The sequence below is a fragment of the Amblyomma maculatum genome, chromosome 9 (assembly GCF_055883805.1).
Source record: "Amblyomma maculatum isolate TAMU_Amacu chromosome 9, ASM5588380v1, whole genome shotgun sequence".
Classification (NCBI taxonomy): domain Eukaryota; kingdom Metazoa; phylum Arthropoda; class Arachnida; order Ixodida; family Ixodidae; genus Amblyomma; species Amblyomma maculatum.
In genome coordinates, this window is record NC_139352.1 from 33,591,815 (window position 1) to 33,733,925 (window position 142,111).

General features: G+C 43.7%; 1 protein-coding gene across 1 annotated transcript; it reads right to left on the reverse strand.

The window, feature by feature from the left end:
* Window positions 1–2,471: 2,471 nt before the first annotated feature.
* On the reverse strand, window positions 2,472–111,397 carry LOC146178798 (venom factor-like). Its single transcript, XM_084580037.1, has 40 exons — window positions 111,312–111,397; window positions 109,845–110,008; window positions 105,050–105,250; window positions 103,480–103,559; window positions 94,913–94,955; window positions 87,935–88,019; window positions 81,228–81,330; window positions 76,542–76,778; window positions 73,281–73,457; window positions 68,451–68,573; window positions 65,390–65,455; window positions 58,127–58,321; window positions 56,680–56,829; window positions 55,489–55,615; window positions 52,934–52,987; window positions 47,398–47,574; window positions 45,720–45,867; window positions 40,354–40,582; window positions 39,641–39,850; window positions 38,418–38,517; window positions 36,185–36,286; window positions 34,903–35,091; window positions 33,650–33,725; window positions 31,627–31,783; window positions 30,880–30,970; window positions 28,988–29,152; window positions 23,510–23,676; window positions 22,688–22,843; window positions 19,994–20,104; window positions 19,784–19,883; window positions 19,228–19,263; window positions 17,884–17,944; window positions 14,255–14,342; window positions 12,158–12,229; window positions 10,879–10,984; window positions 10,691–10,777; window positions 8,506–8,634; window positions 8,327–8,410; window positions 4,310–4,454; window positions 2,472–3,166 (listed from the first exon to the last, which is right to left on the reverse strand). Exons 1-40 carry the CDS (start codon window positions 111,395–111,397, stop codon window positions 3,043–3,045), a joined length of 5,001 nt encoding a protein of 1,666 aa, XP_084436163.1. The 3' UTR covers window positions 2,472–3,042.
* Between the last annotated feature and the right edge of the window lie 30,714 nt (window positions 111,398–142,111).

Genomic DNA, 142,111 nt, shown 5'->3' on the forward strand with positions numbered 1-142,111 from the left:
CATTCTTGGAAAAAAAAGTTAACGGCCAGCGCCAGCGCGGCTGGCAGCGTCCCAGATAAACAAGGGTAAAGAAACCAGAGCAGGTCCCGGCGCCCCATGTATATGTGGCCCTCATCACTTGATGGGCGCATCACAGCAGCGCACAGAACGTGTACACGCCACTCTACTACACTCCCTCAATCCAATTTTCAACAGGGTGCATAGAATGACTTACTACCAGCACATGCTAGTTCACGCACACATCGGCTGGAGGGCGCCACTGCTTTTCCGGATACTGCGTTGTGTCGTCGCTGAAGCAAGGAGTGCGTCTCCGGAGTAGTCCCAGGTCTCAGCTACTCTAATTAAAAAGACTTCAGATGTGCAGCGAGAGTGCATGCCCATGAACTTAATGATGTGGTTGGTGGCATTTTTAGATTAACATAGCTTGACCGGTTGACAATTGAATTCGTTACGAAACAGCTCAAGTTCCCACTAACACAACAAAAGGCAAACGCTTTCACTCCTCATAAAATTGAGCACTAGGACGCAGCCATCCACAAAAACATTCACTTGCGCTGCTTGCGACCGATTGTCTGCGCGGACTGCCTCGTCGAGACTGCATCAGCTACTGCTTAGCTGCTTCCAGCTGGGCACGCAGTTGCCTACTGAGCAGAAGAGTGGCCAGCGCCTGACTCGTTGTCCATGCGGGGTGATTCTGTAATACAAAAATAGCTCGCCCAGCTTTGTCCTTAAACTTGATGCAGTACAATTGCGTAGACCCGCTTTCAAAGGTTGGAGAAATTGTTCAGCATGTCCATTACTGCTGAGATTATGGGCTGTAGTCTAAATCCGTACATGCCATGTGACTAGTGCCCTTACGGTAGCCTGAAAACATTGCTGAAATATGTTGCGAGCCATTATTCATACCAAAACTTCAGTGTAGCCAAATATGAAAGAAAAATTCGAGGAGTCCTTTTAGTGTGCTTTTCACGTATGTGTCAGAGGCATCTGTTACACCTCCGGCCACGTGGGGTGAGAGTAGACAACTACGAACATACTCCATAGGAATGGTCCTACAAAATCAGTTTGCAGGCGTGTCTATGGTCTAGTTTGCCATGATTTTTTGGTGCTAAGGAGCTGGGCAAGGCATAGTGCGTTCGGTTGCCCAGGCATTGCGCAAACACACTTCAGCCTCAATTTCACGATCAGTTCTTGGCCACAGCACGTAGTTGTTATGTCGCCTATGTAACGAGTGACTTCTGAAACATTATTGGTGCTTACCGTTTAACAACATACAGTCCCTTACGCGCGTCCAAGGTCAGATAGGCCTTGAATTTTTATTCTTCGTCCATCTCTAATTGCTCATAAGCTTGAATAAAATAAAAAACGGGGGATCAGAAGTTTGCTGCAGCACCCGACATTCGACCGCAACGAAGGTGGAAGAGGTGGCCATTGCGCTAGCTCTAACCCAACAACAGGCCGAAATTATAGTTACAGAATCCAAATCAGCGATTAGAAACTTTGACACTGGTCGCATTTCGGCCATAGGAGCAACAGTGTTGGCCAGTGGTCTACCACCGGCAGAGCAGGTCGCACTCATTTGGACACCGGCACACTAGGGGTTGAGGGGGAATGAGAAAGCGCACGTACTGGCCCGAAGATTAGCTACCTTCCGGGATCCCATTGACGTCTTATATGCAACCACGTACCACTTGCGCGATGAGGAGCCCCTACAGTTCGATGATGAACCTAATACCTACCAAGATATCCTAAATCATTACAAATTAGGCAGACCAATATTTCCAAACGTGTGTAAGCAACTCAACAAAAGCGATGAGATTATGTGGCGTAAGCTATAAACTGGAGTATTACCGAACCCCCAGCTTTACAGCAAGTGGCAACCGGAAATTCTTAGGCCTAAGTACAGTCGTTGCGATGGCACAGCGAACATGATCCACATGATATGAGAGTGTCCTAGGTTTGCAGAAATTGACAGAACAGATGAGTCCCAACGGGCACTACTTCCCAAACATGATGAAAAATAGCAACGTGAAGTCATTCGTCTCGCCCTGGCCACTGCTCAGATCTAAGAGATCCGGGTCGATGGCTGAGGGGGAGGACATGGCTGGGATAGAGCTGCGCCTCGGATCTTCGCCAACCTTTGGACAGGTACCAATAAATGTTATTTCTTGTTTTCTCTATCGAGAATTGCTTACCTCCCGTTAACTCTGAAAGTTTATCCACCTTTATTAGCGGATACGTCTCGAAGGGTAGGATCGGGCTCAGCGTTAGTATGTATTCATGTAATCGCCACAAGTTCTGACCCTTCACGCTTTACTACAGAAACAATTAGCGTGACGTGGTACTCGAGACGAGAGACACGATTCTTAGCCTTTCGAGCATTTGTAGTTCTGCCTCTACCCTTTCCACAAGAGCAAATGGTAAACTTCGTGCTATCAGAAAACTTGGTATCTGGTGAGGTTTTATTTTAAGACATACTTTGCACATATGGTTCCTAGTTCCGTGTCAACAGATCTGCGTTTTTCTGTAGCAGTACTTCGAATGCTGATGAGTGACTTCATGTCTGTTATTGTAGCCTGTGGCAGTCTTCATATGAAAGCAGCTCCGGACCAGTTTTTACTAGGTATCAATGTTTTGCTTTTCTTACATCTTGGTGTCTTTACTAACATGTGTTATTTTAACAGGATTAGCCCCTTCATGTTTTTAACGTATTCAGCGCAGCGAAAGATAGTAAATGTGGGCTTATCGGTTCGAGAAAACGCTTGACAATTTTATTGAGCAGAATTGAGCAATTTTTGAGCAATAAAGGTGGCGATTACTATAATTTTTTTCATTATTTAATAAAAACAGTATAGGGTGGCATTTTATTATACCAACCATTATTAAATTTACTATCTGTATATAGAATGCAGCCAGGCTCATCTTTATTGCCTTGAATATACAAGTAAGTTCTTCATAACGATTTACTTCGATATGTCGCTTTTTTTTCACTCGTCCGTGTGCGGCTTCTTTGTACAGCCAATAATCTCACCTTGCTGCCATTTATAGTTGGCAACCGACCTTTACGAATTTCTGGCTTAACCACCCTATGGCCCCGAGTATAGGCCTCTTTATCGATGGTTTTTTGTCGAAAATTCGGACCTGGTGATTGAGCGGGTACCGAATGCTGAAATAAACACAACACAAGAATTACTAAAAAAAATCTTTCTAGGTAGTGCAGCAAATGTTTACCAACACTATGTGAAAATGCATATCACCTGGAAGATACGTATATTATTGGGAAAGCAGTGGTGTAAGCGTTCTTTTTGGGAATTAATTCCAGAAAGCTCTGACATTTGGTACTGTCTGCTAAATGCCAATGATGGCTCGGGAAATTTGTGATTCAAACTATGCAACATTTAAGCCCTTTTTTTCCTTTCCTGGTATCAGTATACCTTTAAAGCGCATCGAAAAGTATGCGAGTAAGTACAAGTGCCTAATGCAACACATCTATCAGCATGGAAACCTTCAAAGGCCCCTCAATATAACCGGGAAATATTTACCGTTCACAAACTAACCCTAAAACTAATTGTGAACTAAAACTCAAAAGAAGCCTGCCTATCAAGCATAAATGTCTGGTTACTCTGCATGTTCCAGCGACGCATATGCATTTCTTGTAAGCAGATAAACTACAGTTCACCCGACAGTTGTCCTTTTATGGCCGATGCCCTATCGTTTATTTAGTCATAAGGATGTTCTAAAACGGGCATCGAATTTTTCATAGCTTCAAGAGATACAACAACCAATGGCATCTTCTCGAAGGTAAAATGCCACGCTATGTTGAGCACCTAACTGATGTGCGGAGGTATAGGTGGGCAATTTAAGGTTGATGCTGCAGCTCATACCAAAAGCTTTGCTAAGAAAGTACTGGCCAGCGCCTCCTGCAGCATGTACAAAGGGACTATAAGTGTCGGCGCGCACTTGATATCATATGCAGAAATTCAGTTAGCATTAAATTATCTTCAAATGGTAATTGCTGTGGACACCACAATATGAGAAAACCTGCGAAGTCGTAATGAATAAGACACTTGTAGTACAGTGCAGGAAATATTGTATTTATTTATTTATTTGTTAAATGTAAGATTGTAAGATGTAAGATTGTAATACGACATCATTTCTAGCGATGCATGTGGAATAGATGCACCTTGTTTAAAGGTTATACAAAGGGCCAGCAACATCCTATTCTTACACTTTGTTTCCAAGTTCATCTCTGCCAGCCAACGACAAAATAATCGACTTTCTTATCTGTAAACATCTCCTGCTAGCTTACCTCGAGGGTTCGGCGGTAGCGCGTCGATCGCTGTCCTTTCCGAATATGATATATTCTCTGCCGTTATCCAGGTCTGATGCACCGCACAGCTCTCGGCTCTGGAATACTCGTACGGTACCGTTCACAGTCGAGGCATTTTCTCTACCTGAAAGTCAAGAATCGCAAACTGGCGATACAGATTCTTCTTCGAGGAAAATAGATGAATATTTTATTTAGGAGGCAAACAAATCCAGATATCAGAGAATTATTATGAAACACCAAAACATAAAGCTACAACACTGTCTGGCTCAAAGGAGGTGACGGAAAGTGTTATAAATAGATTTCAATTAAACTGGTTGGTTTAAGTTGAAGAAACCGGAAGCGTGCGAAGTGGGTCAGTGAGCAAAGTTCAGTGAATAATATTCTATTCGATAACGAGAAGTGGGTATAGGGCGGGCATATGATTTGAAAAGAGAATAATTGATGTTTCGCTGAGGACAACCAAATTAATTCCCCCAGAAAGCGAGCGTAGCAGGGGGTGGCAGAAAGTTAGGTGGGCGGATGAGACTCAGACGTTCACAGGCGTTAGGTGCATACAGCTACAACAGGACCTAATTATTTGGAGGAATATGTGAGAAGCTTTCGCTGATCAGTGGGTACAGTCTGCCTGATTGTGATAATGTCATCATGAAGAGAAACGTATTAGGCAAAAATATTAGCTTGAAACCATAGCAGCTCAGAATTCTTCAGTGCAGTGGCAGTTTCCTGACTTATCTCCGGCACCTTCCTTCTTTTATATACGTTTCGCCGATTTTTATAGCTCATGCACATTTCGAAATCGCTTTTTTATTCTAGGCGGAGTAACACACTTGTAATTACAATTTCTGAATCTGAATTTGCATCTCAGATTGAAAGTGCGCGATGAGACGACGTAGAACAGAAGCGAAACGAAGGCACTGAATGTGTCTTAACTGGAGATAGACAAATAGATGGAAACTTAGCTGACAGGATATTAAAATGAACCAGATGATTGAGGTAAGTGATAAATATGAAGAGAAAGGCGAGCAAGATGCTGTAAGAAGGACGAATAGGAAATATAGAAAGAATACTTCAGGTGAGCCTTATACACTAGGACGCGGCAACGTTAATTATCCGGTTAATCCTCCTCCTTCCACACAACCCCCTCCCCCCCCCCCCCCCTTTCCGAACGCCGCTCACGGCGGAGCAGGCGATAGAAAGGAAAAGCGTAGTTGGAATTTTGTGAAATACTTTTCGCTGTACCCCGCCGGGGTGGTGCAGTGGTTACGGCGCTCGACTACTGTTCCCAAGGACGCGGGATCGAATCCCGGCCTCGGCGGCAGCTTTTCGATGGAGGCGAAAAGCAAGGCGCCCGTGTGCTGTGCGATGTCAGTGCACGATAATGAACCCCAGGTGGTCGAAATTTCCGGAGTCCTCCACTACGGCGTCTCTCATAGCCTGAGTTGCTTTGGGACGTTAAACCCCACAAACCAAACCAAACCACTTTTCGCTGTATTTGATAACAGTTAGCAATCATTTGACGAATTAGCCTAAAAGTTGTAGCTTATTTCATGCTCTGCCTTTTCGTGTGATGGGGTGATAGCCCTATGTCTAAAGTCCTCCGTTTCTAGTCATTATTTGAGAGTGGACGGGAACCGTTTCGTCTAAATATAGGCCACCAATCAATAGGGAGCGCCATCACTCTGCCCTGAGTGGGAGCTTTGGAGCCCAATCAGGGTACAGACACATTGTGGTAAAGGGAGAAAGAGAATTAAAAGCTGTCGGAGCAAGAGCTTATGCATAAAAGGAGAGCGTGTTCAGTAAAGTGCTTGTATGGGTTGATTGGTACGGATGTTTACAGTCACGCCTAATCGCTTACAAGCGAGGACGATGTCAGTGCACGTTAAAGAACCCCAGGTGGTCGAAATTTCCGGAGTACTCCACTACGGCGTCTCTCATAGCCTGAGTCGCTTTGGGGTGTTAAACCCCACAAACCAAACAAACCAAACAAATTAGTGCAGGCCGATGAAAAGAAATAAAACTAAGAATCCCCAACTGTTGTCTAATAGACAGCAGGCCTGGCATGCATAAGCAAGGATACCAGAAACGATAAGACAAATATTAGGCACTACTTTCGAAATACACCTATAAGTAAAGGCACCCAAGAGATGCACATAAAGTGTGGCACCACTACGCTCACAAAAGGGAGGATCATGCTGACCTAACTTTGCCGTTAACGCTTTTAAATGAAGAAGGGCTCCGCCTGAACTAAATTCCACCCAAGTGTTACCAAGTATTTCTAACTACATGATTTAATGAGCTATCTCGCAGGGGAAATTTGCCAAAGCTCATATTTCACGTGATGGGATGGAAATCAACCGTCTATATATAAATGCTGAGTATCACCATTTTCCCCCACATTTCCTGGTGCGCACGAGGCTGTCCTATAGGTGCCTCGCTCTCTGTACTTTCTGTCACTTCTAACCCTGTTTTCTGATTTCTAACCCTGTTAAGAAAAGCTTTCATAAACAAGTTGCAGTGAACGCGATAGCGTTAAAAGCCCCGTTCAAAGAAAATGCGGTGTCGACAACAGCGCTGTCGTTGTGAGCGAAAAATCACGAGCACGGCGCTGACACGCGGTAACTGGCAGCTTACATTGCCGCCACTGATTGGACGTTGGGTTGTCTGACGTTGTTTGGCTACCGAATAGGGCCTACCCTTTCATTAGCAAGGGTGATGTAAGAATCAATCTGCCATGAACCTTCCATTCAAGCTACCCCTAGGCCACACAGGAAAGTTTACACGGGTTGGTTAAAGCGGGGCTTTACATCTAGGCTGGTTACCTACCCTGCGGGGCTGGGACCGGTAGGGCACTGCCACTTGAGGTGGGGGCTAGCCTACCGCCATATTTTTATCTGTTGTAGGCCGTCATTGCACCCGCTATCGTTTCTGTGGTGGACGACGGCTGTTGCGACATGTGTCTTTCTCTCCTTTTTCTTTGTTTTCCCTTTCTTTCTTTCTTTCTCTCTTTCTTTCTTTCTGTCCGCACGAGGCAGCGGAGGTGGCTCAGCTACGGAGCCAGTAGCAGGCCTATGCATTTACTTTGCTTTCTTCCTACAATCGCAACAAAACAAACAATACCCTTAAAGTCGGAGCTTATGTGTCCACCACAATTCTTTCACGTGCCTAATGGTTTGCCAGGTTATCAGACGTAGCGTTTTCAGCTTATTCGATTTAGGAAAAGCTTTTCTCGTAGAATTTCCCTGTCTACATTCCGGAACTTTCGACGAACGTCATGTAAATAAAATTTGAATGTATTTCGTTCTTCATGGGAGCGTGTCACGGTAACCGCTTCGGCGATGTAAACCAAACTACAAGTAATGGTACGCGTTTTGCGTAAAAGGTACGGTCTTCTCTGAGACGTTGCCTTGGGTGTGATGTGGACATAAATACTTTTGAGCACCTTGACGAGTTTCTTGATAGCGCATGTCTCAGACGCTTGGTATAAGCAGATAGAAATGCAGACCTTGCTTCAGGACATGTGTCTAAATTTACTGCAAATAATATTTTTTCAGTTCTTCCCAAACATATAAAAGTAGCGGAATGATTAAGTGCGAATAACTCTGTTCTCTCTTACAATATTTAGCGAGGACAAATTTGCTTCAGTCCTGCCGGGGTGGCTAGTGGTTACGGCGCTCGAGATCGAATCCTGGCCTCGGCGGCCGCTTTTCGATGGAGGCGACAAGCAAGGCACCCGTGTGCTGTGCGATGTCAGTGCACGTTAAAGAACCCCAGGTGGTCGAAATTTCCGGAGTCCTCCACTACAGCGTCTCTCATAGCCTGAGTCATTTTGGGACGTTAAACCCAAGTAAACGAAGAAAGAAAGAAACAAGCAAACATATTTGTTTCAGTTGGTGGCATTCTCTCTTCTGTCAGCATATTTATTATAGCCAGCAGAAAATATCGAAGGTGATTTTAAGATTCGTTTGAAATTAATTCAATATTTTGTTATTTACTCACCTTCCTTTATGACAAGGTTGATCTCGAACTCAATGTGTCTGTAGCCAGTGAACACGGATTTGGAAACCACTTTTCCCCTCCACACTACATACAGAAGCATGAAGAGACGACATAATTAAGAGACGACGTTAGCGCAGGGGTGTACGTGGCTTCTAATATATCTCAAAAGCATTACATACCGAAGTCATGCTCGTTGCATGCGATTTCTTCTATCAATCGTTGTGCCATCTCCATCTTGAACTTGCTTATCTTGATCTTTTCTATCTTCTTGTAAATGCCTTCAAACGTTTCTCTTACTGGGCACTCCGCTGTGTAAAAAGTCAAAATCGGCACTTCAGACAATGCCAGCATTGGTCGTTGAAAAGCATAAGGCGTTCAAATGCCATCCCCTCAACCACTGTTTAGAAATCAATCTGCGGTATAGAACAACGAAGTATCATCCGCACTGATACGATGCTCTATGCGATGCTGTCGGGCACGTTGTATAATTATCCCCCTCAGGTGCCAATTCAATTTTCTGAAAGGAAAACTTTGTTCAACCATGCATCATCAGTAGGCCAGGCAGAATTAAAATATGGAAGATTATGCAAAAATATTTATGCTTTATTCGCATCCACATATGTGGACATAGCGCCTCAAAGCTGCTACTTGAATGAAGCCTTTACAACAATTTCTGCACTTACTAATTATTAGGCATGAATAAATGATTTTCTCGGAAAATACGTTTGTGCCTTCACCTGCACACAAATCAGCATATCACGTACTGCTCTTACACGAAATAACGAACCGTCGCGGACACTAACAATGTCAGAATTAAGACGGCGTGTCGATGTTTGTGGACACGAAGCTCTGAAAGCAGCCCTTTTTATGTCTAAGATAATGAAATCTGACATGCAACATCTACAATTCCTTATTGACACATTCATTGCAGTAAATATGATTACTATGCATTGGTTTAGAAAGAGACATGCCAAAGTAAGAGCTACTGATTCGTCCCGCCGTAAAACACTGCGACGTCCATCTTTACATGCTGTTTACAATTACATTTCGCTGTAGCAACAAGAGATGGCTTCAAGCACTCGACAGGGCGGGTGCAAATGTTACTGATACCAAATTGAAAGACGGAAATTCGCACTCCGTGCACAATGTAGTAGCTTAGGTCGCGTCCACTTTTTGGACGCAGCGCCTGAAGGGGAAAAAACAGGTTTTCTAGCGAAACCTCTATAGGAAAGAATTGGAAATGACGAAGAATATTTTGAAATACTGACCACTCGCTCTACCGCCACCGTGGCCTGGTAATGTCGGCCTGCGCACGGCTAAATAAACATCTGTATTTGTGTTATATGATTTGTTAGGGCAAACTATTACTAGTCTATGCTGTGTCCGCAGAATATGTCCCCAAAATGCGCCCCCTGAAACTTACACTAAGGAGAACTCTTGTAACCATCATTCCTCCGATTCCCAGCCAAATCGCTAACCACTACCCTATACACAATTCGTGAGCACGCTTCAGTAATTCTCCTTGTCTATAGCGTAAGAATGCGGTAGGGCGATGAGCAAAACGGCAAGAGTGACAGTAAGAATAAAACAATCAAAAAGATCAAAATACCAAAAATTTTCAATCGGTTGAGCTCACTTGTTTGATGACGCCACTGCAGACCTTGTCATAGTCTGGAGCCATGGCGTAATGGTTTATGTGACATCAAAAGTCAATGGTGTCATTAAGTACGTAACGTCTTATGTATGCGACGTCACTGCCAATGAAGGTCAGTTGTTGGAAAATGTCACACAGCAAGACAATCAGAAGGCTGCGTCGAACTGTCGCGAGACACCCCCAACGTCTTTCTCCAAACAAATTACACATCACCGGTTGGTAGCATCAGGAGTTGAATATTGGCAGTTATATCTTAACGGAGTGGGTAAGTAGACGCAAAAAGTCGCCTATTAAGAGCCACCTACGTCACTGCTGGGCTAATACATTCAAATTCTCCACATGCAGTTTCTGCAATGACGTCCAAGTTTCTGCTTAAAATACTGTGCAAGATTATGGATTGCACGTGTCTATGACAGGACAGCTATTTGTCTACAGTACCTAAGATCAATGTCCACCATGATCTGGTTGGTTGTCTGCAACATTGACAGACGCTGCGCTATCAAAAGCTTATACTTCGGCACTGTTATAAAGCACCTTAAAGTTCTCCTGACTTCTTCCTCCTCGATTTGTAGTTTAAGGCCTCATTAGTCTTCTACCAGAACACTCGTACAGAGATAATGAACATGATGGGAAGCGGTACAGTGACCAAGACATGAGCTGGTGATGCGCCCATAATTTTCAGGAAAAAAGCGCGAAGGAAATTTTTATACCAGTGGCGCATTTGCACTGGTTCCCGTCGCAGAACAGCCCCACCGAGCTCGAGGTCCCGGGTCTGTAGAACCGGCTGCAGGAATCCTCTGAAAAGCAGTACCTCTTTTAATTCGCATTCTCCCTTTCAAATGAACGAAACAAAAAAATGCGGTTCCACAACAAAAAAAGAACACAACAAATGGCTTACGTGGCTTGTAGTAGTCGTACACTTTCACGGTGGCAGTTTGAAGGTTTGTTACAGCGAAATCCTTCTGTATTCTGAACGCAATACAAATCTCTCTTGCTGAAGTGATCTGAAAAGTCAACATATTATTTCTCTACGCTTAACACAAACCCATTATGTTATTAGTGTGGCGGGGAAAGATGCAATCCTGGAGGGTGCGATAATTCAGGGGCTCCCATCCTTTATTTTTCACAGCCCTAAAATCTATATAACGATCAATGGCAAGGGGGGCTCAATGTGCGCAATCATTGCTTTTTTGAAAGATGGTTCTTTTTTGTTGAAAGAACTTCTTTCCACTTTTTCGTTGCTGAAAACATACCTGAACTAAATCTGGCTTTGTAGGCTTTCGTTTTTTAAAACACTTCTTATGAATTCAGTATTATATCACAGTAAACTTTGGTGGAGCTATACACATAACAAATTCCAATCGAATTCAATTAAATTGTTCTGAACCCGCAAATGTAATCTTCATAAAGATGAGGTAAAAGTTTATGTGGAAGTAAAAAAAAATTATTGTCATTTTCAGCTAGCGCTCGAAGGCGAGAGGTGCGCTATGACATAAAAATGAAAATGTTTATGTGTTGAGCATGCAATGCCAATTGTATTACGAACTGCCCCATTCATCAGTTATTCATGGATGTCTTCCATAGTATCTATCGAATAATTTGCGTCCAAATATTGTCGATGTAAAAAACGCTTCTACGTGTCACTGTACTACAGACCGCACTCCTAAAGGCAAATTCGGCATTTTGTGATACTACCCTAAGTTTGGGTGAAAAACCTAGAGCTGAAATGCTCTTTTAAGTGAAACTGAAATTTCTTTCTATTCATTTAAATGATGGCATGTTGCGTTGCGTTTAAGAACTGGACGTGGGAATTTCAATTCCCTCCATGACGCGTAGAAGGCATTGACACCACCTGTAGTTTGAGAAGGCCTTGATCATTATGTAAGTACACTTCTTTTCCCGGCCTTGCAACGTCGCTTCTTATCGCACATGGGGTCAAACGGATACTGGTATCGTCGAACTGTGCAAGGTATATAAAGAAGGGAACAAAATAATGCTTCGAGGCTGTGACTGCAATAATGCATATCACCTGCTATCTAGTAAAGACATGAATTATGAGAGAAGGGTGACCTAATAATACTGCATTCAAGCCAAACCTTTTTCTCTTTAGCAATACCCTGGTACAAACTGTGTTTTCATCACGTAAAGAAATTTCGCATGCTTCACTGACAACGTACCGAGCTTAGATAAAAGATGACACTCTTCTCCGTTCTCTCGTACTTCTGGGCTTCAAGCGTATCGTCGATAACCTGTGGTGGCAAATAAACACAATGTGAACACCACCGGTATGACAGTTCCCAGAAAATTAGTTCTTGCAAAGGACACTTAAGGGTAACAATGTGATTTTGAGGTAACTTTCGGCACCACGTTTAGGAACACCGCTGCTGCCGCAAAGTTGCGTTGCTAATGGGGCAATAAGGCTTGAGCCTCAGACAATTTACGTTAAAAGAAAGTGTGAATTATTGCCTTCATAGCTTTTTCGGGACACCAGATTTAGCAAGTAGCAATAACAGACTGCCCTTCATGTCTGGTTCGCTGTTGTTTGAGCTTGAGCGAAGAAGTGTACGAAGAAATTCGGCAATAAGAATAAGCGATTACCCAAGGTAAAACATTGTTTGCAGCTGGGTACCACGTTTATATCTGTTAGCTACAGCAGAAGGCGCCTCTCTATAGCGTTATGCGATATAAGATATATCTTTAATGGCAAAACCTGTTCGAGAACCTAAGTTTGTGGTTCAGGTGGGATTTGTTTTTACGCTGCTTAGCGACAGAGTTCAAGGGGACAATAAGGGTGGAGACTTCTCCAAAGGAAAGCAATCCAAGCGTTAGAATTAACGCTGCTTTATTAGCGATAAACCATTTCAGCGGGCGAACACACAAAGTGTTCAAAGGTGCATAGTGAAAAAAGATTTACACCACTTACTCTTAATTCTCCTTTAAGATGTGCCAAAATTTCATCGCGCTGTATTCAATTTTTAAACTTCACTGGGATTCCAAGAAAAGCATTATTAATTTTTCCCAATTCTAATCTTAGAGATGACAATAACAGAAATGAAATAGCGAAATAGTAAAACGTTCTTCCTAATGCTATTGGACAGAATTGATAAAGATGTTGCTATTTATATATAATGAACTCCATTCATGATAAAAGCAGTAGCAAGAAAACCGATAATTCCCATTTCCTGGAGAACCACCCGAATACCTTCAAACATTAGTTTTGGTTTAGGTCTGATTAACACTAGTTGAATTGCGAAAGCAATGGCGGAAGATATTTTTGTCTGCTACATTATTGGGGACATTTAAGCTCATCCTTTAAGGGTATGACGCGAGAGCGTAAGCTACCAGCCCAAATAAAAACTCACGCTTCAAACAAGCCGTATGGACGTGCCTGCGTGTAGTAGGGGTAACGAGAATGCAAATGGTTCTGGCAGGCTGATTCTGATATCACCCTCCCGTATTAAAGGAGCGACTCGAGTTGGCAGCTCCTGCCCGTGGCATACCGGTAACGTGAATTCAAATGCATGGCAGGCTGATTTTTGTATGAGGAGACCGTAGCTATTCCTCTTCACGGCATAGCTGCGGCTACCTGAGGGCTTGCTTTGGCTGTCATAGTATTGCTTTCGCAATAAAAACTTTTCATCAATTTTCTAGAATAAATTAACATATAAAGTAGAATGAAAGACGCTTTACACGCTGGAGAAATGGCCAATTAGAGGTACCTTCTAATATGCCGCGGATCTAGACCCCGTGAAAGCTGCTGAAATGTACTTACAAAAAACATATTTGTGCTGCAGAATCGAAAAGATGCAGCAGCAAAGACTTTCCGAGGAGGTTATAGACATTTTATAGAACACGAGCACAGGTGCTGCCAATAATAGTGAACGACTGGCGCTGAAATTGTGGGTACTTTCGTCTCCTCGAGTATTCGTGAACTGACTATGTTCGGCAAGTGTCTGCAAGACTGCACATTCTTATACAGTGTAGTTAATTCTTTGGTTACAGTATGTTTTTATTTTTGAAGATGTAGTCGGTGCGCTAGTATCAGTGAATTGTTGACTAAGCCCTGAATTTATTATTCTCCCTTTCTCTTGCCGCGGACTGACGCAAAAAGGTCTACACACCACACAGCCTTTTACAACTTTTTCAACATCACAATTCCTTAAGTTCGAATTCTCTCATTCGAAGCAAAGACAAGAATTCCTAGCTGAGTTTGTGCTATACTGTGCCTTACACTATACGTAGTGTAAGCAAGCCATATTGACAAATTGTCTTACTTTTTTCAGATCAACTTCAACAGGGCTGAAGCCAGTAAAAATTCCAATGTCCAGAATAGCCATGTCGGACTGCTCTCCACCTAGGTACCTGCAAATAAAGTTGGCTAAACTAAAACGTTCTGTACATTCTTGAGAGGTTGATATGTGCACGAGTGGCAATTACCAGAGAAAGTTAAGGACGCCTCCACTCGAACTCCTCGTCAAAGTGGGCCACGACGACTTTTCAGCCTATCATAAATAGACATCGGCTCCAATGTCTCCCCGAGTAGAGGAAATCCTCGAAGACTGCCTCGGCGATACCATGGCACCTCCAGAGCGACCTTGAGCGTTCTATGTAAATATGGCTGATGTATAAACGTTTTCGTGCTGTGTAGATTTGATTCTTTATTTTTAATTATGTGTAATGTGCCCTGCAGCGGCAAACTATACAAGGAGACTTTGCACGTGGTTTTAAAGCTGCCATCTGGGCTAGCCTCCTCTCCTCCATGCTCATTTTCGATCATGAACAACCGCTTAGAGCTTTTCAGTATCTGATCGTTACAGTACTCTTCTGCAGAGCAGTGACATCATAAGTCGTCTCCGGATACGTAAGTAACGTTTCACGGCACTCCATGTGCAGAGTTGAGGTGTGCTTTTGAGGACAGGAGGAGAGGGGGTGGGCCGCAGTGGTTTCCGAAGAAGCTGGAGGATTTATGGTGTGTTGTAAACAAGATGCTGCTGGGTACAGGAAGCACTTAAGCAGGGCGAACATCTGTGCTTGCTGCTTTAATGATTTCCCCGACGCCTCCGACCTCGTAGCGTGTTCTCCACTGTTGGTGAAAAATGTGGAGTAGTGTGGCCGAGCTCTGCGGGGCGCTCGTACGGCCGGCGTAGGTGCTGCTTGGTACCGTCTGCTACATCTCTCGAACGCAGCAGCTACATCATCGCTTGAGCTGTGTGCAGACGACACGGAACATCACCCCTAGGTTTCTTTGCGCATGCGTCATTTTGCTTCGAAGCGCGGCCTCACCAGACGCAAGGCGCGATGCGCAGCTCCGCCACGCTGTCTCGTGTTCACCCCGAGAGAAGAAGACGGCGCAAGTCATCAGTTACACGGCGCTGTCAAGAAAGAGTGTATGTCCTCTCTTTCCACGGAAAGGATATTCAAATCAGCAAAACAAACGGCTTTCCAGGCGTGTCTGCAGTGTCTGCAAATAAAGTTGCCAACTTGCTTCGAAAATGCAAGCGACATTCGCTCCTGGAAAGTCGCACTTAGTGTTTCGGTTCATGTGTCCCAAAGCGCTGCGTAGAGGCATGCGTGTTTCCATTGCTCACTCTGTAGTGCTCCGAAGGAAATGGGCGAGGATAGCGAAATTTTTGGATCCGACCTTAATAAAAGCTTCAAGCTCTCATAACTTTAATGAAGGCTTATAACATTTTCCACGTGACCGCTGCATCACCGGCAGCGACTGTTCCTAGAAACAAAAGTGCTTCCTCTCTTTGTTATTTCTGCCTTGTTTATGAAGCAAACAAAACACGTTTACCTTGGCTGTGAACGTTGGCTTTGCTTGGGAAGGTTGCTTAGAATATTCGGCATGGTAAATATGCGTGCCATGTGCACAGACGGGCAGTTTTAGAGTCAACTTAGCTCTGAACTTTGTCCCTATGAGATATCCGAACTTCCAAAGAAAGATATTTCTTGAGAATATATTGTCGGAGCAAACACAAAGAGCATTTATGAATCCCAACGAGCGTTGAATGTAGGAATGACTGTTCTCCCCTCGATGGGCTGGAAGGAAGAACTCAGCCAGCAATAGTTTGTGAATTTGGGCGTCAGTATTTGAGGGTAATAAGAACTTGTTATACTATATATTGACCGAAATTAAAAGTGTCAAGACTTGCAGTTTTCATTAGCGCGGATGAGTCTTGGAGTCTGCAGGGGCGAGGGTCGCAAGCGAATTGCATTTGGGATTAAACATGCAAAAGCGACATGAGCTTTATTAGATGTCTCCGGAAAGTTAGATAACGTAGATTCCTTCAGCCTGAATTCCGCAAGTACACATACGGCAGTTGGTTTTCGTCGCCCCGAAACACCTCCTCCCTAGCCGGAATGGAACCGGATCCTCGAGTTTAGCAGTCTATCGCCCTAAGACGACAGCCACTGCTGTGGGTTGGTCACAATGCATTTGGTTGATTATTTGCTTTCTACATTTGATCGAAAACCAAGATCGGAAGATTAGTTGAAGCTCACAGTAATACCAATTGGAGCTCACGTAATATTTCTGTTTCGTTAAATATCAAACTAATTTTCATTCCAGTGCCAAATTGTTTGATCTGCATCTTACATGTCCATGCATACTTTCGTGCCTGTGACCTCATTTCTGACATTCCATTAGTAATGTACGCGACTGATTCCGGCTTGAGATATACCCAGCGTATCAGGATGAAATATAGTCAGCGTAAAACTAAGTTTCACATAATATTTATTTCCTCTTTCGTGTTCTCTTTGCTAACAATCACTTCTCTCTTCTGGGGCGTAAGCTAAGTGACGTCAAGCATATGGTGGAATGTTCAGCGAGCAGGGCCACTCTCTGGTTCTAGATCAGTTAGGTAGTTCATGGCAAATTCGGAAAACCACGGTACTGCATTGAAATAAGTATAAACATTTAAGTCGTATTGTTGAATTTCACATACTGGTTTTCCCACGACAGACATCAACCAAGTGTTAAACACGCTCCTCAGCATGGCGCTGGTTGCGATACCCCCTGTGCTCGTTCAGGTTAATCAGCATACTAGAGGCCACTCACGAGATCATTATGCGTGCCATGATAGATATGAAGAAATCTGCGAATAATGAAGATGAAGAAAAAAACTGGCGGAACAAGAAACGCAAGCGGACTAAATAGTGCTCAGTCTACCCATTTAAAACTGCGCAAATGTGAGGAGCTAAAAAGAGGTTTGGCACCTATGCTAGTCGCAAAAACTAGTTAGACGTGGCCCTTCGAACGGTACCACCTCATCATAATAAAGGCATTTAGCATTGCTCCCCGTGAAAGAAATCATGTCCTTGTGAGACGTGATAAACAGCAAGGAGGTTCCTTGAAGACATAGCGCAAAAAAGACGGGGACAACACAGATGTAGACAGGACAGGCGCTATGTCTTTTTTGCGCTATGGCTTCAAGAAACTGCTACCAACTAGCCCAAACCAAACATCTGTTGCAGCAAGGAGGTATCGTGTAGTTTTCTTCTATATATAAAAGGGTACATGAATTTTTCCAATGTGCATTGGCCGTGTAATAACGCGCTAATTTCTTCCCGCAATGTCAATACCGAAAGCGAAACTAATCCGACGCTAATCGCATAGCTTTCAAAAATCTTGCCACAACGCCACTGCTGCATAGAGGCTATAGGGCTTTCGACTGTTGACCCTCGGATATCGGGTTTATCCCTTTTGCTTTTCGGTGGAGGTAAAATACAAAGCACCAGATTCTATGCAGTGCCAGTGCACGCTAATGATCGTTAAGGCATGGATATTATCAGAAACCCTGAATTATGACGTTGTACGTAGCCAGAGTCGCTTTGGGACGTTAACACAAAAGCAAAAAACATAAATGCATGTCAGAACCCTGCGTGAAGTTTCTTCTATTACCTTGTGCAGGCCTTGACAATGTAAGTGGTGTTTTTTGAAGACTTCACATTTGTTCCTTGCCCTGGAAAGTTTAAAGTATCGTAAGTTATCCTTGATTTTTACTGATTCCTGAAAGAAAAGAATCTGTTAGACGTGAATTTTTGTCATTGTCTCGCGAGACGAATTTTAACGCGACAGAATCAAATGTTACATCAAGCGATGTGCACCCTGTGCTAGTCACTAAAAGCCGCCGTGTGATATAGAAGGCAACGGCCTCACAATATTTTGCGAAATAAATGCCTGTGGAGAGTGCGCAACCACGAAAGGGCGAAATAGTTCCGAACATGTGCTCCGCAACCGCGGCAACCCCGAGAAATCGAAACGGCAAGTCTCCGCCCCGCCATGTTCGGACGTGAATGAAGCAGTTGAACATGTAGTGAGTTTACTACCATTTCTCTGTACCTCTGCAGACTCGGGGAATACAGGTGCTCCCAAGAAAGACATGCTCCACCCATGCAACTAGGAAGGCCAAGAACGAGCAGTTTTAATACGAACTTGGCCAATATACATACATCGCACCATTACGCGCCCGAATAATTATGTGGAAGTATAGAGATACGATGAGATGACAACGTTTCGCATGCGGCGACATCACTTGTACTAACATACTTTTTACAACGCTCATAATAATGTGGTAGCATTTCACACTCAATGTAACTTAAACGTGTCGGTAATTTTTGGGGTTAATCTCATTCTGTCAATCACACCGCCACAGGTAGAAAGCTTCTACCTGATAACCAATTAGTACTGGCCGTATACAGGAAATAGTATGCATAAATCCAGCTTCATTACCATACAAAACATTTATAACAAGCAGGAGCACAAATAGTCGTGCGTTCCTGCGCACCACATTAGGTAAAATGGGACGTGATTCCTTATTTGTCATCACGGAGCAACTGCAAACGAGGGAATAATTTTCTTAAATTGCGAGCCGCGTCACGTAATAGCTGGTTTTCATTTTTGTTAGATTTCAATACATTGAAAAATTTTGACTGAACTGATTTTGGTGTCCGGCTCTGTGCAGGTGGATTTTGAATCTACTTTGAATGGTACTGAGTTCCCTTCTAATGTTTTCGCATTGATTTGCTCAACTGATTTGGCACGTGCTCATGGACAGTGGTTTTGTAACACTGCTTTTGGAAGGTAAAGCTACATTTTAAGCACGCCTTGTTTGCTTGCCAGTGCGGCATCTAATGTTTTTGAAATAGCGTACAGAAGCGATAGAAAGTATTGTCCAAAAAGCTTGAAATATGTTTGTAACCCAGTCAAAATCATTTAAATATTAGTAGGATTGGATCCACTTACCTGCTGATCTTCCCACGCGGTGTCTGCTTAGATATGCTGCGAAGAGGCAGAATAACGAATCAGCAAGTCTTTACAATTAAAACTAGGCAAGGTTGTCGTTTAAGATCAATTTTCAATCGCAGCGTAATTAGCAATTGTGTGCAAATTTCTTTTGCAGCCTTACGCGTGTTATTGATGATGTTATTTTAGGGCGCACTCATAATCATGCTTAGCTAGAGTAAAGAAAAGCGCTGAATGAGACTTCGCACAAAAAACCTTGTTGCGAGACATTGAAAACTGATATAAATTCAGCTTAATCATCACACAGAGATTGCTTACCGCGGTGAGTAAACGGAAACTCGAAACTTTTAGCTTTAATTTACAACGATTGCCTGATTGGTAACAAACACTGCTTACTATTTTCCTCAACCGAAAGACACCGTTGATAATATTTTGAATATCTGCCTCCGATAAACAGCGCTGAGAAATAAAATTTGACTTTATTCATAGAACAGCCGAGCAGATCATGAAACATTTGGAGCTTATAGCTGTACGAAGCACTCCCTATATTGATTACCTTTTTGTACGCCTAATAGGTCCACCAGAGGAGAAGGAAAATCTTCCCGCCGACTTTTATTGAACCCATCATCGACATCAGCAACAACAGAAAGAGAGAACTGGAAAACAAAACATATTTAGAGTAGAACTTCAAAAGTGCGCTAGTCAGTTTGTTAATAATTATGCTAGAACATGTCCGTAAAGTTCATGTGTCGTGAAAACACAGTACCTTGCAAATTTTTTCGGGAGGCTTGAGGACGTTGTACATAATCCTGACATTTAGTGCTGCGGCTCCCGTGCCCGTTGCATTAATGATAATTTGTCCTTTTGCATCGATGACCTGAGGAGGAATAGCACTCGGTAAGTCTTCGTAAATGCTTGTGCACGTTGCATATGGCACATTTCCAACACAGCATCTGTTGTTGACCGGCTGCCGCTATGGCTACCAACAAAGTTGGGGCCATATGATTGAGTAGGTTTGTTCAGTGCCAAATATATTATTTTATGCCGGTTTGCCAAAACAGCCAGTGTTTCGCTGCTCACGTTATCTTCCAACATATGCCATTTTGCTATAATGCAGACTAAATTTCTCTGTTTACTTTTACTGTGATTTACTCATACCTGCGGTAGCGGAAAAGCAGTGTGGAGTATTAGTGGAAGTAAGTGCTCTTTTAATTGAACAAGCTCTACAAAAATGTCTTTAGAGACAAGCGGTATAGCATTCATACATTGTTATTCAGTAGGAAGCCAAACCTCGAACCGCCCTATGCCCAGTAATGCTTAAACGGACCGCGGCGACCATTATGGCCAGTTGGCCTCCCAGATTTCCTAGCTTTATTCTCGGCGAACTTCTCTCCACCGTTTTTGAGCCAATCTCATTGTTGTGCCTCCAGTATATGTTGTTAATAGATCTAACAGGTATTGTAAGTTCTTGGACCCCATTTCTTTGTTGCACACCTTATGGACATGCATTGTCGGTTCCTGCATCGAAACTCATGCCATCGTATGTTATCCTGGTGTCATGGTTTTATTCCGTACGAAATACGCACATATCTAGTTCGATAGTCAGCAAAAGGTAACGCCAGGCAGAATTTGAGTGCAAACTTGAACACAGAGTTATCCCTCCACTCCCTCGCGCCTGTACAGGAATTATGTGTTGATGAAAAAAAGCGAGTGCGAAGCACTCAACTTAACTTTTGCAACACTATCTGATGTTCAAGTATTATGTTTGGTTGGATTACAATCTCGTCTCAAATTGGAAACTGGTGGAGTTTCCCCAAATCCACTGAACTCCTGACAATGTTTTCGACGGGAATGGTGCGGCTACAATTCTTAAACGGGAAATTTGACGACTTAAAACAGCACTCGACAGAATTCGACAGGTACTTCAAGGCAGCTATAGATCGCACCATTTTTCGTTTTTGTCATTTTATGCCTAGCCCGCTCTGCGTCGAAATGCCGGTCGGACCCCGTTCGTCAGAGCAAGTATTCCAGCGTTTTCTTTTTTTTCGTCGCGCCCATCTGCCGTCGCCGACCGCGCCCCGTGCCTGCTTAAAATGCGAGACTCGCGTTCTTTTTTTTTTTTTTTCATATCCTCAGCATTTCATTTTGATGACGCGACAATAGCTGCACTTCCCTCGGCCCGGAAGGATCGGTTTCCCAGATACGCTCTGCAGAAAAGCTGCCTCGGCGGTCCCCCTGCTGCGCTGCTAACACAGGAACGCGACTGTTAATGGAGCTGTTTAACAAATGGCGTAGTGAAGACCCGTTAGCAGCAGCGCTTTCTTGTGGCCGGGAAACTGGAAATGCGTCTCAGAACACTTTGCAGTAGATCTTGCTGTATGGTCTACTGCCGCGTGCCTAACTTAAGGACGATGCTGTTAATAGAGCCACTTTCTCCCTAGAGCTAGCGTGATCCGGCCTTCCAGAAAAACTGCAAAATCGCACCGGATCTAGCTGCAGTTCACAGAACGACGAAAAGACTAGAAACTGCACTTTTCGGGCTAGCGGTTTCTTACTCCTGTATTTTAGAATGCGAGCCGGCTATTGAAATGGTGTTGTAAATCACTGAAGATATACTGTTCCGCAAACCTCGGTCGGCAGCCGGTTTTAGACTTCTTCGTTAGGCCCAGAGTTCTACATTAGCCAGAGCCACAGCATTCCCGGCTAACCATTGCACTCGCCAAACTAACGTCTATAGTTGTTGTGCATTTCTTGTTGCCTTAGCATTGTCTACTTCGCTACCTCACTAAACAAGCTCAAGCTTGAGCTTCTCAAAGTATAGTATATGGTTAGCGGCACACTTAAAGATTTTCTTTATTTTTCTTCTTTAATTTCTTATCGTGTAAACAGCATCTCCTCCGGAGAGTGCATGTGTTTTTTGAGAACAAGAATGACGTGGTCGGGAGGTTAAATTTCGGCTGATTCTCAATGAGAAATCTGAGTTGGTCACGTGGTTGCATGATTCCTCCTCAACTATTCGACCAATCGTGACCGGTGGTTACTATCAGATACCAAATCCATTTCCGTCTAAACAGCAAAGCTGACTACTCCGCCACCAGTTTTTGTGTGAACGATATCTTTACAGCCTTTGTACTAATTTAGAGGTAAGTACACTAAAAGCAACACGACAAACTATGGAAATTTAAATTTTCAGTCACGAAGTTGCCAGTATGCCCCATATTATTTACATTACGTATTTTCTTGGCTATTGTCTCAAATTGCCTCGAACACCCAGAATCACAGACGTTGACAGGAGGAAAGGCGCAAGGAAATTTACATACTTTTAGGTCCTCAGTGGTTTCAAATAAAATTCTTTCGCAGCTGGATAACTCAAGATGGCGGTAGCTGGAAATGGTTGTTTTAAGCAAAACTAACCAGTATCCACTCATTTAAAGTGAAAATACTCAACTGGTGTACTCACATCAAACTCTTTCAACACGTGCGCACTGTCCCGGTTGATGTGATAGAGTTCCCGCTCCTGCATCTTATCCGTGATCCAGGACAAAGAGATATTTGGAGCCGCATTCGATGCTTGACGTGAAAACTCCGATAGTGCTTGCAGTGCGACTACGGTATCCTGCAGAAATATATAATAATGTTGGAAACATTGTGGAGTAGCCGGTAATGGCTCGTACTTACAACCATTTGCTAAGCCTTCAGACGTTTTTGATACGCCTAATTGGGTGCAAACAATATCTGCTCTGGTACAATCAAGCAGAGATTCCAGTGCTCAACGAATGCAACGTGTCCCATCTCGACGGGTCGATAAGTATGTCTAACTAGTTCAGAGTCATGTTGGATATAATAGGCATTACCTATTATATAGCATATAGATAAATGTACTAATTATTAGATGATTTATTCAAATTATTCATCAATAAGTTGGTCAGTCAGTTCTATCTTCAAACATTCGACTACATAATGTAGGAGGCTTGCTGTCCGGTTAGCTTAAGTCACACGGTATTACTCTCCCGAAAAACAATATGGAAAGCAGGTCAAGATGTTTCGCGATGGCAATACACATTTTATTGTGATTTTTTCAAGCACGCCATTCAGCCAGAACTAATAAATGTAGACGCCAGTACAGCTCACACTGCTTTCGAACTATCCTGCACTGAAATAACCGACCCGCTCTCCGTCAAAGTTCCAAAGTAATAAGAACAGAAATATTTTAAATATTGTAAGCAAACGCGTTATAAACGCATTTAACCATTCACATACCGCCTTTCAGTATCGCACAAACCTGCGTGGACACAAACGACCCGGAGGCTGATCGGTGCCTTTCGAGCCACGCCACAATCTTCTTGCTTGAGCCCATGTCACGGTGCTTGAGGTGCGCGAGCAACGCGTAGCTGGCGCCTTCCACGTCCACGCCTGTGGCTTCGTTCCCTGTGCTCAAAGTGTTCATGTCTGAAAATCCATGTAAATATAGCCTTAGAATCTGTGCGTCAATTTAGTGAAAGCGCTTTGCCTACGTAGGGCAAAGAAGCCTTCGCGATATTTTTCACCAGCTTGCCTCCTTCCTTATCAAATGTGGTTAAACCTTATCCTCCAATAATAAAAGAAAATATTACATCCTAGAGTATAATAGCCTGCAACCTATAGCAAAAAAAAAACTCTTGTAAAGCCAGGGGTAAGCTTAAGCTTCGCGTTAAGACCAGAGTGCTAGCGTCTCTAACAGCACCTTTTCTTATGAAATTTTTCTATGCAATTCATTTTATTTTAGTTATTATTACTGCAAGAGCAGTAGACATTCCAAGCATACTTTATTAGGTCATACGCCTTCAAAACGTTCATTAGGTGTCCCTCTAACATGCTTGGTACAAAAAAGAGTTGCGTGCTCATCTTGTATGCAGACCTGGGTTCGAACCACAATTGGGGCCAATGTTTAATTTATTTCACTGCATATCTTTATTTTTAACATGGGATGTTTGAAATTTTGACACGAGGTCATGTGGCTGTGACATCTTAACCTCGTCGGCCAGTCAGGATTTTTTTCGCGCGATTATTTTCGACACGCTGGGCCGAATACTACTACTACTACTACTACTACTACTACTACTACTACCACCACTACTACTACTACTACTACTGCTACTACTACTACTACTACTACTATTAATACAACCACCACTACCACTACTATCACCACTACCACTTCAAAAACTACTACTACCACTACTACTACTGCTACTACTACCACTACTACTCCTGCTACTACTACTGCTACTACTACTACTACTACTACTGCTACTACTACTACTACTGCTACTGCTACTACTACCACCCCAGCAACACCACCACTACCACTACTACAACCACTGCCAATACCACAACTACTACCACTAATACTACTACTATTACTGCTACTACTACTACTACCACTACTACTACTACTACTAATACTACTACGACAACGACGACAACGACGGCTTATAAACCGAATCAGCCAGTAAGCTTCCCTTAATCGTAAGTCAACATTCATAATTTATTAACCCTTAAGGGCCCCTGTTGGGGTATTGCATAAGGGGGGAGCGCAAACAAAAATAGTTAAAGAGCAGAGGTCAATATAAATACAAGATAACACAAAACATAAAAAGAAGCAAGGAACGCGCTAGTCATGAACAAGGGCTATAAACATCGCCTTAGTACTAAAAGCATCACATTCGTTGGCGACAGGTCCGGGTGAGAACTTAGTGTGGGTAACAGAAAAGGTCAGTATAAGAGAAAAAAGAATTACATGAAAATGAATTGAAGCAAAAACAACATGTCCGTCCAGAAGGTAATTGAACACATTGCTCTAAACCGAGCCTCGTCAGTCTCTTTAGTGATTGGTTTGGACACCAGGTTCCATTCTTCAATTGCGGTCGGGAAGACAGACCTATTAAAAGCGTTAGTGGAAAAATGAAGTCTTTGGACGCTATTGGAATTACACAGGCGGCGTGATGTACGAATAGGAGGAGTTAAGAGGGAACCACGAAGATAGGAGTAATTCAAATATAACTTATGAAATAAACACAGGCGCGCAACTTTGCGTCTGAGAATTAAAAAAGGGAGACCAAGTGATAATTTTATTGAGCTAATGCTGGCATGAAAATCGTAGGTTGACGGAATTCACGTCTGCACGGTTCTGAATGGATTCAAGCATATTAATTAGGTAGAACTGATGGGGACACCAAATTGCGGATGCATATTCAAGCTTACTGACAAAAATGGTTTCATGTGCCAATTTTCGTATGTTAGGAGGAGAAGTGGAAACTGATCGTCTAATAAAACCAAGTTTACGTGAAGCATCGGCCATTATTTTTGTGATATGGTCTGCCCAAGTGAGCTTGCTATTAATAGGGATGCCAAGGTAACGATACGATTCCACTTGCGATATTTCTTTAGAAAACAAACAGCAAGGGTAAATCAAGTTCGAGCCCTTCCTTGAAATTTTCATATAGCTCCACTTCCCGGTATTAAGTTTCATCAACCACAATGTGCACCAGTTCGCAATTGGCTTTAGATCGTTCTGGAGGGCAATTTGATCATCTTTAGTAATTATACGCCGGTAAATAATGCAGTCGTCACCGAAGAGGCGGATGGTGGACGAGATATTGGAGGGAAGGTTATTAATAAAAATTAGTAAGAGCAGCGGTCCCAACAGAGACCCCTGTAGTACACCGGAAGTTACAAAAGTAGTATTTTAAAGAACACCGCCTAATACGGTGAACTGAGAGCGAGCTGTGAGGAAGTTATGAATCCAGTCTAAAACAAGTGGGTGAAGGTGAAGACCTGTAAGTTTGACATAAGACGTTGATGATGAACACGGTCGAATGCTTTAGAAAAGTCTAGATAGACGACATCAGTTTGGAACAAAACAATCAAGATTTAAGTGAAGGTCCATGGTAAACTCGAATAACTGCGGTTCACATGAATAACTACGACGAAAGCCATGCTGATTTCTGAAAAAGAAGGAGTTGTGATTCAGGTGTTAGGCAATGTATGAGTATATAATATGGTCGGGAAATTTACATGGAATGCAGGTTAATGAGATAGGAAGATAGTTCGATGGGTCACTTCGGCTACCTGTTTTGAACACAGGAATAACTTTGTTCAGTTTCCAGTCACTGGGTATTGAGCCATTAGAGACAGACTGGTCAAATTTTATTTTTAGAAAATTACAAGATATATTTTTTGTAGCTTTTAATAACTTTGCAGTGATGTCAGGCCTCGCGGCACTAGAATAGTTTAGTTTGTCAACCAGAGCACAGATGCCAGCTGTAGTAATGTTGATAGGGGCCATATCGGGGAGGTTAAAACTTTGTAGAGCTGGTGTATTCAAGGCAGGCTCAAGGGTGAAGACAGAAGTAAAATAAGAATTCATGACGTCGAATCTAAGTTCCGGAGACACCTGCGAGCCATCCGGATTTAAAAGAGTAATGCAGTACGAGTTGCTCGATTTGGGTGATAACAGCCGCCAAAAATTTTTGGGGTTGGACTGTAGAATGTCATAGAGATCACAGTGGAAAAATTTTCTCTTTGTACACCTTAGAAGACGTGTATATTCATGTAAGCCCGCAACGTATTTCTTCCGTTTGTACGCCAACGCGGTCCCATTAGCTTCACTAAAAAACCTCTTTTTCTTTTGAGAAAGTCTTCTTAAGGAGGTCGAATACCAGGGCTTGTTGGAATCACCGCGAACGCATACAAGTGGAACATAGGTTTCAAACAATTCAGAAATTTTGTTCTTGAAAACTAACAGATTTTTTTCAACAGTTTTATTAGATGCGGATTTCTTAACACCAAGGAAAAAGTCTTCTAGCGCGGAGTTATTGCGAGAGAAGTCTCCATTTTAATAGTAACGTATGTACTTTATAGAGCTCTGCCATTGAGAAATCTGAAGCGGTAAGTTGAATATCACAGTGTTATGGTCACTGAAACCGTCAATGCATGATAAGGATTGCATGAGATCTGGGTTGGACGTACAGACTAAATCAAAAGTGTTACTGCCACGTGTAGAAAATTTTACTATTTGGCTCAGGTTGAAAGTCAGGAGAACGTCAAGCAAATCTTACGACTGACGAGATGATGTGCACAAATTTTCCCAGTCGATGTCAGGAAAATTTGTCTCAGCAAAGGATTTAATTGGCGCGAGGGGAAACGAGCGTTAAGATCGACCAGAACGGAGTAAATATCACTAATAAAACAAGTGTCACAGTCAGAAGGGCGATAACACGCAATAATTATACATGTGCTTGTGGAAAGGGTGAGTTTGACACAAAGAAGTTCATAACGGGTATGGATAACAAGAATAGAAGAACTGACACTGGTTTTAATGGAAGCTAAAACACCACCATCCCTGCGCGAAGCCCTATCAAGTCTGTAGATCGTAAATGGCATTTTGTTATCAAGTAATTCCTCGTTATGAATACAACTTGAGAGCCACGATTCTGTAAATATAGCGATATCAGTACCGTTATCATCAAGGAAAGCTTTCACTGCCTCTCTCTTTGGAAGATAGCTACGAACATTTGCTAAAACAAAAGCCATAGTTTGACAGACTTGTGAGCGTGTTGGAGGCACCAGTGGTTGACGAGGGAGGGAGGCATTGAAGTTAATAGTGACCGCTATGACTCGTTTTCTACCACCGTTTCGGTATCAGCATTGTAGACAAACTGCTTGTCGCCCATGATTAACTTATTAAAGCGTACCTTGTATTTTAGGCCGCTTCCTTTGCCGTACGCACAAAGTTTCTTTTGGGCTGTGCGCACACGTTCTGAAAAATCTTCACGGACCGGTTTCTCTTTGAGTTTAGGGCCAGCAGAAAGTATTTTGCATTTGTCTTTAAAACGAGACAATTTGACTACCATAGGCCGTTGTTTCCCTTGCTCAAAACGGCCTAAGCGATGCGCTCTTTCAATTTCAGCAGGGTCAATTGATACACTTAATTTATCTGAGCAGAAAGAAACTATGACTGTTTCAGACTGTTCCCACGTTTCATTTGCCGCATCGAGCAGCCCGAAGAACGGTAGGTTATTTCGCCGAAGTCGATTCTCGGAATCATCACATTTTTCTTTGAGGGCTCGGATTTCAGTTGAAAGGCTTTGAATAGCCGGGTTTACATAAGGTGTTGGGCTGGCATCACTGCACTGACGCGTTGCGACAATTTTGTCGAGAGCATCAACGCGCGACGAAAGACTGCTGACCATGCTTTCGAAATTCGACTGCGAAGTGCGAATTAATGCAAGTTCAGACAGCACGGAGGTTTGAGAAAGTTCTAAGCGTGATAAACTCTGGGCAATCGAATCAAGGGATGGCGCAGAAGGAGGAGGACCAGGGTTTAACTTAATGTCGTCTGACAAAGCAAGGAGACCAAGTGAACATTGACAGCGAAGTAAAATACGCACTGACAAAAATGTTTGGCAACGCTTGAATATGTCGGAGAGGCACGACACCTCTAGTAAGCACGGATCGTTAGAGAGGGTACAGGATGTGCACTGCCAATAACTAACCTGCAGCAAGAAGAAAGGCGATATTTTGACCATGATCGTAGCGGTGCGGTGCCCCCCGCTTAGGATTCTATTCTTTTTTAGGCACGCTACTTTTCGGCATTACCAGTAACCAATAGAGGACCAGCGAAATTTACTGGGTATGAATACTTGATCACTTGACAACTGACTACGTTGATCTATGAAGCGAGAGCAGCAGATACTTAGAGTGATTTAGGGGGCCATACTTTTGTCTTCGAGAAGATGGGCTTTCAAGACATCCAGCGACCTCTGCCGGTCGGCTCCAGGCACGAAGCTCAGTGCATACGCCGTCAGGGCGGCCACGTACGGGTGTTTGATGGTTTCCAGGTGCTCCCTGAGGTAAAAGCTCGCCCGGGCTATGGTCACATTTGCTTCCTGCAACAAAGTTCATTGCCGGAAGCTAAAGAATGTGTTTTTGTGCTGTTTTTTTTTATTATAATTTGTGGCCCGTAAAATCTCTCTTGGTATTGTTTCAAAATCCTTAGCAACTGGTAAGTTACCAAGTGATCTGAATAAAAAGCAATCGTTCCTTTTTCTTTTTTCAAAGAAGGTAACGAAAATGTTCTAAACATAAGGCTGTATATTGCCTTTTGCTGCCTTTAAACCCCTTGAACGTTTCGTTCTGAAGCATTACATGCATCTGGAATTCAAACGTTTTCGATCACCTCTTCAACACGGTTCTTATGACGAATTGTCGATTGCCACTCAGCTACTGAAGATAATACACCATATTTAATTTAGTACTGGTAACAAAAGACAGGTGAATTTATCTTTTTATAAACCTCACAAGGTTGCGATCGGGCTTCCAACGTGAAAGTAAACAATAAAAATAAAATTAGGAATCAATGAGTATGTTACAGTTCACTGAACAGGTAACAACTTAAATTGCTATTAGTTCGTTCAAGTAAATAACAGAAGCTCATCCACATAACTAGTCACCTTAAGAACACCGAGAGTTGCATGTTGGCAACACTACTCTTTTTCTCATCATTACAAACGACCGTCTCGGTAATTATGAATTTAAAAAGAGTTTTCCCAGATGGCTATACCACTTACATTCAAGCTCTCGAATTCACCTCGCCTTTAACGGTCGTTTAACGATGTATACACAGTGCAAAGCGACACTAAAGTTCAGAAATACTCATTGCTAACAATAGCAAAAAACAAAGAAGCAAAGATGGGACTACCACGTAAAACATCGAAATAGCGATATGTAAGTGTCTTATATTTTTAGGATGGAATTGTGTAATTCTCAGCAGCTGAACGAAACGTATCGAAACTTGAAGAAATACAAATATGGGCAATAAATATATATTCAAAATATACGAAGATAGCGAGATCACAACTTACGCTCTTAAGAGTTTCGCCATGTGTAGCTTGTAGAAACAAGCCATATTGGCATGCTTAAAATTAATGCGTGAACTTGTGCGCCACCACTTTAATGTAAAACACAAAAATATCTGCAATTAACTTCGCGCCATAAGCATAGTTTGGTTTGAACTGAACGGTTTTGTTATCCTTATTGCTTTCTTTTGTTTAATTTTAGAATTTAACGTACCAAAGCAACTGCAGTCATGAGAGACGCAGTAGTGGATAGGGCTTCGCACATTTTGACCCCCTCTGGTTCTTTAACGTGCACTGACATCGCACAGCACACGGGTGCCTTGCTTTTCGCCTCTGTCAGACAAGCGGCCGCTGAGGCCGGGATTCGATCCCGCGTCCTTGGGTACAGTAGTTGAGCACAGTAACCACTGCGCCACCCCGGCGGGGTAGTTTTACTTTTAATGGAACACTATAGACGAATGAAGTCTCCCACAATTCTGAGCAGGAAAAGAGATCAAATAAGCCTAACAGGGGAAGCAACGATAAAAAAGTCAAGCGAGCTGCGTTCATGGATGTATATTGATCTTAGCAGTCTCTCTTCTCTAAAGCCTAAAAATCTTTTAAAGCAAAGTTTCACCGCACGGGGTACGTTCTCAGGAAGCTGGCTCATCGCATTCGGGGAATATAAGAGCTTGGATCTGTTGAAGGCTAATGGCAACGCTAGTGCCAACTTCGAGTCGTGAGCGCGAAAGCTGCCGCAACAAAGAAGTCAAACTTGCCTGTGGCAAAGGAGCCGATGTGGATGCACATTCGTGGAACGTCAGCAGAACAAACGCTGTCATCGCAGTAGTTCCATGTACACTGCCCTGTGAGATTAAGGAGATCAAAGTAAGAAAAATTGCTCAGGCTCTGTGGATGTTGTCTGCAGTATTTTCCATTCCCTTTGGTCAGTTAGGTAGGGAAACTATTTAGAAAAGTTTCCATGAATTACCTTCAGGAAAGAAAGATGTCAGTTCAGAAATTGCATGTTCTTGTAGCAAACGGCCCGCTGCAGTGTTTACGCCGATGTTTATGCAAGTTTCGTAACATTCTGAAAAAGCGGAAGGTATGACCTGAACCTCGTTACCGGGAAAAGCTGTCTGCAAACAAAGCTACTGCAGTGTTCTTTCAGACACGTTCGGGGACACTGAAGCTTCTTTACTGCATGAGTTAGCTAGGGAGAGAGGGGGGGGGGTGCGTGCAAAGTTTTTATTATATGGTACGTAGGTGCAAAAGTACATTTCTATCACCTATTTTCGAAGGTCATTCAGATCTGAATTTATTTTTTCTTCTAGTCAAGACATTAAAACTTTTAGACAACACCATAAGACTTTAACGCACGGAAGAAATATACCCATGGCTGGGCTCAGCGACCCTCTCGAGCCGTTAATTGGCTCCGCAATTAGGATAGGCGACTGTTTTTTTTTATCTTAACCACATTCTGCTGCGATACTTGATATAACACATGTAATGCTAGACTTACCAACAGTTCTCGGTGAAGAATTGGGTCGCGTTCTTTGAAGCTGCCGTCAATGTGCTGCTGGGAGGCAAGCCATGCAAAGCCGCTCTCTATGACGTCAGAGCTTACGTCGATAACTTTTCGGGCCTCACAAAATACTCGAAGTACGAATGCTGTCAACCTGTGACAATGGAGAATGCGCCATCTGAAGCCCATTCCAAACATTTCCAGCACTGTAGGTTTCCTGCTGTTGAGCAACGAATTTTATAACGGATGAAGAGGTTGTTTACTCCTTTAAATTTACCAATATCACAGTTGTGAATTTGCTAGGCATAAGGATTTTTACGGAGCCCCGGTGCAAGCCCCGGTTTGGCCCGGCAGCGTTCAATGTATACACACACACATATATATATATATATATATATATAATACACCATATGCACCATATAATACACCAAAATGAAATCTTGGCCACGGTCAATAGTAGTGAAAAATGAAGACCAACATGTGAAACAATTTATTGACATTTCGGCTGTTCCACAGCCGAAACGTCAATAAATTGTTTCACACGTTGGTCTTCATTTTTCACTATATATATATATATATATATATATATATATATATATATATATATATATAAACAGGATGTCACACAACTTTCCCGATTATCTATTTTATTCCAACAGTTTCGGACGGTGGATCGTCCTTCTTCAAGGTAGAATTGAGAATTCTCAATTCTACCTTGAAGAAGGACGGTCCACCGTCCGAAACTGTTGGAATAAAATAGATAATCTGGAAAGTTGTGTGACATCCTGTTTGAATTTAACTCTGGCCCATTAGTAACAAGCAATCCATGTCTATATATATATATATATATATATATAGTTAAGAATGGATACTAGAAGGAACACATGCGGTTTCAGCCTGAACGCAGTAGAAATTCTGACTGCTGAGCAGCTTTAACCTCTAAAAACGTAAGAGTGGCTGCAGTAATTAGGTGCAATGATTTATGAGGTGCTACTTTCCGCTGCAATTCGTCCCTTCCCCCTACAGCCTTGTGATAAAGGCCTCCACGGTGGTGTTTAGTTTGACACAAACAAATTGAAGTTAAAAATAAAGCCTTTGTAGAAAAAAAAAATTTTAGTGTCGTACAAGTTCTGCTCTGTAACGCATGCGTGATGTCCTGGTTTGAGATGGTACCAATTCTCTTCAGCTAACAGAGCGCCTCATTCATACTAGTTGTTACGCAAACGACTTGTGTTTTAGACAAGCGCGTGCGAGAGCAGAATCGACCGAGAAATACAAGAAAGTGAAAGTGAGCACCCAAATAAGCTCTGCAGTTAATCAGAACACGTTTAATTTTTTTTTTTATAATTGATTGTTCAATACCTTCAGGCCGAAATGAAGACCAATGTGCACTCTGCATTGTTTGCATTTGCCGTATAATTTAAAGCAGCATTAAGGATGATATTTTATTACCACTCTTTAGGTGTGTAAGATCAGCACTAAGGGGTTCAATACTGTCTGTTGTAAACAGTACGGGTAGTGCCAGGAAGGACGCGCTATCTCCAAGTACGCTATATCGCTCCAGCGATTACAATCCAATAAAGCGCATCAAATAGCACAAATAAACTACGCATTATAGCACTACAGGTTGCAGCGCAAATGGTTAAAGGTTATAATATCGAGCGATTTAAAATAAATATTCTTGAATATCAATTCCCAGCCTCATTAAATTTAAATACCTGTGCCACACACCTGTCCCTGGTTCTTCGCCGAAATAAACAGATAACGTGGTGGTACACTTCCTATGGCTTCTGAATTCGTCTCACATTGTGGTGCCATAACATATATCACGCTTGGCCGGCTACCTTGAAATTTAGCGAAATTAACATATTTATGCAAAACATATCATGAAAAAGAAAACCACGAAAACAACCAGACCTTCAGTTGCGTGACGCTTCTGTGCGTATTATTACAGCGGTTTTCCCTGGCCTATACATTTGATAGAGTATGTCTTACCGCGAATAATATTGACCACCCTTACCACACGTTTTCCGGTCCGTTCTGGAAGGTCGAAAATGATCCGTTGCCATTTCGGAACGTCAGTTCTTGCTCGTATCCTGTAGGGATGAGGTAAAGTTTAATCAGAAAGATATGTAGCATCGTACAAAAATAAACACCTTTCATGTCTTAGCCAATATGTCAGAACGATCGAAAGAATCGCCCGTTTATTTGTTACTAGCGGTAAGGTGTAGTTCGATGTTACTACAGTACGCTATGCTCCCAATGGCCTCGAATAAGCCCACTGTGCGTCCGAGGTTTTGCTTCTGTAGATTGCTTCTGAAGATGTAGATTTATATATGCTGAATGTATTTACAAATCATGAAAGTCGTAAGTTTCTCCTTCTATGTTCAAGAAGTTCAGTGCCATTATCACGCATCATTTGTGAGGGAGAGCCGTATCTAGAGAATTTCGAATGGATAAATCGTACAGATTTTCTCTGTACCCTTTCGGGACATTTATATTTTGTGTAGTGACCGGCTCCCAAACAACACATGCATATTCAAGTCTGGGTCTAAATAAGGAATAATAAGCAAGCAATTTTACGCTAGGTGGAGCACTTTTAAGATTGTGTCACAGAAATATAATTTACGCAAGGCGGAAGAACAGATATTATCAATGTGTAAATTCCATGTTAAATTGTTAACAGCTGTGGCACCCAAGTACTTATAAGGCAATAACGTTACTAGGCGTTTTAAGCAACACTACCAACTTTCTGCACTTTAAAAAGTTGGAGTGCAATCAGCTGAGAAAATATTAATAATACTTTAGGAAATATTAGTTTCTCTCTTCTTTACGCCTACTTTGATCCAATACTTATTGATGCGAGGCCTGTATATACATTGACGCTATCTTCTGTCGGCCTGCTCCTGTCTTACTGAGTATTTATTAATTTTACGTCGGTATTTTGTTCTACTCCATTCACTTTCATATACGTTGTGCGTAGCATGATGTGAATGAAAAGCTGAAATTGGTTCAGTTTACATTATGGTAATATTTATGCAGGGGCTGCAAAGATAGCAAGAGCTGTTGTAGTTGACCGCCTTAATTAATAGTCTGCACTGAAGAGGGCTATAAAGTTTTTCACAATTTTAAAAGACCGAATGTACTTTCGGTCGAGCACACTTGTTTGAATCTTACAGTAGGTCGTTTCATGTCCTCAGCCATCGGGATTAGTTCTTCATTGTTAAAACTCCTAGGATAACTTTTCACAATCTGTGCAAAGTTGCGTCTTACCTTTCCGCACATATTTTAAAGCCGTGACAGCCAGCGTATCGTTCAGATGTCTTTTGGACTTGAGGTAGTTGTACGCGTAAAGGACGGGAGCCATTATCATCATGTTCTGCTCTCCACATCCCATCGGCAACGATATCAGCGAGTCGACATTCGAAATAACAGCTTCTGTGAACGAGGATGCTTCACTACCTGCAAAAACAAAGATGTGCATTTCTATTTAAAATTTAGCCCTCTATGAGAATTAGTGTGTAAATGTCCATTACAGTTCTTTGCAATCTGGTGCACGTCGTGCACCTGATTGGCTACATAAATATACGCAAATATTTCGTCACTCTTTTCGGAAAGCTGGGCCTTTTGTCGCTCCAACGAGACAATCATCAAGCTTCGATGCCCAGTAGGAGTACATCAGTCAATGTCTTAGAGTTTACGAACAATATCGACAATTTCACTGTCTGTGGTTAGCTTAATACAACACGTCCGACTGAGCAAATCATGACTCTTATTTGGAACAGCGTTTTTGAAATTGTAAACCGAGTATAGCTTGCTAGCATCACTTCGACAGGATAGTCTCGTGAGTCATCTTGGTCACATTTAGGTGCCAATCGATTTCCTAGGTGACAGTGCTGATATTGGCAGTCTTTTACGTTCATCACTTTTCGTCTGAAGATGAGCCTGAGTTCATGTCGCTTGATAGCCAAGGTAAGCATTTAGGTTACTCGAAGCCCAATTCAAAATGTTTCCAATTGATTTCGACTATAATAACAGCCGAATTGAATGTGAAATTATATTATCGTATAAGGTCAATTTGGCATTATACTTCGATACCAAGCTTTATGTGTGGGTGAAGGTGCATGGTCTCATGAACATTAAGATTTTTCTTTTGTGATGGGGCCCAAGTGTGTGAGTGGGCTCTGGTTCATCGACGTCATTTGGTAAGTCAGCATTGGAGCTCAAGTTACATCCTATCAAATCTATTATGTTTTCAATATATGTTAATATTTTTCAGGTTTGTGCTTCTTTTTAAATTGTGATGTTAACTTCCAAACGTTTGATTTGCACATTATCGTCTTTCGCCTTGCAGCTGTTTTCTACTTTAGAAAGAGCACCGTTACTTTGCCGAAAACAAATGCTACCCGTTCTTTCTTTGGGAAACCGACACTACATTATATCGCTGTTCGTATGAACACTCGCGTGCGGTGTGTGCGCGGGGAAGGAAAGAAAGGAGAGTGGCAACATTTTGGTGTATTGAAATCGATGCATGAAGTGGAACAAATCTACTCACCGATGACGGACACGCTGAGATATTCAGTATGAGGAACTGTATCTTGAGGGTACATAGGGGTGATAGTTATCATTTGGAGCTGTTTCTCTTCGTCAAGTATATCTGGAGAAATAAATTCACGCGGGATCAGATGATGTCCGCTAGAGACGTGGGAGGGTGGAAGTTTCAAGTACGCCCACAAGCAACGAATTTCCGCGGAACAAAGAGAGAAAAAAAAAACAGTCACTTAAATATGTTTACGGGTATGAATTGCTGTCCCGTGGTTTAAATTCCCTAGAATGAGGTTTACAACTTACAATGAAGTCCTTTTTACAGGTGTTTGATACGTTGTATGCTTTTGCGTATTCCACATATATTAGCAAGTTTTACGTGGCATCTGCGAGCGTCCGCCGAAGAAACACATGTACACGCAATTTGGCGTATATACTTCGTCGGTTTCAACGCTTGTTTAGCTTTCTAGTTGACTAATATACACTTCATGTAATTAGAAATTGTATGACACCGCACTAATCATTTTAATAAAAACAGTTGCATCACAGTTTTGATAATGTCGGGGGAGCCTACATTTGGAGGTGTACATATGTCACAGTTTCAAATGTTTGTCGCTAGCTAGCTTACAGCTTCACTTGCAGGTACATGCGTCATGCAACGAGAATTCATGTGACAACACATGAACGGTTTTAGGCGAAAAAGCACATCATTATTTTGATATGAAACTCTGAAAAACTGTCGACAGATTGAGATCCGCAAGTCACCAGTATATACAGACGAACGACGATTGTGGCTTTATTTAGGGTAACGGCGCCTCCATCGCTAATAAGTCTTAAGCAACTTTCGGCTTCCTGCTTTTGTCACACAGTTGCGTGATGACGTCCAAATAATTTTGCACCTCTAGAAGTTTCAAAATTACAAGCCCGACCACCGAACGATGCGAAAGGTCTTTTTTGTTATGGGAGATTACATAGGGTTTCTTTCTAACATTCTGAACGCACTAAAATAGCCTATAATATACAATAATATAAAGAAGCTGGGAGGTGCATTTGCGACGTTTATTGACTTGTGGTTACGTAAAACCGGTGATCATGGACCTTGAAAAAGTATTTGCTGCAAGCAAAGTTTTTCTATTTTTGTTATTCCACTAGCATGAAATACGGGATGCGCTGGATAAAGTAAAACAAAACAAAAGGTTCTCTATCGGAGGAACAATGCGTGTTTTTCCCCACAGTGTCTAATTCTTGCTTCAGGCTATTTACAAACTACAAGTGAAGTAAATTCTCTTTAACTTACACACAATTTGTCTTAAAGTTAGTCTCAAATTGAAATAATTTCTGGGACGAGCACTGCAAGCAAAATAGACAAACGTCCCAGAGGAGAAATGGAAGAGCTATAAAAATGTATTCAGGAACTTGAAATACCGGTAAAAGTTGCTAAATTGGTATGAACCAAATCTCGACATTTTATTGTCTTCTAAATTCACTACATATTGGCGCGAATATTGTTTTAAGAAACAGCCGCGCCACTGCACCAGACTAGCAAAGTGACTAAAATAAAAACGCAAACCATTTTTCCAAAGGAAGTGGTGTAGGCGAACTTGAGCCTCCCGTATGAGTTTTGTCACTTTTAGGTGCAATAAGGGCTGTATGGTGTACAAAAATGATTTGCGTGTGGTAGCAAGCGACTACCTGGACCTGGGAGCCTGGATCATCCAGACTACAAAAATGATTTGCGTGAGGTAGCAAGCGACTACCTGGACCTGGGAGTCTGGATCATCCAGACTACAAAAATGATTTGCGTGTGGTAGCAAGCGACTACCTGGACCTGGGAGTCTGGATCATCCAGCAAGTGAGCTGCCGCGAGCAGAGCCTCGGACTACAAGCACGAACCATTCAGCTCCAGCTAATTGCTATATTTCGCAAATGTTTATGCTCTCTCTTTTACGGGAGATAGGCTGGTAGGCGATGTAGTGTTGGAGAAATAGAAATATCCCTTTATATGGCACCTTGCCACTCTCTGTACACTGCATCAGTTTACCAAGCACACGCAGCTGATGCCCAAGTTTTAGCAAAGTGTGGCAGGATTAAAGTGTTCAGTTAAGGTGATCGAGATTACGTAAACCAACCCGAGGAAACAAGCACCTCATGGGAAACGCCCGCTTGTTCCCATTCATGCATTCACACACACTGGGGAGGGATTTTGGAGCATGGGCCCCGAAGGAAACCAAATAAGAACATACCTCTGCAGCCTCTCTTTAGGACGGCTCTACTTTTCCGACGCCGCTCATTACTGGGGTCCAGTATCAGGGAGAAGGATTCTTCGACTGGGATTCCCTCAGGCTGCACACCAATGAACCGCTTAAGTCAGAAGTGCTGCAAGTTTTCTTTTCCCTCACGGTATAAGTACAAATATTTTTGACCATAAAACAATTGTTGCGGTACTTGGGCTTCGGGAGAATCTATTTACAGCCACGCGTTGACGGAACACATAGCGGTGCTCAAACACTGGCGTATCATTGTCCAGTCATCATGGAAATTTAAAAACCGGCCACCGTTGAAGAAAGTCGTGATTTCAGCCACTCGTCCTCACTGACCCTCTTTGCATTGCTATGCCTGCCGCACACTTAGCGGATGTCCTCAGTGCCCTTACAATGCAACGATTACATTTCAATTCCATTACAGTTACAGTTGTTATTTCAAAATATCAAGCGATGACATGGTGCGTCTACAATTCCGGTATTTCTTACATTAAATAACTGGAATGACAAAGAAGAAGAAGGAATGACAAGGCAACGCCGTCACATGCGCTGATCTTGAAATAAGAAAGACTAATTTGGGGACACGGAGTAAAATTTCTCCTCACATCCAGCGAAATTAACAGAATAAGCTATGCTTGCTTCATTGAAAGGATTTGAAGGCATTCTGATTTCCTAGCGCTTTACTCTAGTGCATCAACGAAAGAGCGGACAGGGTAAAATGTAAAAAGAAACCTGTATGGACGGCGTAGTCCGTGCTGAGATAATATTGTATAATAAATTATAGTATGCAACCTGGCCTGGCGGATATAGCTTGATATTTTATTTTGTATAATTACATAAATGCGCTTTGTATAACATATCACGCTTCAGCCATTGTCCTGATCTATCGCGCCTCAGGTAGGTGAGATTAGATGGGCTTGTTTACATTTATAATTGCCGTTTTTCTTGTGCATAACTGAAGAGAGCTTTTCTACCTCCCTTGCTAAGCGGTGTAAATGTCAGGACATCGATATATCCTGCGTAACATATTGACAGCGAGTATATACAAGTGACAGAGGAAAAGGGCAGCACTATAGAGATACTCACGAAGGCCGAAAAACTGATTTGTAACTGAACTAAACATCAGTACTCTGCGAACATATACAGTGAACAGATTAGTGAACTCATTAGACCAATCTGAATGTTTCAATTATTGTTGGGCTCACCACAACTACGAGGTTCTTCTCCACCAGGTCGGATCCTCCACTGCTCCGCACTTCAACCTTTATGGGAACATTACCCTGGCGCAGGGGCACCACTGAGAAGCTGACACTGGCGGCAGAATTCTTTGTCATATTCAGCAGCTTCCTGTCCGGTAGCTTAGGGTGCTTTGATCCGATGCAGAGGTCGGTATTCCCGTAGAGTAAGACCGCAGTCTGTTGTTGCAGAAACAAGCACGTGAAGGTAGTTATGTTTTTATCCTTCTCTACCGTTCACAATCATTTAGCAGCATTTGAATGAACGCTTTGCGGAGCAGCACATTTGTAGTTTAACCGTGGTATATCTTAGGGTAAAAGCGGCCTTGATCACCTTATTAAGCTATGAGGTATCTATTGTGTTGTATGCGCGACCAGAACGTGGAAAGAGCTCCAAACTTTCTCTGAATGTGTGAGTGGCAGCCTTATGCTCGGGTTAGCGTTATCAGTATCCGTACACTTGTAATGATATCTGCAGCCATATTTCACGAGTAGCGTTAATTCATTATTCATCTTGGACACATTTGCAGCATTAGAAAAGATCGATCTATTCCCTTGTCGGGGCTGCGACTATTAGCCGCCCGTGAAAAGTGGCCGGACGATTTGCTCACTGCTGCAAATCCTCGCTATCAGCTCCATATGGACACGAGAAAGTGGAGATGAGTGCACATGGATTTACTCACTTCCCAACGAACGGAGCCGTAGTTGAACAACGTTGCCACAACTTCCACCTGCTCGTTCCTGACGACCGTCGGAGGAAAGCTCACTTCTAAGAAAACTGCCTTGAATGCCTTTGCTTCGACGGGCTTCGCCACGCAGACACCTCCCTTCGGAGACAAGGACACTGCCTCAATCGACCAGGTTGTCACACTGTGCGGTGTACTGGCCGAAAAATTGTACCAGCCGTCAGCTCTGCAAAGAAAAGCGAACAAATTGTCACTTTTCTAGCAACAGCAGTGCAGTTTTGGTGGAGGTTTCACTTCACCTGCAGCACAATCGGGCAGGAAGTGGGGCGGCTCTATTTGAATGTGATATAGAAGGTACCTGAAACCATTCCAGAAAACAATTGAATCACTACTTCTTGTTTTGTGACACAAGACCAAATCGTAAAATGGCGAGGGGAACATCTAGCTTATAAAACGGTCAACTCTGCAGATTGTATAGATTGAATAGTACACAGAGTTTCACCCGCGAAATCTAAATTCAGTATATTTTTATTTTACTCTCGCGAAGTCACAACCCATCTTTATTCTTAGTTATTTACGGAAGCAATATCATTTGCAGCGATTTAAAAACAAAATTACCTCACGGGTGTAAGGGTTTTCTGTGATTCACAAGGTGTATTTGCTTTTGTTACTAAAGCTTACGCTGTACAGCAGGCATGTCGAGCACATCAGTTGTGTAGTATTTTGAGAGCATTTACCTCGCTTAACTTTAGGAGGCTGCGCTAACAGGTCTAGTTTGAAGACCAGAGCCAGCTGGTGCATCTGTCCCGCATGATTGCAAAGGCCATGGGCCCTCTCCGCTTAGAGTATTATAAATCTCCGCAATTATTCTTATTAATGGACCATGAATACTCGTCGAGGCTGACAAGCAGGTAGAATAATGTGGAATAGTGGGCAGGGTTAGTATATTTTAGAAGTTTGTCTAATCTGCTTTCGGTTCCTCAATGTATAATGGGATCCAAGAGTTCTTGTTTATGTACGTGACAATCGGATTTACTTTATAGGTATTAGTGGGTCGGAATGTTATTACGCTAAAGTTATGTGACTCCAACATGCTAAATATGGGAGGTTGCGGCTTGTAGTTCGGCCCAATAATCGGTATTACACACCCACTAGTCCGCAATAAAATGCCTTTGGATAACGCATAGACACTGAATATACTATGAGTCGGGGTAAAGACAGATTGTTGGGCCGAATGACTACACTCTGGCTGGTTAGCCACCCCTGCCTGTTTTCACAAATCAGCCGTAACCCACCTACTACTCCGCAATAACATACATTTGGATAATTCATTGATATAGACTACGGAAGATCAGTGGGTGGAAAAAGACAGATTAGTGGACTGAATGATTACACTCTGGCAGGTTAACCGCCAATTTTCAGACTAGTTGGCGTCCCCCAATTTATTAGGGCGCTGTGTTTCTCGTCGTGACCCGATCCTAGTTATGTCGCCACCCTCTCGACCGGCGAACAAACCTTAGCGGTTTCAAATCACGTAACATCGATGATGTTGTTAGATCGTTCGTGAATCAGGAAACTTTGTTGCGGAAAAGCAGGGTGATTGGTTATAGAGAAACAGGGACTTTTGATGCCGAGAAGTGAGCGAGATCACTTCATTGCTGTTGCATACAAACGTCTGCGAGAGCTACTGCAATACGACCGGAAAGATTAGCCGAACTTTAATGCTAGAATTGTAGTCCTGTTGAAGTAGAAATCAGGCAAAACCGTGACAACTTTGCACAGACATACATATATGAGACTAAATCAAAATTTTAATCTCCGGAAAAAACAATGCAGCCTACCAAAACTGAGAACAAATTACGGTGGGCAAAGCCTACAATCCCAAATTATCATGCTTTTAAACAAAAATAATGATCTTGTTACCGTTATTGAACGGCATCCATATCTTGGTTATTTAAACGTACGCTGTTCGAGATGTGGAACAAAGTGTTTTAATTAAAACTGTCCTCGATTTCAAAAAGCATTTAGCGTTTTGAGTGCATTTTACTGTTGTTTTTTCCTTTTTAATTTTAATTTGTTCAGCTTTTTGAGTGCTTAATACTGTTGTATTTTTCCATTGTTAGTTTGCATCTTTGAGCGGAGAAAATAATTTTATCTGTACCGCGTTGTTTCCCCTGTGTACCAACTGTATGGAGCTCTGAGCCTAGTCAGGTGCAAGTACGCACCTTTGGTTCGGAGTCCTTTAGTGATTTTATAAGGAAACTAAGAATAGACTTCAAACTTCAGACGAGCCGCTTTCATAAAGTATGTCTCGAAGCGCAAGCCACTTAACGACCTCCATCTACCCTGCTGGATGCTTAGTTCACTCTCTCTTTCATTACCTTGTTGCTCGAATGTCGAGACTCACAGGTGTGGTAACAGCATACCAAATAAATAATCAGAAATATCTTTTACCCATTCTGTTATTGTCAGCCTTAAAAAAACAGCGGTTCAAAGCATGCTTGCTTTAATTATTGCACGAAGGTAACATTCAGACTGTTTTGTTTGCCTGCCTTGAAAGAAATATACCGGGCTACAGCTGCTGCGAAAACTGTCCGAGTACTCATGCAGGCCCCTCTCGGAAAAAAAGCCCTATAGAAGAGCGGAGATCAGTTTCTGATATTTGTATGGGCGCTGGAGGTAGAAGCTTCAGAGTTTAGGGGTTCCACCTAAGTTAGGCTTAAATGTCAGCAGCAAAAGACATGCTATGTGAATGGTACCATGGTACGGAAAACTTAGCCCGCTGCTTCTATGAGAGAATATATAATCTTAATAGACACGTTGGCTCGAATTTTGAACTGAGGCTCTTCGTTCTACTACTGTTCAGTGCTCTTTCATAAAGTGTAGCCATCTTACTCTCGTTCTACTCCTAATTAGTGTTTACCTATCATTTGTTTCGGAGAGGACACTTTGTTACCCTGTACCCATTTGCCTTCATATAAAATCATCTTTATTTATCGGTATTTTAACAGGGGCACCTGGTAAATAGGGTCCAAGCATGCCATGCACTTTTCCGCTGGTGTGAATAGATTCGTACAGCTGAATCACGTGCAGCTTTCACTCATTACATCCCAAATGACGTCACTGAGAACAAGCGCCGTGACGGTCTCTGTGCCTTGTGGTGAGAGTTACGACCCCTAAGTTTGTTTAGAGTAAGTCCGTGTAAAAACGTTGCCGCACGTGGATACAGTATTCCCCTGGAATAAAATTCTCTGCTGGAGCGAGCAATGTTCGTATTGCGCTTTTACGATGCGACCTCCTAAGCAATCTCTCGAAGCAGTCGTAACGATCACTGTACCTCCTGGCGAACGTTATGTTCTCGTTTCCGTTGCACTGCCTTCAACGTATATTCAAGTACATACGTAGAATCGTTGTCAAGTTTAGAGCCTATAGGTATGAATCTGAGCCCCGCAGGGTGCGTCCTAATGCATTACAAAGGCTTCAAACATCATTAATATATGAAGAGTTTCTTTTGTTCAGCTCTCTCCTAGTGGAAGCATTTCCATTAATCCAATAATGTTAGCAGGGAACCACTAGGCTGCTTACAAGTGCATCCCTGTGCTCTAAAATTTGGACAAATATGCCACATGTACCACACACTTCACTTCTCAGCAGGAAGGTATTCGTCCTAGTATGGACATAACACATAGTATCTTGTGAGTAAGGATTCAAGATAACGCATTCTACAACATCCTGATAAATATAAAGGCTAAGTGAATTTCAATATTTTGACATGTTAGCGCACAATATATCATGCCGCCCAAACCATGTTGAGTTTGTCCTTTTCCATGTCTTTTTGTTCTACTGTTTCGAAGCACAATATTTGTTTGCTGCCGATAAAGACGGCAGCTTCGCTCTGAACTTCGTGTTAAATTTTGGGATAGCACTTTCTTTGGATAATTTCATTATTCACCTGTATTCACTGCAGAGTGCACCTTTAGTGACAGTATAGAAAATATATTTTATGCTTGCTTCTCAAAACAGCGCCCGTTCACAGAGAAAAGCATCATGGTCTTTATAGACATGGTTGCATCCCGCAATTCGACTCTTCATCGGTTATTGCCCCCCGACATCGATATCGCTGATATTATAGATATCACCCGCTGTAAGCACTGCATTTGAAAAATTGGAGGTCAGTCGCAGGGCCATTGGGGGTGAGCGGCTGTTTTTGGTGTCCACTGCCACCAAGCGTGATGTTGAACGATTGGTCACAAACACATGAAGTGAAGCTAGTGGGGCAAACGAAAATGCCGCGCCGAAAGTAAGCACAAAGAAAAGAAGGAATTTCTGTTTACGTATACGCCGATCTGCTCAAGGTGCAGGCAGAATAAAATCAATGTTTCGCTTTGTTAGGTGAGCTTAAAACATATCATTTGGATACAGAAAATCTCCTTTGTCGTGCAACATGCTTTCATGTACTTTTATTTGTATTTAAAATGTCAAGATTGTTGATTTACTCAGAAAAACTGATTACAGCTTTAGTTGCGCTACTTTCACATCTGTCACGCGTTGCTCAAGTCACACACTTCAACGTATATCTAAGGATTGAAACTTCGTTCCTCAAATGCAGTCATTTTCTGTTTGGAATGATATTCTTTATGTGCAAGAAAATGAAAACTACGTAACAGCAATTAGACTGCCAGATCAACGCTTCTGCACAAGCCTAAGACAATTGACGCAATAGATTTCCCTCCTTCACACTCCAGTAAGCCTTTCAGCGTTCTCCATGAGCACGTTAACCTGTTATGCCAATCTGTGATCATAACTTGGCGACTTAGAGGTATTGCACATATTGTCGCGTACCACTCAAACCTCTGTTGTTTTTAACAAGCGCCGCCACGTGGCTATGTCACTGTGATTGCGGTGCACTAACCGATTTTCTGCTCTTTTGTTGTTCATGCTCGGTATCGTGAAACGTGTCTTTATTGCTTTCTTTTTAGAGCGAGGTTCGCCGAGATTAGGCTGAAATGATCACATGTAAGGACAGTGTTTCCGTAATGTTCCGCTGTTTTCCAGTGTCCCTTGGCTGCTTTGTCAAGCTATTTCTGCGGCGACTAAATTGAGCACTGCCGATTGCAAGGGCACTGTTTATTCTACGAACAAGGAGCACTCTTGTCTTCATCGCAGCCTCCAAGTTGCTTAATTGATTTGAGGGCGCAAGTCAACCCAATCAAGAGTTAATTTATCTGCAACGCCAGTCTCTTCATTCGCTGACCTTACACTGCCACGGCTACATGACAATATACTGAAAGCAAAAAAGATTAGTCCACAAGCCGGGCTAAAAAACCGCTGTCGCAAAGATGATCTATGTTTGATGTCATTACCCGATGATTACTTCTTCGAATAACCAAGTGTGCATGAAGTCCCGTCTGGGTTGCAGTTGTGAATAATCTGGCTCTTCAAACGTGGTTTCGCTCAGTATTGAGAAAGCATCGTTGGAACGGGCCCTTGGTAGGTCCATAATTGCAGGCTCTAAAGTGGAAAGAGAAGAAAGCGACACGATTATATAGGTAAGGTGTTATGATTACATTGTTAAGTGCAAAGGAATCGTCTGCGTCAATCGTTATTTTCCCTCAATTGCTATCTGTTCTTGATTCACAGCACTCTCAATCTAACGCCTACGTCCTGAGTTCATTATTCATGACAAACGTTTGAGCCATGAATAGATTCAGAAATGTCTTGCATGATGTGGTGCTTGTCTAAAAGCATAAATTGATAGAATTGACAAGGAAGAGGCTCGTTTAGTCAAAAGGGCATCATGTTCTTGCCATCGTGACAGCCTTCATACAGAAGAAAACTGTTCTGTTCGAAGGGGGGACGGGGGGATTTGTCCATGCAATTTCTGCCATCTTCAAAACTGAGTAAAGATAAACAGAGTATTGTAATCTATTGTAATTTATAAAGCTTGCTCGCCGCTTAAGTGGTCTATGCATTCGTAGAGCACATGCATCCCTGTAGGCGATCGATACGAATGTAATTAAACACAAAACAAAGCTGATTCCTGTCTTTTTAACTTTTTTTAATAGTTACGTCACCCCACGTAAACCATAACAGAAACGTTTGCGCGTACTAGATCAGGCCAATATCGACCAGTTTTCTTTGATACTTCCCAATCATGGGCATCACATATAATTTATTTAATGCTTAGAATTACGGCGTGCGTTCCAAAAACAGTGCGCGTAACGAACATGACGTAAAATCAAACTGTACCCTTCACAATTCCTGAGGAAAAATAGACGCATCGCCCTCAGAATTGTACTTTACTGTCAAAAGCATGCGAGGCGGAATAAGGACCCGCATGTAATAAGTTAATGGTTAGACACATCTTCGCATATACCGTGGGAATAAGTTAGCGGTGCTTCTATAGACACCAAATTCTAATTTCACGCACACTACCAAGAATCGGCGCCGACCACGGCGTTTGCTGGATATTTTCATCATTGTCAGCTTTTGGTTGGATTCATAAAAATTATATATTTACGGCTAGAAATTCATTGCGTATGACTTTAGCGTCCTGTTACTTATTTTGTGCAAATACCAGATTGTTCAGATGTTTCCGTGCATAGCAAACATTGTTTTACGCCATTGAATGAATTTGAAAGCTTTTTTTTAGCTTGACGTTGGTGGCACTTAGCCTGCGGTAAACAGAAGTAAATATGCAGATAAAATGAAGTAATGAGGAGATGTTATTTAACCTTATTTAACCACATGGGCCGTCTTGCGAAGCAGACATCAGCGAAGGCTTCTTTATACTTCCTGCACTCGCAATCAGAAGCATTCAACCAATGTCATAGTAACATGCCTAGTACTCAGACTTATTACATCCTCAACACATCCAGCAGTGACTCACAACCCTAATAATAGCCAGCTCGATTAGTTTTCTAAAGAGTGTAATTTAAAGTCCCATAATACAGCTCACATTTCGTATTCCTGTGCAAGTGTGGTGAAGAAAGCAAACATAGGAAATAGCAAATAACTTTCTGCCGCAGTTTGCAGCCTTGCCTCCGAAGGACGTGGCGCAGCATCGTGCGAAGGCATCGGCACAGCTGTGGCCTCGCGGGCTCTTAAAGTAGCGCCGGATGATCTCCTCCCTCGTAGAGCAGTGTCTCCGATGTACGTCGCCCAAAGTGCCCACTATACAGCAAAGTTGGAAGAATGGGTCGTCATTGCTGAGCACCCCTAGTGAGAGAAACGAGAACCTACGTGAACAAGAAAATCTCTACATCCCCTAAAACTGTGTTGTTTTTCATACTTGGAGTGCTTTTGCTCACTGTAAGATTTCGCTATAACGGGCGATAGCAAGCTACAGAGAGGAAACAATGCAAAAAAAAAAGAGCGAGTGGGCCTGTGAGGAAGAGAAACGAAACCGGAAAGCATCAATACTGAAACTTAATGAGACGAACACGTGTTAGCATACAGAAAAGGAAAGCGAATCGAAATATTAAGGCTGAAAGTTTTAATTCTCTTTGTGTGCTCTGGCAGATTAACTGACATAATTGAAATGCACTGTCATGTACTGCATTACACTCTTCACACTCAATTTCAAGATGCAGTGCGTAGGGCACTTAAGTGTCCATTAAGTCCCGCCCTTTCAATTAGGCTATACAAGGAAACCACGCAGAATCATGCTTGGACAATAAAAAGGGTTACTGAATATTTAAACGGTGTTAAACGAGAACGCGCCCTGTGAAACACTCGGTGTTTCAACGTTTGCTGAACGTTCTTCAAGTCTCGTGTGAGTAATTACGTCGCCTTCATTGCACCAGTTCCGAAATATAAATTTATATTTCTTTGTTTTCAGTTGAACACCTTGAAACTGAGTGTGAATGTGGCGGCTGTAGTTGTTTATTGTGGACATCATTGTTACGGTACAAACAGAAAGCCAAAATTTAGTTGCATCCAAACACGAAATTTCTCCTCTGAGCCCTGTATATAAAGAAGCAAGTAAATTTTTTTTCTCGTTTCCAATGTTTCGTTTTTCATAAATATTGTTTTTCGGTAGTATACTAATTACAATATTACTCGTTGGTGTACTGCTCAGGAAATAGGTAAGGTGAAATGTTCATAATTGGCAGGAAAAGATTTCGCGTTTCCTGAAACGTGTGCTGTTCTTTGATATGTCTCCACCATTGTGTGCTTGAAACCTCACAGGCTGATGCGGCTGATTTCTCGCAGAATAGCACATTATTTTCTCACCCATGACTCATATTTGTGATTATGTTTTGGGACCATCAGTTGTCTTGCTTGCCGTACTCGGCTGCGCTTCTTCGGAGGTGCTTTCTTGCAGTGGGCTACTCAGTCATCATGTTTTAACACGACCAGGCCTAATACATCTTAAGTTGCTCTCTGCTTAACTACAAGCCTGTCAGCGCAACTATATTAAAAGCAATTGAAAAAAAGAAAAACGTGGAAAGGCTTGAAGCAGTCAACATTTTGTCTCCTTCTGTCGTGCTTTCTCTCATCACGTTGGCCTTTAGTCGTCAATTTCAGTTGTTGCAGTATGTTGCATTTGCTGCGATAAGCAGGCACAATTTCGACTGTCCTCTCTCATATGCTGCTGTTACTGATGTCGCACAATGTCCTCATTTCAGAGTTGGTGGAACCGTGTTGAATGTTTTGTTGGCATGATTCTCGACATGGCGCCCACTGAAATACTAATATTTCAACAGCGTGGGATTACCACAGGGGAACACAAAGCACGAACAAGCTCTGTGTTCTCTATGTTCTGCCCTCATTTTGGCGCACGCTGCAGAAATGTGACAGAAAAACAACTAGCCCGACAGCCTGTCTTTATTCTGTAATGAAAACCAATTCATTGTGATACATGCCTCCCATGCAGGTAACATAGAGGCGTGAACTACTGAGTGACTCAGTCTTGACAGTTTTAGGGTGAATACTTTTCTTGCCTCATGAGTGCCGTGGCACTATCTTGCGTAGTGAAGCTGCAAACGAAATGTTTGAATAGATGTGGCATCATACCTTATGCAAATTCTTACCTATAGAGACAAATGCCTCTAGATCTATGGACAAGTCCTTACATCTGCGGACAAATATTAGTAGGGACGTATACCAATTTTCTATACCTAAGGACGGAAACGAAAATCTAGGGGCAGTTTGACTCAGGTGCCATCACGCGATGGCTAATAAATCTAATACTGGGCTAATACAGGGACGTCTTCAACATAGATAAGATTGAATTCGAAACGATCTAAATAAACAAACGAAACAAAGTACGTCATGTATGGTGCCCTGCATGGTCAGTGACGTTTCAACAGTGGGACTCATATCTCAAAGTCCAGCCTTCTGCGATGCCTTTTAATTGGCGTGGAACTGATAAATAATATGCACATATAGTACGAGCTTCCAATAAGCCGCAAGAATTTGGTTTTTAAGGTATTTTACTGCACGCGCACAGAATATTTAATACTGGCTTAAACGTCTACAGGATAAGTGTGACCATCAATAGAAAAAGAACGCTACAAACTTGAGAAGATAATGCCTGGGCATATATTGATGGTTAGGGTAATATGTTTGTAAAAATGAATGCCAAAACCTCAATTTCTAAACTTTCTTAAACCCTTGTGGTTATCTGTATGCAGGGTGTATAAATACAGCAAAAATGTAGCTCACAGGTGCTCTTGTACATTTGATGCATTGAATAATGCCCTCAGGACTTTCAAGATCATCGGAATGACTTCTAGTGGCCACCTCCATTTGAACTGTGCTAGCACCCAGTACCCTACAAGTTTGTAGCGATGCGGATATTCGGATAAGAATAAAATCTGAACCTTCAGAAATACTCTCCTGACGGAATCCTTTTTCTCCTAGAATAACATTTTTCTCATGTTTGTTGAAGAAATGTGCCACCGGTTCGCTTTCGTAATACTCCTCGCTAGAATTTACATCCGTTTCATCATCGGAAAGGTGACCGCTGTTGACATACCCACTGGCACCTACACAAAGAATGATTCCTTACATAAATCAAGAACTGTCTTGTTTGATATACCTGATTTTGAACAGATGAAGTTAATAAGATGATCTGCTACAGATCCAGTTTTAAGAAAATGGTGAATTAACGTTCGATATCGCCTTTTCTGTAAGCAATACATTGAATGTCCACCGCAGCAAGTTTTTTTTCTATAACAATGGTGATCGATGGGCATTGACCTAAGAGTCATTTGAATATTTACGATCCTAATTCAAGTCAATAGAGAACACTAGAAAGCAAAGTTGGAGAAAACAAAGCTAATTGTTGTTCCACTATTACAATAGATACATCGACGCTGATATTTGGAGCTTTGTTCTGAACACATATCGGGTTATAGGTTCAAATACTGTAAAAAATCCTCAGAGAAGGCTAGGATGGTCTACATGTAAATGGCGTGTACTTCCCAGATGACCTTCTAATGAGCTCATTGCCATGTTTATATCACATGCGCATATGTTGCCACGGGGTCGAAAGGGTCAAATATACATATCTATTTTGTTCCATGGTATATCAGTATCCACAGTCCGGGAATGCAAGGTCGGCATTTAGCAGTTCAGAATTTCTCATTTCGGATATTCTCTGAACGGGGACGACTCTTTCTTAGCTTGCGAAGGTCACTATAAAAATTTTAGTTGCTCTTGCTCAAGAAACATAACCGCAAGTAAAATAGAGCTTATGCATTATTTCTTGTTACATTTGTAGCAATAAAGTCTGAATTCTTACAATTCGCAGCATGGCAAGTAGTGCTCATTTACACCCTTCTACGAAGGAAACAAAATACAAGCTCCTTCTATTAAATACTCTATGATACGGTTAAGACAAAAAGTTCGTTGTTCGTCATACAAAGTTAAGCTTGCATTTGGACACTGCTAGCTTTGACTCAAAGAACTACCTTCCGTTGGAAGACAAATGAGCATTCGGCAGATGGTCGGCTGCGCAATGGAAATGGCAGGAGGTCCACTTTTAGGCGTCGCTCTGCAATAATACTTCTGCATTTCGTTACTGCTGAGAAAGAATAGGCATGCAAGGAAGGAGCACCCCTCCAGCTTGGAGCCGTGTACAGCACTGGCATTTAAGCATCTACTCTGTGTGTTGAATGCAAATCGAGCCTTCCTTGCCTTTAAGAGCCCTATCACTCTTCAATTAGACAAATTAGAAGTGTGCAATCAATAGGAAAACGCAACCAAAGACAACGGCGTAAACTGGGATCAGTAAAAAATATTGATTGGTAACTTGCCAGCGTTTTCAACAGCTTAAGTTGCAGTTTTCATTTACCAGCTAATCAGACTTCATAGGTTCTCGAACACCATGCAAGCCTTCTTTTTTTTTTTTTTTCACTGCACGTTTCAGGCAACGCTCTTCGAAATTATTGATGTATATTATACGAGTAGAATGAAATAAACATTACGAAGGTGTGTACGCGGCTCAATTTTATATTTGCTTTCAACTGCTTTTGCGAGACCTTATGCGGATTGTGTCGGATTGTGTCGTAAGCCGTCATAAGAAAGGCCGTAAACGTCACTTGATGCCAGGGATATTAGTAAAGTATTCTTTATAAATATAATGCTTACATGTATGTAAGTGTGCTTCCCTGCGAATTCATCCATTCCATGACATCAGGTTCTTCAATTTCAAAAACCGCTGGTAGCCCTTCGACATCTTCCGTAGCCATCCGTAGCCCGGCATGCTTTTTCTGTGTCCTCTTCGCTCACCTCTCAAGCATCCCAATTACCCTCACTGTTATGCCATCACAAAGCTGCACGATTACATTTGCCATTATGTTTCCGTCCTACCCCACGTTCCGCAAACCAGTCCTCACATATTTGAAAGAGTCGTCTTGGTTCTAACCGTTCAATACAAATGGGCTGGTTACTTTCGTGTGTGGCTACTTTCGCTACAGACTCCTTACTTACGTTTGTCCTCCGCTCTCTCATTTCTTTGACTGAATAATGTACACACTGAATGTGGCAAAATCGTTCACTGGTGCACTGCGTACCAATTTGTGAAAAGTGATTCGGGATTCTTTAAGAAGAGGCTCGCAAAGGAGAACATTGGAATATTTTTTGCGCGCAAACACCTGAATAACATCGAGTGCCAAACGTAGCGCCAGATGTGTGCTTTTGTTCGTGGCTGTTTAAACTTCTCGCCGCTCGTGAACGCAATTTTGAGTTTTTGCTGACTGTCCGCAAAATGTGAGACAGGGCAGCTATTTCGCACAATCCTGCGATGAACGTTTTACCCAATTTAAAAAGCTTGAGGAAGGGCAACACAGGGTGTTTAGCGAAGCCTTAAGGCAGCCCGTGGACAATGTCACGGAGGAAATTGAAATATCTACTTTAAATTTAAACGCCTTAAGCAAATTCTTGTTAATTATACTTACCGTATGTCATTCTTCCTTTAGGGCTACCAATGTAAGGTCTCCATGCATTTACCTGCCGGTAACTCATTACGTATGACTTCAGCCTTACACTTAGGAATGGCTCAACATATTTGGCTATTGTCATCAATACTTGTTCGTTTCTTTTTTGAGAAAGCACATTCTAACTTTACCTGCTTCTCGCAAGTTCCTCCGGTGGCGATGCATCCTGGCTGTGCAGCTGTTTTCTGGAAAGAAAGGCGGAGAAAATCCAGTGATACTCTTACTGTAAGTGCAAAACCAATTCCGTGTATCGCTGCTGGTTCTCTAACGACGCAACCTTGAAGAAGGACATCCTGACTGCGCTTATCGTGGGGGTCTTGTGCTAGCAACAGGCCGCGAAGGGATGAATACTACACTTAGAGACTACGTGGGCAAGAAGCATTTTATAACTTATTTTATGAGACCGTACTTGTGTCATACGTTAGGCAATAAAGGCATGATTGGTGGTATGGACGGAAAACACAAAAAAGGAAACCTGCGCATATGCTCACAAAGCACTCTTTTGTAGCCCTATTAGCGAACTAAACCTCATCGTCGGATATGAACGTCAAATACTCGGCCCACATGGTTTTGGTCTCCGCCACTCGGGCTGTCTTGCATCATATGTTGCCTTTTAGTTGTCAATTTCAGTATGTGGCAGCATGTTGCGGTTGATAGCGCATGTGAACTGAACACGACCTTTCAAGAAGTTCTCTATCCAGGATAATAATTTCTTTGGTACTCCAATGCCGGACAACTTTAACAATCAATGATTATTGGAAACAAGATCAAATGCCTTTCAAAAACCTCAGTGGCGTCGCTAGGATCACTCGCTCGCACTCGGTGGAGAGGCTCGGCATAGCACCGCCCGCTCCCCCTCCACCCCAATCCACGCGTTTTAAGGACCGGATCGCAACTTCCTTTCTACCTCCTCTGTCCTCATGGTTTGTTTTGAAGTCAAGTTCGCTCTGCACTCAACCACGCAATGCGAGTGAAGTTGCAGTTTTTTTTGTATTATTTAGATGCAGCGATCGTGCCCTGCGACTGATAATTTTGCAAAACATCACACCAAAAGCACATATTTCCGAAAAAGGCAGAAAAACTAGCACGTTTAAGTTGCGACGAAATTCACTGACCAAGCGGCTAAGATTGCCCAGTATGATTGCCCAGTAGGATTGCCCAGTATGAAAGCACATTTAGGTCCCAAGCAGAGCCTTTCACTGGCCACATGCATAGGTGAAAGCCTTTTACTTTGCATTCTCTATATATTTAACTTTTCCCCCCTCTTTTCCTCCAAAAGCTGCAAGTTGACCTCCGCATCCAGACTGCAAAGTAACCAACTCACTCTCATGCCATACCAATAAAACATATTAAGCGCGAAAATACTTTTTGTAGCCGGGAGTCTTGTTGGGCGTCTCAAGACATAATTTTTTACGCTTTCAGCTGCGTGTCTCTTTTTAATTATCACTTTAGCTTTTGGGAGAAAAAATAATTACTGTGACAAACAGCCTAAATTTTGTTTTGTCTCTCATCCGCGATTATTTTGGTATCGCACTATGCGCTCATTTCAGAGTGAGCCAAACCGTGTCGAATGGTTTCCTCACGTGCGGCTCGACATGGCGCACACTTAAGTACTCATATGTTGGTCCCGTGGGCAGAGCATAGCAGAACACAAAGGACAAACAAGCGCTGTGTTTGCTCTGCCTTTGTTCTGGTGCATGCTGATGAAATATGACAAAAAAAAATAACTAGCCAGACAGTTTACCTTTATCTCATAAAGAGAAAGCAATTGAATGTCACTCAGGCCTCCCATGTCGGCAACATACAGGCTACGATTTTATCACTGGCTCACTCGACACACTATTTAAGGAGAAATCTTTTCTTGCCGCATAAGCGCCGAGACACTATCGCGTACAGAAGCAGTACACGAAATGTGGGAATGAATGTCGAATCATACCTTAAGCGGCATCACACCTCGCCACAAATGTGTCTTAATTGTAGGTCAAGTCCTTAGATCTGCGGGCAAATTTCTTTAGACCTGTGCACAAATTTCCAACAATAAAGAACAGAAAAGCAGATCTATGAAAAGTTTGACTAGGTAGCCATCACGCGATGGCTAATGCGCTTCAGAAAATATTGATGACTTCAAAATAGATACGATGAAATTTTAAACTTTTTAATTAAGAACAGAAACAACGTAGGTCTTTCATTGTGCATTACATGATCAGTGACGTTTCCAGAAGGGGTCTGCTATCTCAAAGATATAGTTGAACCGAAGTTGGGACGGAGCAACAAAACTGAATCTTATTTTTTTTTTTTACCGCTCAAAAGGCTGCTTATGTTCACCTGGAATTTTCGCTTTTCACTGGTGACAGCCTAGCGCCGCCTCTCAATCGTGAGAGAAAGTGACTTTGATGAACGTTAACGAGCTAACTCTTGACCACAAGAATGTTCCTTGGAGTTGCAGAAAAGGAAGGATATGTAAAAGCTGGCCTTATAAATTAAGGAGTTAACCTGGAATTAGGACATGAACAGCAAGCGAAACAAAATCTTGAGACACGTCGTGAATTTATACATTTTATGCACTTAAATTCAGTGTGCTTCGTGATCAATGCGGTCTTGAGTTACACGTTTTGCAGCCGAATATTACCACGCTGTGATTAAGGGGCTATCAAACTGAATATAAAAGTTTCTGTTTGGAAATTACCTGTCATGATAGTGTTTTCAGATGATCGCGACATCATCACTATGCCGGCGTCAGCGAAGACGTCGGCCGATGTAACTCCTCCACCAGGACCACAAGTCAGGTCGTGCGACCAAAGTGTCCTCAAAACCTGCCAATGAAAATTATGTCAGCACATCACAGTATGCGTGGTATCTCAGTATTCCCATTTCAGTGCATGTGGTGCCACCTGACGTGAATGACTCCGATAATAGTTAATGACTTTTGTTTCGCACAGAAGATGGAACGAAGCGCCGAACTCCCACCTCACGCAGCTCAAACATAAGTCGCCCAACCTGTGCCTCCCTATTAAAAGTTTCTCGGTAAATCACATACTCGAAATGGTGGACGTCTACTCCGTGTACGTGAGGTTACATAAATATTCACGCTGAACTGGATTATTCAGAAGCCAGTAATAACACAGGCACATGCCCACTGAATACAAATGTATCAAGGTATGAAAATTTCTCTGGTTTAAAACATTTAAAATGAAAGCATATTGTGCATAAAAAAAAGTTATTCGCTTCCTGCTCTAATTCTAAATTGTTGGCATTGGCCTGGGGTGTTTCAGACACATTAGCCTAGATGCCGACACTGTGAATGATGTGTCATCTATGAATACATGAAATATTGTTTTCTTGAAACAAGTGCCGTAGGTTAGTAATGATTAGAATGCGCTACGCGCGTCACTGCATCACCTCTGGTGAAGCGCACGGCAGGGTTTTGCTTCGTAATTCTTTTAGGACGAAAACTTTTGAAGGTTCATGGTGAAGTTTCTCTCCGTCCGCGTAATGGGTTCCCCGGGTGTGTCCACCGCATGAAATTATAAAAAAAGGGATTTATTTTCACGGATAACTGAACCATTATCACTCTATTTTCAGCCGATCTCGCTCACTACTCCACGTCGATCTGGTCGGAAATCGACCATAATTCCCCTTGTCTACGTTGAGGATGATAATAGCGAAGAGAATGAAGATCCAGTTAGTAATAATACTAGTAGTAGCGATTACAATGACGGTACATTTAGTTGATGATGGTGACAGCTGCGCTAGTGATAATGGTGATAGTAGGGATGAAAATGGCAATATAGCTAGCGAAAGCAGGTCTGTGCTGCGGCTTTCGCCGTATCCGCTCTTAAGCAGACTGAAGCACAGTCTAATAATTTTTTCCACTTACCTTTTCTCTCGTTAGCTGACCAGCATTGCTGATAAGGTAGACAGCTTTGTCGACGGCCAGTAGACCTACGGTTGTGCTTGGGTCTCCCTTGATGCAAATGTCGCCTACAGTGCCGGGTTCTTTTCCGTCAAGGTTGCTGTATAATGCTATCTGGAAAAATAGCTCATGAGCGGAAGGAGATGGCTTTCCGAGGCGTGGAACCAAACAGAAAAAGTGGTTATAAATTTAATAGACAATCTTAATTCTGTTTTTTCCACCTACTTCAGACGCCCTTCCAGGGGTGATTTTGTCTCGCGCATGAAGATGATATAAATAAGCAAGAAATGCTGAGTACCACTGAGCTCTGAAAAGTCGTAGCTATGCAATAACCAAAGAGGCACTTCACAGATGAGCCTATGTCATCCAGCTGGAGGCCTTGTATATAGTTAGGTTAAAGTGTCGCTTGCCATAGACGAGAGGGCGTCGTAGTAATGCACGGAAAGAATTTCTCCACCATCCTGATCATGAAAACCCTACAAGGTACCTCAATTTGAACATGTTATCTCCTTTTTCACTCGGCGATCCCATCATTTTATGTCTATCATATTTAAAATCCAGATTATATTTGCAGCAATTTAGTGTTATTTTCTTTTGCACATTCGTAGCACTGAACGACATTTTGCTATTTCACATAGTAGCCTTTTATTGTCAGTCTCTGGTGCTCTTTGTCCCCAGATTCCCTTATGGCAATAAAAATGATTAATCAACAACACAGCAATACCCACCAGGTTTGAAATGAGCTCAGGGCCGCCCGTTTTTTCACGCCTTTCTCATGACACCGAGGAAAGCAAGGCTACGTACATTTCTCATGAGACTATCCTAGCTATCGCAATGACATTATCTCCAACTGTCAGGAGAAGGTCAGCGTTGGATCTGTCTGCGAGCCCGACTCCCTGGTTCTGAGCCGCTAGCGAAGCACATTATGTACCTTCAAGCCAATTATCCTTGGAAGCCAGGGATGATTGTAACTGTCGTTTTGAAGATGGAGACTACTTGAACGACGCTAAAGATGCTTACTTTACGTCTAAAAAGCAAACAATATACCTAAAAGGCATTTGACCGGGATCTACACCCTGTCTTGTGTCTCTCATGCCAACGCTTTGTACAGTATGGATCAGCTACATGGCATGTTCACTATCTCTCTGCGCACTGATTTAAGCGAATGCCATGACTTTCTTCATAACTTGTAACCGCGAAATAGCCGCCATAATATACCAGTTAAAGTGGCGGCACTTTTCATGCTCTCTTGTAGAAGTGAAATGATCCGCGGTTGGTAAAAAGTAACCTATTTGTCTCAACTGGACTGAAATTCAGATAACATAGTTCTTACTCCTGACAGTTTCTTTCCGACACGCAAAGCGAATACATGCAAGATGCACTCGCGAGACACAGATACATGAGGACGCACTTCTGATTCGGGAGAGCAGGCTTCTTCCATTTTAAAGTCTTGCGAGTCAGCCACAACGTGTCCCTTGTGAAACATGTAGACGATCATCCTGAACTGTGGTGCCATCTCTTTAGTAAGTCTGAATGCCACTTGCCGGTTTGCGTGCCCTGCGCTGTCCGCTTTTCCGTGTTTCAAGGTCTTGCCACGGTTGATTACCTGCGCAGAATCTCATCTTTACTTGATAGAAGTAACCCGTTTCTATTATGCCTTAAGTAACTAGGTCAGCGAACACTGTAACAAGTACTGCGTTTTTTTACGCGCCGCCCAACGTGAAACTTACGTGGCTGTAGACCATAATTCTCGTCTCAGACCCTTATTTATGCTGCGCATTGGCTCTCCTATGTGGGAAGTAAAAACATTGGGAGGGTTTAAGCATTGCTTGAACCTAGGGTAGAGTCAAAGCTTTGAGTGTTACGATGATAAGCCGTGTAACGCCGCCTTTTTACTTTCAGCTACAGATTTGTGGAAACGAAGGCGCCTTAAGGCCCGTTCACACTTGCGACTAGCAGCGGTCGCGCGACCGTTTTGGTCGAAAAGCGACAGTCGCAAATGGTCGCATCGGTCGAAAAGCGACTGCCGCGGGCCGATCGGGCACTGCTCGAATTTCTAGTCGCGCGACTACTAGTCGCAAACCATTTCACCAATCAGCGAGGTCCCGGAGTGCTCGATCGAGCACCTTCTCAATGCAATTAAAGAATACCCCCACCTTTTCAACAAACGGCCTCCGGAATTTAAAGGCAGGGAGAAGGATATGGCCTGGGAGGAGATTGGAAAGATATTCGGACTATCCGATAAGTACTATGAACTTTTGAGAAATGGGTTTTTCACGCAGGCGCAACATTTTATATTGACACCGTCTATTCATCGTCGGCGTTCTCGCCTGAAAAAGCTGAAGTGTCTGGCAAGCGGCTACTGCCGACGTTCGCTGTCATCGCCCTGCAGCTTTCCTACTCCCAACTCGTTTTTCGAGAAGGCGACAGTCGCAAGTGTGAACATAGCTCCTCTCCTCTGGTCGCGCTACTACCAGTCGCACGACCTCATCTAGTCGCAAGTGTGAATAGACCTTTATACTTTTGGGTAGACACCACGGAATGGTAAACACCTGCGCGTAATCAGGCAAAGGTTACGTTTTCATATTTTTTTTTCTTAAAAATTGATTCATAAAGAAAGTTTCGCCTACGAGGGCTTGGGCTTTGCACCGAGCATAACCATCTTTCAGTTTAGCGCTTTAAAAACACTGGCCTTCTACGCAGAATCCACTTTCATGCCCTGCGCATTCGATGCCGGCAGATGCTTTGCTGCCCTACTGGGTCAGCTCTCTGCGGTGTCACACATATGGGCAGTGCGGAAAACACTTCTCTCCACACCATCGTGCGCGTCTGCTGGGATGGGATGCCGCTACCCTCCTCCTCCTCTCTGTAGTGAGTGCAGCGGTGGAACTCCTGTAGAAGAGCGCAGCTGGTTGCTATGTTTACGACGCATGCGCAGTAGCGGCTTGTGTCACGCGCGTAGTCTTTGGCTTTACCTGGCGTAGCGAAGCATTGGCTTAAAAAATGAATGAAGGGCGAGGGAACTCTGTCGCCGCTTTGCACACCGGGCTCTTCACTTGAATGCACATGAGCATCTCACCACGGGAATGCAAAGTAACACGCCCTGCGTTAAACAAGAAACAACGCACGTGCCATTTGGCAAGTGCGTTGTCTTATATATTTGTCTCCCCTTGCCTCCCGTTGCCTCCCCTTATATAATGTCCGAAGGCATTATCTAAGGGGAGGCAGCTGTAACATGTTTAATATTAATTGAAAATGCTGACAAAAAAAACAAAGAGACAAAGAACAAAACATAGCGAAAAGACAGCAAACAAAAGTAACTAAAGCTAACATTACATATACAATTTCGCAATAGATACAGGAGGATAACAGCAACCAAGCCAAAAAGAAATAAAAAGCAGATAAGAAGACAAAAAGTGAAGTTTGATCAAGGAAAATAACGTGTCACTCAGAGCGATTTTTAACCTGTTAGTGGAATGTTGTTCTTTGGGTGCAAGTGACTGTTTTCTGGCAGGGAATTCCATAGCACTATTGCGTGACGAAAGAAGGAGCTATCCATTGCTAGCATGTGAGTAGGAATGCGTGATCAAGACTGGCCGGGGTTTACACGGGAAGATCTTAGACGTGTTTTTAGAAGTTCGTGTCTGGACTTTGGATGATAGCAAAAAGTTTGAAGAACAAGACACAGACGAGATATAATACGGCACGGTTCGAGAGCGGGCAGACCAAGGTTTTTTTTTTCTTGTTTTTTTTTTTTTTTTCAAAGAAGTGACACTGCATTGCTTAGAGTAGGTCGACGTGACAAAACGTGCTGCACGATTTTGATTGGCTGCGATGTTAGCAGCGAGGTATACTTGCTATTGATCCCATATTCCTTACGCGTATTCAAGATTTGGTCTGACGAACGTTATAGGCTAGTATTTTAATGTCTTGCGATAATTTGTGTAGGTTTCGCCGCATGTAGCCCAAGATGCACGATTATTCGGCGCAGACGGTTTCGATATGAGTTACCCATAATAGAGAAGACGCCATGTGCACTCCAAGGTATTTGTATGGCGTCGTGTAACTAATGGGAGTTGATGAAAAGTATGAAGTAGAATTCTGGCTTTGAAGGCGGGAAAATATCATGGCTTTGCATTTCGCTACGTTTAAAGGCATAAGCTAAGTTTCGCACCAAAGATTGATAGTGTTGAGGTTTTGTTGGAGGGCGCTTGCGTCATCTTGATTTATTATGGCACGTTAAAGACGCGTCACCTGCGAATAATCTCAAATTAGACATATTGTTAAAAGGCAGGTCGTCTATGTAAATTAAAAACTATAAAGAAGACTGCCCTGCACCCTGAAGAGCACCGGATGTTACGCTTGATAGAGAAGGGTTACGGATGATAGCGCATGTGAACTGAACACGACCTTTCAAGAAGTTCTCTATCCAGGATAATAATTTCTTTGGTACTCCAATGCCGGACAACGTTAACACTAACTGATTATAAGAAACACGATCAAATTCCTTTAAAATATCTAAGTGGCGCCGCTAGGATCACCCGGCCGCACCCGGTGGGGAGGCTCGGCGTAGCACCGCCAGCTGTCCCTCCACCCCCATCCACGCGTTTTAAGGACTGGATCGCAACTTCCTTTCTACCTCCTTTGTCCTCATGGTTTGTTTTCAAGTTCGCTCTGCACTCAACCACGGAATGCGAGTGAAGTTGCAGTTTTTTTTTTGTATTATTTAGATGCAGCGATCGTGCCCCGTGACTGATAATTTTGCAAAACATCACACCAAAAGCACATATTTCCGAAAAAGTAAAAAAAACTAGCATGTTTAAGTTGCGACGAAATTCACTGACCAAGTGGCTTAAGATAGGTGATTACCCAGTATGAAAGCCCATTTAGGTCCCAAGCAGAGCTTTTCACTGGCCACATGCATAGGTGAAAGCCTTTTACTTTGCATTCTCTATATATTTAACTTTTCTCCCCTCTTTTCCTCCAAAAGGTGCAAGTTGACCTCTGCATCCAGACTGCAAAGTAACCAACTCACACTGATGCCATACCAATAAAACATATTAAGTGCGAAAATACGTTTTGTACCAGGGAGTCTTGTTGGGCGTCTCAAGACACATTTTGTTACGCTTTCAGCTGCGTTTCTCTTTTTAATTATCACTTTAGCTTTTTGGGGATAAAAAAAAATAGGAATCACGTAATGCACTACGGGAGCACACTTGGGTACACTCGCTTTCAATTCCCCTTCTGAAGCAACTGGCCTTGCTGAAGGTTCCCTTCTTCTCATTTTTGTTTTCTAGTCAGGGCATACTGATCAGACTTGCCATTCCACTGAGCAGCAGGCATTCCGTTCCTTTCGGCGTTTTGAAAGTTCGGGGTGGATGTGTGACTTGACCGAGGAGCGAGAAAGGCATAGACGATAAATGAAACCATGACAAAATGCATAACGCTGCCGAAGAGATTTGCCAGTGATCCTTGCTTGAGAAAGGAGAGTGAATTGCACATACACAAAAAGAGGCGATGCGGCAGCGTGGCCGCCAACGTTTGTCGGCTAACAGGCTCCCGCGCATGGGATTTCCGATGGGTATCCAGTTAAGGCTGGTGTTTACAGCGTGGTACACTCACGTGCACAGGCCCGGTCCAACGTTTAAACACCGTGAAGTGTGTGACATAAACTAAGGCATGTGTTTTCAAGCACTCCTCGCAACATAATAATTCCATCTGAGATCACACTTGTCAGTCAGTGTCTCAACGGCACCAATGCGTGCATGTGTGCGTTTTTACACAATAATTCATTTTGGCTCCCGCAGCGTCCTCCCTCTCACTGCCCAGCTGCACCCCACTGAGCGCTGCACCCGGTGCGGACTGCACCCCCTGCTCACCCCCTCGCGACGCCCGTCAAAAGACTCAAAATACGCTGTAAACCTGATAGTAGTCATCCACGTGCTGTAATAAATCATGAGTAAATTCTGCTAGTTGCGTTTCGCACTAGAATAGCATTCTAAAGCCATGCTGCTGAGGGTAGAAGTTAATTGACTCCAGATGTGCCATAAGGTTACATGCTATGATATGTTCGAACAGCTTTGAGGCGATGCTTGTCAGAGATATTAGACGGTAATTGAATGGGTTTGAGCGGCCACTAGATTTGAAGATAGGCATAATTCGTGTTTTCTTCCAGTCGTCGGGAACATTATCCATGTCAAGAGATTGCGAAAAGGTTGGATTAAGCATGCGGCTCTGCAGTGATACGGTGTTTTTAACCAATTTGCTTTTGATTTTATTACAGCACCCGGACGTCGATAGTGGATGTGAATTAATGAGGTGGGTATGCCATCCGCATTAATTTCTGTTTCTTTCGTTAATTTTAGAAGGACGATGGGTATGTAGTTTATTGAAGTGAGGTTAACAGGCGTGAAAACCGGAGCGAAATAACCATTTAGAGCGCCGGCGCCGTTCTCAGGCTCAATTTGAACCCCGTCAGGATCTACTAGGTCAATTTGTCGTCGGTTGACAACTGTTTCGAGGAGTATAGAAACTCGGGCGCTCAATTAATGAAGTTGTCAAGGTTGTCCTGGCTGCTGGCAAGAGAAGAGAGGCTCCCCGTCCAACGCATGAGCAGGTAAGTGTTATTGTTAATATCCTAAAATCATTTTACGGCTCCGCTGTTCATGCTACCGGTGCTGTAGGTCTGTGCAATAAGCATTTGTTTCACACACCGCTGGCAGTGCGCGCAGCCAAAATGTGCTTCACGGGGCTTCGGCCTTGACTGCTCTTCCATGGTTATGAAGCACCAGACCGAGGCCAAGGCATGGAGTCTTAGTCATGGAGAGCGGACTGAATTTTTTTTTACCTGCAGTGTGCAGGAATGTTCACAAAAAATTTCTAGCGATACCACATTATTATGACTGTCTTGGAAAATGAAAAACAATGCCCCAGTGTAATTTCACAGGAAAAGCAGCCGAATATGACGAGTAAATTCCTCCTATAACAAGTCTCTTTTTTACAGTGTAATATTGCAATTCTCGTTTATTTGATTTTATTCTTTTATTTTGGTACCTTGTTTGATAGAATCTATGTTCTGTTGTATTCTCGAACCAAACGTTTGCTGGATAGCCGTGTATTAACTGAGCCTAAACAGTAAGGAGAGGAAAAAATGCTTAATGAATAAAACTTCACACATTGCGCTAAATCTGCGGTCATTTACGGATCTGCCAGCCGGTTTGATTCGAGACCTCAAGCACCCGCTCATAAGTTTGTAGACAGTTTAGGCATTCAGGCATAATTTATACACTCAGGCAGGATTTCAAAACGTTCGAATGAGTGCTCTTTGGGAACTGATGAGTGCAGGCAAAGGGGCCGCACGTCAGGCAGAGCAGAGGCAGTACGGAACAAAGATTACAAGCGGTAACGTCTCCGAACTTTATTTTTTGTAGCGCAAAGCGAAAGCTGTATGAAAAAAATCGGTCCGTGAGGGTGATTTAAAGTTAGCTATCTGTCTTGCATTAGGGTGAAAACAGGTATACAGAAGCAACCTTCTTGTAGTCATGGTGCGCAGTTATTAGGCTGGACACAGATGGGGGGGGGGGGGGGGGGAGAAGTACTCGCCGATGATTTTTCTATTCTAAACCAGATCGTCCCCCTATAGGAGGAGTAAAAAAGTGTTCTCTCTCTTACACGCACACGAACGCAGACAAACGTGCACACACAAAAACAATTAAAAAGACCACTGCTCTTTTGCAGAGTCGGGCGGGACATTAATGTACAGTACTACTAAATAGGCTCGTGTCATAAGAGGTTCGTGTCATATGGAGGCAGCGGAGTTGAACATGAATAAGTGACACCTTTTGAAATGGCGACCAACATCGTAGTCTTCAAGAGGCAGGGATCTAAGAAAGACATGGCGGACGGCAGAAAGTGAAAGGGTTGGTTTCAGCTGGAACAGAAACCTAATGGCTCTGTCAGATAATTATTTCTTGAGCTCTGCGGAGCCAGTTGTCGACATAGCCAGTGGATGGCCGCAATACCTTAAATGCAACAAGAGAATGCACGTCCGTGGCATGTGTGTCATCATTTCTTATATAGGCCCAGACAAAGACAAGTCCACTTGTCCAAACGGTGGCTCGGATTGCGAACTGAAGAACACCCTCTACCCTTGTTCAGTGCTCTTTCATACTTTCTGACATGTAACAAGAAATTACAAACATAAATGCCTGCCCATAAAAATGTCGCTACAAGGAGGCTCTAATGGTTATACAAAGCTAAATTTATGATGGTGATAATTTTATGTTTGACAGCACGCAAATCTAATTGCACTCTTTCAATGAACTGGCGAATATGCATAGTTTCAGCATTAGGCCTGCAGTTCGAACATGCCAACCACGAATATACCACGCTGCACGCGGACAGTTTGTCCTAGCGTGCATAATGTGTATTGCAGATGAACATGCCCAATGCAGGCTGGTTGCCATCATTTTGTTCCTTCGTTTTATTGCATTCAGTCGCTATATTCAGCTGTTTGATGCTTGGCGCAAATGTCTCAAAGAAGGGAATAAAATATACTAAAATAAAAACTATCCGAAACAAAACTATACGCGTTTCAGCTGCTAGAATGTGATCTGCGAAAGCTAAGGATATGTGCCCAATTCTATCAAGACACTTCACACATCAAGCAGCTTACCTGGTAATAAACCGTATTGTTTTGTTCCGGGTGAACGTAGATGACTTTGCTGAACTGGTGGTCAACCTGGAAGGGTCCGAATGAAGAGGTAAGCACAAGGAATGCGGTTATTCACTCCATGTGTCAAATGGTGCTCTAAGAAGTCAAAGTGTGCGCGGGGCTATTTCGCCCGATTCGCGAGCCAGTTTTTAGATATCGACAAAGCCGCTGGTATCACACCATAAGAAGCGGTACATCCTTCAGGACGTCCACCTCCAGATCATCTACTTGATACACTCAACAGGCGGCGGAAGAATGGCGAACTTCCTAATAAGGTGTTCTGATCAGATATGCAATAGCGAGAGTACCTTATACTACTCACGATCTTTATCATCGGCAAAAAGCACATCAGTCTCTCCTTATGTGTACCTTCATTGATAGTCATATACATTATTGCCTTTGCAAGTCGCGGCCACCGAACGCAGCGAAATTCTCCACCTCATCGTCCCTCCTAAAATCACCGTCACAGTGTTTCTATGACGCCAAGATCTCACTTTCCTGTTTGCAAACACTGCTGTGTTTTCTCTAGTCTGTTCAGTTTGGTTCTCTTCTAAAGATAACGATGAATATTTTACCATTTCTCCACAAGTATATTTTTCTTCAAGTTTCTTTTCTACTTGACGCTGCTCAGAATTCCTTCAGCTGCCGCTGTCGTTTCTGTGCTGTAGCTCATCAATACGGGTGTATCGCTTGTAGATGCTTCACTTTAATCTCAGTGTTAAAATCAAAACCAAGGATACACAAACTGTGAGTGCTACTGAAACCAAATGCTGAACAATACACCAATAGCCCCACCATGTTCATGCAGTGCCTAGGGTACTCGACCTCTGTGCCCAAGGATGCGGGGTCCGATCCCGGCCGCGGCGGCGGCTTTTCGATGAAGCCGGAAGCAAGGCGCCCGTGTACTATGTGATGTCAGTGCACGTTAAAGAACCCCAAGTGATCGAAATTTCCGTAACCCTCCATTACGGCGTCTCTCATAGCGTGGCTAGTTCTGGGACATTAAACATCACAAACCAAACTACCTTATAAAGTATCTTACATTAGTTCATAATGGCCTAAAAATTACTTTGAAAAACTTCCGAGAGCATTGTTGAATCTACACTGAAGTAATGCGAAAGCCTTCGCTCTGCTGCTCCGAAGGGTACACCACGTCTGTTCCCATTATCATCTAATTGCACCGTCTTATCATCGCCACTGTCATCATTGTTATTATCACTAATTGCAATGTCATTGTCATAAATATTATCATCCTGCAGGTAGACAAGTGTGATATGCTTTTACGACCCCAGGCGAGGCGTAGTTGGCTAAAGGTTCGATTCCGAATGGCGAGAGGATTTTTATTGTTTTGATGACGTCATTTACAGATAGCTATACTGTGACGGGGCGGACGCCGACAGTATGAGCCATGCAAGGGCTCCGGCTTAAAACAGAGCCCGTAATTTGCTATTTATTAGAGACTTGTCTGCTGACTGCATGTACAGAAAGCCAGTTATAATGAATTTTTGTCGAGCACCTGTAACTTAGGCCATTGAAGTATCTTGTACATTGAAGTATCCTGTAATATTAAAGGTACCTGCACAATTAAAAGGTGCCCCAAAATCTGCACTTATCTCCGCGTGCTTATGCCGGAGCTCTTAAATACGTCGACATTCACGAGCACCTTTTCAAAGGAAGAATAGTCAATGTGAACCATAAAATTCACACCTAAACGAAGAGAAAGAAACGAAACATGCGCAAAAAGGTGCCAAATGTGCTGGCGCACCTATGCCTTACTTAGCTTAGGGTTCTAAGCGCTGAGATATTGTGTTAAACACTATGGAACCTTATGCTGATTTCCAAATAGCCCGAAACCTGACCCTTGTAAGCCCCATGGAGCTTACCACTGCAAGTTGAAGCCATTCTCACATGACTTCAGAGTCAAAAATCAGTCTTTATTGAATGAGCAGCTCTCTAATGTTTACTTCCTGCTTTTTTATTTATTTATTTATTTATTTGTTTATTTATTTATTTATTTATTTATTTATTTATTTATTTATCTATTTATGTATTTATTTATTTACAGCCATACTGCGGACCGTGGTTAGGTCCAAGCAGGTAGGGCACTAGGCATAAGAAATTTTTGCGCACACGAAATATTCCGCTACAGCGATGGTACCGAGTCGAACTGGGAAGTTCAGATTTAGACGTAAACGCAATAAGGATTAGCTGTTTATGCATAATATAAAGTGCAACATGCAACTCTGAAATCCAAAGCTTATGCGGAATTTTATGAGATATTTTCAATGCTTTTTTCACTGTTTTTCTTTGCGCATAAAAATCTTTTTCGTTTCTTTCTAATTGAGCATCGGCTAGGCAACATGTATTTGCGTTTGTGCGCCAAACAGCCTCGAGAGAAGCTTCGTTACTTGTTTTATATGGGCCATCGTTTCTGAGCGCACTATATATAAACTTTTCAAGAATTTTTAAGTGCACAATTGAAGAAAACACTTAAAATTTAGAAGTTTACACAATCATAAGTGCACTGCAGATAACTTATTTAATTTCGTTTTTAGGCAGCACAGCCTCCCGTTCTTAGTCCCGTCTTTAGGACTACCATCCTTATTCGCCTCGGCGTTTCCCGCTTCTGAACACCAGCGCAGATGTTGACAGTAGCTGCCAGTGAAAGCAGCAGACAGGGCGTTAAAGCTGTTAGAACAAACGCATCGGAAGGCGTCCATACCAACGTAACACGACTTTACCACAGCAAAAAGTAGAAACGGTGGTAAGTGGTTTTCTTGCATAGTTTCGGTTTTTATCAGACAGTGACGCACACGCAGCTTGAACGCCAGTGCTTCTAATAAAATTTACTTTTCAGACATTGGTTCGCGCTGTATGTGCGGGAATGTTGCAGTTTGGCAATCAGTAATGGAGCGCCCTTAGTGCGATTATCTTTCGTAACTTTATAGTTGTTTCTCATGTCCAAGCAAGTGCACAATAATTAGGTGAATGCCAGCGCTCGATTGAAAAAAACAGCACTCACGTTATATATGGTCGTAGTGATGGCCTGGTCAATGTGGACGAATGCGTTAACGGTAGAGTTGTAACTCACCAGAGCTGCCGAGGCACACCCTTCTTCGTGGAAGTGATGTTTGGTTGGACAGACCTGCAAGAAATATGCCTCTGAGGATCAGCAGCGGAAGAGTATTTGCAACCTAATGAAGTCTTCTAAAGCTGAGAGTTTACTTGTAATAATGCGATGTCTTATTTGTACTTTTACACTACAGTTTTTTAGTATCCGTTGATAACGTGAAAGCATATATAGCTATCTCTAACATTGCCTTTACGTAATCCACAGGCGTGAGCTTTGGTATTTACAGACTTCGCACTCCCGGCCTTTGGTTTCTCCTTTCTCGTTATTCTGGCAAACGTGCTTGTTTTGCGCAGAGCACGGTGGAATTTCGCAATATATTGTATACCAGTAGTACTTGCGTGCAGGCTACCATTTTTTGTATACTAAATGTACTTATTCTGTGACACTAGCTATGTGCAAAGCGAAGCACTGTGGCAATCACATTTATGTCTGAAGGAGACTGTACAGCCCTTTTAATCCACGTCGCATACATTCAAACAGCTAGTTCTCAGAATTCTCACAATCTCTCAAGTACTATGTTTTTAACGGCTCTCGCAATGGTCTGAGTCAGGAACGCAACCAGCGCGCGGCTGCAGTCGGCTGTAAAGTAGACATCAGTATAGACGGCGATAAGCACGCAAAAGAAAAGATTAGGAAATACGTTTTACGCGTCTTACGAGACCACTCGACATCCGGAAGATACAATATAACGAGACAGTCTGTGGACTGCGCGTTAAAAAGGTAATGGATAAAATTTCAGGTGACCTACTTTTGTGCTGCAATGAAATTTGCCGTTCTTAAGAGGACAAAACTCGAATAGTTTCCTGGCATACTACCATATGAAAGCGCTTTTAGAGCTCAGCTCTATGGCTCTCGTTCCTGCGTTTCGTGTCGTCGTTGTCGGCGTCGTGCCTCGTAACAAGCTTCGACACCTCTTATCCCCAAAGCTCAACCCCCCCTCTTCCTCCGTGGCGGCGACCGCGCGTGTTCCTGCCACCACCGTTCGCCGCTGCGTGTAAAAAGCTATGCTTACACTAAATGTCTGTCAACACAATGTAGCACATACGAAACAACTGAGGATACACCTTCAAATCAATTTATTATGTCAATCATAATCCTACATTTGTTATTTGCAATACATAGATCAACTGGAATGTCCTTAAAAAATCAGTACGTAATAATTGCGCATATATTTACCGCATTTACATAAACTCATGACTTAACAAAATGTTTCGTTTTTCTCAAAGTGATTGTCAATTTTTACAGTACGGAACATCAAGAAATAGAAGCAGGGGAAGATTATGGTGACGAAGAAGCGGCGGCTCGTGCTGGAACTCGCAAGTGGACACAGTTGGCTTTCGACGTTCGTTCTCCAGCCAATATAACCTCGCTCGTAACATCTTAGTGGAGGTACTGGGTGGATGTACACCGCAAAACCCGACGACGGATCCTCAGCCTGAACCGTGCCAGTTGCACTGTTGTTGCCTGCCGCCACCTGTGCCTACGATGCTTCTTCAAGGCGACGCTCCGAGCAAGAATCGTGCCTAGCAGCTCTTGGCAGCATCACCCGGAGCCGCACTCGTTCACCGGCTCATTCAGCGAAGATGTGCATAAGTAGCTGAATCATTACCAGCTGGTGAGACATTACAATAAGTGGGACTCTACTGCCCGGCTTGCCAACGTGGTCTTTGCGCTCTATGACACGGTCTTAATGTGGTACGACAACCACGAAGACACTTTCACCACACGGGACCGCTTTGTTTAAGATATCAATACGTGCTTCGGAGACTGATGCGGAAAAGCGAGATTAACAAGTACGCTTTCAGAGAGCTGAACTTCTTGGGAAAACATGCAGCAAAGATACCGACGAAGTCTTGAAGCTGTGTATTCTTGTCTCTCCTCGAATTACGCAAGATGACAAATTTGGCCATCTATTTAGAGTTTGCCGAAGACATTTATAATTTCCTTACCGGCAAATCAAGCCTTGATTCAGCACTGCAGCATGTTCTAGACGCTGAAAATATGCCGGATAAAACCCAAGTTCGAACGTTCGGCTGGCGTGACGTCAGAGGCCACTGTTGACGTTGGTGACGTACCACTGTCTGGCGATGTGACCTTCATGATCTGTCAAATCGTTCGCGAAGAAGTGACCCGGTGCTAGAATTACCTTGTGGTTGTTCAACGCTCCCTTCATTGTATCCACCGCGTCCCCCTCCTAAACCTGTCGTTAATGCAGCGGACTTGGTTAATGCGGTGCAATTCGAATAATACTAGAGACCGCAGCAGCGGCGGCAGAGCAACGTACCGAGGGCGCCCCCAAGGCAACAGGCCTGTTACTACCGCCCGACACATATCAAGTATGATACCGGCCGATGCAACGCTTTGAGTGGCGACAACTTGTCCGCGTCGCATTTTCCTCGACCTCCTGTGTGCTACCGCTGCGTCCAAACCGGACGCATCTCGTTATCATGACCTCGCCGCCAAGCCTCCGTTACGGCTCCATAAACTATCCCGAGCAGCACGATTACAATCCTGGCTTTTCTCGGTGTTCGTGCCATTCTCCGGGATTGTCTTTTGAAAGCTGGCAGAATTACACATAAAATACTAAAATCGCTGATTCCTCTCAATACATTTGTCGGCAGGTTTTACTTATCACCAAAAATTCATAAGAACAACCCGGGCCGACCTATACTCCCTGGTGTTGTCATGGTAACCGCAAACCTCTCGTGTTATGTTGGCTCCCTCACTAGTAGCATTCCTGCCAAGTTACCTTCTTTTATGTCTAATTACCAACTCGCCCAACTTTCTACCTTACGGTTTGCATGACAGCAAGAGAAATATTTTACAGAAAGCGAGCAGAAGTGTTGATGAACACAATGTCACATCGGCGGCGCTATTTGTGTGGCAACGAAGGCAAGTTCGTACCTTGCCATTAGGCATGGACATTGCCACGTGCGGCAGTGCTTCAGGTCCTTTTTTGTGGGAACAACGCACGCAAGTTTGGCAGCGTAGTGACAACGCAGAAGACGTAAATTGCTGAATACTGTTTGCTAATACAATAAGCATTTTTATTTTAAGTTTAGAGCAGTCGATCCTCTGCAGGAGCTGCTTACGTCTTTTCAAAATCGCTGTTTGAACCACATGCCATCCCGATGCACTGGCGAACTTTCGGCGAACGAAGGGATGAGTGACTATATGGGGCCTTATATTCCCTAAATAAACGGAAATTATAATATATACAGCTCTCACTTTGCTGAGCGTCTAAAAGATATGTCTCTTTAAGCTCAATTTACTCATCGTTATCGCGGCCGTTTAATGTAGTCTCTGATCATCTCAATAATATTGTTACGGACGACATCAAGGAAGAAAAAGCGGGCAGTGGCGCGGGCAGGAGCGCTCGCGCTAGGCCCGCGAACATTCATTAAACGTCATCTACCATCGCCATCGGTCATGTTCTGTCTCCTGTCTTCATCGGCTTGCCGTATCGTAACATTTGGTTGGAGGTGCTGGTACTTCATCATCACCCCCCCCCCCCCCCCCCCCCCATCCTGGTCCGGAGCATCAGCGCCGTGCGATTTCTTGCGCCGTCGGCGAAAGGTTAGGAGGCACTGCATGGCTGTTCCCCAGCCTGCCGGACCCAGCAAGATTTTGCCGTTCCTCCACCCCGTCCCCCCCGCCCCGACCACAAGACACGACGAAGGAGAGACTGACCCGAGACGCCACACATGACCACAAGACACAAGGAGAGACCCGAATGACCTAATGTGACCCCACTGACCTGATGTGCCGGCCAAGGACCCTACGACCCAAGACACCGCTATACTTCAAGACATTCTCCCCTGCCTATGCCATGCGGTGCGTGCCTTGGCCTCCGCCATCGAGTCGTGGCAACGTGTGGCCCGAGAGTGTCCTGCCAAGGTTCATCGCGAATCACCGTGCCGGCAAGCCGTTCTATTCTTCCTCTTCTTTTTCAAGCATCTAGACACGCCCATCCTCATGCCATGGAATCGTCAATATCGTGCATTTCCTGCATTTCCTCGTCCACGATCGGGACGATCGCTCGGTGGCCCCGGGTCATGTTACGGACGACATCAAGGAAGAAAAAGCGGGCAGTGGCGCGGACAGGAGCGCTCGCGCTAGGCCCGGCAACATTTTCATTAAACATCATCTCACTGTCATCGAACATCTCTCTGTCCTCTGTTCTCCTGTTTTCGTCGGCTTGCCGCATCGTAACAATATGTTCGTACAGCCACTTCTGAGATTTTACTGTCAAATGCTCTCATTGTTTCGCGTCGCTAGATCGGAAGCCACAGGAGCAACAGCTGAAGTGATACCGCCATGGTACGGAGCGAGCAGGTCAAAGTAAAATTTGTGACGTCACGCATGCCTTCCCCCTGCTTAGGCGGCATCTGCGGCGCGCGTAAAAATTCCAGAAAGTAACACCTTCTGGGCACAAATTGGTGAAATAATGCTGCAGCCTTGAAAAATCTACCTCCTTAATGCAGTTTCACCTATTTCAAACAAAGGTCAAAATGTATCTGCCGTATACTTTTAAATCGACTCGCACATTACACATGTCAATATGGAAGCGAAATGTGAAATTCGTTAGCCACAAAGAGACAAAGTGTGCTTGAGTCGCTTTTGGGCAGTGTTTCTCTCGGTGGTATCGGCAGCGTTGTTTGTAGTTTATTATATATAACAAATGTGTTTATAGTAGAATTAAGGATGGGAGTAACTTACCGTGACGTTTATTTGTTTTGCAGATGATTTAGTCTGCAAACTGAAAAAGGCTCTTCCATCTTCATTGGATGTCACCTTCTCAGAACGTACGCTGACGTTGCCGCCATCATCACTTCTCACTTGGATAGTAGTCTCGACGTTGCTGGCCGGCTCGCCGTTTGGGCGGCGGACGTTGGCCTGCACGGACGGAGGAGAGAACGCTAATAATATCATCTACAAATGCACATGCTCCTTTTAGTTCTGTTATTGCTGTGTTCGCACCAGCAATCTTAAAAACATCGCCCCTAAACACCTATATGCTCTTATTGCTGTGTTCCCTCCAGCTACCTTATAAACAAGCAATTTCAACTGTATCTTTAAGTAACTACGAAAGGACATTCACTGAATGTTTTTGCAAAAAATCGTAGAACGATGTGGTCACGTCAAAACGTTGATTATTGGGTGTTTCATCGTCCCCATTGGTGTCAGCGAGAAAACAGCTGAGCTATGCTGGTGGCAAATCTGTTCAACTCAAACCAAACACAACCACCTTATATTTTGAATGGTGAATTGCTGGTATTGAAGCCGACTATGTAACGTTCGAGCGGATTCACTACCACACACTGGCGAATCTAGGCTGAGGGCAGGCGCCTTGTCCCCTGAAGCCTACAACAACAATGATCATGTATCAGTACTAATTATAGCCTACTCTGCCCTGCTTTACATAATAATGTCAATTTCTTCCGCAGGCAATTTAAATTTGATTGTCAGAATGGGAACACGTTACTCGATGCCAGAAACGTCCCAAATAAGACGTCATGAGAGCCCTGTAAGCATTGACGCCCCATGCAGTAAATGGTCTGTTGGCGGTTGTTCACTGTTATTTTTCTCTGCCCCGGCCCTTCACGAGGTGCCCCTTTGATTTGGCTGCTCACGCGTAGTTGACCTGTAGATGGCCGGAGTTGCGCACACAGGATCCTACAAATCTTAAGCATATAAACATTCACACAACTGTTCTGAAATGCATTTATAAATGACAGAGCAAATACACTTTTACAATGAAGGATGGCTCAAAAATGAGCATAGCTCCACGAACTGGCGCACCGTCAAGTAGCTCCCAGCTGGCTTCTCACGATTTCTCCGAAGCCGGAAGCTGCTTGTTTCTGCTGTCGAAGCCTGGCCTAGAACTAAAAATTACGGCGCCGCGCGCTCTCTAATATCCGTATTCGCAAATACAAGACACGAGAGAATTGAAGAGAGAGAGAGAGCACATTGAAGCCGCCCGACACTGTGCTTCCCTTCTCCGCCCGGCTAGAAGGTCTTCAAAGCTCATCGTACTATTTTGACTTGTCTGTAAGGACGTTACGTTCATTGAACACTTTATGCACTATACTTTCGGCAAAAAATGGCGTCGAGCTGATGCTGGGCGTCTAGAAAACAGCCCAACGCAGTTATGATGCCCTGATGCGCTTTTCTGCGAACTTCGTTATGCATGAAAGGACAAAGGCTGTAACGCCCAAATACACGCTCAGACACCTGGACGCCTAAAAAATATAGAAATTCGCCTTTAAGAGTTGTAGCTGTAGAGCCCGTTTTTAAGGAATTCGGCGGACAGCGGTTGTGCGCGAAAAGATGCCGCATTCGCCACATCTTCTCCACTTTTCCGATCCTTAGCCTGCGGCATGAGGTAATCGGCTCGTAGTTACTGCGGCTAAAACAAACTTCCAGTCGGTTAGCTAAAGCCTTGCGTTTCAGGACATTGCGACCGCTGTTACGGTTCCCGCCCGACGCTCACAATGCGAATCGCTCTCGCACATTCACTGTGCAACGCGCGTGATCCTTTATTCCCGTATCTGCGCCTTCTGTATATCGAACGTACTCTTCGGAATTCAGTCGTAAGCCATTGGAGTATGCGAAAACCCACCAAACGTAGGTTAAAGCCGCACTAATCTAGATCATACGAACTGGTCCGAGTAGCATACGGGGAGCAGGAATGATAAGAAAACAGAAGTCGTGGATAGTCCGATACCCCATGCCCCCTCATCTCTGCTGGAAAACACGAAATTGTACTTCTTGCGAAATCAGCTGCGCCAAGTGGTCAAGTGACTTGGTAAAATCCTGTATTGAATAAGAGTCCGGCCGTGTCAGCTGTCAGCTAACACCTTTCAAAGTCGTGCTCGTGATCTCACTCTCGAAACACCAGTGCTGTCGCGTTATAGACTAAATAAAACGCTTTTCTAGACTGAGTTGCCAGGCTAGGGAACAATGAACAATTACCTGCGCTCGACACTGCATTAGACTACTGCGCCCGAACTAGCGTGTTTAACTGGCACTCCCGAAACCTTCTTCTTGTCGCCTCTGTGCATATGGCACATACTCTGAGCGGGGGTTTGGCCAGATGTGGGTGCATGCGTACGAATTGAACACCTCATCTCGAATCGTTGTTGTTGTTGTTGTTGTGCCCTCATCCTGCTTTCTATGCATGTCCTCGTTTTTATCAGCTTCTACGGACGCTTAGTCGATCCAAACACAATGCAGTCACACTGCACTCTTTACGTACCTTTACCAACCGCATGATCTAACAGCGTGTTGGAGCTAAATACACCGCTAATTGATTCTGCACATATTTTTCTGAAGCCTCCTTGAACTTGTAAAAAAAGAGCCTTTAAGTGAAATTGAAGATGAAGTGAACACTGGAGTATCGCGCGGCTAATTTGTATTCTGCTCAACATGAGTAGAACGTGCGAAATATTAACGCGAGTTCGCTAAACTGCTCGTTCACCGATAATACGGTGTCGGCGCCGACTTCGTCCTTGGCGTTGTGAGCGAAAAGCGACGAGCTTGGCGCCGGCAGGCGGCAAATGGTGGCTGCCATGGCCGAGTGCCTTATGTGGCATACGGTTGCGCCTGTCACAAACCTTTACTATCGTACAGGTTAGTGCCGACTCGCCCAGCCAGGACTCTTGCATTCGCGTGAATCTTAGGCTACGCAGGTACGTTCGTACGGTTTGGTTAAAGCTGGACTTATATGTGTCATGATAGCGTATGCCATTGCGTCGTATTCTTAAATGCGGAGTTCAAGTGCACCCATAGATATTTTAAGTGATATCGTAACGCCAGCGTTGTCGTCATTGTTATAGTTGGCGGTATTTGACGAGAGCTAACATCCTGACTTACCGACAGGGTGATGACGACACAGCCAGTAAAACTGGCGCGCGAATTTCAAACAGATTACAACGTTATATAGTGATGACACGGCCGCCACTGATGCCGCATGCTTACCATGACGATGACACTTGTACCAGGTTTGAAGTCTCGGCGAGCATGCTCCAAGCTGACGCTATATTTTGAGTTGCTGAACACGGCAGAGTTGTTTACTGCAGCTTCCTGCTTCCCGGTCGCCTCTTCTACAACCGCAACGCGCAGGGACAGTCTGTTACCAGTGACCCAGCTCTGCCAGTGGCTTCCGTTCTTCAACTCCGACACGGGGAGATTCCAGACGATATTTCCGTCGACTAGCTGCGTGTAAAAAGATTTATATAAAGCAGTTCGCCCAGAAGACGGTAAAAACTGAGCAAGAGTCTTAGGCACCAGACGAGTGTTAGCATCAACTTGGTTGGAGTCATGTTGTGTAATTTGAGCAAAGTGAGTTCTGGGCTAGTTGGTAAGACATGATTACTGGTAGGCTTAGCGCGGAACAGACTAGGACAAGAAAGGCACACAGGACGACCGCTCTCCTTATCCTAGTATGTTCCGCGCTAAGCCTCCCAGTAATCATGTTGTGTAAGATCAGTCAGTTTACTATAATCGCTCTGTATGTTTCCCTGCACGCCTAAACGAAGAACTGCGGAAGGCGGAACACTTTATGCGTCGTTTAGCTTTGCAGGAGAATATTGCGGTGTTGTTGATCTTTCCCGCATTTCGAGACTCGGAGAATACTACCACAGACACCCACAAAATTGGACCTAGGTTCAACTCTTCCATTTATAACCCACTGGACACCAGCTCCGCAGTGAAACAATGTAACAAGCGTGACAGCGTAAAAAGCGCAACAAGGTCTCTCCCATATTTCCCATATTTCCGCAATGAGCTCTGTCCTGTGTTAGCTGCATTAGCGGGACCCCTGCGGACTTCCTAACCTCACCTACACACCTGATTCTCGGTCTCCACATCCTGCGCTTTCCTTCCCTTGGTATTCAATTTGTTACTATTTTCGACCATCGGTTACCCTATCTTCGCTCTGGAAACCCTGCCCATGCCCATGTTTTCTTTTTATTTTCACTAAAATGTATTAAACACGAGTTATTATTCTAGACCATTCTACATGCATCCTATGTCTTAACGTTACACCTACCATTTTCCAAATTGTATGTAAATTAGGCGCAAAAAGATATATCAGAATTTGAGACACGTAGCTCTTTTCAGCCGAACTTAGCAGAAAATGAGTGGAAGACATTGCAAGCCCTTAGCGGTCGACCGCACAATGTAATAAAGCCGGCGGATAAGGCCGGGGCCACAGTGATTATGGGTCAAAAAGATTACCTTGATGAGGACCAAGAACAAAATACTCCACATTTTGTAATGCTTTCCGCAGTGACCCTCCGCCAGGGTATAAGCGCAAGGTTTATACAAAAACATTTATGGGAAAATTGCACATGAAAAATGCCTTTATATTAAAGTTCGGGCGACTTTTATCTCATTACCGAAATTCATTAGTCTAGCACCAAAGGAATGCCAGCAGTCTTTGGTAATGGAACCATTACTGAAAACATCTCCAGTTAAATGGATGGCCTCATGGGGGTATATTCTCCCATATACATCTCCTATGTTAAGGACACTACCAATTTGTTTAGAGAAATTCTTGACCTAGTCATTCCTGATAATTAACTTCGCGTAACCCTAGACGTCGCTTTACTGTACACCACCCTGCGACACGCTGATGGCATCAAAGCGGTGGTCAATGCTTAAGAGCGCTCACAGTCTGAGAAACCGATCGACGGCAGGGCGCTTGTACATCAATTAAAATTGATATGGGGGAACTGAGCCCTGTTGCTCAGTCCGTGCCACAGGGCTAATGTTATCTACGTGCTGGAACGGGGCGCTTGAGGGGCTCACTACGTGAGACAAGCAGCTGCAACGTTCAGAAATCGAAATAAAAAAAAACAGAGCTCGCGTGCACGAGCACACTCGAATATTCCTCCTTCAAACATCACGCGACAAGAATTCGATAACTTCACAGCTACTCTACTGCAATTGAGACTCAAAATGCATTATGACCGCGAAAGGTGTGAATCGTACTTTTTAATGAATGCAAGATTGCCGCTGGAGTTATCAACGAATCAGTAGGAAAGCTGTCCTGCCTTCATACTTAACCTTGTGAGCGAAGTCTAACATCCCTGCTATAATAGACAAAGAATTAACTTAAACATGTCAGGATATGCGAGGTAACAGAAGAGATGTAGTGTAATGTTTTGTTTTTATATATTTATTCATTACTTGTATTATGCCATCATGACGCTGTTGTTCTTCAATGTGCCACGATAAGGTGACTGTTTTGAAGTCAGATTTTCTAAACTTATGGCTTTCCTCTCCAGTTCCCCAATTACAGCAGTTTCCTTTTCTTGTTGCTTATGTTAACAGCTTTCTCGATGTTTGGCGGTCGATGTTAGGCCCATATGTGATGTGCTTTAGCCCATCACATGAACCTACTGTTTCACTTACTGTTACTGTTCACTGACCACTACTGTTTCACTTACTAACATGTATATATTTGTTTTGTACCTGATCCCCCTTTTTGTCCATTTTTTCGTTTTCGTGCATATCTTTTATTCCTTTTAATGATTCCTCACAATCATGTAGTGCTTGTTTTGAATGCTTTCTGCCCTTCCAAGCTTTTGCAAATTGTCCTCTATTAGTAGTGGCTCCTCTATTAGTAGTGACACACACACACACACACACACACACACACACACACACACACACACACACACACACACACACACACACACACACACACACACACACACACACACACACACACACACACACACACACACACACACACACACACACACACACACACACACACACACACACACACACACACACACACACACACACACACACACACACACACACACACACACACACACACACACACACACACACACACACACACACACACACACACACACACACACACACACACACACACACACACACACACACACACACACACACACACACACACACACACACACACACACACACACACACACACACACACACACAGCAGTCTTGAAAATGGCAGCGCTCCAGCGGAACCGTAGACTAAAACAAAAACTAGAAGCATTATGAAGCATTTTTTTACTTGTATATACATATATACTTTAAGACTATCCAATTCCCGGCAGTGTACACATAACAGTATCTTCCAATAATATCAATCAACTGCCCCACTTCCAAGTATCCTGGACCAGTAAAAAAAAAAAGACTGCTGTGAGGACAAACGTTTTCAAAAGCCTCGTGTGCTTCGCTTCTATGGCGTCTATTGGTGCGCGTTTATCGCGTGATGTCCAGCCTTATTACATACTAACACCTTCCTCGTATAAAATTTCTTGGTCATCGTTTCATCTGCTCACATGTAGCTGCTTTGTCGAAATATCAAGCAGTCCCACATGATGTCTTTAAGCTAATAGAGCAGATTGAGGTCATACATGATGCAATAAACGTGCACTGATAACGGCTATGTAGACACAAAGCACACGGCTTAGAAAAACGTTTCTCTTCGCCGCCTTGTCCTTTTTCTTAGATTCAGAATTGTGGGAGGGGCTGCACCTATAGGATATATTAAGATGCTCTTAACAACACATTGATGAGGATGATATGAGGCTCCACTGCGTGAAAATATTTGCCCATGAAGGTTTTCGTTCACTCCACGCAAGTAGGTAAATCTGTCATAGAAAACCGATTGCATGAAGTTTTGAATATGACCGCGAGACGACTGCGGAACATTGTAAACTATTTTATGAACATATTGATAGAAATTGACTGTGCTTCGATAGGTACCAAAGTTTGCTTCTTAATGGACTGCGGCGCTCATAACAAATAGTTCAGGCTGCCATAGCAACCAAAGGGGTGCGTGTTTGAAAGTTTTAGTAAACTGTAGAATCTAGCCGATGGGAAACGATGCGGTTGTATTTATCGTCACCATCACGGTAAGCGACATGGAAAAAAAAGAAAGAAAGAAAGACTTTGTCTTCTCGCAATACAGATCACGAAGCGCAGCGAAAAACAATTTTCTCATCCAAATTAGCAAAAATGTGTACGGCAAATGAACTCTTCTTCCTGTAGGGACAACAAAATAGGAACTAAAATAAAGCAAAATACCAACTTCTCTGCACTGTTAAAGTCGTACTATTACAATAAGTTGTGACTCTTTTACTCCTTTTGAAATTTTGCCAAAATATCTGTGCTGTCTCTAAATATTTTTTTTTTCACATTATGTGCAAGGATCCCAACTAGCCTGCGAGCTAGGAATCCAGATGCTTGTTGCAATGTTCCTTGCGTTGGTTTTGTTCTGTTTGAAATTAAAAAAAATTGAAAAATTGAAAATTGAATGGAGCTCAAAAACTTCTTCCAATAAAATGATGGAACTTTTCAAGTATAAGTGCTGGAATAATCAAATTAACACAGCATCGCTTTGATTAAGCGTCGGGTTGGCTTAGTATCTGTTACACATATGTCTGGGCATTGTTTCTTATTGCATATATATTCATTTAATTTTCCGTTTTTTCCAGTCGCTTTCCCAAAAGTGCAGATGTGCGTTTATCGGCATTGGTTGTGAAAGATAAAGGAAGACATTTGCGCGTTCCAAGTTCCTTCGAGCTACCAGGCAGCTCATTACGTAACAGGAAATTTTGAACGTTAATTTTGCTCCTTTTAAATGTTGATAGCAAAAGCCCTTACCGTCTGGACATCCCTGGTGCTGAATTGAACGTCGTGGTTCGTTTGGTTGCGCACGTACACTGTAATGATCGCCGTACCTTTTACTGGCTTGCCGTACACATACCTGCAGTAACAAAAAAAAAAAAAAAACATGCATTGAACAAAAAGGTTTTAAAATACCACAATTAAGCTCGGGCGATCTTTATATCTGCTTCATTATTTTTTCTTCATAAAACTCTCAATAGGCTTCGTTTGACGGCACTGGGTAAGGTATTACATGCCTGTTACGGAGCTGTTCCCGCTAGTGTTTGATTTTGCTAGTATGTTGTTTGTCCGTTCGGAAAGGCTCACCGGATGGCTTCTCTATCGACGATAATGGTAAAAGCAAAAGGGACCGCTTACCAAGCTCCCTTTTATTTTCATGACACTTACGAAGGTATCCGGCGCTCATATGGCGACAAATTTATATTTCATCGTGGCTGCCGCTTCACTAGACATAGATTCAGCAGCAGCCATGTTTTTCTCACATCCACGAATATGCATCTGCGCTATGAATCCAGCTGATACCAGTGTCCTGTTTTTTGCGGCGCCAGAAGAGCTGCTAACCACCATACCGCATACTGACAGACGGCTGTGACGTACCCTTTATATATCCCCCTGGTATCCTCTGAAGCCGTACACTAAGCCATCAGCGCCACATATCTCACGGTGGGCATAAAAGGCGTCCCAGTACCGATAGCTATATGAGTGCTACGCTTGACCTTTGCTCTTAACATACAAGGATAAGGAGGGTTCTTCGAGGCTTGAAGTGTGCACAGCTCAGCAAGGTCCTCTATTAAAGCAACCTCGCCATCGGCGCAGCTAAACTGGCAATCGAAACAAGAGCCAAGCCAGGTAGTCTAAGGAGCACTCTAGCCAATCACTACCCACAACTCGTTGCCAAAAGCAATTATGCCAAGCGTTGTGTGCAGTAAGGTATGTGCTGTCAGGGATAAAAGTCTCTATAACACATATCTGGCGATTTTGGACTATAAACACGCTGTAAACAAATTCACACGTCGTTTCAAATTCACAGGCGACAACCAGAAGTAGGTTTCCTTGTCAATAAGTATATAGCGGGTAATATAGATGAATTCTATAGTATTAATGAGAGGGTGGCAGGCATCGTAATTAGGCTTAATAAGCGGTGTAAACTAAAGGTTGTACAGGCCTATGCAGCTACATGTAGTTATGATGACCAGGCAGTTGAAAGCTTCTACGACGATGTAGAATCGGCAATGCGAAAAGTAAAGACGCAGTATACTGTACTATGGGTGACCTCAATGCCAAGGTAGGGAAAAAGCAGGCAGGAGACAAGGCAGTAGGTGACTATGGCATTGGTTCTAGGAATAGCAGGGGGGAGTTACTAGTTCAGTTTGTAGAGCGCAATACCTTACGAATCATGAATACCTTCTTCAGCAAACGGAAGAACCGGAAATGGACATGGAAAAGTCCGAAAGGGGAGACTAAAAATGAAATCGACTTCATAATGTGTTCAACCCCCGCCATTATGCAAGATGTAGAGGCAATCGGGAAAGTGCGATTCAGTGACCACAAGATGGTGAGGTCCCGAATTAGCCTAAATCTGTAGAAGGAACGCAACAGATTAGTAAGAAAGAAACCCATAAACGAATTAGAGGGGAGGGGGAGGGCAAAAGAGTTCAGGATCTCGCTACAGAATAGGTATTCAGCTCTAACCGAGGATGGCGACATTACCCTAGAAGCAAGGAACAATAATTTCAGAGATATCACTACTGAGTGTGCGGTAGACGTAGAATAGTTAGAGAGGATACCAGTAAGCTGTCTAAGGAGACGAAAGATTTGATTCAGAAACGCCAGAGTATGAAAGCTTCCAATCCAACTGACCGGATCGAATTGGCCGAGATATCAAAGCTAATCAATAAGCGCAAGGTGGCCGAAATAAGGAAGTAAAACATGGAGAAAATTGAGCATGCTGTAAAGAACGGGGGAAGTCTTGAAGCGGTAAAGAAGAAATTGGGCATAGGCAAAAACCAGATGTATGCGATAAGGGACAAGGCGGGAAACGTCATCACGAATATGGATAAGATAGTCAAAGTAGCCGAGGAGTTCTACACAGATCTCTACAGTACTTAAAGTAGTCAGGACCGTAATGAGATTGGCGGTAGGGAAACACAGTCAGACGTTCCACCAGTTACGAAGGACGAAGTCAAGAAAGCATTAGAAACTATGAAAAGGGGGAAATCAGGTGGAGAGGATCAGATAACTACAGATTTGCTGAAGGACGGGGGGGGATATCGTGCTAGAAAAACTGGCCACCCTGTATACGCAGTACCTGTTGTCACCGACGGTACCGGAACCATGGAAGAATGCAAACATTATCCTCATTCATACGAAAGGGGACTCTAAGGACCTTAAAAATTACAGACCAATAGCTTACTGTCTGTTACGTATAAGGTATTTTCTAAGGTAATCGCTAATAGAATCAGGACAACCTTAGACTTCAATCAAGAAAAGGATCAAGCAGGGTTTCGGAAACGGTACTCTACTATCGATCATATCCATACCATCAATCAGGTGACAGAAAAAGGCTCGGAATATAACCAGCCCTTATACATAGCATCCATTGATTACGAAAAAGCATTTGACTCAGTTGAAACCTCGTCGGTGATGCAGACATTGCGAAATCAAGGGGTAGACGAGCCGTACGTAAAAGTGCTGGAAGATATATATAATGGCTGCACAGCAACCATAGTTCTGCATAAAGAAAGTAACAAAATTCTCATAAAGAAAGGTGTTAGGCAAGGAGACACAATCTCCCCAGTACTATTCACAGCTTGCTTAGAGGAAGTATTCAGAGACTTGGAATGGGAGCAGTTAGGGATAAGGGTAGATGGAGAATACCTCAGTAATCTGCGATTAGCTGATGACATTGCCTTGCTTAGCAACTCGGGGGATGAACTGCAAATAATGATTGATGACCTAGACAGGAAAAGTAGAAAGGTAGGCTTGAAAATCAATATGCAGAAGACTAAGGTAATGTTCAACAGCCTCGGGAAGGAACAGCAGTTTACATTAGGTAGCGAAGTACTGCAAGTAGTAGGCGAGTATGTCTACTTAGGACAGGTAGTAACCCGCAGATCCGGACCATGAAAAGGAAATAACAAGAAGAATAAGATTGGGATGGGGCGCATTTGGCAGGCACTCGCAGATTATGACTAGCAGCTTACCGGTATCGCTAAAGAGGAAAGTATATAACAGTTGCATCTTACCTGCACTCACCTATGGCGCTGAAACGTGGAGGCTAACCAAGAGAGTTCTACTTAAGTTGAGGACAACCCAGAGGGCTATGGAACGAAAAATGGTAGGAGTAGCATTAAGAGATAGGAAGCGTGTAGAGCGGGTCAGAGAAATAACTCAAGTTACCGACATTCTAGTGGAAATTAAGAAGAAATGGACATGGGCAGCACATGTAGCGCGAAGAGAGGATAACCGATGGTCGCCTAGGGTAACAAACTGGATTCCAAGGGAAGGAAAGCGTGGCAGGGGGCGGCAGAAAGTTAGGTGGGCGGACGAGATTAAGAAGTTCGCAGGGGTCAAGTGGATGCAGCTAGCACAGAACCGGGTTAAGTGGAGAAATATGGGAGAAGCCTTCGCCCTGCAGTGGGTATAGTAAGGCTGATGATGATGATGAGTGGTCTACGGACGTTCGCCTCCGATAGTACAGTCTTGCTGAAAAACCATCAAACCACAGTGAAGGAGGCAGAAGCGGCTGCACGCTATGTCGCGGCGCTGCCAACGTCCACACGCGCCGCCGCTCACTTGCGAAGAGGATACAAAGTGAGAGGGAAACGTTCCCCCTCACTCTCGGGAATTCTTTGTTAAAAAGGCTACATGCATTTTGAACGCTTTTCCTACAGCCGACGTGCCACTGCGCATTGTGGAAGTGCATACGGTGGCCAATGCGAGCTGCGTAGCACTAGCGCGATTCTGAAGCAGCGGTAAACGTTCATGTAAAGCGCTGCAGGCTAGATAATTGTGACTATTTACTAATAATAATAATAACAATAATTATATAATTGGTTCACAGGAAACTAATGGTGCAGTATCTTTCACATTTGTTTCTGTGAACATCTGAACCGGGCCGCAAGGAAATGGAGGAAGGTGGGAGTTAAAGTGGAAATAGAAAAAGAGGAGCCGTAGTGGAAGCCTAAGGGGTAATTTCGACCACCAGGAGATATTTAACGTGAGCTTTAAATTACCACTTTACGCAAACGCTAGTGTGATGAAAACAGCGTACCTAGCTGTTTTATGCTATGACCTAAAACTTCCGCACTGACAGTTTTTCTCAAGCCAATGATTATGAAATAGCAAGAAAGGCTTTAATCATTATCTACCGTTAGTGAACAACAAAAAATCTGCAGATTAGTATATGCGACTGTGAACATCTCTGAATTTGTTTCATTGTGCTAGGGCTAAAGATATATATATATATATATATATATATATATATATATATATGTATCTGTGTGTGTGTGTGTGTGTGTGTGTGTGTGTGTGTGTGTGTGTGTGTGTGTGTGTGTGTGTGTGTGTGTGTGTGTGTGTGTGTGTGTGTGTGTGTGTGTGTGTGTGTGTGTGTGTGTGTGTGTGTGTGTGTGTGTGTGTGTGTGTGTGTGTGTGTGTGTGTGTGTGTGTGTGTGTGTCAGATTTTTTTTAACAGGCAACCGACTTCACAATATTTTGAGCCAAGGTGTTTTACGTACGTCAATTGGGGGCTAAAGCGGACACTAGGTAAGGACGAGAGGCCTTCTAATATTCCGCTAAATAACTGAATATAATAATTCGGCTTTCTGGGGAGTCGTAGTGAATTGTTGGGGACTAATTGCGACCACCTGGGGATCTTTAACGTGCGCTGATATCGCACAGCACACGGAAGCCACTTCGTTTCGCCTCCATCGAAACGCAGCCGCCGTGGTCATGTTCTTCGAGCTGACATTTGCCTGTTTAAAAAAGAGCTCAATCAACCTGCTCAACCTCCTACTTCGTTTGGTGAGTTTTTTTCAAGGCCCAGGAGATGCGGAATCATATGACGCCAGGAAAGGAGGCCGCAGTTGTCATGTATCCAATACGCTATAAGCAAGATAAGAACTTTCTGTTCTTACCAAAAATACGCTAACCTGCTGAAAACCGTTGTAACACTGGATAAATGACTCCGCTGCCAAAGCCTTTGCTTCATGACGCTCCATTAAGCAGTCAAAATTGTCTAGTTGAGGACGGTAAGTATCTGCTATAGCGGCAAGCGCTATGTGTATGACGTCAATGTTCTTCACCTACCGCACGTTTTCACTGCACACGAGCTGCCTCATTCCCTTCCACCTTTTAAACCGTTTGTGTGAGAGAGAAAATTTACGAAATCATTAATATGAGAAAAGGAATGTGTGAAACTATTGGAAACAAAATTTTAAAAATTCAAATTCCAAAATTGAAATGACAAAAAGGATTCTGCCACATGTGAAGTGAAACAAGCCAAACGGCACACAAAGGCTTCTTTCGTGGCAACCTTGTTTGTGCCGTTGCTGAGAACGGATGACATCAAGAAAAAAAAAAGCACAAATGCTGTCCTGCAGTAATGTAGTTGAGACGCAGCACGGATAAGAATATTACTTCAAGGTGAATGAGAGCACTGCGACCACTATTAAAATTCATCGGTCTTGTGGCCTTGTTGAAGAAATTACTGTTAAAATTCTTCCTAAAGCCGTCCTATTTCGCTGTTGAAAACTCCCGACGATAACATTAATAGTAATAATAATTATTATTATATCCCGACTGCCGGCGCCTGCGTTTCGATGCAGGTGAAACGGTGTGGAGGCCGTGAACTGTGCGATATCAGTGCACATTAAAGTACACCAGGTGGTAGAAATTTCTGGAGTCTTCCACTACAGTGCCCCTCATAGTCTGAGTCGCTCTTTAGGATGTTAAACCCTACAAACCAAACCAATCAATATAATTGCTTTACAATAACCGAACGGCTCAGTATCAGTCACACACTGCCGTTGACACCTTACCCGCTCCCTAAAGGAAGGGAAGAAAGTGGGATTGAAAGTTGTAGGAGATTACGGGGTCTCATAGTGGTAAGGCTACGGAGTAATTTCAACCGCATCAGGATGTTTACCGTGCACTGATATCGCACTGCACATGGACGCCACTCCGCTTCGCTTCCACGGAAACAGCCTCCGGTGGTAGGGTTACCGCTGTGGAGCATCCCAACGATGACAGCTGTATTTGAACTTTAGTTTACCTTCCAGACGTGCAAAAATACCCTCGGTGTACAGAAAGCCACATTATCATGAGGCCACTGTTACATAAGGTTTTAAATCAAGCCGGCAGTTGATGAAAAGCATTCGCTGAAATTCACGTCACTGACACTATCTTGTTAAAGCATTCGAGAACCCTACTAACAAACCTGGGAGGCTGCCGCTTTGTTCTAAAACGTAGCTAGGCTGGAGCATGCACGTTATAATTGCCTACTCATGTAGGAGCGCCCTCTTATTGTCAGCATATAACAAGACCGTTACGAATAAATTTGTCCTAAAAGCAACTGCATCACAGTACATAAAAAATTACCGGTTTCTGCATTGAGGAGAAGGTTTCAATGCTAAGAAAAAAAAAAGATAGGAACTGAAGCAGATAGCAATGAGTCAAAGTCTTACTTGGCTTTCACGTGCGCCTCGTAGTTTTGCTCACTCGGCAGTAGTACTGCGGGCACTTCGATGAGAACACCAAACTTTGGCAAAACTGCACTTGTAGAAATTTGCGAAAGGAGAAAAAAAAAAAGGAGCGTTAGACACGTCATTTATGCGTACGAGAATACTGTGGTGGTGCGTTACGTCCGTTGATTTTGGTGACCCTTCGGGAAAGTATTTCGACAGAACAAGCTAGCCTCGTTAAATAAACTGACATGTCAGTAAAGCAAGCAACGCGATTAACTTTAGTAAGCACAAGATGTTAAATTTTTATTATAGATTCAGACTTGACATTGTCTAACACCGCACTGAGCCTGATGGGGCGAAGTTTGGTTGTTGAAACTATGACTAATGTAAACCAACGTGTAACCTTTTTTTCCCTCTTGGTTAGGGGCTTTAATTAAAGCTATATCATCATGTTGCCGTTCATAACAGCTCTAAAACTATAATGTGTTCCCCAACTTCCTGACAGACCTGCGGGACGGGGCAAAAATTTGATACTAAAGGCAGAGCTTCCTTTTTGCCGACTGATGAAAATATTCGCAGGAAAAGGATTGACAAAGCCGACTTCCTACGCTGATCACATGATGCTGACTAGGAGTAAATTCGCACTCGCCAACATATTTGTGTTAATTTGCAACTTCTGCTAAAGCCTGATTTCTGTCACAGGCCCAGTCTATGCATTGGCGCTGTTATCTGTAAAGCTCTTTTTGCAGACTACTATTATAGGCAAATTTTAAAACGCTACTGCAGAGGTTTTCAAGCACGCACCAGGGGATCAAAAAGGATTTGAAGTCGATTTCTTTGAGGATTATTAAAATTAGCATTCGTTAAAATCAAATTTTCTTTCTTAAACAACGACACATGCTTGATATTACCAGAACAGTTTGTTTAGACAGTCTTGAGTCTTTCCAGCCTAACAAGCCTAATCCTTCAAAGAAATATCAATTCTGAGTAGACGTTTTACAGAACGACGCTAAGCAGATAACTACATACTCTCCATAGCAATATATCATACATTGGAAAAAACTGAAGGTATGTTTGAACACTCCACTGAAAAGTGCTAACTAAATGACATTGTGTGCTCGGGTGGTAAGAAGTGCGCTGCGCGGTAGAGCGGATATATTTTACTGTGATTTTAAAACATTACGCGCAAATCCTTTACGGGCACTTATGCTGTGATCATGAAACCTGAAAAGAAAAGTTTCTGGTTGTTCCTCGCGCGACATCTAAAGCGTTCGCCGGCTCTTTGGCTAGCCGTCCGTATTAAACTTTGGAGTAAAACACTCTCATGTGCTTGTTTATCGGTGCTTGAAACCATGTACTAAAACAGCCAAAGCTTCTCCTCCATCTCCAGCTTTTCGTGTAGAATTGCTATGCTCGTTCTCGGCCATCCAGAAAGCGTCAGAGAAGTTCCTTCTAGGAAACGCTCGAAAAAAAAAAAAAAAAAAAAACGCCGCTACGAGCCGATAGCAAAGGAAAGATATGGATACGCTAGTTACTGCAATAGACCACTACTCAACCTTGGTACCAGGTTTTTGAACGTGCTGAGCTAACAGTCTTTCACTGTGGGCTTCGAATATTAATGGTCGCCTCAATTGTCTTATCTATTGAGACAAAATTCACCCTATGGCCACGTTGTGCTGTCCTCTTCGCTTGTCACCACGTAACAATATGTTTTCTTATTTCGACCTTAACGTTCGCAAGTAGTAAGCGTGTCGATTGCAACCCTTAATACATCAGCAGCGCTCTGCAGACCTTACTCGCTATGAACGCGCAATCTGCCTCTGAACTCTAAACTAAACAGAAACTACAAGAACGAGAAAAGCCAAGCCATATGCCATAAATCAAAACCCAGTGCACGGATTTGGGGGCCGACCTATCCAGCTTCGACCTCTCAGCGAAGATATCCTTCGTTCAGACAGTTAGGGCCACGACTTCAGCCAGCGGCTTACCCGACTGTGGGCCATACCAATCGCGCTCTTACTCAGTAGCCTCTTTTTTGATTAACCGAATAAGTGCTTTTAATATACTAAGTATTGCACGGGGAATATAGTGCTACTAGCTCTTGTAATATCTGCGCTCAACTTCATGCTTGAGAGACATTCCCCAGACGGCATTTTTACATCAGTATAGATACGTCATTTCTAGGCTGGTGTTTTGTCCTCTGTGACAATGCGCAAAACATTACTACGCATGGATCATCACGTGATATTCCCCTATGACCCTATAAATAATTTGTAATTGAATTACTGTTCCGTTTCAACAGCCAAACGATGGCTGTCAGTTCAATGCCTAGGTCACATGACGGATGAAAAATACGCAGCGATATGTTCGTTTATCTATCGTTTCAATCCACTACAGCGTTAAAGTCATGCCTTCCCCATAAACAGGAATTGCGAGTGAAAAGCTAGCGTTTCTATCGCTGCCTTTTTTTGTCATGCCGTGCATAGCTTGGACTTACTGTGTGCGACGTAACAGCCATCACTAAGTTCATATGTTGCTGACACCGAAACGGATACTGGAGAGAGAAGAAATTTTGGCTACAAATTATTTACCACCTGAAAAAGAAAACCACGCGATGGTTCCTAAACAGGAATGTCTCACACGTCAGTGCAGTCAATATTTTGTGTATATGCCTTTTTAAGACGACGCATGCTTGAACCCGACAGCTTAGTAGGTATAGAGCTTTTTCTGTTGATTGCACTGTCTGAGCCCTGACTACAAAAAGCTCAATGTGGCTGGCAGACGTGGTGATGTTATGCTTCCAATTTAGCACTGTCGCAAAATCGTGGAGTTTACATGTTTATCTCTCAACTGCATTTACCTAGGAACGTAGAATGACAAAGGTTGTGAAGAAATATTTACCACTGTCACAAAATCGTTGGGCTTTACAGTGCCTCTTAAACAAGACATGTTTGTCTCTCAACTGCATATACCAAGGAATGTAAAATGGCAAAATTTATGGAGAAATAGAAAGTTCAAGATATTTTCTGCTGAATTTCAGAGAAGAGCAAGAAGAGATAAGAATGTTTTCCTGAACACACTGTTCAAAGGAGTTGAGGACAACAACCAATTAAGGAACACAGGAGCTCTGTATAAGGCCATTAAATGTATCAAAGGACGCTTCTGCGCTAATCCAGGCATGATTAAGGACAAACAAGGAATGGACCTCTTTAACGCCTCAGGAATAAAGAAATCGCACTAATACGCAGAACTGTACAATAACCCGTATGTGCGAATCTAACATAAGAATGTTGGGATCATTGATCTCAAGTTGGACATCTTGAAGCACAAAGTTTAATGGGCCTTAACCAGCCTTGCTAAGAACAAAGCTAGCGGAATTGACGCCATTCCCGCTGAGTTGTCTCGAAACCTTAATGATGACGCTGTTAATAGTTCTGCATTTATTATGTCAACACATTTGGTCAACGCTGCATTGGTCACAGGATTAGAGGAGTCCAGTTTACGTCCCCATTCCAAAGAAAGGCCGTGCGAAAGATTGTTCCAAAGACTCTACGATGGCATTTATTTCGCATGCTAGCAAGGTGATGTTGAAAATCCTCCAAGACAGGCAGCAGCAGTACGTTGATCGGGAGCCACGAGATGTGCAAGCTCGGTTTTGCAAGAGACGAAGTACTAGAGACGAGATTGCCAGACTTCTCTGAATCCTATAAAAAGCAAGAGTTCCAGAGACCTATCTACTTCTGCTTTGTTGATTATAGGAAAGCGTTTGATTCCGTAGATCACAACAGATTGTGGCAAGCTCTCAAAGAGATGAGTTCACAAGAGTCCACAAGAGTCATCGGACTCTTGTGCAACCAGTATAAACGACAAGGAGCTACACTCAAAACTGAATATGCTCTTACTGGTTGTTTCCCGATTGAGAAAGGAGTTAGACAAGGCTGAACACTGTCGCCCTGCCTATATACATGCTGAGTGCACCACGAGGAAAGCCAGGCTGGACGAGTCTTCCGCTGGAGTGAACATTGCTGGAAAACGGATTGACAGCCTTGGATATGCGGGTGATGCTACTTTAATTGCAGAACGTGAAGGGGAACTCTAGAGGCTCCTGAAATGCGTAAAAGAACAGAGAAGCTTGGTCTTCAGTTGAATATTAGCAAGGCAAAGATTACGGCAAATTGCCCGGTAAAGGCCTGGAACATAGAAGGAGATGTGGAAGCAGTGACGGATTTTCTCTCCTTGCGCTCCAAGATTACCTGAAAAGGAGATTGCAGTCCTTAAATGAGGACACGCCTCCTCTGGGAAAGATAGTCATGGTTAGCCTCGACCACCTTGTAAAGAGCAGGGACATCACACTGCGAACCAAGATCCGAATAATTCGTGCTATGGTTTTTCCCTTTGGGATGTATGTATTTACGCGAGAGTTCGACTGTCAAGAATGCTGATTCTGGAAGACATGATCCTTCTGAATTGTGGTGCCGAAGGACAATTTTGGGAGTTTCTTGAAATGACAGAAGATCAAATTGATCGACACTGAAGAACATAAACCCTGATTGCTCATTTGAAGGTCAAACTTGGAAGTTCAACAACTTTGGTCATCTCATGCTAAGAGAGAAGTCACTGCAGGAGATCTTGATGCTCGGAAAGGTTTAAGGACACAGGAGAAGGGATAGGCAGCGAATGCGATGAATAAATAGTATCCTCAAGGCATTGCAGCTGAAGCTGGGTGAGATTCAATAGGTAGTTGATGACCGGACAGCCTGGCTTTAGATGGTGTATAGGGTTGCAACGATTGGGTCACGACTGAACGAATGCATTGAACTGAGTGAGCTAAGAATGCGATATTCTTCAACAAAATAGCCACGCACAGCATTAAAGCTGCCTCAGGTCCCTTGGCAAGCCATGCGGATAACTAAGTGAGGAATGAAATTAGTCAGCTGATTATTTTTATGATCCTTCCAAGTATTATCTGACACTTTCGAATACATCAGAAAGTGAAACTTTGGCAGATCAAATAAGAATAAAACAGACATGAACCTGCGCATACAGGATGTGAAGACTAAAGAGCTCAGCGTGCCTATTGGGTTGACTAGGACGGATCGAGAACAGTGATAATGTCTGAATAGAAAAATTGAGTCGTGGGTACATTGACATTCCTGTGAACCTCAGTATCAAGCCAGTGAAGTACTAAAAAAATGAAGGAAGCTTCTGTATAAAAGCAATCTCACCTACTGGGAAAAGAGTTCAATAAGTGTAACCATAGATGAGTTGGTTAGGTTGCATTTACAACGAAATGCCTATCCTTTTGACAGGCGCTCAAAGAATCACCTATGTCGAATATAACAAAACTTGAAATTCGACTAGATGGTGCGTTGTTTGACTATGTTGAATATACTTTATTGATTACCATGTACCGGCAAAGTCGTTCACTAAACATAGCGGATTTCATGAAGTTCAAGCCGTCCACTTTTTCCATTGAAACATGACGCTCGAACGATATTTTATCACGAAACAAAGCATCAACGTAGGAAGGAATCATCTATGGTGCGAAACAAATGTAGAACAAATTTCATGATGATTTCTTCCTGGTAGCGTTTTTTACAATTTTCGGTTCAGCAGTGCATTAGACTACTTCCTCAAACCATCTCTAACGATGATTCCGTTATTCTGCATGGTGCTTCATTAAGTATGCCGTTTATACAAAACATTTTGCGATGCATTTGCGATGCGTTTGCAATGGGTCACTGCAATAATAGTTTGTAACCCTGCCCCATGCTGAGGCGACGCGAGCACAAATTACTTTGAAATTAATGCGACATGATTGCAGTCGTTTTGGACTGATCTTGTAATGACAAGTGAGACATCTGTTCTTCTAGTTTTTCCGTGGCTGAAACTTATCCCAAGATGTAACAATGTGGTTTCAGTTCTCATTCTTGAGTTAAATATCATTTATTTCTCACTGCTAAGTTCTGCGTTGTGCTTCAGTTCGTATCTTATAATAAAACTCTTAGACTGTATGATTCACTGGATGGTTTGGCAACCTTTAAAATATTTTCTATCCATGGCCTCTTAAAATCAAACCTTTAAAAATATCCGTGACTGATTGTTGCATTTCTTCGATTTGAAATCTTGCTTATATGTTTCTTCGAGACGAAATGCATGCTGAGAAGAAGATTTTATATATTAAACTTGTCAGTGTTCGTAGGTTCATACATACGCAAAAAAAAAAAAGAAAGAATCGCATTACATTCGCGAGCTGGAGGAAAAAACAGATGGGAGATGACGGCCTATAATTGTAAGAAGTATTGTTTTTGGGGCATTGGAAATGTTTTATTCTGAACGCTGGCATATAGGATTTACATGGCCTTAACACCCCTTGCACATTACATCCGCCATACCTAATTACATCACTAGAAAAATATAGGTTCAATTGTGGCTCAGAACCTTTCATTCAAAAGAGCGTTGAAGGTCTAAGTTTATTTTTGAAAGATCACTTTAAACATACGCAAGGTGCAAGTGGCCACACAAGCTAGAAAGCTGATGCTCGGCGCAATTAGAGCTGGTCGAAAATCCTGTTTTAAACACTCTTAAAGCGATCACGACGCATTGCTTTTATAGATATGCCCTCCACATTGGGGATGACCTGAATAACTAGTTGTGCGATGCCCTTGTTTTACATACACCGCTTTTTGCCTCTTTTATTCGACTCAGTCAAATATTGTGTTTACAAATATCGCCACAAAATATTATGGCCATTATAACAAGAGTCATCTAACGCCTTTGACGTGCATCAAAAAGTGAATTCTACTGGCAGCGGTAAATTAAATTTAGCGGGACAAATTGCGTCTGTTCATTATGGCATAGCATTGATGGAGCACTTCGTCCTAGCAGGTATAGGTTCAAAGGTAATAATACTCTGGCCTCAGTTGAGCACTATGAGAGGTCTGTTGAAAGAAATGTGGTTCTATAAATCCTGCTTACCGTAGTCTTCGACGTGAAATGAAAGCTCCGTTTTCTGATTCCTCTGAAACAGGAAATAAGAATATATTTAGGAACAAATAGAATGCATACAGACGTGTCGGAGTTATGAAGCTTAACGAGCTGAGACCTTAGCTAAAATACAAGCCCTCTGCAAGGTGACAATATATATTGAGTTGAAAATGAAGTTTATCTTCGAACAAAACACGTTGTTTAGTGCAGACCAAGAATTTTAAAAACCGGGAAAACAGTTCGACAAGTCTTGACCTCCTTTCACACATAGGAGCGCTGACTCATACGACGAAGACGTTGCACATATGACACACATGTAAAGTAAGCTGCATCATATTTGACAAAAATATAAAATGCATTTTTAACGAGCCATTGCAGGCAATTCCTCTATGTACATTTATGCCAAAAATTTTCTCCAGCAAGGTTTTATTTGAAGTTGTCGATAATGATTTCAACATCTGATTTGTGAAGTTACTCCAGTATTTGATGATAGAACGAGAGAAAGAAGATAACTACACAATATGAAAATGCACTAAACAAGAGTAGGGCGAGCCTCAGTTTTCAAGCCGAGCCAACGTTTAGACAAGTGGAATTGTCTTCATCCGGGCAGCGCAATCACTGGTGCGAGTTTAAATACGCGGTTGTTTCCGAAGAAGAAAAGATTAATCTTTCACTGCATACTAACGACTTGAAACAAGGCACCGAAAAACAGACGATTCAGGCCATACAAACGCATGTACATGATGTTCCTAAAAACAGACCAGACGAGAAACTCACACTAACAACCATTCTACCTAGGCTCCCAATCACCAAATGCACATATACCCATCACGATTCCGAGCAGCACACGCAGAGAACGCATTTAAAATTACTTCTTGCTCGACAGGGAACTCAATCATGAATACGTTGAAGTAATCCACGACCAAAAATCCACCATGACAATGACGCAGACCCGGCTACAGGTGGACTACACACCAGATTTCGAGGCGTTCGACTAGTGGCCAACATGATCAAGTATAAAATGAGGAACTTTTTAAGTGAACACAACCATGTGAACCTATCGCACGCATTTCTCTGGCGAGCACGGAACAACTCCCCGCACACGAAAATAACAACTAACCGGAATGCCCACGACCTCCCATTAGCAGGACCCGTGACATATAGATGCAAACGGAGGCCATGGAATCCGCACCAGCACAACAACACGCACATGCGGGCCTGAAGACAAACCGCAGTACTTTCATACAGAGACCGACACATTCTAGGAAAGACACCTGATACCAGGCGTACAGTGACGTGGACTTCACCGGGTATACAAGACCTACGTCAGCCACCCCTTAGCAACTAACGCCTATCCAGAAGTCCATTCGGGGCAAGAGGAAGTGACTTAGAGCTAGAACCGAAATGTTGCCAGAAAACAAGCCGCAAAAGGCACTAACTACATCTCGCAATTATATACTTTTAAATTGTTTAACGAAAGCCATAATACCGGAAGGACTTGGGATTAATGTGAAGTGCGCTCTCGGTGCGCTCCTACTAAACTATTCATTCGCTGGAAAAGCTTTCAGATGAGCTTCAGTAGCTTTGATAGCCATTTAAACAACACTATCAAGAACAAGTAGATGCACTTACCGACCAATTGGGTGCAATAACATAAACCGCGGACGAGGGTCAAGCTTTAGAAGAATTTTTGAGAAGGAAAGAGCACAACTTGTAAAAATCAATGTATATTGAAAAGAGATAAGCTGCCCCAAGGCTAATGATACACCTAGAAAGCCAGGCATACCTCTTACTGTTTCACAACAGCGATGTGTTTCACCAACCAACAAGACATAAATAATAGCAACGTCATTGACATATCTTAATCATTAAACGATGGTAAAAACAGATCCTAGAACGATACCTAACTTTCTGCCCAGCAATAATTAGCTTTATAGAATTCGAACTTCTCGGCGATATAACTAAATTCGCGAGGAGAATGCATATAAAAGAATTCTTTTCCCCTCTCCCCTCAAAAAAAATAATATACCGGAAGCCACTAACCTACTGGATCACATGGTTTCCTGATGCAAAGCGCAGCCCCCAACTCGACCAATATATTAAAGCCATCTCAAAAGAAATTATTGAAAAAGAAAGCTACCTCGAAACCCCAAAAACCTCTCTACAACCGAAAGAGCCACTCTTGACAACCTAGCTTCTAGGACTGATATAGTTATCCAAACCTGCTGACAGCTGACAAAGATGCCGCATAATTATTGTCCAAGTCAAAATTTACAACAAAGAGGACTATGGAAATCTTAACAACTCTTCCCATGTAGCCCAACATGGGCTATGAAGCGGGGGCCCACGCTTGGCTCATGGAGCAGCCGATACGGGGCCCATGTGGGAGTTGCAACTCGTGTTCAGAGGGCCCCGTGCGGGCTGCGCAATTTTACCACGATGGGTTCCAATTTGTACCCTTGTGGGCAGTTCAAATAGCGCTGCCCGAATCCGGCCCAGATAGCTAATTGTGGGCACCATACCAGTCATGTAATGGGCTCTACTTTTGTACAGGCGGGTGCCGCCCCAATAAACAACGTTTTAATGCTAACGTCGGTTAATTCCTCCAATACTAGAATTGTACCGTAGCGGGCTTTACAGAGGCTAGCCCGATTTGGACTGCCCACATGTTGCCCTAATGAATTGCGGTTGGTATTTTCGGGGCTACCCAAGTTTCATGAACCATAGCGTGTGAAACGCTCAGCACTATTTATTTACCTGGCATTATATACTGAGCAGCATAAGAGACATTTATTCCCATCACTGTAATAATGTAGACTTGCCCACACTTCCCCCTAAGTATTGGTCTGGCAATTTAATTCGGTATCTATACCGCATAAGAATGACGCAAGAAAGATTCGGGGGTTGTTTAGTACATAAAGCGGAACCATTACTGCTGCATATTTTCTGCCAATAGAACATAAATAACATAGTTGCATTGTAAAAAAGGTAGTCTTGAGTAATGGCATGTTGAGAATATGCTTACAAACATTATGTAAAACTTCCAGAAAAAGCGATTACAGGCGCGTGTAATATAAATATTATAAATAAAATGGCAGTCTTAAATGTGCGATGGAGACGTTTCGGAGAGGTAAGCCAGCTTAGGGCCAATTTTGGGCCCACTATTGTCTTCCATGGGCAGCCACATTTGGGTTCATCTTATTTTTGCCACATAGAGTACGAATTTATGTTTCACTTGCCCGAAAGTACCCCAAACAGGACCCGTGCTGGCAGCATAGGGGCATGTCCGCTTTTTATCCCGGCTGCGACCCATTCGGGACCTATTAGGCTTTTCAGTGAGCCGCCCCATTTGGGGTCGCCCATCTTCTAATTGCTTTAGGACCACATTTGCTTCGTATCTGCCTGTAAGTACCCCGAAAGAGACCAATGTGGTGAGGAGTGGGTATAAGCAATTTTGAGTCCCGCCACAACCCATCCTGAAAATATTGAGTTTTTTGGTGGGCAGCCCCATTTGTGGAAGCCCTGGCGTTTTCTACATGGAGCCCATAGTTCTGCGGGACTTCCTCTCGAGTACCCCTTAAGGAAGACAAGTAGGAAGCGTGCGGGCATGCCAGTTTTTAAGCCCTGCCTTGGCACATGTGCGACCTTTCGGATTTTGTGTGGGCAGCCCCATTTAGGTTCGCACAGGCGTATTTTACATAGAGCCCAAATTTGCTTTGGATTGACCTTATAACTCCCCAAGAAGGATCCTTGAGTGCCAGATGTGGGAATATGTACTCAGTTAGCCCTTGCAATATTATTGCATCATTGTGGTTTCCCCAGCGCATCCTGCATATGCGGGCCCAGGGGGGCTGCGTATTGTGTACTCCTTGGGTTGCCACTATGAAAATTAAATACCGATCCAACAGAACAGTTCAGTGATGTGCTCTTGAGTAAAATAGGAAATATATTCCCCAGGATGCACAAAAAATCGATACGAATACAAATTTCTCAATTCAGCAAACAAACAGGAGGTTAGTTTTACCTACTGGCCAAGATTCACAAGGTTTCTGCAGAAGCGTTGCTTACCACATATATACCATGAAGGCCGATTGCTTCCAACAATAATACACCCACAAAAAAACCTGTCAATATTCTTAAGTCATCACCTGGCAGACCTCCCAACCCAGCTTCCTTCGTTTGTGCAGGACACACCTTACTTTCTCCCAATAATTGAGCTTATAATAACACGTGCAACCTTTCAGAAGACTGTATACTTGCCACACTTGATGTCACGGCAGTCTACTCTAATATTCCTATCGAGAAAGGTATCGACACCCTCTCGCAAACATTAATCACCAACCACCCCCCCCCCCTCCCCTGCAAGCGGCTATATTTTTCTATCGCTCCTTAAGCTAATGCTAACTTTACATTATTTGCAGCTTCATTCATCCTATCATCTGCCCATATTCGGAACCAGCATAGGCACTCCGTTGGCCCCAACTGACGCGAATATATTCACGAGTTCTACAATCAAAATATTGAATTCATTTTAGAATAAACCACACATATGCATTTGCTATAATGACAGTATCTGCATTATATGGTTGCATGGAGCATAATCACTCCAATCGTTCATCTCCCTTTTTAATAATCATCAAAGCAGCATTAAATTGACTTGTTAGTCTTTGCAATTAAAAATCGACTTTCTCGACACCACTGTGTTGGTGAAAAATGGAAAACATAAAACTTACTTCTACAAGGAGCCATATGTCTGGCAACAATAACTATATTTCACCAGTCATCATCCGAGCTTTGGAACAGAGGTATATATGTAGGACAAGCGAGCAAGCTTACAAAAATATCTGGAGATGATAATGGTTGCCTAAACGAAATTCATTGAAGGCAATACTAATTAAAAGAAACTAGCTCGATAACTCCTTTAATATGACTGTCGAGAAAACAACCACTTTAAACCGCAAAGATGTACTCACGAAATGACCAAAAGCTGAACGCCAGCTTCATTTGTAATTTGCCCTTCTAGACATAATCAATAATCTGCGAAAATACCACTCCATGCTAACGTCTAACGGACGTCTGAAGAAAATATTTCCGGAGGTACTAAGGGTAACATACAAACGTAAAGTAAACCTCAGAGATATTCTACTGGATTTAAACTCCACAACAATCATCCAACACAACCACATCCTTCCTGTCGACCCGGACGTAAGACGTGCAATCGTTTACAAAAGGACACTACGGTAAAAAGTACTGCAAGCTATTTCACTTTTCACTAAAAGATCAGGCTTTAATTGCACATCGTAAAACGTTATCTCCCCTGTAATATGCTTCCTCTGCCATGTAATCCCTCTGCCATCCCTCATGTAATGCCCTAATCCCTCATGTAATGCCCCATAACAGGGGCCATTGAGGTACAATAAATAAATAAAATAAATAAACTACATCAGACAGACAGGGCAATTGATGAACATAACACTAGATGGCCATCGGACAGACACAAACAGAAAGCTCCCAGGAGCTGTTTCCCTGCATTTCAAAGAGAAAGACCGAAAATGCGAAGAAATAAAATTATTTATTCTCCAGTCGCGCCTAAATCTTGAAGAAAAAGAAAATACGGGGAGGTATATCTAATATAGAAATTTCGAACATTGAAACCAACAAGAATAAACATCTCGAAAGGAACGCCAGAAACACTTAAATATGTCCGTACGCGCCATGGCTAGTCGGAAAAACAATCCCATATAGTATTAATTCTACAGTTTGTTCACAGCACATGCACACTCCATCCCCCCTCCGCAATAGCAAAAGCTGCACGTGTTTTTCCAAACATGTTTTCTTATCACTTTCTACTTTGGCTTCCTCTTGAATGCTTTTCTGCAGGGCGTGGTAGGTGTGGTTCTCTTAATGTGTTATTATTCTGTTTCTTTGTCCTTCTCCCCTCCTTAGGGAAAGCATTAAGAACTGTTCCCCCGTAGCTGCATTCTTTATCAGAAGCCTTTGGAAAGGCTGTCCCCTTTCAAGAAATTCGTGTCAGCATCGAACCTGCTCTAGGTGCTGACTCTTCATCCACCCCGCATTGTATTTTTCCTGCTGCTGCCTCTCTTCATTCTTTATTTTCTTATTAGGGCCACGGGATCACCGGTCCTATCCTACTAAAAAGATTGTATGAGGCAATAACCTCACATTTTCTCACACAATCTCACTCAATTCACATAACAAATCAGATGTTATGTACTTTCCTCTTATGGGATACCTGCAAAACTGTCAATCAGAATTCTAGAGTGCCTTTCAAAGCAGCCCGACCTCAATCGTATTCTTCAAGTTGGTGCAATGTCCTCGTCGGAATCTGATAACAGTACCTGTCGCTAAGTATATATATATATTTCCTTGTAACTTCCAGCGCTTAGCTACATTACTAAGAACTTGATTGAACACTACTTTAGATTGCTGCATTCTCGTATCAATTTAGAGACACTACTCTTCTGGTTTGTCTATCTCGGTATGCAGAGCGCAAGGTTGTGTTTCAGGTTAACACGCGGAGTGATTAGCAGCCGTCACAGCTACGACGTTCCGCACTCGCATTTCACATGTCCTCGGTTTCCAATCCGCTTCCCTTTTTTATTCACCGGAGCTCTGTAGATGCAAGCCAAAATGCCTGGTTGGAATGGATGCTGTTATGTTTAAAAATCGGAAAATCAAAGGTTGAAGGTGAAGGTTCTATTCTGCACTGTCTTAAATTCTCCCGCCAAGACACGTGGGTTATGACGGTCCGATCAAGCTGCTAAATCAAGTCAGACACAAGACAATTTTATTCCTCTGCTCCAGGACTGATGTGAGTGATCTCATAGTGAAACGTTGGTGAGAATTCAGTTCTTGAAAAATACTGGCAGTAATGTTGGGAATTCTGAATTACGAAAAATCTTTTTGTTGCGAAAACAACACTCCGACCGCCAAGCGAGAGCTCGGGTGGCTGCAGCTACGTTGTGAAGAGGAGCTACAGTCTCCTAAAAAAGAAAAAAAAAACTGTCTCCACCGGGAATCGAACCTCTATCCCTCGGATCTCTAGCCGAACGTTTTAACGAAGTGAACCACGACCGAGATTAATTTTTCCTTTATCGCATGGAAGTACTTCGAGCCAATTTAACCAGGTTGCATCGTGAACAGCCTATCTTATTTCTCCTTCTCTAGCGTGAGGATGATAGTAGTGATGATGAGAGGCTAGTCAGAAGTGCATTTCGGGCGAACTGTACTCAGCATTGCACACGATTGGATTGGATTCGATTGGAGTAGACTGCTTTGGATTGAACTGATTTGGTTTGAATTGGACACGATTGCGTCTAATTGGACAGGATTGGATTGGATTGGATAGACTGGAATGAATTGCACTTGCTAAGACTGAAATTGGATAGGATTACACTGGATTGATTTGGATTGGATTATATTAGACTGGATTGGAATAGATTACACTGGATTCGATAGGATTAAATTGGAGTGGAGAGTAGGCAACCCAGCGCAAGGCACACATGCTTCCGCTACGTATATGCTGGCCTAGCTGAGCTAAGCCACCGCCAATTTCCAAGCGTAATCATAGCTTTCTAGCTTTCGCTAGCCCTCGGTTTAACCAGAGCTGAACCACAATAATTTTTTTCACAAGGCGTACAAAATTTCCAAAAAGTATTGCTGTGACAGAGAAGCGCTTTTTGTGTTTTTTTGTGTGTTTTTTTTAAGTTCTTGACTGAAGCCATGGTGCACACCTGCACCTGTGCATTGCTTCAATATTGTAAATATTATGGGTTAGATTAGATCGAGCTATTCTTTATGATTGCGCTAATAACCCCCAAATACTATCTTTTTCACACGTTCAACTACTACAGAACCAGATTATTGTTTACTGTTGCTTTTTCACCTTTAGGCCTTTTAGTCGACCATGACCACCCTCTACAAGAAACAAATCAGGTTAGTGGAATGATTATCTTTGATTTCACTGCGGCTTGACAGAATTTACGCAGACGACATAGAAAACAATGAATTTAAAATTTGCAAGCTATATTGTGGCTGGCAACAAAGCACCTGTTCTAAAATTCTCCTTAACGTCGTGTTTAACAAAAGTTCTTGGGCCAGCGTCAAATACTGCACCAGACATATGGAACTAGCTGTAGGAAGATTATTATATTTACGAAGTTGAGTGCTACGAGAAAAAATTGTGGGGGTTTAAGCCTGGCTTGAACCTAGTGATAGAGCGAAAGCTGTAAGAGTTGCAGAATTTTTTTCTGCGGAAAGCTGGATTTAATGTGCCGTCATAAAAACGCTCGAACGAGCCTCCTGTCCTAGCCACTCACTGTTGTCGGTCGCCTCCACCAACTACAGAGTTATCTGTCTGCTTCTTCTTCATTTACTTCTTCTTCTTCTACTACTTCTTCTTTTTCTACTACTTCCTCATCTTCTTCTTTTACTTCTACAATTAACGGCCACGTTGCCAGGCCGACGGCTTGAAAACCTAGCGTTGTGTAGCTTTCGCTACAAAATTGTGTGAAAAAAAAAAAGCTCTAAATTGTGGCTAGTGGTACCTTGATCTCCAACACAACGCTGGAATTTGTAGGGAGTTGCTCCTCGTCAATGGCAAGGACTCGGATGTGAACTGGAAAGCAAGCAGTACATCAAGTGGTTGAAAGTATGCAGTAATATAACCATCACATAGAACGTAAATTATTGGCAACATTAAACGCGGCAGAGACAAACTTGCACCAAAAAAAAAAAAAAAGAAGCTGCCGGGTTTTTCTTCGGTTTCGTTGATTTTCCGCCCTATTCTAAAACGCTGAACTCAGGCAAAAATCAGTTTCGCACAACCCGCGAACATTAGTGTGTAATTCAGTATTACTCTCCTTATAAATAAAATTAAAACAAGGCGTTGCACAATCGTGTATTTGGCTTCACTTTGTTAAGCACTGCTTACTAGCAGAAGGTATTGCAGAAAATATCATAGGAGAAAATAAAAGCCTCGTTTTCCTTCCCGAAATTGTGTAACCCCTCCAAACTGTACACTTATATGGTTAGGGCAATTGAAATGTTTAATTGTAATTCTCGTTTAGATTTCATTTCGCAGTTTAGCTAGGTCTTTTCGAAATCCCTGAAAAGTCCCCGAAAGCGGAAACAAGACGTTTCACATTTCGAGTCACGCATGTTCAGCGCTAATATTCCGGGAAAAAATATATATATTTCACTGCACGAATCACCCTGTTGCAAACTCATTTTAGGCTATCAGGCATCTGTTTAGACATTCTGAGCTTCCTTCCCGTAATACCTAATTTCACTGGTTGTGTGGTATCGCCTTTGTTTTTTATTCTTAACTACTATGTAACCCCGGTGAACATTTGAGCGCTTACTGATATTTATTATTAAACGGCAAACCATATAGAGCAAATGCTCAGCAGAGGAATTTTGCAGCCGGTTGCCCATAGCCTAAGTGACATATAGAGCAACCTAATTAGAGGATCAATAATAATAAAAACTAGTCACCTTTTTACTCTTAGAGTTAGGGCACAATAATACATTTCCAAAACTGGAGACTGTGAAGACGAAAGGTGAGCAGAGATATGTGTTTACAACACTGCATAATGGTTAAAAATATTCACAATCGAAGCTACATTTTTAGGAGGTGTGGGAAAGCAAAATCAAGAAATTCGGCTTTTTCGCGTTTTCTGCCTGGAATCCTTTGTAAAGGAGGGGAATGGGGTGCAGGATCAATGAGAACGAGCTGACAGAGGGTATAGCTAACCTGGCGGTGGCATATAGATAAGAGGTGTTGGATGGATCATTTGAAATATAGAAGCGGGTGAGGTCTCGTAGCCGCAGGTAGTGAGATGGGAGGCATGGCATAGGGGGCTCATGGAAGGTAGGCCTGAGGAGCAATTTAGAAAGATCTGCATGCCGGAGATGAATGTTTAAAGGATAGTGTTTAAAAGTTAGTAGCCTGAGGGTGCTGGCGCAGAAAAATGGAGGTTCCAACGCCCATGCGCGCGCACACAATGACCATGGCTTGTCGTCCAAATTTCTAATGTTTACATTGCAGAAATAAAGATATATTTTTTAGAAGAGAGTGTTGCTGGATAGCCGAAGATCGTTACGTACCTATTTCATTTGGCTTGTACACAGGTCTGTCCGTTTCCAAAAACAGGTAGCCAGACTGCGGGCTCAAAAGAAGAACTGCCGCTTTGTCGAACTCTCGATCGCACTGAACCTTCAGGGAGATGTACTTGGACCTGTTTGCCTGGAAGTCTTCAGCGGAGAACTTGCTCTCGTCGAGTTTCATGAATACAAGCTTCTCACCACCTGTGTGAACACAGGTAAACGTTTACACTGTTGCAAAGGAAGAACAACGGGAACACCTGATGGAACAACGAATGTGAAGGCGTGTGTGCTGTGTTTATGCTACAGGAGAGCCGAACAAATAAAGAAATGTAAGATAACCAATGCCGCATCAACATGATGGCTTTTTCTCAGCCTCACAGTACTTTAACATACATTAACACACATGTAGGCGCGAATTCAAGTATCTGCAAATTGGTAAAGGTATGCACTGCGGCATGTAAGTCTCACACAAGCTGTTCAGCATGAGTTATATGCGTTAAAAATGCATACTCTCTTATCGAGAATCAGCGCAACAATTACTCTCGACATTGCCTCTAACATAATTAACTGTATTTGGTATATTCTAGTCTTTGAAACGATGCCAGGTTGGAACTGTGATAGGCTACAAACGCTTCAAAAGCGTGTCCTCCGAATTTTTATGAACCACACCACCCCTATTAGATTGCTGCCAACGTAACCACGTTTTCCCATCTTTGATATTTTACCAGCAAATAAAGTCTGTTGATGGGTACTGGCACAGCAAATATATAAAAAGAAACCCCACACTATTTGCATGCATGTCTTGGTGGCATATGATATACGTAATTCCAAACGGAGAACCAAAAAAGTTAGAACTAACTATCAAAAGCAAGACTTGGAATATCAGGTAATAGACATGTTAAATCGCTATGTTTCTATTTTGTATTTCTGTTTACCGACAAAGGCGTTCAAACGGCAACTCCGGGCAATTTTGACAATGTAAAGTACGTTGTTAAATGCATGTTTTCTTTTCAATATGATATGAACTTTTTTCTATGTTTGTGTGATATCAGCTAATGTTCAATGTAACACAAAAATAAATAAATAGAATTACGCCGCTCCAGTTCATAGTGGTTGCAAGAATAGAGCCATGCTGTATAAATGTATGCGTGCATTTTTTCTCGGCTTATATGTTCATATTTATTATGTATTGTACCAGCTTTCTGATGTACTGCTGTAGATTGCTTAGTTACGGGGGCAGAGACCTGGTCAGGCAATCATGCCTTTTGTCTCTGCCACCCGCAGGAAGGAGGGATTTCCTGCAAATAAAAACTGACTGACTGACTGAAGGGTAGGGTTGACATCTTCGGCCTCCATAAACATATGGGAAGTTTCCAAGTGTCTGCTGTTCTCGTATTAGGAGATACGGCGAGTGTAGATAGTCTTAAAATGAGATGGCCAGAATGTCAATGTTGAAACTAGCACGCTTATGCGCTACGTCCGCACATCATTCACTATCTGAAGGCTTGAGATAGAGGCTCCCCTCAGTGTTGCCCCTGGGTTTTCGGTGGGCTCTGTAGCGTAAGGTCGAATTTATCGGCTGTAGTGATCCAGCTGCATCCCAAAACGCAAGCAAATTGTAGGAGCCCTGGAGTATCCGTTGAGGAATAAAACTTGACATTAAGCCCCCAAATCCTGCACCGATAATAAAAGCATTTTGAATGCAGAGGGGCCTTAAGTATGCAGCCTTCCTAAAAGGGGCCAAATGCTATTCGCATTCTAGCGCTGTCCGCAAGAGACCACATAATTTATTCCCAACTTTTGTCTCTCATATTTAATTTGTAATTTCTATTTTGAATATATAATTTGGTCTAAGTGGCATGTCCGGTTTTAGGAAGGACACTTAATTCTTATTAGCCTTTAATGAAAACAGTAACAATCATTTTTGAATCTTTACACGTGGTCATAATGATAATATGTAGTATTTGTGTGTTCATGCGTCGTTCTGCTTTTGGAGGACTTGGCTGATTTCGATATTGTTATTGTTCTTCAAGACCCGTCAAACCTCTTATCTTCGGGTTCTTTCTAATCCTGCCTATGCGAAACAGCTCCAAATAGTTTGCAAATCTGATATTTCAGCAAGCTTCTGAAGCTTCGAATCGTTCTGTTTTCGTCACAATTCCGCCCAGTGCATTCAATCTATGACCCTGCAAGTTTTAGATGCGGAACGCAAGTATCTATACACCGCGCTCATTTTATTTTTCGAAAATTACCAGAGCGTCTAAACCACCATCCTGAACCCAGGCATTGCGTAATTAACCTTCCACTCACATTTATTTATTTATAGCGCTGAGTTTGCCACACGGCATAAAAGGTGGTGGTATAGCGTCACAGGAATGTGTGGAGTGCAGCCATTTGCAAGAAGTCACACAAGCTGCGTGCATAAATGTTGCTTGTTGTCCATAAGTGGAAATGAGAGTCATTACTCGGTGAAAGTCCAGCTTTTTGTAGAATGGTGTTGCGAATATGCGAAGTTCCTGGGCATGTCCATACTAGATGCCGGACAGTGGTGTCGCAAGCGGGTTCTTCGCAGTGTGGGCATTTGTCGGGAACTGGAATAGTAGTACTTTGGCACTGGTGTCTTACTAGTCTTGTCCTGCACTGGCAACGACTACCTAGTCTCCGGATATTTTCTTATCTTCCCAATGGTGCTTTTAGTCACCTGCAGTCCCAGCTTTACAGCAGACAGCATGACCACAGATAACACTTTTTAATATAGCGCGCCGCGACCCACATATGCACTTATCTCGAAGCTTCTGGGTAGAAGTCTGCAAAAAACCAATATTGCTCCAAGAACTTTTATACACCTTAATAAATAAACAGAGCAGAAAAATGCTGCTTTTTTATATTCTATTAATGAGCACACAGGCAAAACAATAAATGTGGCGTTTATGTTCAGGCTAATTCGAGACTCGCTTCCTCCTGAAAAAGGCTGAGCTCGCAAAAACACATTATATCAGTTAGGGCGACAAAGTAAGCCATAGAAAGAACTCCAGTTATCTCAGCTTCTTTTCTCTGCAATCGTGGCCTTAAATAGAGATTGCACCGAAATGTAAGATTAATTCTTCCTTGCTTTCAGTATGCAATATGCCAGTTTAAGGACACATTCACTCAGTAATACACTGAAGACTGCCGTCTTTTCTGTTTTTTTTTTTTTTTTGCTTTCTCTAACCACAGCTAGCTGTAATGAAGATTATTAGGAGTGATATGACGTAATGCGGAAATAATTACGAGGATTCTTCGGCGCCTTCGGAGTAAATAAGGGGTATATGCAATAGGGATACCTGAATAGAGAATTGGAATTCCTTGTTCCCCAACGCAGCATGGAATGTCAGGATTCCATGCCAATACTTTCTGCGCTGGTCGCGTGCGAAATAAAAAAATGACTTCGAACGAAATGCAGAAACCTGCAACAGCCGACGGTGACAGAAGCGGTCGAAGTGAGGCGCTAATTAGTTTGCGCATTAGAAACTACTCCGAGATTATAGCACCATTCACCAACCAGTACTTTAACCTGTCAAACTTAAATAACCTATGCGCCGATGTAATTATCATAAAAACATGTGGCCAGTATTCCCTTTATTTTATACTCAATTGCTTCCTAGATACGGGTACGCAACAAGAAAGATGGATGCATGCTGTGGCCAATTTCAGTTTTATAATCAACTGTGTGAGCGGAAATACGATGCAATGAATATGCATATATCGTTATCAGCGTGCGTTGGACAATAAAATCTTCTCCCTAATGAATGAAGTTAGCAATGCAGAGTACGATTTTTTGGACATTTTTAAGTAGCTCACTCCTACTTGGAGTCATGTAAACACTCTCCAGAATTGTTAATAAATAAATAAATAATAAATAAATAAATAAATAAATAAATAAATAAATAAGGGTGGAGTGTAGCGTAAGGCGGCATAAAACGAGCTTCATATCCTTGTATAAAGACACTACTGGTTGCCCGCGAGGACAGTACCGTCAAGTGTGATCAGGACTGCAAAGTGGATATGGGTGTCACGACCGAAGAATTCAGGTAAATCGTACAGCCTAGCTTGGACGTACATAAGAAAGCATTAGTATATTGCATCATTCGGAAAGATAGTTACCACAGAGAGGCTATCACATTGAGATTTCCCCACATGCTTGTTGATGTTCGTTTGGGGATCTATTGGTATTAAATTTCCAGGTCCTTTCTGTTTCATTTAATTTCCATAATAGAATCCTAAACATTTTGTATTCATTTCCAAAACTGAATGCGTGCTGCAAATTCCTTCTCTCTTATTTCATTCTAGGGTCCCAGCAAGAGTTTAGGAAAACATAAGAGCTCGACAGCTTGTTGGAGTAATAATGCTGCATTTTTCAAATTTATGTTCTACAGTGGATGTACCTTTGGTTCATTACTCTCAAATCAACGGCAATTTACAATTCATTGTTATTGCTTTTAATTTCCGAAGTGTAGAAATATTACGGTAGTTCGCGGTAGATCTATAATTATATTCTCAGTGAAACAATCAGGGAAAAAATTTCTCCTCCTCTCTAATTTAAAGTGCAACTTTCTCTATCGACAGTACTACTACCAACAACAATCTCATATAGGTATTTACTGTTTACATTTAGTACAAGACATGGTTCACAGAAACAACGCATGCCACTCTGAACGAATGAAATATTAAGATATTTCCTAGCAGAGTCACTACACGCCTATGCTTCTCTGTAAAGTAACAGCGTAAGCTATGTTCCTTTTCTACTAATACTTACCAGCTTCCAAAATGAACGAGTCAGAGAAGAGTAGTCGCGCCTCAGATGGATAATCGGTAGCCTTTAGAGTGACGGTTTTTGGTGCACTTCCACTGTTTATGACGAGTACAGTTTCTTCTGTTTCAAGTCGGACAAGACTCGGGGCTGTTACGATGCATCCTTCACTGCAAAATTTGATGTGCCATTTCATAAGAAAACAAAACAGCAATAGTTAACTTCATATGAAGTTTAACGACAGCACATATTGTTTGGTTTGTGCACCGTTTAACATAGACAACTATCGCTGTTATGCGGCACATTTGCCTCTGAGAAAAACCTTTCCGCAGGGCGCCGTGAATTTCTTATTAGCATGGTGAAATGCTTTCTGGCCGTCGAGACGCTAGTATTTAGCGTTATAGTTTACTCCTAGCAATCACTCCCTAACTCAACATTTAACACAAATATTTCTACAAGTAACATTGAGAGCTTCCCTATTGTGATCAGTTCAGGTTCAGCTGGCGTTGTACTTAAATATTTTATTATATCGGCTTCAGTGCATGATTCATGGTATTGACACAAAGGAAATGTTATAGAGTGTGAAGCGTTTAAATAAGCTTGCAGAGTAAGAGTTGTGGTATTCCCATGAAGATATCTCAATGAATACATACGTCATTGGCTAAGCACTCGGCAAAAGGAAAATTCGACTTAAATAATTTTCTGCTTTTAAGTACTAGAGGCGGCGTCAACTGTTCTATGCCTGGCCGAACATTTGTACACTTCCTTTGTGTCAATACCATGAATCATGCACGGAAGCCGATATAATAAAATATTTAATTACAACGCCAGCTGAACCTGCACTGATCACAATAGGGATGCTCTCAATGTTACTTGTAGAAATATTTGTGTTAAATATTGAATTAGGGAGTGATTACTAATTGACATACACTCAAGCGCAGCCATACGGCTACGAAGGAACGCTATACAGCTTTCTCAGAAACTTTGTAGTTAAAAAAGTGGTCCTGGTCCGGGGAAGAATTTTCTTAGCCGTATGGCTGCGTTGTGGGGATGTCAATGAGTAATTGCTCCCTTATTACAAATCTACTCCACCTTAGGGGATTCCCCAAATATTTGGCCAAATATTCAATTCGTGCATACAAACATCTCTCGATACCTTCTTTTTACAAATTTGTTGGCAAAATAAGGACACAGCATTAATGAGCTTGAGCCCTTTTCTCAGTCAGCCCCACCACAACATTCCTCAAACCCAGTCCTGAAACCCTGTTTCAAAAGAGCACTGGAATATAACTAGTCAGTGAGCATTGGCGTCCCGTCGTACGACCGTCGTACGACCGTCGCGTTTTTCTCATTTCCGAAACCATACATGCGTCTGACAACAGGGTTCAGAAAGGCCCTTGATTCCCAGGCATCTGTGACACCATAGGCAACAAAGAAGACGTGATAGGGCAAGGAACACGTGAATATACTTACGCGAGGCTTCCCATCACACAGAGCAGGGAAATGACTTTACAGACATCCTGCGAAACAATGCTCCTCTGGATTCCCCCCGACTTCATATTCCGAGCGGCAGTGGCTGCTGGTCTCCCAAAGCCTGCTTGCGGAGCAAGGGGGCGCCGTTGCGCGCCAACACGTTTATCGTTTGAAGCACACGCTCGCGGAGAGTTAGAGATTATCTCGCCGCCCCGCCGCAGCGAAATCCGAGCCGTTCTTGGAGAGCTTTTCGAAACCAAATTGTTCCGCCTTCGCCGCAATGTTTCAGATTTGTTAGTGGACATTTCAGGGTAAGCGAACGAGTAAGATAAAAAGGTAATTTTGCGAAAGGGCACAGCAGAATTTTGGATATCATATATAGTATAAAAAACAAAGTAATAAACCTTATTAGTGTTTGTTGAACATATCAGTCAGCTCATTTCCAGTGCCGGAGGATGGCCATAACGTTTCAGCTAAGGCAATTTTGAACAGAAAAATGTCTACGATGTCTGTGGATATATTTAGGGACGTACCAGGAAAACACTACAGACTCTAATGAAAAGAGAGAAGATATATATAATACGAGTATTGAACGACAACAATAAGACGACGGTCGCAGTATTACTACGAAAAAAAAAGTCATCAAATAATATTCACTTACGACCCCATTCTGAATATTAGTTGAGGTGAAAAAAAGGTCTACCGACATCATTCTCATGCTGTTTTTTTTTCACATAATTTATGAACAAAACATTCAGAGATATCATTACTGAGTGCGCGCTAGAAGTAGGCGGTAGGATAGTTAGAGAGGATACCGGTAAGCTGTCTAAGGAGACGAAAGATTTGATTAAGAAACGCCAGAGTATGAAAGCTTCCAATCCAACAGACCAGATCGAATTGGCCGAAATATCAAAGCTAATCAATAAGCGTAAGGTGGCCGACATAAGGAAGTATAACATGGAGAAAATTGAGCATGCTGTAAAGAACGGGGGAAGCCTTAAAGCGGTAAAGAAGAAATTGGGCATAGGCAAAAACCAGATGTATGCGATAAGGGACAAGGCGGGCAACGTCATCACTAATATGGAAAAGATAGTCAAAGTAGCCGACGAGTTCTATACAGATCTCTACAGTAGCCAAAGTAGTCAGGAGCGTAAGGAGATTGGCGGTAAGGAAAAACAGTCAGACGTTCCACCAGTGACGAAGGACGAGGTCAAGAAAGCACTAGAAACTAAGAAAAAGGGGGAAATCAGCTGGAGAGGATCAGATAACTAGATGTTTGTTGAAGGACGGGGGGGATATCGTGCTAGAAAAACTGGCCACCCTGTATACGCAGTGTCTGGTGTCATCGACGGTACCGGAACCATGGAAGAATGCAAACATTATCCTCATTCACAAGAAAGGGGACTCTAAGGGCCTTAAAAATTACAGACCAATCAGCTTACTGTCTGTTACATATAAGGTATTTACTAAGGTAATCGCTAATAGAATCAGGACAACCTTAGACTGCAATCAAGCAAAGGATCAAGCAGTGTTTCGGAAACGGTACTATACTATCGATCATATCCATACCATCAATCAGGTGATAGAAAAATGCTCGGAATATAACCAGCCCTTATACATAGCATTCATTGATTACGAAAAAGCATTTGACTCAGTTGAAACCTCGGCGGTGATGCAGGCATTGCGAAATCAGGGGGTAGACGAGCCGTACGTGAAAGTGCTGGAAGATATATATAGTGGCTGCACAGCAACCATAGTTCTGCATAAAGAAAGTAACAAAATTCCCATAAAGAAAGGTGTTAGGCAAGGAGACACAATCTCCCCAGTACTATTCACAGCTTGTTTAGAGGAAGTATTCAGAGACTTGGAATGGGAGTAGTTAAGGATAAGGGTAGATGGAGAATACCTCAGTAATCTGCGATTTGCTGATGACATTGCCTTGCTAAGAAACTCTGGGGATGAACTGCAAATAATGATTGATGACCTAGACAGGAAAAGTAGAAAGGTAGGCTTGAAAATCAATATGCACAAGACTAAGGTAATGTTCAACAGCCTCGGGAAGGAACAGCAGTTTACATTAGGTAGCGAAATACTGGAAGTAGTAGGCGAATATATCTACTTAGGACAGGTAGAGGCCTTCGCCCTGCAGTGGGTATAATCAGGCTGATGATGATGATGATGAACAAAAAAAAAACAAAAAAACAAGAGATCAAGGACAATAGCAGGAGAAAAATAGAACAGCACTCTGAGAAAAGTACTTCTCAACTACTAGACAGAAAAGGATGTTCCTTCTAGAAAGGAAGTAAAGACAACCTTCGCTTGTTTTTTAGAGAGCTTGAGTAGTGCGGTCTCCACAGAAATATCACGTTGGCACCTTCAACGGAGGCTGCTTGTTTCCGATTGTGCACCATGTTTCTTGTCTTAGGGTTTCCAAACCTAGTGAGGACTTTATAATGTGAAAACAATGCGCGTGGTGCGCTGGTATGGAGGCGCCTCTGCGCCTGAACAAGTGGCACCGCGGCCCGCGCGGCCCGCGAGAAGAGCAATATTCGCTTCTCATCTAGGGAAGCGGAAGAAGCTGGGAAATACCTGCTTTCCAACAGCGTCAGCGTGTTAGAACAGACCATTTTTATGGCCGCTTTTAAGTTTTTCGCCGCACATACACACACATCGGGTGTGTGTTACCAACAAAAATGTTCAAAAGAAACCAAAGAAAGCCACTTCTCGTGCGTGGACTGGAGTGCGTTTCGTGCTTCTGGGCCAGCTCCCCCCAACATATGCCTTAAATGGAAGACAGTGAACGATAAGCAAAGTGGGAAACCGTGCGCTGGGCTTTGATTTCAGTGGCAACGTACCAACAGCGCGTAAACAAGCTATCCCCCCCCCCCCCCCCACACACACGCAATTCTGGATTCCTGTAAGTGTGAATGCGTATAAACAAACCTTCCACGCAGCGGTATAGCGCACGCATTCTTAGTAGCAGCCGTCAAACATGGCTGAGCGAAACCTTCACAGTGCGCTGTTAGGTGGCTTTCTGCCCATTTATTTGCTGAGGCAAATTTTGAAAACGTAAAGTTTATTGCGCTGTCTCAAATTGTGTGTCAGGCGCGAATAAAGTCAGTGCAGCAACACCTAGATAATCTACGGCGAATTCGCAGTCCAAGTTCAATCTGTTGTGTACTTCCTATTGAAGGTGAGATTCAATCTTTGGTGGCTCATTTGTTGACAGAGTGAGTAAATGAGCATTCCACGTTTTCTCGTCTGTCCGAGGTGAAGCTAATCATTCGAAGTGGTGCAAAGGGGCAATACGGGCAAGTAAGCGCGTGGTTTGTTTTCCTTTCTGTCCTTCTCATGTGCACTCCTTTCGCGCAATATGAACACAAATTTAACTAGAATTTAAAGAATTCAAACGTTATACGTGAAACAATGTCCCGTTCTTGCACGCCTTACTGGCTGCTCTTCGCCAGCGCTGTCTCTAATTTTGCTACCCTAAAGGCTCCACAAACAGGAATCGAAAAACCCTGATTTTCTGCTGCTTTTTGGGCGTATTATTTTGCAGCTATTCTGTAAATCGCAATAAATTGAGTTCCGCACTTCACTAAATGTTTTCTGTTTGTTCCTGCGGATAGCCGCAATGTGATCGGAAAAGGTGTGAACACCGACGACTTCGGATCCAAACATCTGTTTTTTTCCGCCGCGCCTTCCAGATGGCGCAATATGCATAGCTGAAACTGTAGCCCCACAGGCCGATAGAGAAACATACGCCAGGACTGTAATATTGTAATATTCCGTTCCGTAGCTGGTTCGGCGTGTTTCATAACCATGTGCTGCCCAGGCGGCGCTCGCCGTTCAAATGTCCACATCCACAGCAAAAGTGTGACATACTGCACGTTCCCTTTCCTCTGAATCAAATTATATCAGACCTTCCAAAATGTAGTTTACCATTGACCTCGCCCCACCACGGTGATGCTGTGGTTAAGATATCTGAGTACTGTTCCAGAGAACCCGGGGCCGATCCCGACCGCCAGCGGGTGCTTCCTATGGAGGCAAATGGGAGAGGCGTCCCTGTACTGTACGAGGTCTGTGCACTTTAAAGTTGCCCAGGTAAGACGCCCGACTACTGTGCCGGAGTTCCCGGGTTCGAACCCGACCACGGCGGCTGCGTTTCGATGGAGGCGAAACGAAGTGACGTCCGTGTGCTGTGCGACGTCAGCGCGCGTTAAAAACTGATTTATTTGTAGGAAGGGAAAGGCGCTGTAACTGTCTCACTTGTTTTTTTTTTGTGGACACCGCAACTGCACTGTAAGGGAAGGGAGAAAGGTGGGAGTGAAAGTGGAAAGAGAGAAAGAGGAGCCTTAGTGGAGGGCTACGAAGTAATTTCGACCACCTGGGGATCTTTAACGTGCGCTGACATCGCACAGCACACGACGCCTCTTCGTTTCGCCTCCATCGAAACGCAGCCGCCGAGGTCGGGTTCGAACCCGGGAACTCCGGCACAGTAGTGGGGCGTCTTACCACTGCACCACCCCGGCGGGGCTCAGCGCACGTTAAAGATCCCCAGGTGGTCGAAATTACTCCGCAGCCCTCCACTACGGCTCCCCTTTCTCTCTATCCACTTTCACTCCCAACTTCTACCCTTCCCTTACGGCGCGGTTCAGGTGTCCACAGAGCAAGTGTGACAGATACTGCGGCTTTCCCTTCCTATGAACCAACCAACCAGGTGGTCAAAATTATTCTGCAGCCTTTCACTACCGCATCTCTGTCACTGTTTATGCTTAAAAAAATAAAAAACTGCCACCTTCATCGTTTCCCGTATAGTGTAGGTCATGTGATCACGGAGAGTGGGACAGATACTGCGCCTTTCCTTTCCTGTAAAGCATTCCAGCGGGAGCAACACTACGCCAGCCGATTCGTCTCCGCCGTGGTCGTACTTTCGTCGTGGTCGCGGAATTTCAATGTGCTCCTAGCATTTGGAGCTGCTCTCTTGATCGTGGAGCTAGCGGACGCATCTCAATGAGCTCCGTGATTTCGCAGCAGAATTTCGTATTTCTTGCCACTTGCGTTCACCAACGTTGCCCTGGACGTTCGTCTATCGCTCCGGACCCGGTGTGGTGATTTCCAGACCAAGGCAAGCAGTTCGAGGATTTTTCGACCAAATTTTTTTTGGCCGCAACAGCTGCGACAGCTAAGCCTATCAGCTGTCTCACGACATCGGCGCGTTCGCGCGCAGCGGCGGTGGCGACGTCGCGTCCCGCCAAGCCCAACACCGCCTTGACTATGCCTTACACTGTGGAAGGCACCGACATTACCGCCGCGGAGTTATCCGATGGCTCATGGACGGCGTTCGAGATGCAACGCCGGTACCGAAGACCATCTCCGCCCAAGAAACAACCTGCCGAGGCCCAGACGCCAGCCACGACATCGACTCTACCGAATCCGCGGCCACGCGGACGCCCTCCACCTTTGACCAAAAAGCGTCCTCTGCCCCGCCTGCCCTCGGAACACCTCAAGATCGTCCTCCGTCCCCAGGGCACGCTAAACCTCCACACCGTAGGCCCCGCACGACTTGCACTTGCTATCTACGCAGCCGCCAACGTCGACCACCGCCTAGCGGTTACTGCCGACCAAGTCCGCATACACCCCGCTAACAACACCATCACAGTGAGCACGCCTGACAATGCCCGTGCAGTGTCTTACGCCAAGATCGGCACCATCACCATCGACAAGACAGTAGTCCCGGTTGCCGCCTACGCCCCAGCCCCGGACAATTCCGTACGGGGGATTTTGTACCGAGCCTACAGTTACGAAAACGATGCCGAGATCCTGGCTGAGCTCCGCGCTCGTAATCCCGATCTCCCCATCGTTGCTGCGCGTCGTATGGGCAAGACGCAGCACTTCGTCACGTTCGCCAACACCGAGCTGCCCCGATACGTGCGGTACTTGGGGTTTACTCTCGAAGTCTTCCCTTTGAAGCCTCGCCCGGAGGCGTGCTTCAACTGTCGCAAGCTGGGTCACCGAGCGGACGTGTGCCCCCCACCACGAATACCTACTTGCCGCCGCTGGAAGACGCCACTTACAGACGACAAGCAACGCCGAGCACCCGACCCACAGGTAAGGGAGCTGGCAGAGTTAGTCCGACTACTGCAACCACAGTCAGCTCAGTCTAACGCAAAAATCAAACAGCTAGAAACTGCAAATGCGCAATCAAAAAATGAACAGTCGTCTGTGGCTTGCGCTCGCGTTGAAGTCAGCCGCAATGAGGACATGGAAGTAGATCAAAACCGCCGTAACAAACGAAAGGCACCTTTGGTACCTCGGCCAGATACAGATGACTTAGAGATTAATTATGAAGAGAGATTTGCAAAAATAGACCAAAGACTAGCCAAGGTGGAGGAAACTATCCAGAAATTAATACCACAGCTTAACAAAGTAACTGACACAATGGAAAAGTTTCCGACTACTTTCGAAACTCTCCTAGCTAAACTCGACACGCTTACAACCAGGGTTAACGCACTAGCATCGCCTAGCAATCTGATATCTCCAACGCCAAATGCAGGCTCTTTGCCTCCTGCCCACACAGCATTCTCACGCCCAGCTGACGGTGCTTCGACGTGTCCGTCCCCCAGCAGAATTCTCCGACCCAGCGTATTGCAACCCGCGCGAGCGGAACCTTACCCGATACGCGATGGCTAGCACACCTGTTATAGTGTGGCAATGGAACTGCAGGGGATTCCGAGCCAAGCGCAAGGCTCTGGAATACGCAGTTTTGGCCCAAACAAACAGGCCGGAAGTCATAGCACTTCAAGAGACGAATACAGAAGTAAAGCTTGCAGGGTATACAGCATACAATGAGAAAGTGTCGGCGGAGTGCCGGCCGATCACAGCTACACTTGTACACCGTAATCTAACTGCAAACCAACTAGATTTGGAAACACCGGAGGTCTCTCATACATTTATACAAATCCTGCCGAACAAACCAACACAATCTCCCCTTTACATTCTAAACGTATATAGTCCACCTAAAGACAACAGCACGAAAATAGCCGCACTCCTCCGTAAGGCGCATGTAGCCGCTCATAATGGAATGTTGCTGAGTGTTGGAGACTTTAACGCACCCCATGCAGAATGGGGCTACTCAGTTAACAGTAGAAAGGGAACTAAATTATAGGAGACAGCCCAGGCGCTAGGGCATACCTTACTCGTCGACCCTGATAAACCTACGCGCATTGGTAACAGTGTAACCAGGGATACGTGTCCTGACCTTACCTTTGCCAGAAATATCCCCGATGCGAGATGGGAAAACCTAAATACAAACATAGGAAGCGACCACTATGTACTATGTACCACATTCCGAGCCACGCATTGCAAAATGCGTCGTCAGGAAGTGAAGCACACGAATTGGGACGCCTTTAGATATGTCCGCTCGCAAAGGCCAGTGGAAAGTATAGTAGATATAAGACAATGGACGGAGCGTCTGTTGCAAGACGCCGCAAACACTTCAAAAACTGTTACCCTGGAGGACAGCAGTCCTAGCCCGGACGCTAAGCTAGTGCACATGATTGAAGCAAAAGGAAGTATCCATGCTCGATGGCGTAAAAATAAGCACAACCGACGTTTAAAAATTCGGCTAACTCGGCTTGAAAAGGAAATCGAGGCTTACTCGTGGGAACTTAGCCGAGAACAGTGGCATCAGACTTGCGACCGCCTTAATGGGCAACTGGGCAACAAGAACACGTGGTTTTTACTTAGACATTTACTGGATCCTACGAGAACTAAGGCAGATTCCCACAAGAACCTACATAGGATCTCGCAATCTTTCCAAGGCACCGACGAAGAGCTCATGACCACTTTAAAAGATAAATACATTAACACCTCCCAGGATATACCCACGCCAGATGGGTACTCAGGATTGGATAATCCTCGCATGGATAGCGTCTTTACCGTAGCAGAGATTAGGGCTGCTCTTAACCAAATTAACACCACCTCGGCAGCGGGGGAAGATTGCATCACCAATAAGATGTTGCGCAATTTAGAAGACCAGTCAGTAGAGAGGCTCTTACGGACCTCTTCAACAGGTACTGGACAGAGGGCAGCGTCCCTGAGGAATGGAAGCACGCTAAAATTATTTTCATACCTAAACCGGGCAAAAGACTCGAGATGGGGAACCTCCGCCCAATCTCGCTAACGTCATGTCTCGGGAAGGTAATGGAACACGTTGTCTTAAACAGGCCCCTTATGCACACCGATGCGGAAGGCACGTTTCCCCCGTCCATGATTGGGTTTCGAGCAGGTCTTTCGACTCAGGACAATATGTGGCAAATTCAACAAGACATTCTAGATACAAATCGCATAAGAGACACGCGAACCATCCTGGGACTCGATGTAAGGCCTTCGACAATGTGTCAAACGCTTCCATCCTCAATCACCTCTCACAGTTAAACGTAGGCAAAAGGACATACGACTACATCGCTGCCTTTCTGAATGCGCGTACGGCTACGCTCCATTTCGTTAACAAAGTTGGCGACAAAATTACACTAGGGATGAGAGGAACACCGCAAGGCGCCGTACTTTCACCTTTTCTCTTCAACATCGTTATGAGCGGCCTTCCGCGTCTGTTAGATGATATCCCACACACACATCATTCCATATACGCCGACGACATCACCATATGAACCAATTCTGGCTCTGATGGAGATATTACAGAGTCATTACAACGAGCTATCGACACGGTACAGTCTTATGTGCAGGAAAACGGCCTTACCTGTCCACCGGCTAAATCAGAACTATTAGTTATAAGGAACAAACAAGCTTCACAGGCAAAATCAGATTCTCGAGAACCTATCCAGTTACACATTTACAACCATCCGATACCCCCGGTAGCCACAATCAGAGCTCTCGGAATGTTGATTCAGAATAATACGCAGAACACAGAAGCTATACGCCGGCTACGCGTCACGGCGCACCAGATAGGTGGGTTGGTGAGACGCATTGCCACACGTCGCAGGGGTATGAGAGAAGCCGACCTGTTCAGGATCATTCAAGCCTTTATGATAAGCAGAATCATGTACGCTTGCCCGTACTATAATCTGCGTCGTAGGGACGAACATGCACTTAATAGCATAACTAGAACAGCATACAAAGCGGCCCTTAGCTTACCAGTATACGCTAACTCAGATCGACTACTGCAGTTAGGAATTTTTAATACGCTATCTGAACTAATTGAAGCCCATAAGACAGCTCAAGTGACCCGTTTGCCATGCAGCCTTGCGAGACGCGTAATTCTCGACAAGCTCCACATACACCCCGCTGAGGAGGTGTGCGCAACATCCCATTTATCGGCTGACATAACTAGTAGACTGGTTGTTAAACCAATAGCCAAAAACATGCTACCAGGTAGACATGATGCCCGCAGGAAGACAAGGGCACAGACCCTTGAGAAACAGTACGAGTAAGATCCACAAGCAGTGTACGTGGATGCAGCTCAACACATCAAAAACGGAGCATACGTGGCATGTATGGCCACTCCAAAGTCAACCTTCATTAACGCCATAACATTTCATGCTAGCTCCATATGCGAGGCAGAGGAAGTAGCTATAGCATTGGCCATCGCGGATCCCCGCACCAAAACTATTCTAAGCGACTCAAAAAGCGCCGTTCAAAATTTCGCCAAAAATTCTGTAAGCGCACTCGCGGCGCGAATTCTGCGCAACCGATCTCTCAATCACAACATCAATCTCGTATGGGTTCCGGCTCACGCGGGTAACTCCGAAAACGAAGGGGTCGACCGTCTAGCCCGATGGTTAACCAACCGGGAGACGGGAGATCTATCGGGAACGGACGCGCCTGTCGAGGCACCGCGCACATACGCGGAGGTAACAAACTTTTATCGCGAGCTAAGATGCACGTACCCCGCCCCTCACCCCGACCTCGACCGGGCGCAAGCCACGACACTCAGACGCCTACAAACAAAGGCCATTGTTAGCCCCTACCGGCTATCGTTAATTACAAACGGAGAATTCACCCTGCATGCCGGCACTGCGGTGACGGGACGCTGGCCACTCAAGACCATATACTATGGGAATGCGCCAGCAATCCCCCTCCAAAGACACTCTTGCCAGCTCCCTCAGCGGAGGAATGGGACAAGCTGTTGGCCAGCCCAAGAAAAACTACGCAACTGGCCCTCGTCACGCGAGCTCAAGAGGTCGCTCCCGACTGGAGGCCACCCTAGACTCGCCCCAGCCCGAAATAATTCCTTTCATTTCGTGGCAATAAAAGTTGTTACCGCCACCGTCGTGGTCGCACCTTGGCAGTGATCCCACTTGCCATGAGCCGTTTACTAGCAACCGCCACAGCTATCAGCTCCGCTGGGCTGGTCTCCTTATGAAAAGTTCAGGGGCACTTTGGCTCACTTAAGTGCTTCAAGGCGGAAGCTTTCCCCGCCGCGCTGCTTAGGCGTTGACTGCGAGACCGTGATTGACTAGAATTGTGACAGGTATTGCGCGTTTTCTTTGCTTTCAACCAATTTTAAAAAACGCTGATGACTGCTGTACTGCGTCTATTCTATATAAGCTCTGTGGTGTGGCGTTCGAGGAAGCACCAAATGAAAGGCGCTGCACGGACGCCGGGATGAAACGGCAGTTGGGTCAGCTATGCGTGATTGATTGATTGATTGATTGATTAAAACTTTAATTTCCACCGATTTAGGAGGCCCCCTACTCCCCGCTCCTGGCACGCAGGCCTGAGGAACGGGGGCTGGAACCTCCGCGACTAAGGACTGGCGAATATACATTGGTTATTCACGGCCTCAGCCGCCAGGCGGACGGCTTTCTGCTGGTCAGCGGGGACGTCGCTTCGCAGCAGGGTTACCCAGGCTTCTTTACTTTTAATGTTGTCCCTAGCGCCCGGAGACTTAGGGCATTCCCAAATTATATGGTCGAGGGTCCCCCTCGCTTCGCAGGCTTTACATTTATCGTTTTTTCTCTCCTCTATCTGAGTGTGAAACAACCAGACAGGGTTCGGGAAATTTCCGGCTTGTAATCGCCGCCAGGCTATGGCCTCTTTATTATTTAAGCTAGGATCCGGTGGCGGCATCAGACGTCTTCCTAATCTATAATTTTCGATTATTTCTTTACAGGTTTGCGAACGTTCGTCCATCGCCTGGCAGTCGGGCGGCTCCGCGTTTGCCCGGAAGTAGAGATCTCGGGCTAAACCATGGGCCGCCTCGTTGCCAGGGACGGACGTGTGTGCTGGGACCCAAATTAGGGTGATTTTGCGATCAATTTTAGTTGCAGCTTTTAGAATTCGGGCGGCTTCTTGTGAGACCCTGCCTTTTCCGATATTCCAGAGATCAGTTTTACTGTCGCTAAAGATCAATCTAGCCTTCGTTCCGACGCAAGCGAGCGCTATTGCGACCTCTTCAGCCGTGTCTATGTTTCTACTTCGGATGGTGGCGGAGACGACTGGTGTGCCGCTACCATCGACTACCACGGCGACTGCCGCCCCTGATAGGCCGCTTGCAGTGCCTGATAGAGAAGGGAGTGCATAATAGCTGGACGGAACTTGCTGAAGCGGTGAGAATCGCCCAACATGAAAGATTAAGTAGGTCGAGCACGGGTCGAACCATCTTAGAATGGGTGGGTCGAAAAATAGATAGGGGCACAGCCGACAAGGTTGCCCTACCACCACAATGTCGCGAGAACATCATTGTCCGTCCTCTCCCTCAGCTATGCGTGAATCTCCTGGGGACGTCATCAGCAGTCATGAAGTCATGACAGGAAGCGACGTCATTATCACTTCCGGCTATTAAACATGACCGCATGTGGCGTCATGATGACGTCAAACGTGATAGACGTCTCGAAACATCTAACCATTATTATTGGTTAATGATAGTTAACCATGACTTGCACTTTATGAGTACTAGTTGATGCTTGATGCTTTGCTTAATTGCAGTCTAAGGTTGTCCTGATTCTATTAGCGATTACCTTAGTAAATACCTTATACGTAACAGACAGTAAGCTGATTGGTCTGTAATTTTTAAGGTCCTTAGAGTCCCCTTTCTTATGAATGAGGATAATGTTTGCATTCTTCCATGGTTCCGGTACCGTCGATGACACCATGCACTGCGTATATACAGGGTGGTCAGTTTTCTAGCATGATATCCCTCCCGTCCTTCAACAAACCTCTAGTTATCTGATCCTCTTCAGCTGATTTCCCCCTTTTCATAGTTTCTATTGCTTTCTTGACCTCGTCCTTCGTCAATGGTGGAGCGTCTGACTGTTTTTCCCTGCCGCCAATCTCAGTACGGTGCTGACTACTTTGGTAGAGATCTGTATAGACCTCCTCGGCTACTTTGACTATCTTGTCCATATTCGTGATGCGTTGCCCGCCTTGTCCCTTATCGCATACATCTGGTTTTTGCTTATGCCCAATTTCTTCTTTACCGCTATAAGACTTCCCCCGCTCTTTACAGCATGCTCAATTTTCTCCATGTTATACTTCCTTATATCGGCCATCTTGGGCTGATTGATTAGCTTTGATATCTCGGCCAATCCTATCTGGTCTGTTCTATTGGAAGCTTTCATACTCTGGCGTTTCTTAAATCTTTTTTCTCCTTAGACAGCTTTCCGGTATCCTCTCTAACTATCCCACCGCCTACTTCTACAGCGCACTCAGTAATGATAACTCTGAAATTATTGTTCATTGCTTCTAGGGTAATGTCGCCATCTTCGGTTAATTAGAGCTGAATATCTGTTCTGTAGCGAGATCCTGAACTCTTCTGCCCTCCCCTCACCACTAATTCGCTGATGGGTTTCTTTGTTACTAATCTGTTGCGTTCCTTCTTCAGATTTAGGCTAATTCGGGACCTCACCATCCTGTGGTCACTGCATCGCACTTTCCCGGTTACCTCTACATCTTGCATAATGGCGGGGGTTCAACACAGTATGAAGTCAATTTCATTTTTAGTCTTACCGTTAGTCCTATGTCCATTTCCGGTTCTTCCGTTTGCTGAAGAAGGTATTCATGATTCTTAAGTTAATGCGCTCTGAAAACTCAGCTAGTAACTCCCCCTGCTATTCCTAGAACCAACGCCATAGTCATCTACTGCCTTGTCTCCTGCCTGATTTTTCCCTACCTTGGCATTGAAGTCGCCCATTAGTACAGTATACTGCGTCTTTACTTTTCGCATTGCCGATTCTACATCTTCATAGAAGCTTTCAACTGCCTGGTCATCATAACTACATGTAGGTGCATAGGCCTGTACAACCTTCAGTTTATACCGCTTATTAAGCCTAATTACGATGCCTACCACCCTCTCATTAATACTATAGAATTCATCTATATTACCCGCTATATACTTATTGACAAGGAAACCTACTCCTAGTTCTCGCCTCTCCGGTAAACCTCGATAACACAGTACATGGCCATGCATGTACTGTGTTATGTGTGCTTTTTTTTTTTCTTGATGTCATCCGTTCTGAATCAACGGCACAAACAAGATTGCCACGATAGAAGCCTTTGTGCGACGTTTGGCATGTTTCACTTTACTTGTGGCAGAATCCTTTTTGTCATTTAAATGCTGGAATTTGAATGTTGAATGTTGGAATTGAAGTTCCATAAAACCCCGGCCCTCAGTCACCAGCGGCTGTGGAACAACTGACCACGGCGGCGGTCAGACCTGTGACGCAGCAGGGGGTGCTAAGAAAGCCTGGCTCCGCTAGACAGGCCGCCATTGGAAACTGACCCTGGCAGTGTTTAACCCTAGAAGCCTAGCTAGTGAAGCTAGTTTAGCAGTGCTGTTAGAGAAACTAAAGGGTATGAAATGGGATGTCATAAGGGCTTAGTGAGGTTAGGAGGCCGAATGCGGCATATACTATACTGAAGGATGGCCATGTACTGTGTTATCGAGGTTTACCGGAGAGGCGAAAACTAGGAGTAGGTTTCCTTGTCAATAAGTGTATAGCGGGTAATATAGATGAATTCTATAGTAATTATGAGAGGGTTGCAGGCATCGTAATTAGGCTCAAAAAGCGGTATAAACCCAACACAACACAACTCAAGATGAATGACAGCACTGCGGCCACTATTAAAATTCATTGGTCTTATGCCCTTGTTGAAGAAATTCCTGTTAAACAATCGGTCTTAAAGCCGTCTGTTGAAAACTCCCGATGATAAAATAAATAGTAATAATAGTTATTAATAAATCCCGACTGCCGGCGGCTGCGCTTCGATGGAGGCGAAACGGTATGGAGGCCGTGTGCTGTGGGATGTCAGTACACGTTAAAGTACACCAGGTGATCGAAATTTTCGGCGTTCTCCACTACAGTGTCCCTCATAGCCTGAGTCACTCTTTAGGAGGTTAAACCCTACAAACCAAACCAATCATTATAATTGCTTTAGAATACCCGAATGGCTCAGTATCAGTCACACACTGCCGTTGACACCTTACCCGCTCCCTAAAGGGGAAGGGTAGAAAGTGAGATTGAAAGTTGTAGGAGATCAAGAGGTCTCATAGTGTTAAGGCTACGGAGTAATTTCAACCTCATCGGGATAATTATCGTGCACTTATATCGCACTGCACATGGACGCCACTCCGTTTCTCCTCCATCGAAACAGCCTCCGTTGGCAGGGTTACCGCGGTGGGGCATCCCAACGATGATAGCTGTATTCGAACTTTAGTTTACCTTCCAGACGTACAAAAAGACCCTCGGTGTACAGAAAGCCACATTCTCATGAGGACGCTGTTACATAAGGTTATAAACCAAGCCGGCAGTTCATGAAAAGCATTCGTTGAAATTCCCTTTACTGACACTAACTTTTTAAAGTATTCGAGAACCCCTACTAACAGACCTGGGAGGCTGCCACTTTGTTCAAAAAAGTAGCTTGGCTGTAGCATACAGAAATGCTGATTCGTAGCTTCACTGTTCATTCCTTCTTAAAACGAGGCTCATTCGGAAATGAATGCAGATTTATTTTCTGAACAGAAATGGGGCGTATGCACTGTGAGATATGGCACGCAACGGTGGTGCGGTATTTTGTATTCACATCAAGAAAAAGAGGATAAAACACCAGCCTAAGCAAGAATTACGACAAAATGCACACACTTAAACGCGATGTGTACAGCGACCACCATAGCGGCGCTTCTCGTCTCGGCCGTCAGACGGCGCAATGTCGGTGACAATGGCGAATAGTTAGGCAGGCAATGCGCATAAATTGCAAAACAACATTTGTGCTTATGTGCATGAAAAAGGAGACGGGTTTGTTGCCTGATACGCTGCTTTAAATCTCCTGCACGTTTCCTGTCCAACAAAAAGCTTGGTCTTTTTCGAAGACCGCAGCACCTGTGCTTCGTGTGGTTAACTTTTGCAAAGCGCGTATATTTTATTTAAGGACGCACTTCATGGTCACGGCTACATGAACCCAGCTGGAAGCACAACAAAGCTGCTGACGCAGAAGAGTGGTCCCTGGCTTGGCCGCATTCTTCGATGGCATGTGCATCCACTTTAACACTCCTGTCCCCAACTTCCAGCAGGGCACTAGAAAAACAGAAAAGGAATTTCTCATAAAGGATATACCCCTTTTACATGTGTGGACAGTGCGCATATTTTAAAGCTTGAAATTTTCATATCGTAATGAGGTCTCATTTCAGGCAGAAATAAAAGAGAATGAGCACATATGTGCGATAAACCAGTCATAAACGTGAAGTGATAAAACAAGAAAAAATATGGAAAGCCTTTTGCTGTACAGATGGACGATATCGATTCAATAACAAGGATGTAGGCACAAAATAACGAAACAATGAGACACTGTTGTTTCTAGCAGGAGAGATCTTTTAATGCATTCAGTGGAAAAAGCCCAAAATATATGACCACCTTTTTTCACAATCATCCACCTTTCTTCGCAGCTTTTAAAGCCATTATTTGAAGTGAAATAACAGCCCAGGGAAGGATAAAAGGGCAGGTTTTGTAATGTATGCCTCAATCGAAGCTGTTCATGATTGAAGGGCGTTAGACACGCACTGTAGCGTATTGTGAAACTAGTGCGGCTAAGTTATAGCGTGCCCAGTATGGCGTTGGAGACTGGGTACATAGGGCCGCTGCAAACTGGCACACTACACGCTGCTGGCATTGGTTTCTCGGAGGAGAAAAGTCTCAGCCAAGCTGAAAACTAAAAAGCAAGGAAGTGCTTCACGTACATAAAAAATTCTGCGAAAGTAAAAAAAGAAGTTGACGAGAAAGAAAATTGCACCACCGGCGTGAATCGACCTACATTCCACGTGATTCGTAGTTTTAAACAACAGTCATTACACCACAACGGTAATTCTCTTTCAACAATGACATTGTCAATCCGGTGTTTCTCTAAAAGCAGTTACCGGCTAATGATTGTTCATTTAAGAAAATTATATGCACCATCCCAGTTCGAACCGGAATGGCACTCACTCTTACTGATGTGATCTAAATTGCCACTTGTTCCAGCTTTTTTAACTAGGTGCGTCCTAATTTGCATCGTGTTGAAAAGTTCTTATATCTAATAACATTTACACAGGTTATTTTACATAGAACATTGTTTCAATGAAATAAATGCAATGGTAAAAAAAATGTACTCAACAGGAACTGAAGTAGCGTAAATAATTTTCTTTTTTAATTATAGTGTTAGGGCTTCCTGTTTCGTGTTGTGAGATCACGGCTGCGGCGCCAATGGTTACAACTTGTTGCGTACTGGACCTTGATACCTGCTCTCAAGGTTTCAGCTAATGTTCTATGTGCACTATATTGTGCATTGAAACCATTTTAACAGGTTAAAATTAACGGCTTTGGCAATTGTGATAGTGCTAGATGTTTGCTCATGCTCTGCTACCGAGGACGTAGTTTTTGCTGAACCCGGAACTCTGGCGCGAAACTAAAAGAAATAACGCGTAACGAAGCTTGAAAAACGGTGAACAATTAAGCTACAACACAATTTTACTGGTAACTAAATCTTAGTTTTAAGTAATCTTTTAAGGAAGCGTTGCGATGACCCTGAGCTCTGCTGTTCATACGCAGAGCAAGGAGGAGCGCAATAGCAAAGAAATATATGGTGAAGGGGCGACAAATCAGATAACACAGGGGAACAGAGAGAAGATGGTCGATAAATGTGAGATGATTTAAGGAATCGCGGCGGGTATAGTGCAAGTGCTCCTGGCCGCACCACTGCCCGCTTCTTCCTCGTCCGTGACAACAACTGGGACCGCCGAGCGGTCATCCTGATCTGATCGTGGACGAGGAATTTTGTCGATGTGTATGAGACCATAGCGTGACGATAGGCGTGACAGGACGGAGGACAGGACGAAGGCGAAAGACAATGGTTTGTCGCCTTTGTGATTCCCCGATGCCTGATAAATACGGGTCCGGGGCCACAGGTCGCTAACATCTGATAGCCGGAGCCTAGGCTTCGGCAATCGAATGTATATAATATTAAGATTAATAATAATAATAATAATAATAATAATAATAATAATAATAATAATAATAATAATAATAATAATAATATCGTTATTAATCATGTTAAGCTTCGTTCTTTTTTCTACCAAAACCTTTGGCTTATATGTTCATTTTACTGCTTACAATATTTTGCTCCCGTAATAGGAAATAAATGCTTAGTTTAGACAACTTGCTATCCGTATATGTAATGACTACGAAACACTAAGGACCTAAAAAGCTTTGCACTACAAAGGCGAGCACTGGCAGAATGAAACAATATAATATTGAAGCGTTTTCTGTGCATCTAACTGTATTCTACCTAATGATGGTTTGTACTGTCTCAGCTGTGATTGTCGTATAAGGCCATGCACAGTAACCTAGATCGTGAGGCAAATTCACACATTTTGTAGCCGTATTCGTCGACCTTTATGAAGCTGCAATTATGCTGCAAAAGGCGATAAGGCGCAGATAAATAATTCTGCGCCTTATCGCCTTTTATATTGCACTAGATACTGCATTGCGTATAATACCCATGTTGGCAGCAACGTGGTAATGAACTTTCAATCTCTTCGATAGCTAGTTCTCGGGCGATTTGTTCAATGCTACCGATTTCGGCCCGTCCTAATGGCGCAATAAATTGCATTTCCGTATTTGTACACACCCTAAACGTAAGCTATTTTTCTTAATGTCATGTTGAAGCAGGCGCATGCTGTATTCTGAGGGAACCTCCGCATTGCAAAAACTTCAATCAGATGCAGCTACGAATAACTCTTTGGAAGGTGTGAACGGCGTCCCTCATAGCTGACAGCTGGAAAAAAATATTACCTAGGAGAGACAAGGAGCAGGTATTGCGATCACATCGAATAAGCATGAAGAAAAACTTGTCGCCATGGTTTTAATGCATGAAGCAGACTTTCTGATATCAACTAGAAAGTATATCCTTTTAGGGTCAAAAATACATAATGCTATGTAAAATAGGCAAACATTGAGGACATCAAGATTGGTAGGCGTGGCAGTTTTCAGTCTGCAGTTCCTATTTCTGCGGCTAGGTTAGCGTTTCAAAATAATGTTCGAAGCAAAGTTCATAGTGAAAAAGGAAACTAGCCTTAATAAGTGCGAGAAAAAGGCGCCACTAAGCCCTCTTATAATCACATACGAGGTAGTAAACTTGGTAGATCGCTCAGTCTTAAAAGCAATTTATATAGTGCTTATTAATTTACATGAAGAATTATCGCAGCGATAACATTTAGGTGTATTTAGAAATTATGGTTTAATCAAGAAAAATCGATATAATATCGCAAATCAAATCCAGAATGGGATTAAGCTATAACATGAACACCTAGTGTGGTACACAAGTACACGTTGCTGGACGACTACTTGCCCTCTAGTTAAAAAATTGCCTAGGAATCTAACGTTTATCACTCTTTTGTGATTTCTAGGGAAGCTGCATATACTCGGTGGGATAGATGTTGAGATTGGAAAGCAAGAGAGCGGGGGTCAAGAGATTAGAAATGACAGGACATTTTGGTCTCAGGTAGAGGCCTCATCGCACACCACGTGTACGACGTTCGGTTGTGAAGGTGACGGTAACTAAATGAAGCAGAGGGCTTATACAAAAATTTATTATTTTAGACCATGCGTGTTATACAGATGCCCCTCAATTTAAGAGGAATAAATGAGCAAAAATGCAGTTCGTGTGTGCGCCTTGTCGTCTTGAGATCCGGGCTGGGCGACGCTAGAGATCCGGGCTGGCAGGAGTGGCTGGGGCGAAGTTGCACGGCGATATCCCAGGGCTCTCGGTCGATGGTCCCGGCGTACGGATGGCGTCGATGCTTCAAGGCGAGGATGGGGATGACTTTCCGCGCACCTCGATGAAAATTTTACGTGGCGAAAGGCAAGAAGACGGCACAACATAGCGACAGAGTGAACGATGATTTCTGGCCTAGAACGAGGGCTCCTCTCCCGCCACTGCCTATCTTCTTTGCAACAATGTTAAAGGTAGTGTACGTACCGCTGCTGGACAAATGTTTTCCTTCAGTGCTTTAGGGACTCTGGATGGAGGTGCACTCCTATAAAACAAAGGAGGTAACATTTGCTTCGGAGTATTTAAACAAGAACCCATAAAATAATTTTATAAATAATTTGGAATATTTCTCACTTCAGTATAAGCATGAACCCACAGCTCCCTTTTTAAGAAGGAAAGTATCAACTTTTAACTTACACCAGCATAAAGCAGTGAACTGCTATAAGCAATACCACGAGATTGCTCTTCATATTGGAAACAAATTAAGCCCACCCTAGATTCAGCCGCTGAGAAGCGGCGAGTTTTGAAAAGAGCAAATGTGCATGTAGAATCACGTTTATATGCAGTTCGTGTCTCTGTTATGGGAAATATAGAGTAAATAATGCCTCTTAGAGGCAGCGCAATAAATTTCTCGGAATTGTAAATATCATGGCTCACTGTAATACATCAAGCAGCAATAAGGCATATGGAAATGTTGTATAATAAATCTGCTCAGTTCTGGAATGACACTTCGCAGTACAAAATCTATACACATAATTTCGGTTCCCGGTACTTGGCTTTGACATAGTGGCCCTCACAAAATTTTTCGTCACTGCAAACAAGACGTTTGCTGCAATACGTCATCATTTCTTTGCAGTTGCTTCAGAAGTAAGATAATGAAAACAGGGCATAGGGAGCTACAGTCAACGCTTCTAAAGCTAGCACTCACGTAGTTCCCTCATAATCGCTGTTTAATGACAATTTCGGGCGCTTCTTGCCTAACATTCTTGAGCCTGGCAGCCAATATATGTATTTTTCTACCTCAGTATCGTTGCAGCAAAATACTTTTTCCGACTTCTGCATGCCTTCAGCATCCACAATTAGCGGGTGCAATCCCTGTTTTCTTCAAAGGCTTACGGCAACGAGCTTCACCATACTCGGTTTAGAAGTCCGAAACAGCCTCAAGCAATCACCGGCGTCATCCTAGGCAAGGTAAAATTTTGGCCGGCTAGTGTACTATAACTGGACTGACACATCATAGTGCAAAGGCAGACTCGATTTTAACCTTCTTTGAAAAGTGGCTGCGCGCCGAGGATTTACTTCCGCCTCATGGGTTTCAGCAATGTGCTCCCCGAGCTGGTGATTCGCCATATACGTTCGTGCATATTTGTTCAAGTTGATAGTCAGGACCCAGGAGTGGTGAAAAGAACCACGGGAGCACTATCTTCCTGAGGACATTTAGAGGGACTAATAACTGAAAATACAAGAGAATTTCCTGGTATTGGCTGATTGAACGGGCCAGCAGGGCAGCAAAGACCGCGGGAGTCCTGGACTGAGGACCCAACCACGGGAGCTCTAGATTATTTTTCTTTTTTCGCATTTTATAAAGTTTTCTCTCTCTCTCTCTGTCCTGGTATTAGCAGGTGGCCTACGGTCAGCAACAAACATGGTCTTGTTGGTACTTATACTTTTGTCCTACTGAAAACTGGCGTCGTACCTCACTATAGATCACTATCAGAAAAATTATTGGCACTTTTGCTGTGCATCCTCAGATGAGAGGCCTTAGGCATTCTGCCATTATCACTCTTGATCAGAAAGGTCCGGAATATGACATATAAACTATGATCATTCTTCAGCCGCTACCAATAACACCGTTTCCTTGGTCGCTGCTGAGCTGTGAACGCTACAGGGAAACCATTGCAGACGCGGGCTGCCTACGCCCAGCAAAGGCGCTGCACAGAACAGTATTATCGCGCGCACACTGCGCCAGTCCCTGCAAGAAGAAAAACCTGATTTCAATTTTTTTTTTCAATAAAACTCATTAAATACTGCACAGAGTTAGGTGTTTTATATATTATAGAAGCGGTTAGTACTTAGCAGGTGCAAATGTTTCATTTTGCAATTTAAATTGGGAGCAGTGATCGGAAAAGGACCAATAATGAGAATTTGAACGGACGTACACGATTACCAAGCTTCGTTTCAATTTGAAGGGGTATTTGGGACGCTTCAATGGCAAAACTCTTAATGTCCTAAAATATCATCGACAAAAGCGTAGTAATAGGGTATCTTCCTATGAACTATAGGTTTCAGTATTTATATCTTTATCACAAACATCGTTGCTGCCACATGTGACGTCTTCCTAGGATTGGGCCTGCTCGGCTGCCTATGGTATGGAGTCATACATGTCCAATTTAGTTCCACAGTTGCAATTCGATTGGCTTCCTCATCTCACTTCCGGCACTATCCAAATTCTAGCATTCACTCAAGAATAATACTTTTCCATTGGATGTTCGCAGCGCAGTCATTATAGAGCGGCAGAGAATGTACGGGACATATTAAGTACGATCTGATGTAGGTCCCATTCTTATCGAATGCAGGGCAAGCCTGAGACTGTCAATGAGTTCCCAGGCTTCTCAAGAGTTTTGAAATGCTCTTCCGAAGACATAGCCAAGCAAAAAAAAATAAGCCCGACGCTGAGGTAGCGAGGGATCATCGTAGTGTTAGTTCGTTTTCTTCTTTCCCGTTGTCTCACACCCTGCTTCTCGAGGCGAGCTCTCCCCTTTTGTTTCGGCGGCCGGTCGACCATGGCTCTGTTCTCGGTACACAGAAAGACCCTTCTCTTGAAGCAATAGTTGGTATGAATGTCTAGCTCTCCTATCATCTCGCGGCACCGAGAAGCGCCGAGAGCTGGCATTTAATACCCCCGGCAGGGGCAGACTGTGCGCAGCGCCCTCTGTGAATTACAAATAGCGCCTTCTAGAGAAAATACTCTGCAATAATCTCGCATACCAACTTTGTTATATCCGGGTCATGTGGTATATATCCACCTTCGCTCTATCCGGTATAGCCCGTTACATCCGAAATGTGCGCTGAATGCCAAATTTGGATTGCAATGAATAAGCGCAAAACGACGATTCGTTTGACTCTATCCCTAAGACACTATGACTAACAATTGGGCCGCAGTGACCGTTGTAAGATGCAAAGGAGCATGCTTTCGAAGAACAAAGATCTCTGGAGCGAATCACTTCCAAAGACTAGGCTGGGACTGAGTTAGCAGTTTTGTGCTTCGTGATACGCCGTATTGTTTCGCATCAACCAGAACCTTTCACGACAAATGGGAAGGCCACAAATTGTGCACAAATATTGGCACTAAAGGATGTAACATCGATGTCAGCTAGACAGCTATATACACCAACACGAGAGGTTGGGGTGGAGAGGGTGAACGGTGGCAGTTCATGGCCCTACGAGGCTGGGACGGTACGTCAATGCCGCTTGCGGCGGGGGCCAGCCAGCCACCGACTTTTATCGATTTTAGGCCGTCATTGCACCCGCCACTGCATTTGTGGTGGACGACGGATGTTCACGAGAGGTTGGGGTGGGGAGGGCGAACGGTGGCAGATCATGGCCCTACGAGGCTGGGACGGTACGTCAACGCCGCTTGCGGCGGGGGCTAGCCAGCCAGCGAATTTTATCGATTGTAGGCAGTCATTGCACCCGCCACTGCTTTTGTGGTGGACGACGGATGTTGTTGCGGCGTACAGCGTTCTCTCCCTCTTCTTTTTCCTTTATTTTCTCTTCTGTCCGCCTGAGGCACAGGTGGCTCAGCTACACAGCCAGTAGCAGTCCAGTGCATTTTCTTTTCCATGTTCCTACAGCCACAACAGTGTGGGGTGGCGGAGAGGGGAGGTGGTGAAGGGTGGCTGTTCCTGGCCCCGCGGGGCTGACTGGGCTGAGGCGGTAGGTCAACGCTGCTTGCGCCGGTTGTTGTTGTTGTGGCTGTAAGAAGGAAAAGAAAATGCACGGGCCCGCTACTGGCTCTGTAGCCGAGCCACCTCCGCTGCTTCGTGCAGACAGAAGAGAAAATAGAGAAGATAGAAAAGGAAGAAGGGGAGAAAGACGCGCGCCGCAACAACAGTCTTCGTCCACCCCCGAAGCTGTGGTGAGTGCAATGACGGCCTACAACAGATAAAAATTCGCTGGCAGGCTAGCCCCCGCCGCAAGCGGCGGTGCCCTACCTGTCCCTTTGCTGCGGGGACTAGCCAGCCACCGAATTTTTATCTGTTGTGGGCCGTCATTGCACCTGCCACCGCTTAGATGATGGACAACGGCTGTTGCGGCGCGCCTCTTTCTCTCCCTCTTTTTTTTCTTTCTTTACTTTATCTGTCAGCCCGAGGACCCTGCCGGGGTTGTGCGGTGCAGTGGTAAGACGCCCGACTACTGTGCTGGAGTACCCGGGTTCGAACCCGACCACGGCGGCTGCGCTTCGATGGAGGCGAAACGAAGAGCCGTCCGTGTGCTGTGCGATATCAGCGCTCGTTAAAGATCCCCAGGTGGTCGAAATGACTCCGCAGCTCTCCACTACGGCTACTCTTTTTCTCTTTCCACTTTCACTCCCATCTTCCTCCCTTCCCTTGCTGCGTGGTTGAGGCATCCACAGAACACAAGCAAGACAGTTACCGCGCCTTTCCCTTCTTATAAATATGAATCAGTCTGTGCGTTGTTGTTTTGGTCCGCTCGAGGCAGTAGAGGTGGCTCAGCTACACAGCCAGTAGCAGGCCCGTGCATTTTATGCGAAGCATATTAACGTAGGTTCCGGGCCTTCGCGCGACGCCCGGCGGTGGCCACCATTGACCCTGAAGTCATGTGATGACGTCACACCGGCTGCAGATGGGCCTCATATCGCGCCGTCGGTCGCCTCCCGGCGGTGGCCACCATTGACCTTGAAGTGAGATCACATGATGTGACGTCACGTGATGACGGTGGTGTTGCCTCATATCGCGCCGTCGCGCGCGACGCGGCGGCGGCGCCACCATCGCTGCATCACGTGATATGTGACGTCACTCCAGGGATGAAGCGGCGCGCGCCCGCCGTCGCGTCAGTCTCTGTGCCCGCAACCGCGTCAGCGTCTTTGCGCCGGGCGTGTATGCGGTCAAGATGCCTACGACGATTAACCTAAAACCACGTCTCCGTTACTTAGCCCCATCCACACTGAGGCAGCTGCTTAACATTATTCGCATCCGCTGGGCTTAACCTTGATAAGCCTCCAATTTTTTCTTTTCCTTCTTCCTACTTCCACAACAAGAACAGGGTGGGGTGGCTGTTCCTGGCCCTACGGGGTTCGGACGGTAGGTCAACGCCGCTTGCGGTGGGGGCTAGCCAGCCACCGAATTTTCATCAGTTGCAGGCCGTAATTGTACCCGCCACCACATAGGTGGTGGACGAGGGCTGTTGCGGCGCGCGTCTTTCTCTCTTTTTTTTTCTTCTCTATTTTCTCTTCTGTCCGCTGTTTCGGTGGAGGCGAAACGAAGAGGCGTCCGTGTGCTGTGCGATGTCAGCGCACGTTAAAGATCCCCAGGCGGTCGAAATTACTCCGTAGCCCTCCACTACGGCTCGTCTTTCTCTCTTTCTCCTTTCACTCCCATCTTCCTCCCTTCCCTTACGGCGCGGTTGCGGTGTCCACAGAAAACAAGCAAGACAGTTACTGCGCCTTTCCCTGCCTATAAATAAGTAAATCAGGCAGCGGAGGTGGCTCAGCTACACAGCTAGTAGCAGGCCCGTGCATTTTCTCTTCCTTCTTCCTACAGCCACAACAAGAACAGGGTGGGGTGGCTGTTCCTGGCCCTACGGGGTTCGGACGGTAGGTCAACGCCGCTTGCTGTGGGGGCTAGCCAGCCACCGAATTTTTATCAGTTGCAGGCCGTAATTGCACCCGCCACCACATTGTTGCGGCGCGCGTCTTTCTCTCTTTTTTTCTTTCTTCTCTATTTTCTGTCCGCACTAAGCAGCGGAGGTGGCTCAGATACACAGAGAGTGGCAGGCCTGTGCATTTTCTTTTCCTTTCTACAGCCACAACAACAGGAGGATACGGTGGAGGGGGGGGGGGGATTTCTATCTGTTCTAGGCTGTCATTGCACCCGTCATTGTGGACTCCAGCCTTAGTAATAACTTCTTTAAAAGGTTGGATGTTTACTTTTTAGACGGCCGCCATGTAATAACAGTGGGCGACTTTAATTGTGCTATAGACTGATACGTAGATGTTCAAGGCCCTGGTCAAGGGCGACCGACTTGGAACTCACGTGAACTGCAGCCTCTGGTTCAGCATTTTGCGCTTCTTGATGCGCACGAGCTCATGCATGGGTCGCGTTTCTGCTGGATATGGGGTCGTGGTTCATCTGCAAGCAGGCTATACAGCGCATATGATATTTGCCGCAGTTCCGTTCAACGCATGTGTCACTAATGGATGTTGTGATCTTGCTCAGACGCCAATTCATATTTATGATCATCGGCCAGTCATGTTCAGTCTTTCCTTTCCTAGCGCTGGCTCATTTTGTCCGTGACGTTTTGACCAGTGCGTACTACGCGATTCGCGTTCGCGTTAGAGTTTGTGCTGAAAATGAATGGGACACGCTCAAATCAATTTGGCGCATGCACAGTTCGGTAGAGGATCGTGCTCTAAGTCGTCGCGTGTCTAATAGTATTGCTCTAAAAGTACCGAATTGGTTTTTGCACAGTTGACAATTTCTTTTTCCGCTCCACCAACTCATTGATTATAATGAAGATTGCATCGTTAACCATGCTTTGTTGCATAAGACACCATGTCGGTAATGTGCCTTAGTGCTGCTAATTTTTCCTAATTTATTTTAACCACAATACACCTCTTTTTTCACAATAATCTATTCTATGGTAGGTCCTTGTTAGTGCGAGCAGAAAATGCAAAATTATGCATTTTTTCTTAGCAAACAATTTGTCACATTATGAATGCACGAGTGACAGTTCTTAACTCAGTGTTTAACTTATCTTATAATCCATTCATTTATGCTGAGACTAGGCTAGGAAAACACCAAAAATGGTGAGTCGAGACACCTTATAAAAGGATATTCAAACCTGACTTGGAGCACAAGAGAGCTTCATATCCTTGTGTTATAATGCTTACCAAGCAGCAGCAATAAATATATTTGCCCTTAATGCCGTATGCATTCTGTGGAGAGACTTCTGGCAGATTTTTTTTCAAGAACTGTGATAAAGACCTGATGTTCCGGTGAATATATAGGCTTTCGGGGAGCTTAGTTTTTTTTGTGTACAAGATTTTACGTAGAAATTCTATTTCTTGGCAAGACACCAAAACGTAAAACATTCAAGATGACATATGGATAAATACAGAAAGCATTTCACTGCTAGCATGATATTTAGGAGAAAGAATGGAGTTCTAAAGTGCTGCAGCTCAGTATATGGCACTAGGCTACAGGGCAGAAAGAAGTACCCGAACTTGAACTCGGCTTCGGCGACCAGCTTTTGATGGAGACAAAACGCAAAAGGCTTTCATGTGCTAGGTGACAATACCCAGAAGGTGGAAATCAATCCGTATTTCATTCTTGCGGCACTTTTTATTCCTTTCCACATTCGTCTTTTGCCTTACGTGCGATTCAGGTGTGCACCGAGAAGTTTAAGCTACTGCGCCTTTTTTTTTTCCTGAAACAAATATTCATATGTTCTTGAGTTTATAGCTAAAATAGAGAGGGTTATGAGAGGAAGTGGCTCCTACTCGTCAATCAGGGCTGAGAGTAGGGAGCCCTCGCCAGTTGTGCGAATGGCTCCTTTTCACTAGAGTACACATTCTGCATGACAACATCCCACTCGCCACTTGGGTGTCTGAACGAGGGCTGCTGGTATGCCATAATTTTGGACCATCGATTGACCTCAATACAGCAATGATCACCATCGAAATTTCTTCAAATGGGGCTAGTAAGACTTCAGCGTTAACAATTGCATCTAAATGTGTCATGAAAATTAAACGTGAGTCCATGCAGCCTCTAACAAAGGAATACTCGCCCAATTTATTACTTGTCGCATGGCCATCCTAAAATATAAATCAAAAGACGGACACTGCTCCAAGCGCAGCACTGGACTATTTTTTTTAATTATTCATTCTCGGAGAACGCGATGAAACATCTGCACTGTCTGTAGCAACATCTTCATTAGCATTCTATGTCCTAATGGCGCATGTCATAATCGAGATATGTCAGTAGGATACGCCGGGAGGCAGCCAAGTTCGTAGAGAATTACGAAACAAAAAAACCCATGGCGCATGCTCCAGAAGAGGTAAATGTATGACTTTATTTTTGTGCGCAATAATTCTGTAATAAAACAAAAGAATCAAAGTTGATGCATGATCGATCAAATTTTTGACGTCCGACGTCAGCAAAATAGCATGTCCAAATAGCATGCCCTAATTTCCTCGATAAAAATGTAAAGGGCAGGTTTACCTCGCTACTGTTGCTTGATGTGCCTACGAGTCGTAAACCGTAGTATACAACGGTCGTGAACTGCTGTGCTGTGGAATGGGCATTGCACCTAAATTACATAATTATTTCAACGTAATTTTCACGCCGTCTCCACTTTGGTGGATTAAATTAAACGCTTTAGAAAGTATGGGCTAAAGGCATCGATGGGGGGGGCCACTAGAGTGCATCTTACCTAATTTCTGGAGATGAACAAGCTACGAAAACTTGAACAGAACAGGTTGAAAGGAAAGCTAACTTTCCATTTCCACAAAGTTTTCAGAAAAGCACGAACATATTATAGAGGGGCATTGCGCACCAGTTTAATTACACATCAGATTTGTTGATATACTGCCTTGGTAAAATCACTATTTTATGGTGTGTTATGGTACGTTTGGTGAAATCTCTTTCCTAATCATTTCACCGCGTACTTTGTTTCTTTAGAATGAAGAAGCGTGGCTGTACTTAAAATGAAGATCGCCGGATATCCAAAAATAAAAACCGCAAATTATTTTTGAATGAGAACCATCTTTTGTAAGAGCTCGACATGTGGCAAGCTTTCACTGCAAGTTAGAGAGACCGAATCATATTTTGAAGATCATGTACTTACATTCTGCTTAGAAGCTAGTACAGTTCAGTTCAGTCGTTCAGTCGTGTTCGACTCTTCGTGACCCTATGGACCATGTCACGGCACGCTTTCCGGTCTCTCACTATCTTCCTAACATCACATAACTTCATCTGCAGTGCCTCGAGGATGCCATCTAACCATCGCGTTCGCTGCCTACACCTTCTCCGGCGACCCTCGACCTTTCCCAACATCCAATCTTTCTCCAGCGACTACTCTCTTCTCATCAGATGACCAAAGTAGCTGAGCTTTAACTTTAGAATTTGTCCCTCCAATGAGCAGTCGGGGTTTATGGTCGACAATATCGACTGATTTGACCTTCTGGCAGTCCAAGGAACTCTCAAGAGTCTCCGCCAGCACCACCATTCAAACGCGTCAATTCTTCGGCGGTCAGCCCTCCTCACAGTCCAACTCTCGCATCCATACATCACAACCGGAAAGCCCATAGCACGAGTTATACGGATCTTGGTTGGCAGACTAATGTCTCTACTGTTTACTAGGCGGCCAAGGCTAACCATGGCTCTCTTTCCCCGAAGCAGGCGTCACCTAATTTCATGACTGCAGTCTCCTTCCGGGGTAATCTTGGAACCCAAGAAGAGAAAAGCTGTCACAACTTCCACTCGTTGTCCCTTGATGCTCCAGGACTTGATAGGGCAAGACGCCATGATCTTTGTCTTTTTAATGTTCAGTTTAAGCCCAAACTTCTCACTCTCTTCTTGTACGCTCATCAGAAGTCTCTTGAGTTCCACTTCACTTTCTGCCATTAAAGTGGTGTCATCCGCATATCTAAGGTTGTTACGTTTTCCAGCAATCTTCACTCCAGCTGAAGACTCGTTCAGACCGGCCTTGCTCATGATGCACTCTGCATATAGGTTAAATAAGCAGGGCGACAGTATGCAGCCTTGCCTCACTCCTTTCTCAATCGGAAACCAATCAGTAAGACCATGCCCGGTTCTGACTGTGGCCTCTTGCCCTTCATACAGGTTCCTGAGGAGACAGATGAGGTGAATTGGCACTCCCATCTCTTGGAGAGCTTTCCACAACCTGCAGTGATCTACGCAGTCAAACGCTTTCGCATAATCAATAAAGCAGAAGTAGATGGGTACCTGGACCTCTGTTGCCTTTTCCATGATCCAGCGAAGGTTGGCAATTTGGTCTCTAGTTCCTCTGCCCTTGCGAAACCCAGCTTGCACGTCTGGAAGCTCCCGATCCACATACTGCTGCAGCCTACCTTGGAGGATTTTCAAAATCACCTTGCTAGCATGCGAAATAAGCGCGATCGTGCGGTAGTTCGAACAATCTTTGGCACTGCCTTTCTTTAGGATGGGGATGTAAACTGACCTCCTCCAATCCTGTGGCCACTGCAGGGTTGTCCAAATCTTCTGACATAATGTATGCAGAGTGTTAACAGCGTCATGGTTGAGGTTTTGAAGCAACTCAGCTGGAATGCCATCAATTCCGCTAGTTCTTAGCAAGGCTGGCTAAGGCCCATTCAACTTCACTCTTCCGGATGCCTGGCTCGAGATCAGTAATCACAACCGTCTTATGTTGGGTTCGCACATTCGGGTCCTTCTTGTACAGTTCTTCTGTGTATTCCTGCCACCTCTTTTTATCTCTGAGGCTTCAGTGAGGTCCTTGCCTCGTTTGTCCTTTATCACGCCCAGCTTAGCACAGAAGCTTCCTTTGATATCTTTGATTGTCTTATACAGAGCTCTTGTGTTCCTTAAATGGCTGTTGTCCTCAACTGCTTGGCACTGTATGTTCAGGAAGGCATTCTTGCCTCTCCTTGCAGTTTTCTGAAAATCCGCATTGAGAACCTTGTATCTTTCTCTTTCCCCCATACCTTTTGCCATCCTCCTTTCCTCAGCTATTTGCAAAGCCTCTTCAGATAACCAGTTTGCTTTCTTGCATTTCTTTTGCTTTGGAACTACCTTAGTAGCAACTTCTTGCAATATATCACGAACATCAGTCCACATCTCTTCGGGCCCTCTGTCTTCTGGATCTAATTCTTGAAATCGATTCCTCACTTCCACAGCATATTCTAATGGAATTTGATCCAGATCATACCTGAAAGGCCTTCTAGTTTTCTGCATTTCCCTCAATCGAAGCTTCATTTTTGCTACAAGAAGCTGATGATCGGTGCCACAAACTGCCCCAGGCCTTGTTTTTACTGCTTGTATAGCGCTTCTCCATCTCTGTCGGCAAATAATATAATCGAGCTGATTCCTGTACAGACCGTCCGGTGAAGTCCATGTGTACAGGCGCCTCTTGTGCTGTTGAAAATGAGTATTCGCTATGGTCAGGTGGTTTTCTTGACAAAACTCTACTAGCCTCTGCCCAGCTTCATTTGGCTCGCCAAGACCGAACTTTCCTATAATTCCGGATATTTCTTCACTCCCGACCTTAGCATTCCAGTCTCCGATGAGAAAAACGACGTC

Bases quoted from the DNA above. Each gene is read 5' to 3' on its own strand.
- LOC146178798 (XM_084580037.1), bottom strand. From the start codon at position 111,397: ATGAAGTCGGGGGGAATCCAGAGGAGCATTGTTTCGCAGGATGTCTGT. The intron at 88,020-94,912 runs GTAAGCAGGATT...CTACAAGTGCAG, and splicing joins ATTTCACGTCGAAGACTACG to TTTTGCCAAAGTTTGGTGTT. The intron at 29,153-30,879 runs GTTTGACTTCTT...TGTTGCAGGAAG, and splicing joins GGCTCCTTTGCCACAGGCAA to CAAATGTGACCATAGCCCGG.